Raw genomic sequence first — 121,896 nt, 5'->3', positions numbered from 1 at the left:
CTAAACTCTTCTTTGTAGATTATAATTGTTATATTTGCTCATCTAGGAGCTTAAATCTTCTTACTTCTTTTATTAATCATCTTGTAAAGGTTTGTTGGTAAGCCCGCAAAACCAACGGTATAGGTTTATTGGTGAACCCGTAAAACCAATTGTAAAGGTTCGTTGGTGAGCCCGGAAAACCAACATAGGTTCGTTGGTAAGCCCGTAAAACCAACATAGGTTTTTGGTGATCCCGGAAAACCAAAGTGTAAAGATTTTTGGATTGTGAGCCCGGAAAACAATCCAACTGTAATCCGCGGGATTATAGTGAATTCCCAAGGGATCGCTTGGGGAGTGGACGTAGGTGCTTAGGAGAGCACCGAACCACTATACTTCTTGTGTGTTTGTATTGTGCTTTGTTATATTCCACTAACTCATCAATTGACATAAGTAAGATAGTAAAAATTAAGAGAAACCAATTCACCCCCCCCTCTTGGCTTGTCACCTTGGGCAACAAATGGTATCAGAGCAAGGTGCTCCTATAGTATTTGTTGATCTCACAATCAAGAGTCAAAGATCATGACAACCCAAGTGGGATGTTCTATAAGTGAGGGGCAATCCACAAATAGACCTCCTCTATTTAATGGCACAAATTACACATACTGGAAAGCTAGGATGAGGATATTCATTCAAGCTCTAGACTATAAATTGTGGTATATTATAACTAGAGGACCTCACACACCCACAATTAGTATAGAGGGCACTATCATACCCAAACCAGAAATGGATTGGAATGAAAGTGATAGAAGATTAGCACAATTAAATGCTAAAGCGATTAATGTACTTTACTATTCACTAGATGTAAGTGAATTCAATAGAATATCTACATGCATCTCTGCAAAAGAAATTTGGGATAAACTTGAGGTCACACATGAAGGAACTAATCAAGTTAAGGAGTCAACAATAAACATATTAGTACATAAGTATGAATTATTTAAAATGGAATTCACTGAGTCCATAACTGATATGTTCACTCGTTTTACTGAAATCATAAATGGGCTAAAGAGTTTAGGAAAGTCTTATACTAACTCTGAATTGGTGCGAAAAATTCTCAGGTCTCTACCAAGAGTTTGGGAGGCCAAGATAACAGCAATTCAGGAAGCAAAGGACCTCAATACACTGCAATTGGAGGAACTTCTAGGATCACTCATGACCCATGAGTTGACCATGAGGCAAAATTCAGAAGATGAGGTCAAGAGAAGAAAGACCATTGCCCTAAAGTCTACCACTCCAAAACAAGAAACTGAGTCGGAAGAATCTGATGATGATGATGAATTTGATGAAGAAGGAATGGCTATGCTTGAAAGAAAATTCAGAAAATTTATGAGAGGTAAGAAGAGATTTCATAAAAAGAAACCCTTCTTCAAAGGTAGCTCAAGCAAAGAAAAGGGTAAGGACAAAGAAAAGAAAAAGAAAACACCTATTTGTTATGAGTGTAACAAGCCCGGGCATTATAAGATAGATTGCCCGGAATTAAAGTGGATGGCAAGAAAACTTAAAAAGAAGAACTTCATGGCTGAATGGAGTGAAAGTGAGGAGTCAAGTTCGGAAGAGGAAGATCATCAAGAGACGGCCCAAATATGTCATATGGCCAATGATGATGAGGTAGATTCTGAACTTGAATGTGATTTTACTGTTGATGAATTACATGATGCATTTTTAGAACTCATGGAAGAACACAAAAAACTAATCAATAAAAATAAAATTCTAAAAGAAGAAAATCAATCTCTTATCAAAGATAAGCTGAAACTATCTCATAACTATGAAACATTAAGTAGGAGACTCACAAATGAAACCAAGAATCTAATTGCTGAAAATGTCAAGTTAAAAGAAGATGCTGAAAAATATAAATCCTTAGTAGACAAGTTTACACTTAGCTCAACCAAATTAAATATGATTCTTGATAGTCAAAAAGCTGTATATGATAAGGCTGGATTAGGATATAAAACAAATAGGAAATAAAAATATTTAAAGAACATATTTGTAAAAGCTAAAAATGAAAATATTACTTGTCATTGTTGCAATAAATTAGGACATAAAGCTTATGAATGTAACTATAGAAAGTCTAGCCAAAACAAATTGAGTAATAATTATAAGCTTAAATTCAAGAAAGTTTGGGTTCCAAAAGGAACATCAAGTACTAACCCTAAAGGACCCAACATAGTTTGGGTACCTAAAGCTCATTTTTGATCTTCATTGCAGGGGTGTCTTGCAGCTAATAAAATGGATAAACGATGGTATCTAGATAGCGGCTGTTCAAGACACATGACCGATGACGTAGACCAATTTGTCACCTTGGAGTCTAAGAAGGGTGGAGTAGTAACCTATGGAGACAATGGAAAAGGGTATATCATTGGAAAGGGTAAAATTTTCATTACTCCATCTACCTTCATAAAAAATGTCTTATTAGTTAATGGTTTGAAACATAACCTACTTAGCATAAGTCAATTTTGTGATAAAGGGTTTAAAGTCATATTTGAAGCATCAGTATGTATAATCACAAATCCTAAAGATAATAGCATTGTACTTATAGGACAAAGGCAAAGAAATATTTACATGGTAGATCTTCATGAATTAGGCAAGAAAAATAGATTATGTTTAATTACTAATGAAGAAAAGAAAAATGAAACAAGTTAGCTTTGGCATCGTAGACTAGGACATGCTAGTATGGAATTAATATCAAAACTAGTCAAGAAGGAATTAATAAAAGATGTGTCAAAATTGATCTTTGAAAAGGACAAAATTTGTGGACCATGCTCATTAGAAAAACAAACAAAATCATCCTTCAAATCAAAGAATATAGTATCAACAACTAGACCTTTTGAACTCATACATATGGATCTATTTGGACCCACTAGAACTGCGAGTCTAGGAGGGAAGAAGTATGGGCTAGTTATAGTAGATGATTTTTCAAGATATACATGGGTTTCATTTTTGGCACATAAGAATGAAGCATTTTCAGCATTCTTGAAACATTATAATTATATCATAAATGAAAAGAAGCTCACCTTAATAGTAATTCGAAGTGATCATGGAACTGAATTTGAAAATCAACACTTTGAAGAATTTTATAATGAAAACGGTATCTCACATTAATTTTCAGCACCTAGAACGCCTCAACAAAATGGGGTTGTTGAAAGAAAAAACAGGACCTTAGCAGAAATGGCACGCACGATGTTGTGCGAGTCAAATCTTCCAAAGTACTTTTGGGCTGAAGCTATAAGCACTGCTTGCCATATTCTAAATCGGATTTTAATACGACCTATAATCAAGAAAACTCCTTATGAACTTTGGAAGAATAAGAAACCAACCGCTAAATATCTTAGAGTATTTGGATGTAAATGTTTCATTTTAAACAATGGCAAGAAGAATCTAAGTAAATTTGATGCCAAGTCAGATGAAGATATCTTTTTAGGATACTCCACATCTAGCAGGGCATACAGAGTGTTCAATAAAAGAACTCTTGTAGTCGAAGAGTCAGTTAATATCATATTTGATGAGTCTGATAGTGAGTCTGCTAGGAAAGAAAATATTCTTGATGATGATGCAGGAATTATTAACTTTGAAAAGTTAAATCTGGATGACGTGCCAATTCAAGATAAGGAAAATGATTGCATGCCACCACAATCTCAAGACTTGCCAAAGGAATGGAGGTATGCATATGGACACCCTAAAGACTTAATCATTGATGATCCATCTTAAGGGGTAAGAACTCGATCCTCTCTTAGAAATTTAAATGATTATCTTGCTTTTGTTTCACAGTTAGAACCTAAGACTTATGAAGAAGCTGAAAAAGATACCAATTGGATAAATGCTATGCAAGAAGAATTAAATCAATTCAAAAGAAGTAATGTATGGACATTAACTGAGAGACCAAAGCATAACTCTGTAATTGGAACAAAATGGATCTTTAGAAATAAATTAAATAAAAATGGGGTAGTTATAAGAAATAAAGCTAGACTTGTAGCTAAGGGATACAATCAAGAAGAAGGGATAGATTTTGATGAAACATTTGCTCCCGTAGCTAGATTAGAGGCTATTAGATTACTTTTAGCTTTTGCATGTTTCATGGATTTCAAATTGTATCAAATGGATGTAAAAAGTACATTCTTAAACGGTTTTATAGAGGAAGAAGTATATGTAGAGCAACCTTCTGGTTTTGAGAATCATGAATTGTCAAATCATGTGTTTAGACTACATAAGGCATTATATGGATTGAAGCAAGCACCTAGGGCTTGGTATGATCGATTAAGCAAATTTCTACTAAATAATGACTTTAGTAGAGGAAATGTAGATAAAACACTTTTTCTCAAAAGAAAGGACGAAAATCTGCTAGTGGTACAAATATATGTAGATGACATAATCTTTGGTGCCACAAATGATAATCTTTGCAAAGAGTTTGCTGATTTAATGCACGGAGAATTCGAGATGAGTTTGATGGGAGAACTAAGTTTCTTTCTCGGATTACAAATCAAACAAACTAAAGAAGGTATCTTCATTCATCAAACTAAGTATACAAAGGAAATACTAAAGAAGTTTGGGAATGAAAATCACAAGGGAGTAGGCACTCCAATGAATCCTACTAGTAAGCTAGACAAAGATGAGAAAGAAAAGAGTATTGATATTAAGCTTTATAGAGGATTAATTGGATCCTTGCTCTATCTTACTGCTAGTAGACCAGACATCGTGTTTAGTGTAGGAATATGTGCTAGATACCAATCAGATCCTAAGGAGTCACATTTAAGTGCTGTTAAAAGAATCCTTAGATATTTAAGAGGAACTACAAACATAGAATTATGGTACTCGAGAGACTCCTGTCTAGATTTGCTTGCCTACTTAGATGCTGATTTTGCTGGATGCAAATTAGATAGGAAGAGCACTAGTGGAATATGTCAATTTTTAGAAAATAACTTAGTATCATGGTTTAGCAAAAAGCAGAATTCAGTGGCACTGTCGACAGCTGAAGCTGAATATATAGCTGCCGGCAGTTGTTGTGCTCAAGTACTATGGCTTAAGCAACAACTAAAGGACTATGGAGTTAAGCTAGATAACATTCCTATAAAGTGTGATAATACTAGTGCCATCAACCTTACTAAAAATCCGGTTCAGCACTCTAAAGCCAAACACATTGAAATAAGATATCATTTTATTAGAGATCATGTGCAAAATGGAAACATATGTATTGAGCATGTATGTACTGAGAAACAATTAGCTGACATATTCACAAAACCTTTGAGTGAAGATAGATTTTGCACGCTTAGGAGGGAATTAGGCATATGTGATCCTTTTTATTGAGGAGATATAAAAGGGAGCAAGCAGTCTCATGATACACTCCTCCCATTTCTAAAAACCCATGAAACATGAGTCAAACTTGTCATCTATAGATTCCTTACTCATGTATCATTGTCCCAGTAAGAATTTGTAAGGATTGAAAGAAAGAAAAATTTTTAAAAAGGAAAAAGGAAGAGAAAGAAAAATTTCTGAACTTGGGTCGATCCAACCCAGAATAGGGTCGACCCAACGTTGAGTCGACCCAAGAAAAATCTAGGGTCGACCCAACGTCGGGACCCCACTGTTAAAAGGGAGACCCGTGAGCCATCTAGGGCACTGTTTTCACTTTGTCCTCTTCCGAAAATCCTATTCTCCACTCTCAAATCTCCTCCAATCATCTCCAAACAGTAGATTACATCAAGATCATGAAGAAATGAGACCCAAGAGAGCCGTAGCCAAGCGATCCGGGAGAGTTTCACGGATCACTCGTGCGGATAGGGATGCTACAGAGCCATCTACAGTGTCTCCACAAGGTGAGACACGTGTAGAGCCACCTCCTCCTCCCTCCCCTTCAGTCCAACTTCCAAAGTTTGCGGGGAGACCGGTTACAACGGGGAGAAGGATCCATTCCGAGTTCTTGGATCAAGAATGGTTCCGTTTGGGGGAATGGATCCGAAGGCAAGGTTGGGAGTATCTTTGCTCCCTAGATGTGGTGATCTACCCTGGACTAGTCCGTGAGTTCTATGCCTTCCTCAAAACTGGAATGGGAGGGCTCATATCAGAAGTTCGAGGAGTTAGGGTTCGAGTTTCCGAAGAAAGTTTGAGTGAGTTGCTTCATCTCCCCTGCGAAGGAGCAACTCCAGAAAAGCCAGAAAACAAATTGAGAGCCCTACAATTAATTCTTGAGAATGAAGACTTCGACTATTCGGAGAATGTTATAGCGAGCTCTCTTTCTGCAGAGATGAGGTTGTTGCACAACTTCATTGGTCGGATTCTGTTTCCGAAGAGCGGGAGATTTGATCTCATTTCAGAGCGAGATCTAGTTGTGATGGAGCATATTATTCAGGGTATTCCCCTGAATCTTCCGGCCATGATACTGAGGCAGATGAGGAAGGTGATCTGCAACTCCAGAGTATCCCTGCCTTATGGTATGATACTCACCTTGATCTTCCGACAGCACGATATATCTGTCGAGGGGGAGATCTTCAGGCATCTGCTTTTCACTGACACATACACTGCACGATCCCTTATTCGCATGGGCTATGAGAAGGTGAACGGGCAGTGGGTACGTGCTGGAGCAGGGATTCAGGGTGATGCACCAGAGGGTGATGCACCAGATATTGGAGACCCTATCCCTGAGGATGAGGAGCCTACGGATCATCCTACAGCACCTTCAGAGGCTGGACCTTCGTCATCTGTTCCTGCGGGAGACACAGATGAGTTTTGGAGTAGGATGACTGAGCTTATGTCAGCTCAGACGAGGACTATCACTGATGGGCTGACGAGCAGACTGGATATTATGACTGCTGAGATCAGTGATCTTAGAGAGCAGATAGGAGCTCTACGGAGAGAGAGAGAGGTTCATGGACCATCTGTGCCACAGGCAGCAGAGTCAGAGATTTCGGCACAGAGTCATCCAGCTCACCGAGCTCCACGCCAGACTCAGTTCCATCAGGCTCGACCTCCCCTCGCCACTTATGCTAGAAGAATGAGGACTAGATCACAGCCATTAGATACCCCCTAGGCTGATATTAGCATTCTGATTAGAGCCTAGGATATGTATCTAGTTCTCATATGTATTTTGTGTTGATCATGTACTTTGAACTTTGATTGAGGAACATTGTATTTGTTTTGTTTTGGCATTATTGTATTACAATGTTCCATTTTGATCAATGAAACTAAAATGTATGTTAATTATTGTGTCTATTCCCATACACCTATTTGATGATAACAAAAAGGGGGAGAAGCAAGGAAAGAGAAATAAGTTGAGCAAGAAAAGAGAAATAAGTTAACAAACAAGTTGAAAATTATAATAAGAAAGCATATACATTTAAGGGGGAGCAATTTGTAACAATGAAAATGATAAAATCTAAAATTTATATTGAATTTCAGAATTTGGCACATAGAATTTCAGAATTTGGCACATACCTTTCACACCTCGATACATAATCTGAAACTCATGCTTTATCTCAAATTTTTGAAGTTTCATCTTTAATGAAATATAAAAGAAAGGGAGAGTAATTCAAAAGGTCAAATTGGAAACATTTGGATGAAATAGGGGGAGACTTCACTCTCAAATTTGAAAAGCTGAAATTCAGCAACTTGAGCCCTTTTAAAACTAATTTTAAGATAAGTATCAATAGGCTCATACTCTATATTTTGTAATCATCAAAAAGGAGGAGATTGAGGATGATAGTGGTATTTTGATGATTAATACAATAATCAAGAGTATGTTACAAGTTAATTCGATACATCATTTATAAGTCTGTTACTCTCAGTACATTCATATAATAAGATAAAGATGCATTTCATTGTTTATATGGATGAATCTAACCTTAAGTTGCAGCAAAGTGTGGATTGAGTCGACCCCAAGGTTGATTGGGTCGACCCCGGCACATCAAGAAAGCATCTGGCACACTTCTGCAAAAATGGCACGGATGAACAGTAGTTGGGTCGACCCAAGTAAAGAATGAGTCGACCCAAACCTCAAGCCTCTCAAGCCTCAAGAAAACAGTTCTCTGGAAACCCTGAGAGGGTCGACCCAAGAGGAAGTTGAGTCGACCCAAACTTGAGTCGACCCAAACACTGAGAGGGTCGACCCAAAGGCAATAACATTCAAAAATAGGTTCTCTGGAAACCCTGAGAGGGTCGACCCAAGTGGAAGTTGAGTCGACCCAACTGAACCTTGAGTCGACCCAAAAAGATGTTGAGTCGACCCAAGTGAAGGAAGGCTGAAATGCAAGGTTCTGTGGTTCTGAGAGGGTCGACCCAAGAAAAGGTTGAGTCGACCCAAGTGAAAGTTGGGTCGACCCCCGTAAAAGTTGAGTCGACCCAAGCACGGGCAGAAGCATAACGGCTAGTTCTGCAGAAGTACTTTTTGACCTTCCAACAGTGAGTAACGGCTAGTTTTTGAATTCTAACCATTGGGGCTTGTCCAATGGATGAAGGAAACTATTTAAAGTGGCACTATTCATCAGAGAAAACATCCTTTTGCAAAATATCAAAGATTACACAAGAAAGACAAGTGCCCTAATCTTCTTCATCCAAGTGCTTCATTCAAGAGTCAAAAAAAAGTGGTTGAGCAGATTCCAAGAGTCATTACGAGCTCCATCCACCCTTGAAGAGTGAAGCATTCTTGACAAAGAAGAGAGAAGTCTTATCAAGCGATAACTATTCTCTAAACTCTTCTTTGTAGATTATAATTGTTATATTTGCTCATCTAGGAGCTTAAATCTTCTTACTTCTTTTATTAATCATCTTGTAAAGGTTTGTTGGTAAGCCCGCAAAACCAACGGTGTAGGTTTATTGGTGAACCCGTAAAACCAATTATAAAGGTTCGTTGGTGAGCCCGGAAAACCAACATAGGTTCGTTGGTGAGCCCGTAAAACCAACATAGGTTTTTGGTGATCCCGGAAAACCAAAGTGTAAAGGTTTTTGGATTGTGAGCCCGGAAAACAATCCAACTGTAATTCGCAGGATTATAGTGAATTTCCAAGGGGTCACTTGGGGAGTGGACGTAGGTGCTTAGGAGAGCACCGAACCACTATACTTCTTGTGTGTTTGTATTGTGCTTTGTTATATTCCACTAACTTATCAATTGACATAAGTAAGATAGTAAAAATTAAGAGAAACCAATTCACCCCCCCCCCCCCGGCTTGTCAGCTTGGGCAACAGAGGGGACCTAGATCTAAAGGCTGCACATCCACCCCCATGTAGCCATGTTCATCTGGAAGGTAGCTTAGAAATGTCTGTTGACCAGGAGTGTATTGGCTAGTGAAGCGGTAAGGGTCTCCCCAGCCTATGAAGCCTATCCAAAGGTGGTGTAGTCCATTCAGTCATGTCCTTTTTTGTTGCCTGCGAGCGACCCAGATCTGGCGGTACGCGGGGATCGCACCGAGCTTTGGGCACTTCTTGGCTTTGTTGATGGCATCTTTGAGGAGGCTCAGCATGGTGGAGTGGGGGGTCAGATGTGCCTATCTGGCCTGTCATACATAGCTGGATAGGAACACCCGAATCTTCGAGGACAGGTGGGTCCATCCGAGGGTTGTGACAGATAGAGCTCTGTTTCACGTGTCTGAGGTCATCGGTACCGCATTATTTTATTTTCCTAAGACAGCTAGGGGCATTTGGGTCTCCCACTCAGCTGAGTCAGCGATTAGGTTTGTCTTTGTTTCTTAGGAGCTCCCACCTCTTAGCTTTCTTAAAGTGAATTTCGATGACAATGTTGCTGAGAGAGAAGAAAGTAGGGGTGTGGGCTTTATTATTAGAGACTACCACTCCAGACTTGTGGTGGCCGGTGGACGGCGAATCTATAACACCTCTATCATTGAAGCTGAGCTGAGAGCGGCATGCGAGGCATACTCTGCGTGTGGATTGCATCCACCTCGAAAGAGATTTAGCTACGGTGATCGAGTGGATTTGAGGTCGGCATACTGCATCGGACGGGCAGCTTATGCTCTACGACATCCAGAGGCTCGCAGGGGGGCTGTGGCTCCTTTTGGGCGACCCATGTTTATCGAGAGGCGAACAATGCAGCTGGCTGGGTGGCCTCTTATATGGCGCATCACTCTGGTGAGTTCTTCTAGGTGAACCAAGCGGATGTTCCTTATTCTCTTCCCCAGCTTCTTTTTTTTGATTTTCTTGGTTGTTCTCATATGCATGTCGTGTGAAGCGTCGGTGTACCCAAAAAAAAGAGAGAAAGTATTGGAGCTGTAGTCTACCCCTAATCCTTCTTCCTTCCACTAGGTGTTCATAAAATTTGAGAGAGTTGTTCAGATAATTGCAGTGTTACTTAGAAAAGGTTTCATCTTTTTATCTTTTTATTCCAATCCATTCTTTCCCCCTATCTTGTAGAATTCTTTTGGGATCTGTCTGACACGGTCTTATTTCATACTTAATTGTAAAAAAATTTCAAGATAGCATCATGCCAGAGGTCAGATTTTGGAAATTCCACAAAAAATGTTTTGTTTCTTATAATCATTCGGAAGATGAAATTTGTGTTGTGATCCATCACTCAGAAGAAATTGTGTTATAATGATTTTAGGTAGCTGCAGTTTTTTGATCTTTCCACCACAACATCAGCAAAAGCAACTGAGATTTAATTGTATAATTCCTTATACCAAATGCTTGCAATGAATCATGATGATGTGAAAAGGTGAAATTTTACATGGGGATGAATTATAATTCAGCATATAGTTGACATGTTTTTTTTTCTCTGAGTGGCTTCCAGTTCAACATCAATCCCAAATAATTTGCAACAAGAATTGATGGCTATACGTATGATAGAAAAAAGAGATGGAGTATCATGATGTGGTACAATAAGAGCAGAATATTTCTTAAATGTTCAGAATCAAACTAACAGGGTAGGTACATGAACATCTTTTAATCAAATACATTGCCAAATTGGAGCTTTAAACAAGCAGAAAGCTTAAAGAAAAGATCAGGAATGTTAGGTAAAGTAGCCCCAAATGCAAAAGAGATCAAAAGGTGTGACAATACACTCTCTCCATCCAATAGAATGAATAACTTATGGAAGTTTACAAATGACAGCTCTGTATATACTCTATCGCCTTGAGGCAGTCTCCCAAGCTCCATTCAAACTTGCTTTCAGTTTTTGAAATCAATGCTTGTGTCCCCTGCATCTTCTCATTCTACTTTTGGAAGAAGAGAACTGTTAGAAAGAACATATTCAGCTGAATTATTGCCTTGATCTGCTCAAGCAAGCAGGTATGGGTTTTCTGGTTCTAACATGCATCAATTAACAATGTATGATCCATTGCTTGTTCTTCATTGAGCTCAATGAACTGCCTTATTTTGTAAGTTGCTTCAATACAAATTACTGTTACTACAATGGAGGAAAACTTTTAAGAGTTTTTAATTGTGACTGTATATTTGACCTCATATTAAACATACTATGATCTCTGATACATTTAATTATTGGGGTAACATTATTCAAGAGATTTGGATTACCTTATTGAAGAAGACCTGATCTGCATGTTCTAATGGTTCAATGCAGCTGAGCCTTTAGGTTCCTCTCTTCAGTAAAAGATTAAAGAAGGATAGAAAGACAAAATAAACCCTTCTTGCTGCAACTATTCAACATGGCTGCTCTGCAACTTCACTGCCATTTCAACTGTCATAAATTTGTAAGCAGGATATAGCAGCATCAGGGATAAAATTAAAATGGGCTAGTCTTACAGCCAGAAGCTCTGTTTTTTTCTGAAAGAAGTCTAAGATCCTAAAATCCACATGAGGATTTGCGAGTTTCAAACAACAACGACAAAAAAAAAAACTTGCGTAAAATAGATCCCAAAATTTATGGGAAAACTTTCTTTTTTCAAGTTCTTTTGACTTGTCTGAAAAGCTACCTAATGGGCACTAAAAAGAGTTCTATTTGTACCAACCAAACAACCAAGAAATCACGAAGTTAGTAAACTCAGACACAACAACATATGAAAACAAACATAGTGAAGAGAGAGAGAGAGAGAGAGAGAGAGAGAGAGAGAGAGAGAGAGAGAGAGCCAGGGAAGAGGCAGTGCATGGGAAGAGCAGCAACAACCAAAGATCTCTCCTCCTCTCCTGAATGCTTGATGCTTTGAGTTGGGAGTGTATGTGTGTGTGTTGATGACCCCATCCCATGCTCCACCTCGTCCCTGTCTTTTGCCCTCCCTGCTCTCTCTACTGACCTCAACACCTATTCATACACGTACATCTCTCTCCATCTTTCTCTCTCTCTTTTGCAAGCTTCGTTTTTGGCTCCATTACTGCCTCTTTCTTCTGCAGTCAAGAACCATGCGACCTTGGAGCCTATATATATTTACCCATATCGAAAGATAGAGATGCAGCTCAAAGCGATGGAAGGGGCTGTCGTACTTTCTCCCACCAGTTTGGTGGTCACGTACCGGTTGGAACTTTGGAAGTACAAAGTGACGCCATTTCAAACTCGTTAGACTAGTACGCCAAACCCACCTGCAGTACATCGAATTGCTCTGTTTTGTACTACGTTTCTTAGTTGATGGTGCTGAATTGTCCTACGAGTACTACGTATATAAAATTAGAGGAAATCATATGATAGGGAGTTGCTATAGTGATTGATCACATTTGTGGGAATATTTTTCTTTTCTTTTGGTAGACTTTGACTATTTTTTCTTAGGGGAATGCATATGCCTGGAATATCAACCGTGTTTTCTTTATTTTTTCTAAAAACCATTAGGCACAGGGACTGATAAATTATTATTATGTATAATTGCTAATTTGTCATTTCTTTTTTTTTCTCTTTACTTAAATAATATTTGCAGCAAAAAAAATTTCTCGACCCACCAAACTTTTTTAGACTTTTGAATGTAAAAAGCATGATGAACCAATGGTACCGATTCGATACTAATTTGAACCGATCCGAACCAATACCGAATTGGTTTAGGCCGAACGGTATGCCTACTGATATCAGTTCGGCGATTCTTAATTTATACATTAATTAGATTGTGAGATAGCTATTGCAAAACCTCTGCATCCCAGATAGATTCAAATCCTTTTTCCTTTGTTTAGCCACTACCGGTGTGATCCTCCGCTTCTTTAGAAACTTCAACAAGATAGAAACCGAAATGGAGCTCCAAGCTTCAGCTAAGCAAGAAGCCTTTCTTTTGGGTACTATTCATTTGAATGCTTTAAAATTCACGCCTCTTGCTCTTATACCAGAAATTGCATTTTCCAAATCTAAGCATGAATAAAACTTCAGCAAGTCTCTTTTATGCCACAAGAAGGGGAAGATTTTAATGCCACAAGAAGGGGAAGATATTCATCCAGGTTTTTTTATGCGTTGAATGGTTGAAGCTTGGAGTGCCGCAAAATGATAATAGTTTAATGAGGGCAAACAATGTATGTTATCATAATTTTAAACACATCTAACATGGGGATTACAGCTTTTTTTCTCCCCATAAATCCACCTTGACACAAAATCATACGCATTCACATTGCAACAACGGGCATTTCCTTTTCAAATCCAGTGAGCTCTGGCATCAAGGACTGCTTTGTCAAGAATTGTTGGCTGCTGCTGCTACAAACCCCCAAATCATCCGATAACTTTGCACACAACTGCAAGAACATAGGAGAATGAAGTATTATTTTAGAGAAAACATTTATAGATAAATAAATGTTTACACTATTGACAGCAAAGATAGAGTTCTACCTGTCTATATAATGAAGAATCTCCATATGATTTTCTCAATTCCACAACATACAATGATGGGCTAAGCTCGAAAACCTGAAATTTTTAGATATCAAGCAATATTCTCAAGGCAGGCAGGCTTGTAAAATACCAGAACATGGGGCATAGTGATAGGCAGGAAATTTACCTCTGCAGCAGCTGAAAGGGACTGCGGGGTCATTGAGCCCTTGCATTGTTGCATAACTTTCAACTGCAAACAGGCATGATAGAACTTCAATGTCTCTTAGAAACAGATAAACATTCATGTAAAAAAGTTAAGAAAAAAATTCTTTCCATTGGCAACCTTGAATGATAAAACAAAGAAGATTTGCAATGAAGCACATATCCAATATTGAAATTTGAGGAATTGGTTCGGACATGCTAACCTTGCCATGGCATTTGTGAACTTGAAATCCCATTCCAGTGACAATGTCCTCAATCCTCTCAAACAAATCCTTCGGTGAGTAAGTTGAGGTGAATCTGATCTTCCTTTCGGAAACATCCTAAATTTGCAAGGCAGTTATGAGAAAAATAGTTATAATCATCTGAACCTTTTCGCATCTCTATGAATTATAGCAGAATTGGTTGTAAGACAGAGAGGTTATAAAAGAAACATCAAAGAACTTCCAAAGGATTTGTAACGTTAAAAAAAATGAACAGATCCACTCTCTCTCTCTCTCTCTTGAAAGGAGGGCAGAAGGAGCTATGCAGTCTTACTTTTCCAAGATCTAGAAAGATCTAGGCAGCTTTGTTATGCCTTTAAGCATGCAAGAATTTTACATTGTCTAATTGAGTATCTAAACATGTCAACTGATATATTATACTGGGAATACAAACAAAGTGAAAAAACATGCCTAGGAGAGGAAAAATGAACAAGAGTTTACCTCTTTCTCAAAAAACCCAGAAAGATCAAGGGATGAAGACATTCCAATTAGCTCAAAAGCATTGATGTGAGTGTATATATTTCCATGTTCGTTGGTCTCCGCAACCTTCAGCAATAGCCAATCATTTATTCAGTTTCAATGACAAACTGCAGTTAATATTAAAGGAACTAGAACCAGAGGTTTTTGGCCTTTTCCTCTCTTTTGAAACAAAGAACTGCATGCGTGCATGTGTCCGTGCATGCATGCATGTGTGTGTGTGTGCGCGTGTGTTAGCATCATCCATACTACCTCTTTGATTGAGAAGGCTTCATCATCAGAGCTTTTATCCTCTTCTTCCTCTTCCTCTTCAGGCATGGCAGGAACATAATCTTGCTTGAACCAACCATCTTCCTTGATTTGAGCCACATTAATCCGGGTATGCGGATTTGGATCAAGTATCCTTCTTATCATGTTTCGAGCTCCAGGGGAAAGCCATTTAGGAATTTGAAATTCACCCTTGAATATCTAAATCAATCAAGGAAATTAGGGTAAAAAAAACTAATCTATATTGATATAAGCGTTGGATCAAAGCACACAAACTTAAATCTAAATAATATCAAAACTTGGCACATTTTCCAGTTGAAGTTTGCTAAGCATAAAATATTCATCACAAATAGCTCTGCGATTGGAAAGAATTTTTTCTTTTTTCTTTTTTTTTGTCATTGGTGGGGGTGTAGGTGGGGTGGTAAAATTCTTTGTTACCTTTTGATAAAGGACAGCAAGGTTTCTATCATCAAAGGGAAGATATCCAGTAAGAATAACATATAAGATGACGCCGCAAGACCATATGTCTGACTTAGCACCATCATATCCTCGGTTGGCAAGAACCTATATACATAATCACACGAAGTCATTTGCCTACAGCTTGGTAGAAACAAATGGGAATTTCAAATCAGAGATAAAATATACATAACTTCTCACCTCAGGGGCAACATAGTTGGGACTGCCACAGGTCGTATGCAATAACCCATCATTCTGACACAGAAGATAGAAAAGATAAAGCATAAAGACTTGCAACACCTAAAGTATATTTACAGAGAAGCTGACTCTGGAACAAGCTAGTGAAGACATACCCCAAATTGTTGAGGTAAAGCACTAAGGCCAAAATCAGATATCTTAATGTTCCCTTCTGCATCAAGAAGCACATTCTCTGGCTGTAACCAAAGCAAGCAACATTAACATCTACAATAAAATTTTATCATCTTTGGATTTAAAGGAAATAAGTTTAACAGTAAAACAAATAACATGACACTGTCATTTAATTCAGTGTAGAATAATGGTCATATACAGCATGTAGAATTTTCATGATTTTTAATACTTAAAGTTCAATGAGTACTATTTACCTTCAAGTCCCTGTGGAAGACACCTTTGTCATGACAATAGCTCACAGCGTCAATTAGCTGCTGGAAAAGCTTTCGTCCTTCACGTTCTGGAAGTCTCCCCTTCAATGCCTTCAATATCCACAGAAATTTGCAGAAAATTAGTTCATTACCATATTGCAATGGAAGGCATTCTCTAGCTGATATAAGAGGACAGTAATAGATACAAAATTAATGGCCATAGATATAGGAAGCGAAGCTGCTTACAATTTTGTCAAATAGCTCACCCCCAGTTACGTATTCAAGGACCATGTAAATCTTGGTTTTGCTTGCCAAGACCTGCCAAAATGGAGATAAGGATATGCAAAAATGTCAGGATCTACGCTAAGGATTTCAAACAGATTAGATTTCATCAACAAAGAAAACTTTTTAAGCAAATCTGCAACTTAAGCGCTTCAAACTTCAAAAATAAAGCATGATAATTAGCCATTGGCATATGTAGAAATAATTGTGAGATAGACACAGAAATTTTAAAAGAACTAGAATGGTTTGCATGAAATGGAGGGTGTTTCTAGGTTGTTGAGTCACGAGTGATTGTTCCTTTTTTTTGATAAGAATATGTTTAGCCCATATTAACTGAAAAGAAATGCAACAATGGTTATGGATAAGGAATCAGCATTATTATGTCACAAAATGTTTTGGCTTAACTAGCTGGTAAAATAATTAATGCAAACCACCAAGTTAAATAAACTTATCAATGAATAACGGCACACAATATCATCAAATGACCCTAAACAAAAGCAATCATCTGAATGCACTATCTTCAAATGCATCTACAGAGAGCTCATTTCTGTACACATAAAAGATTTAACCATTTGGTATCTTCAAATAGACTCCAGCTACCTTGCACTACGCTTCAATCAGCTAGTGCACGCCTAATCCTTAGAACCATGTTAACCAACGGCAAATGGTCTTGATGGGTCTCAGAACCGACCACAGCTCAAGATGAAAGACCGGCCAAAGCTCACCACAAAGCCTCTGGATTCCAATAAAAAGCCTACCATGTGGCAAACCCAAAAGTGCGCGGCTGATTTTAAATTTCAAAGACCCCCTACAGTTGGGACACCTCGGCTGAAATCTCGAACGGCCTTTGAGATCACGCCAGCTAAAACGGGCAGGATGCGATCCGCGTATGAAACCCCTGCGTTTGATTCTCGGAACGTGCGGGAGCCTGCCAATCCCGCCGACCCGTATGTCCGAATTCTAAGGCGACAGGCTCCTGCCTCCGCTTATACAATCCACTCCCAAAAGACCTTTCAGGTAAGTGCTCACGTGCCGTGACAGACCACCGAGAACCTCCTCTGTTCTCTGAGCATCATCCTGATTTAGGCATCGGAGGGTCCTCCATCGGATGCACTCTAGCAAAAGAAATTTCTTCATCTTTGTTATTTCATGTTGGAGCTTGAAGCCAAGATCCCGACAACTCTCCACCCCAATTGCATCCTTGCACGACCGAAATAGCCCGTCACCTGCAATAGGTTCAATCCATCTGCTACCTTGGAAAAGTGAATGAGAGCTATAATTTGAAAGGATAGGTATGGCAAAGGGGAATTATTATTGGCCGGATCACATGGCACTGGGCCTACACCACATGGTCCAGACCAGACGCAACCAAACAAAACAAGGGCCCACCATACTGCACCACACCTTTAGTCACCTTTAAAACTAGAATCCTGATTCCTGTATCAAAAAGTCCAATCCCGAACAACGAATTACGGCCAAGAGTATTGATTTCGCTTTGAACCGTTGGAAGTAGGCGCCCAAAAGAAACAGCAACAGTTAAATGGACGCCAGAGATTGGTCTAACCAAAGACCGAGCTGATCCACGCACTCGTAGCGGGCCCATGCGCGCGGGGACCAACCGAGAGCCACTTGCAGGGAGGACAAATGCAACGCGTCGCGCGTGGCAGCACGCACGGGAGGAGTCGGACCACCCTCTCCATATAAGGTGTAGACGGGCCCCACTAATCTGACGGCCGACGTTGATGACTGTGGCGACGCGAATCATAAAAGAAGGCAAAAAGACGAATGCCTCCGTCCAAAATTTCAGCATCAATATATACGTTTTAATTATTATTATATATTAAGAAGGCAAAAAAATCGCTATCATCGTTGATTTACGTCAGCTAACATATCCAACGGCCGAAAGTGCAAGATGAAACGAGTGGCCACCTTCGGCGATGAAAATTCCCTAACCAGGCCTCCAAAGGGGAGGTTGTATAAATGTAGTTATGACATCATTATTTTATATTATTTTTTTTGGTACATCGATTGTTCACACTATTCTCGTATGAGCACTACCATCTAAATTAAAAAAAAAGATACGATACAAAGATGGAGGAACGAATACAAGATACTAATCTTTCTAAAATGGTGAACAGCGAATGAGGCAATCCAATCAACAAGTCTGCTCACCTCTTAGTGTATATGCACAAGGAAGGCACCATACTTTCTCAATTGCCTTCATATGTCTAGAAACAGGATATTTGATATTATCACTGTTCAGATAACACACTATTTTAAATTATTTAAAAATTTTATCTATATAAAAAAAAAGGCCTACTTATCTTATGCACTGCAACACAGTAAATGTTAAACCTGATAACAGTGAAAATAACGGCGTCAATAAGATGAGGATAATAGCCAATGATTGTTTTATCAGGGAAAGAAAAAAGGAAAACCAAATATGGTAAACGTTAATTAAACCTTGTCGCAGAGAGCAAGGATGCCTAACGTCGCATATAATACATACTTACGGTGTTCCCAAAATAGCCCTCCCACACAAAAGTTCCCAAACTAACCTCCAGAGAGAGAGAGAGAGAGAGAGAACGGACCTCGTATAAGCGGACAACGTTTGGATGCCGGAGAAGCTTCAGCGTACCGATTTCTCTCTTAATCTGCCACATTCGCAACCGAATTTACTACCCAAAGGCCCCCAGTTTCGAAGAGGAGAGAGAAGAAAATGGACGAAATTGGTGTCCGGAAAGGGCCTGCATGATACCTGGTCGCGAATCTGGAGGTCGATGACCCGCTTCCGTTCGAGAATCTTAACGGCGTAGCTCTGGCCGGAGTCGATCCTCCGCGCGTGCTTCACCTTCCCAAAATTGCCCTCCCCCAGCGTCCGCCCGATCTCGTACTTCCCCAGCCGTACAATCTCCCCGCCCTTCGTCATCCGCCGGGCGCCGGTCTCCGGACACCGATTACCGTCGGCTGCGGAGGACGAGAACACCCTTCTGAGCTTCGAAAGCCGGAGGCCGGTGGAGACACCGGGGACTTCCTCTGCGAGAGAGAAATAGAGAAAGGTGCAGGAGAGCCCAGAGTGACGTTTATAGCGTTGGGAATTGGGATGCTAAAGTCGAGAGTCCCGTCACCGCTTGTTGTTATGACTGAGAAAGATTCGTTTGGCGACGCGGGCAGCTGGCCACAAGGAGCGGTTGGGTTAGCCAGCTTGGGGAGTGGATCCCGACCGGGGGGTGACGAGATCTTGAAAAGTATAAAATAAGGGTGGGGGCCTCGGTTTCTGCTTCAAGTGTGTAATTACTGAAATAACCTTTTAGTGTAGAGAAAAGACCGTTGCTGTTACGTATAACCGCGGGAACAGCTCACCGGGAAGACCGTATGAGAGTGGTGGCAGCGCGCCATGTTGTCACCGTATCATTACGAGGTTATGAGATCTTATTATTGGCATATAAAAATAGTTATTCTACTCATTACAGAATACAGTGTTTATTGTTATAGCATATGGATAGCATTTGTACTCATTACAGTGTTTGGTATGGCTTGATCCATCCTAGATGAATCATGACCTGGGTGAAGAAGATGAGATTATTGTGCTTAGTTTCGCCCCAGTGATTATACATACAATGATCTTAGATTATCCTCACTTCTCAAATTACCACCCAACCTGGTGATGAAAAAATAGTCCTTGAAGACGAGTGTCCATGATCACCCAATTATGGTGATCTTGGGATAACATTTTGGGACAATCATGCCCCTCGATCTAACGGTTGAGTATTGTCCAATTTTGAGCATTGGACATGAGAGACTTCAAGAAAAAGTTGCTTGAGAAAGAGCATCCGCGAAGAATTTGGATTCCCATCTTGTTTTCTTCCTCTCCCCTTTCTTTTAGCTGTAATGATTTTTTGATTTTGTGAGGTATTAATTTCTTTATTTTTTGATTTCTTAATATTTTAATTCTTTGATTTCTTATGTTTGATTGAGTCCCTCTTGTTTATCTAAATATTGGTATCCATGCCAAATGTTTTTTGTCCTATAGATCTGTCTGTATATTTAAGATGCATAGATTTTTTTTTTGTATAGGATCTGAGATACATAGATTTTTTTCTATAAATCTATCTTGTAGATCTATATGTTTCCTAAGATGCTTGATCATAATTTTTTGAGAACAAATTTCTTGGAGCTATGTCTACGCACGGGATGTTGGCATGGAGTATAATAGGATAAAAAATAGTTTCAAAAAAAAGAAGAGCAAGGATGCCTTAGTTCAATCTACACACATGTCATGTCTTTGTACGATATATAACGCAATTAAAATATTTACCTTATGCTCAATGTGAAATATTTTTTCTTCTATTCTTTTTTTTTTTTGGTACATCCGTGGCTCACACACAATAGGTGTGAGTACAGCCCATGAAATCAGAAAAAAGAAAATAATGCAAGGAAGATGGGATAGACACATGGTTCTCTCAAATAAGTTCTTCGAAGTACTGAGCTGCATATGCTGCTACCCAATCCGCAGCATTGTTTGTCTACAGACATGGATAGCTCGGTAGGAGGCACACTCACCCGAAAGGTTACAGATCTCATGGAGCAGGCGCATCTCACCGGTAGCACATTCGATCACCGTGGTTGTGTCCTCCTCAAAGAGGATACGGCCCGCGCCCAACACTCTCCTCACATAGGTGACGCCCTACTAACAATAAAATAACAAGAAACTTGGGTACCAAAAGGGGAAATATGCTATGAAATTATATTGAAGAACTACTTAGAAAAATTTCTGGCTTCTATTTGCAGATCAACATTGATTTTGACATATTTGCTCCCCACTTTGTGAAAATACCAGCAACAGAATAAATGGTTGAATCCACGATACAAGTGTATTGAGAGCCTTTATTTTTCTTTTCTAGGTTAAAAATATAGCCTTTATCTTTGACTTAGCTAACGATGACTCTGCATTACAACATAGTGACTTGCTTAACTGCTTTATTTATTTGAAAATAACTACTACCTAAAGGTTGCTTTACCTTATAAAAAGCCTACCAGTTGGGCTTTGGAGCAATGGACATCATCTCTTATTCGTGCCACGCGAATTTTCAAGTTTGCAACGTTTTTTGGTTGGGTCTGAAAAAATTGTTTCTCAATTCTCTTGTATGACAGCTTGACTCCTTCACAATAGGTTTTTTTCTGAAAATTTTGTTGCTATATGGTTTTCTCTTGGCTTCTTTGGGCAGCGGATTCTTTTCTTGGTTTTTAATCCTTTAGGTTAGCAGATCATTTGAAAGTTCTGTTACTGTGTTATCTTCTTTCATTTGGACAGGAGGCCAATACATCCCTACTGTTTCATGTACATAATCATTTGTATATAAGCTTCATTTAATAATAAAAGTTGGGTGGCATCTTGCCTTCCTTATCATCAAAATATATATATATATATATATATATATATATATATATATATATATATATATATATATATATATATATATATATATATATATATATATATATATATATATATGTGTGTGTGTGTGTGTGTGTGTGTGTGTGTTGATGTATATATATATATATATATATATATGATATGCTTGTTATTGCCATACAAATTGTTGAAAATTATAAGTGTATTAGGAACGAAGAGCCATGTTCCTAAATAGTGAGCCCTCATGTGGGTAGAACAATTAATGAAAGGTCGAAAAATATAGTAGAGATTTTGAAGTTGGTTGCCGTGATAGCTCTAAATTTATATACAGAAAGAAATAATAGAATAAAAAGAACATAATGTAAATGGTTGATGTTGCATGGATTTAACACTGTTTCAATTTATTCAAACTTGTAGTCAAGGATGGTATTTTTATCTTTCCATTCCCACCCCGTATGGGTTGAGCTTAGTTTTTTTTTTTTATCTATTGGTGTAGCACTATAATACGTGGTATTGGGGTCAAGAGAGATATTGACATTCGCACTTCATTATATCTGAGATATATCATATCCAAAACTAGAATATTATCTAATTTTCTAGAGGGAGTTCCGTAGAGGCTGTTAAAAGTAGAGTCTGTGACAAAATAATTAGGCCATTATAAGATTAGTATATTTGCTTATATTCTTAATTTATAAAAATTAGGAATATATAAAAAATTCTTTGAACATATATCAGAAATAGTTTTGGTATTCTATGGCCCATGATCCTAGATTTCTATGGCATACTAAATAGGTTATTTGTGGATACCTGAAGATCTTTAATTACTGGACTATGATATACCAAACATGGTGATCTTAAATAACTAGAGATTAGATTATCCAAAGATGAGGATCGCCAGTGATCTTAAATCACCATGGTGATCCCATTTGAGTCATCAAATACTTATATTTATGCCACACTTTTGTAGATATTTTGTTAGAAAAAATACTTGAAAAACTAATATTACGGTCATGAAATAATAATTGCTAATATCCAGAATATAAAGACCATGGTTGATGGATGTATAATTATAACAAACATAATGTCCATATGGAAGACATATGTTGATTGTCAAAGAAGTTAGTGAGTTAACATAGAATAAATATAAAACTAATTAACAATGGCCATCATATATTGTTTTACAAAATCATGAATAAATCATTATCATGATGGCATTTGAAAAGTCTAAGGCCAAAATATCATATGAAGAACAATATAGCGAGGTTGAATATACTCTATCACAAATCTATGGTCAAGATGAAGCCAGAATCTACTTTGTTATCATAACATATAATCTATCTAAGTTTTTACAAATTATATTGAAAAACTATCATGTAAATGATTCATGTAAAATACATGTATCAATATTATGGCAATTATTTCCCAAAAGAATGTTATGACCACTATTATCCTCAAAAAAAGAGAAGATTTACGACCATTATAGCAGTTGTGTGGTCCTCATAGAAACCGTTGAGGATAAGTTAGTGTAATGAATACTTGGTCGTGGACCTTTTCAAAAAGGAATCCTTGGTCATGGTCAGCAGCGTGGAAGGTAGAAGTGTATGCAGTTCCTTCTCTTCCGTGTCATTTTAGATTTCTAAGCCATGAAAGTCGTGCCTTTCAAGAGAGTAGGTTTTTGGTCCACTTGCTCCATGGAAAGAGGCATTGATATTGACCCCAAAGCGTGCATAACAATCACGCTAGCGTGGCACGAGAGCAAGATAAGAGGAAGAACAAAGCGGCTGATGCTTGTGACAAGGGCATTAGTATATTTCTCCACATTAAAAAGAGCATCAATCATCTCTATTTTAAGCACATGTTAGAGATATGTTTGCCGGGCGAGTATTTATTAGCATGAAAGCCTATTGCTCCACAAAATTAGGAAGGCTAATATAAAAGCACCCAAATGAGAACGAATCCTCTGCGGTGACGGCTGACATCAAGAGATAGATAGTCATCAACCAAGTTCGTCCATCACCGCATGCCGTGTCATATACGCGTGTTTTGTTTGACTGCCATCTATCTTCTAATTGGTAGCCATCCAAGGATGTATAGTAATTTACGGGTGTATAGGCTGCACCGTAGAGGATCCTAGTTGGGATCGAATAGTTGATGATGTGGGGGCACCTATTTTGACCTACTTTAAGCAATAATGCACTTCTACTATAGTTTTCCTCTCTATTTTGAAAAGGAAGAAACTGAGGGGGCAGCAATTACAATCGATTTTTATAGCCTTGCTTTAGAAACTACGCTTAGACATGATGTGATAGTATCTTTGAATCAAGGTAAGCAACTGATTAAATGGCTTTACAAATAAGATGAATTAGATCCTGTAATCCTAGATTACTAGGTGCATGCGCCTCCTACAAGTGTGAAATGTGGTGCATCCGGCGAGGACAGTGTTCATCTCAGTGGTCTACCTCTCCACTTGTTTTATAGACAAGTGAGGTAATGTGGGTTCCAAGATCAGCAATCAATGGAAGCACCCAAGACCTTACGTGCCTTTTTTTTTTTTTCTTCATCTTACTGTGCAATTCAATTCCCTAATGATCGGAAAACTTGTAATTAAATGGATTTAAAGAAGGAGAAGCTGATGCTTCAATCCCATCACTTATGTCAAAACCTTAATTTTCAATGGCCAAACATGACACCATAACTAATCAATGTAATGCAAGAAAATTAATTGTGATCAAGGCAAAATGGCATCATTAGGCTCCTTCTTTTATTTGGTTCAATTGACAAAATCTGCAAATTAAACTACATATAATGCTTATTGAAAGACCACCATCATTTATGTGGAGCAATCAGTGAATATCACAGAACACCATCACCAACCTATTCCCCAAGAGTTAGTATATCGGAACCACTTATTTCCTCTTTAGGGCTCGTTTGGTTCGCGAGAAGCATTTTTCCTCTTAGAAATATGATTCCTAGGAAGTAGATTTCTAGGAAGAGAATGTTTGAGAAAATACTTTTGGTATGTTTGGTTGACCATGGAAAAGTGACAGATTTTCAAAATGCTTATGTTTGATTGACTATCTACTTTGCTAGGAAAGTTATGTATAATTCATATTATATTCTTAATAAAAATTAGATTTTTAATGCCTCTTTAATGCTGAAGGGCCTTTTTGGAAAAAAATAAAAATAGAGTAATTTTCGGTTCATGGGAAAGTAAGTTTCTCATGTTTCTCATGGAAAAGACTTTTCCATGAATTGTGGGAATCATATTCCCATGGGAATATAGCTTTCGCATCTTTCTCCTTTAAAAACTCCAACCAAATAAGAGGCATCTCATTACTTTCCTATTGACCATACTTTTTTTCCTTTTTTCCCGCGAGCCAAATGAGCTCTTAAATGCAGTACTTTGCTTCCAGGGGAAGTTGTTAAAGGTTAAATTGCATCGCTCTCCTTGTCTACACAAGCATGTACATTTTACAATTTTTCAGTGAATAACGTGAGAGTTGAGGGAAATGGCTACGTTGCCTTGCAAGTCCTCAAGTTGTTTGAGCATGTAATAACCTATAAGTATTGCATCATTTATGTCAAGGAGGATATTTATTGGAAATCAAAGTAATGATGCACCTAAAATTACTATTTACGATCTGAAATAATAAATTTAAATAAAACTCTATATCTAGATTTTTTTACAAAAATTAATTAGTAGAAAGTTTATCTGAATCGAGACATATGATGCACACTGCCCTGAGAATATGATTCACCCTCTATAGACGGGTCTACGGCGATCTCGTTCTAAAGGTATAACAACCCGACTCAGCCCGATCCTCACCTAAATGACTCCATCTGTTGTCCAAAAAAAAAAAGAAGATAGAAAGCAAAAAATTAAAGAGTGAAAAAACTATATGTGGAAGAAACTCTCGAGATAATGTTTCGGAAATATCATATATTTTTGGAAACAAACGTTCTCTTCCAAAAAGTCACAATTCTTCTGAAAGATGTGTCGGATAGAAAATTTTTTTAAACTATTTTAAACCAACTAAAATTTAAGGGATAAAAAAATTGTTTTTTTAAATTAAAACTCCAACAAATATCCATCTTATACCTATGAAAAGTTCCTGTTCTCACGTTGTATAAAAATATGGGCATAACCAGTGAGAATTGATGCGGCCTACACGAGGTTGGTTGAACATAGAATTGTCAAGGTGACGTTCTGTATGATATTGTGTGCTTGAGGAGCTTTTCTTGTGCTCCAAAGGGCGTGCCCAAGCATTTCATCGTCCATGGAGCTACATGCCCCGTGCCCAAGCGTTTCACGTGTCCATGGAGCTATGTGGTCGTTGATGCTGGCTTTTCACCGTTTGGGCAGCCACGACATCCAGAAATTATTACAAGAACCAGATCCAATGGACCAGCCCAAATCTTACCTTAGGGTACATGTACAGTAGATGTTTAAATATAAAAAAAATTAGACAACGAGTAACTATTGAATTAATCTATTGGTATTGTACCGCTCTCTCGTGATATTTATTTTAATCAAACAAAAGTTACTATAAAAAATGAATCAAGCTGTTGATTGGATAGTCTTCTTTACTGCTTATCATTTTAGAAAAATTTTCTTGACCTGTTTTATATCTGTTTCTCTATCTCTATATAGTATTTTGTTTCTTGACTCTAATGGTAATGCTCACATGAGATTAGCATAAGTTGCCGATAGGAAGAAAAACACGACGACGACGACGAAAGAGGCGAGCGGTGAAATAAAAATGAAACGAGTGATGCAAGACAAATTTGATTCCTAAGTGGAAGTGCTTCGAAAAAATCAACAGGTGCATGGAGCTAGCCCGGCAAGCTTATCTGCCGGCCGAATGTTCGTCCACTCGAGTTTTGATCCTTGGACGCTTGCATGAGTCACGCGGGACCCTACCGTCGGCGAGAGCGTGTGGCGTTGGGGGTTGGCCAAGCAAAACACGCCTCCCCACTCAGAACCCTTTGCCATGTGGCAGAAGAGTGCTGCGATCTACGAGTTGAGCCAATGTTCGAATGCCACGTTGGACGGGGACGTGTAGCTCCATCGACCATAAGACTGCTGTTGGATCACGTGACGATGACGTCTTCGCGGGACTCCGTTACGTGGACGTCTCCGCGCTCGGTGGATTTAAGAAAAAAAAAAACGTGCGAAAACACCGCTCCGCAGGCCGTAGAATCAACAGACGGCGGATATCGGCCATCGCGGGCACGACGTTTCATCCGTGCCGCAGACGGCGCCCGTTGGAGCTTCCAATTGACCTCAGCCGTCCAATTAACGAAAACTAACACGTAAAAATGGCTGATATCAGCTATCAGGCGGACAAGAGGAAGCCTAGCTTTCACCAACCGATCGACGGCTTTCACACGCTATCAAACCGGCGAGTGTGCAAAAACGGGGCGCTGGTCGAGGAGATACCTGACGGCCAGTAAGGCTGCAAACGGATCAAATTAACCCATTTCGAACCCAACCTGATCTGCCGTGATCCGATCCAGACCTATTGTAAGAATCCGTAAGGCCAGGTTGAGTTTTAAATTTGGATACATTTTAAATTTTGGTTTGGATCTAGATTTATTGAGTTATGTTCCGATCCGATTCGATTGTTATATTGGTATAATTTTGGTCTCTTAACCTACTACTTGACCTGATTCAATATAAGTTATGTGGTTTTTGTGTTAGTATATAATTAAACCATTAAGTTGTTTAACAAAAAAAAAAGTAGATTAAAAACTAAAAATTATAAATGATGGGATCTTGAATTACTTTTGTTGTTAGGTTCTTTGACTTTGTTCCTTACTAATTTATAAGGCACTAATTATAAAACAGGTTGTGCAAATTTATTTTAATTGATGGTTTAACCCACATAAATCTTAGCATGTAGAAAATCTTTAAACTATATTCATAAACTTTATCCATGCACAATACGGTAGAAATGAAAGTATTATGCTTGGAAGCACTAGGAATTGTGTGCCAGAATTTATAGAACCATGTAATGGTGGCATCCTTCATCAATTTATTAGTTTGAAATAAACAATGTCACCATCCCACCATTCCAAGCTTCTTGATCTGATTTTATTCGCATTGCATAAGGAATGTTGAGGCAAACTAGATAGCTGAATGCTACTTTTGGATAGGAAGCTTAATGTTTAGATTGTAGATTGATACTATGATCGACTTGGCATTCGATCTATATTTTGTTTTGATCTATTAAATATCTTTAAATATAATAATTCATATGATCCATAAGGAGTGTCTAACTTTTGGATCTCTTTTGATTGTTTTTTGAGTTTTGTTGGAAAAAAAATGTTATGCTGAATATGTCATAACATGTTTCTAAAAAAAATACCTGTCTTATGATGAAATTAGAATTTTTCTTTCTTTTGTTTAAATTTAATTCTTTTATTTTAGAATTCCAAGTATATGGCCTGGATCTAATCCGAATCCGATCCATATCCAAATTTTTCTGGTTGGAATATGTTTATATATAGATCCAACTTAGGATCCGAACAAGAAATAGGTTGGATTGGGTCCGACAAATACCACCATCCCTTCTGAATCTGCCTCAAATCAGAATCTATCTCAAAGTTGGACCGGACCGATTTAAGCGATACAAGCCCCGTTTTTCGGCGGAACCTGCAATCCTCTTTTTTTAATAAGTAAAAGTAGTAATTTATGAAGCTCTAATATGAGTACATCCTGCCAAATCATAAGAAAGTAACGATGAGAGTCCTTTGAAGCCTCTCGGACTTCTGGAAGCGGGGGAGAGGTTGTGGTGATAGATCATTGTCCATTAGCTATTGGCTGAGAACCAATGGAGAAACGTGGTCCTGGAAGAGACGCTGGTCAGTTACGGGGCATTCTTGTCATTTCGAAATGTTGAGAAAAAACTCCAAGTGACAAAGATAGATCTCCCTTCCCACTTGTTTCATGTACGTCTCAAACCCGGACCAACATCAGACCCAAAATTAAAAGACCCAACTTGACACGATCCCCATGATGGGTTGGATGGACGCCTAACTCTTGGATCCCTAAGCCAATTTTTAAATCAGATCTAAGCCAAATTGACCCTTTTGAGACCTTATTGCCATCTCATCTCCTAAATTTGTGATCCCCGGGCTTGACTATCGAGGATAATTTTGCGCTCTCCAAGTGCTAACCAGGAATAATCATTGGATCATACTCCACACAAATCTTAAAGCACTCCAAATCTTTCTGCTCCTCCCTCTGTGTAGCTCTCGAAGCCATCATTGAGCGATGCAATAGTGGATTCGCACGATGTAGGGGGAATCCTTCTTTCGCATGAAAGATACAAACCCGTCTCACATTCATCGGTCTTTTGAAGATAAATGAGAAATATAGTTCCTAGGGTTATACGATACACCCGCTCCATAAAAAAAACAAAAAAGAGTATAGTTCAGACATTATCTTCTTGAATTTCTGAGATAAAATACCAGCCAGCCAAATCCAAACAAGCAGATGGGGACCCATAACACGTTGCCTTAGATTTAAGCAAGCACAAGGAAGGTGAAGTCATCGCCACATGCAATTAAAGCATAATGACCACACAAGCCATGGGGTCCTCGTTTCACTGATGTTACATCACTAGCTTTAGCTTTAGTTGGTAAAGGCGAGTCCAGAGGTCCGTTTCGTCGCTATCAACTCCATCTGATGCTCTGTAAAGTTATCATCCAGCGTGTTTTTTTTTTTTTTCCAGACAAAAGGAGGGAGAGGGGAATTAATCTCACCCGCGTAGCAGGCCCCACTAGATCCTCTTCGACCAGAAAATATCCAATGTGGATAGACAATAGCTCCACCAACATGGTAGTTCCTTCCACGTGTGAGTACATCATCCTAGCACCATCTCAGTACCAGTGAACCAGATGGCGACTCCACCGAACAAACCAGGCGGAGGGCATCTGATTCCTATATTTAATCGACGCCCGCGTGTTTTGAACTTGGACCACTCTGGTGAAATTTTAGCCCCATTGCAACTGTGCTACCACCTCGGTGTTTATCAACCAGTTTTTAGCTATTGATTGCTAGATGATACACTGATGCCTATACGACCCTTCAGACAAACACCAAACTTTTATACGACAAAGCATGTCACATAAACCACGTGTTTATAAGGTTATCCATTTTAGCTAATAAACAATGAATGAATGAGATATTGTCAAAAATAATGTGTGTGTGAGAGAGAGATGACATGAAGAACGTGTTACTCATTAAAATACGCCAGAAAGATGGTCAATATTTCCAAGTATGCATGATGACTACCAATCATATACATATATATATATCGTGGAATGAATGATAAATATTTTTTTTTTCATGTAGGTCAATTATAGTACACCCACGCGGTTTAGTAGTTACCAGTGTCGCATATTGCTGATGTCATTTAATTAATTAAAAGTATCATGCTCTCTTGGTGGAGATGGTAGAATGCTTCATTGTAAAGGTTGGCGACCTAGCAATTTGGCAACATGCAGCTTGTGACTTTTAGGTGTCTATCATTGTGATCATCATGTTTCTTCTCTGGTTCAGAGTTGGGCAACTTTGTAACTTTCTCGGTGTTCCATGTCAAAGTTTTCTTGAAAATATTTTGAAGCTTCATTTGCTTGTATCTGTCCTTTTGATTTGTCTTAGTTTAACGCTTTTAATTTACTTGGTCTTTTGAATAATCTAAACAAGCAGCAAGTCAATCAAGGTTTGAAACTACGAAAAGACCCGTGTAAGCACTACGGGAAAAATGAAAATTTCCGACTTTAATATGCCAGTGCTAGATAGAAGCGTCGGTAATTTGACTCGCGCACCAAAATTTTCTAACACTACTAAAAAGCGTCGAGATATTAAGAGCTATGCCGATGCTTTTTGTTAAGCATCGCCGGAAGCCCATAATTACTGAGGCTTATAAGCGTCGAAAGCCCATATCGGAAGCCAATACAAGACGACGCTTATAAGCATCCTCGGGCACCATATATGCGCGACCCCTCACCCCCACCCCCACCCTGATCGAGCACCGGTATCTGATGCAAATCGAGCAAGTTGGCGCCCTTAATAGAATGTATATGACATAATGAAGTAAATCCAATACAATCTATGGCGGCCTAATTGTTGGATTCCATTGTCATGTAGTAATTTTATTTATACGGCTTGTTCTATATATATAGTGTCTTAAGCTGCTAGTACTTACGTCAGTAGAAATAAAACTAGGAAGAAGGTTTATCCTAAGTTTACATAGATCAGTCGCCATAGTTGATGATGTATATGGACTTAATGAAAGAAGTAATTTTGAAGTTAATCAAAATTGATGAAGCCTTCATATGAGAGTCCAAAAGCAAACCGAAGGAATGGCCTAGGTCAGGTGTCAAACTAATGCAATCCTTGAGCATATGAGGCGAAAGAATATCAATAGATATCCTGCAACAAGCTTACATTTCTTCTAAATTGGTCATCGCAAGCTTATTACTATCAAATAATTAATACCAATTCTAGTTTGGCATTAATTGAACCACTGGCCAACATATAATTTCACTTGTAAGAGTAGGGCAACTAGATGAATGATCGTTTATCCTTAAACAAGATAGCTTCACGACTGGGCTGAGAAACCATTATCTTTACTTGGCACAGGAGACAAATTTTGAGTCATCACTAGCGTGGACTGAAGCATGTATGCTTAGTCCCAAAGGATGCATCTTGAGTCTAGAAGTGTGGCTCAAGAACTATAATCCTGGAGCACTTCAATAAATCCAAGAAAAAACAGAAATCTTGTTTGGTTGAGGACAAACAGTGGGAGTCCATGGTAGACATCACTATGGTCCAATGCTGAAGAGATCATGAAAGGGGTCCTAGATTAAACTCAGAATTAGGGTTTGTTTGGATATTCCTACAGAATTGGATTAAAAATACTATAGGATTTGTGAATTGGGCCGTCAATTAAGTATGACCTTAATATCAACTAAACACCATCCAACCTAAATCATGTGAGAAGAAAAAAAAGATCTTTATGATTTTTTTTTTTTTAGCTCGAAAGCTAGGACCGGAGTTGAGTTTAGACAAGCTATTAGAAAATGCAAGATAGATGGGCTCATATGCTCGATTCTTGCAGGATTTTCAGCTCGATCAGATAAAAATATTCAAACAAACCCTTCATTGGATTAAAGTAGTGGCTGCGTGATGGGCTATCAATAAAAATAAGCATGAGACGATCACTAGAATTAACCATCAATGGTGGTGGTTTGCGAGGAACGCAGAGACATGAGAAAAGAAAGGATGGCTGTGTTTGGACACGGTGACAATGTCCGATACTTCCCCACCCAAACTATGAGTATTTCCCCCTTCTTTCTCCCTTAACGGTGAAAAGAGTCTCGAGGAATAGAGCTACTCAAAATGCTCTCATAGATTCGAGTCCTCAGTTTGAGCATTCAAATTAGTCCAGTCCCAACAAAGCTGGTTTGCAACTCGAGTAATTGCATGGCTATTGTTTTGCAGATTAGAAGAATTAAATCACCTTAATCAAATCATTTACAGGGTACATACATTATCCGAGAAGAAGTGGCAGCAGAAATGGGTCCATTCTTTCCATAATTAGATCACCAAATTTTGCTAGCACTAGCCTACGGGAATGTGCAAATTCCATTTATAGAACCTTTTATTATTAGGAGTAACTTAAATTGATTTGATTGATTTTAATAAATAAAATTCAAGAAGAGAAAAAAAGGATACCAATATGAAGTTATCGTCAATAGAGAGAGAGAGCTTGACTGTGCTGCACTCGAGTGTAGCGAGCCCAAATCTAGTCGATCTATATGCTGTCCGGCCTCCGTGAATTGTGAGAAATTCAAAGCTCTCCCATTAGCTGTTAACCATTGCCATTTCTTCTAAAAATATTGAATAATTAATATGATGGAACATGATACGCCAATCATGAATTCAATATATATATACATATATATATTTATAAAATTTTAATATTTTAAAATCTATCATCAAATTTGATGAATTTTAGAAATCTTAACACAGGAAGCCATTGACCTACTTCCTCCAATCCTTCCTCACTATTTCACTTCTAATGCTGCTCGCCCTACACACACAACTTTGTAGGACACTACTTGGCTATTTGACACCTACAAGCTTGGACATTTGCGCTATTTGTCTTGCTATGTTGTCATGCCTCATCGTAAGACATTATTTAAGCCCATGGATAGCCACAACTGTCAAGCTTGCGCATAACCATTGTTAGTAAAGAGAGAATAGCATTTTTCATTTTTCAATCAAAATAAATAAAATAGAATATAAAGCTTATTCATAAAATAATGGTTTGTTAGAAAAGAAATGATGGTAATAACTATTCCATTAACAACAATATCAATAGGTCATAAGATTGCTAGATGAATATGAATTTTACTACTGAATTTTTGAAATATATTGCTTGGATAAGAGACAATAATCTGAAAGACTTGTAGATCTAAAACATGTAGATGCTCATGGATCAATTATAGCATAAATTATTTTTTAATAATAAATAATAAAATTTGAGATCTACCCATCATGCTAATAAATTTTGTTGTATATATTGAAAGAGAGAGTCTTCAGATTCTCATTCAAAACAATGCATAACCTCTAGTATCATCTATGTTAGGGTTTCTTCAAAGAGTTCGAATCCTTCCTAATTCAGGGTTGAACTAATGAGGAACTATCTCTCAATCATAGCCTCTTGCATACTATGATCGGGAAGGCCTCATACATACATGGGTTGGTGAGCTATGTAAGGCTCTATCAATCACGGCCATTATGCCATATATAGAAATCATGATTGAGACATAGACTCTCTCCATTTCCATCTCGAATTGGAGCAACTCTTCTCGAAATCCTAAATAAATATCAAGGATTAAAGATAAGAGAGAGAATGAGACAGAAATCATGAGAAAGGAGAGGGAATTTTCTGTGTTTCAAACCCTAGCTCCAAGTCTCCTATTTATTGGAGACTGAAGGAAAAGTTGATGGGCTTGCAACAATGGGCTCGCAACCGTCCATCAAATTTTTCATAGGCATGTACCATTTTGCCCTGCTACAAAAACGGGAGCGTTTCGGCAGGGGCATCGATCCGAAATAACGGGCGTTACATTAAACTTCGCTTTTAATCCCCAATTCCCGCCTCCCTCTCCGCTTCCAGATCCCTTCTGCCATTGCTCTTCCCTTCGCTTCCCGTCCGTTCCTCGGCTCCCATTTCCCATGGCGGAAGAAGGAGAAGAGCTCGAGGTCGAGATGGAGGCTTCCGCCGCCTCGGGGCCGATCCCATTCCAGCTCCAATTCGACAAGCCCTTTCCTTTCCAGGTCTTAAACCCTAAGCCCTAACCCTAATTCCTTTCCCCCCTCCCTTCTTTTTTCCGCCCTCATTTTTGTGTTTTTTTTTTTTTGGTTTTTGTGATGTATTATGATGTTTCAGATCAAGATTGCGGAGTGGAATCCGGAGAAGGATCTGCTCGCCATGGTTACGGAGGACTCCAAGGTCCTCCTCCATCGTTTCAACTGGCAGAGGCTCTGGACCATCTCTCCTGGTTGGGCACTTGCTTATTTTCTGCTATGCTTTGCATAAAATTTCTGATTTTTTCTTGCCAATTCCAGCTAGTTTGGTATACAAATTCACTTGTGCTATACTTCCTGAAAACATTTTTAGTGAACATTGGTTTCTTGTGCATTGTTTTATAAATGTGTTCGAATTCCACCTTTGTTGATTTCAAACTTACTGATATACGTTGCTTACTGGTTAGGGAAATGTATTACGGCTCTTTGTTGGCGTCCTGATGGCAAAGCGATATCTCTTGGTCTTGAAGATGGTTCCATCTTACTACATGATGTGGAAGTAAGTATTTTGAACAGATAAGAAGGAAAAATAAAATGTTGAATTAGATACTGTTAGATGACCGGCCTCTTGTTTCAAATTTTTTGGGTTGCGATTGTAACATTTTGGAGTTGTTTCCACAAATTGTATTGGATTATAGATGTTTTTAATTCATCATCTAAATCATATTGATATATGATCAACAAGAACTGGGTTTTACTTTTAGTCAAAAGCCTTACTGGCGTAGGTAAGTTATAAATGCAATTTGTTGATGTAATTTCACTCCATCTGCTCACTTTAACTCAATTTTATATTATTCTCTCATGTCATGTTCTTACTAGATACCAAGATCACATTCTTCGCGATCTTTCATGATTGTCGAGTTTAATTTACTCAACTGGATGCCATAGAACCTGTCGTAGTGATTTGAAACACCATCCACTGTTAAACTGCAGAATGGGAAGTTATTGAGAAGCATTAAGTCCCACAATGTTGCTGTTGTCTGTCTGAACTGGGAGGAAGATACACAGCTTATGAGGGTATGCACTTCTTTTAGGCTCTTTTCTCATTCTTGAATCATAAAGTCACCAGGTCACTAAAGACCTTTTCATTATGATTATAGACATGCTATTTCTCTAGTATGCAAACTCTGGCCCAGGGCTATACCATTTCTTTTTTGCCTCATAGTTTAATTTATATATATTCCCCTTATGTTTACATCGTAGACATATTATTATTTATTTCTTTTTGGAAGTAAAAAATTTCATTCTTGTGCACTCTTTTTTTTACTCGATATGCTATTGAATCCTAATCTCAACACAGTTGGCTGCTAATTTTGTTAATATATTTTCCTTTTGGTATTTTAATAACATAACATGCATTAGAAGCAAGGAGTGCAAACAAGAGCAGTTGCAGCAGGGAGGGGATTTGATGGAGGGACCAATATGATTCATGTTGCTCAGAGATTAACATGGCTTATGGAGTCTGGACAAGGGATGTGATGGAAGCAAGGACTGTAAACATGTTTTACACCATGAGCAGAGCACTACTCTAAGCAAAAATCTGTGCTTTATTGATCTAAATTTTGTTGCATCTCTGTAAGATAAGGTGAAAAGTTAGATGAGCTCAAAGTGGGATCTTATAAGTGGTTGCAAGAGGTGGAATCTGTAAGGCTTCATGTGGTTAAGTAGAAGAATATGAGATGTCTTACTACAATGGAGGATATCTCTTTATGGTGGAATAAGGAAGCAAGACAGATGAGACAAACCACCAGAAAGAATAGGACTTATTCCATTTATGCAAATCTTATAGTCTTTTTATTTTTCAAAGAAGCTTTCTTGCAAATAGCTGTTTTATTATTAATAATCCTGATCTGGTTTACAAGGGGTCTTTGAATTGTTTTTTGATGAAAGGGATCTGTTATAGCTCTATCACAATTAAGAGTGAAATAAATATTTATATGAGGGTATTGAGTAAGATCTGTTTCACGTCTGATAGAAAAATATAAAAGAGCATCTTCTAGTGATACATGTGAGAAACTTACATTTTAAGTTACAAGCCATGACTTCTCCAGCTGGGCTTCTCTTGCATGGACAAAGATGAACTTTTTATTGATCATGCAAGGTCATGATATATAATCCCAACAGGATTGATAGGATTACTTGTTTCTTATCATTGCTTACTTTTTGGGTGTTACAATGGCCTTATTCATCCTTTCTTACTTTTGTGTTCCACATGCTCTCCTTGTGAATTTTGTTTCTCTTATTTTAAGGCATTAACTGATTTGCATTAAAGTTCCTATGACCATGATTTATTATCTTGTCCACAGGATCTTAGTTTTTATTTCAATTGTGATGTTTTTTGGATTTTTTATATGATGGGAAATTCAATTGTGCTTCACTTATCCAGTCATCTTGGAAATTTACATATAGGGTGACAATAAGTACACTTATGAGGATCGTACCATGCGCTTCTTTCCTCCTGCTCCAACAATTCCTCGGATGCCTGGACTGGGTTCTGGAGATACTGGGCTCATGGATGACCCTGTAGAAACTTATCGAGATTTTTCCAATTCTTCACATCAACGTTTTAACATTCTGTGCAGTGGTGACAAGGACGGCTTTATTTGCTTTAGTATATTTGGAATTTTCCCAATAGGAAAGATTGTAAGTTTTCATTTTCATGTATTTCTTCATGGCAATGTTTAAACTCATGTGCTTGCTCATATATACACTAAGGTTGTAATATGATTAGTGGCCTTTTGTATGCGATAAGATTTTTTATAAACCTGTTATGTATATTGCTGGCTTTCCTTAATAAACTTGGAAGGGTCTTCCAAACACCGCTTCTTTATATATAAATTCTTGATTTATGCTCTGGTTATATTAGATTTTTGGAAAAATATTTATTATTTTTTAAGTGATGTATGACAATCCACCTATCAGCTTAATGGTTGCTAAAGTCAGTACAGAAGATCTGCATGATCAGCTAATGCTTTGAAAAACTAGTCACTAGTAAGATACATAAATAGCTTCCTAATACAGTTCCTCATGGAACCTAATGTTCTCCTGCTAATTCTATTCCTTGTGTTTGTTTAGTCTTTACATCTTACAGAATACCAATATTTATGCTCTTGTAATCCCTCCAAGTAAATATGAATCCAGCAGAAGTTATATATTTTTAAACATAAGGAGATAAAGCAGAGATATTAAATAGAAATATAAAATAAAGTTTGTATGAGAGTAGAAGCCTGATAGGACCATGTATTTCAAAATGGCTCATATGCACTATTGTTTTCAGTTTAACAGGCTTTGGTGAATCCAGTAATTCATCTATTATCAAAGGTTGATGCCTTTACCTATTTTCTTGCAATAGTATTTTTCTATTTGATGGAGTTAAATTCTGTTTTGCTTAAAACATATTTTTTTAGTGTTGTAATTTGCATGCAAGTACTTTATTTTCAGATATAGTGCGGGGAAGAATTTTTGCTTCCTAGAAGAAACAGGCTTAGTGGAAATTCCTGTTGGTTGTGTAAATGGTTTTCTCCAAATTCTAGTAGACAGTGATATGTGATAGCATATTAATTTGGTAGTTTTAGCCTGCTTCTTGTTACTTGATTAGCATTTGTTTATGCTATATGTTTTCTGTTCTATTTCAGAATTCCTCAAAAATTCTGAATGATATGATAGTTTAAGAATTATAACACCACTTATACACATTGGCGTACCATAAGACTGCAATAACTTGAATCACATAGATATCTGTGAAATATAACTGCTGTGGCCAGTTTCAAGCCGAGATAAGAAAGGGGAAGGGTTGATGTTAGGTTGATAACCAGTCCTAAGAAATATGTGAAACTATGAAATGGATCCAAATCTAAATACTTGCAAATGATGATCCACAAGGCCAACCCCTGGTAGTTGGCAAAAGGCTAGATAGTTATGGTTATGGTTATAGTTATAGTTATGATATCCGTGAAGTAAGTTGTCATGTGAAATTATGCTGACCAGTAATTTTAATTAAGATTAGATTTACTGATATCTATGTCTGAGTGCACACGTGTCTAGTCCCTTTATCTCAAGTCTGACTTTTTAAGATGAACCTTGATTTACCTTGTTCTTGAACTACTTTTCCTCATGTCTATTTGGGTGGGGTCCAATTATCGAATTATGGCTGCAGTTCAGTTTCCTAACTCAGCAGTCTACATTTTAGGTGTTGGTTGAGTCCAAATAAGGTTGTGTGGAGACTGGATCTGGTTTTACTTGATCCACTTGCATTCCCATGTATATTACGAAAAGTTGTAAGTGGAATATTTTTCAATAAATAAAATATATTCTTTGTGTTGCTTTTGTTATTTGTTTGATAGATTTGTTCTTCACGCCATATATTTTTCTTGGCCACCTCCCTAACAAGGTTTGTTGTACCGGTTGGTACTGTATCATACTTATATCGAACCGGTACATAGTCTCATACTGTATTGATACTTGGTATGTCTCGTTGTTTCGTACTATACCGCATACCGGCATTATAATAGGATGGTACAATATGGAGTCCGGTATCGAAACTGCAAACCTTTTATCTAACCTTTCATATTTCTTCCTGTTTGACAATTCTTTAATGCTCGTCATATTTCAGAACATCCACAAACTCTCTGTTTCCTCTCCATTTTCGGACAAGCGAGCCACATACCAACTACACAATGCTTCTATACGAAAGGTATTCAGATTGTTCACTGTATAAACTACAACATTTCTGCTATTTTAAGCTAATATGTCTCGTAAGTATATTTTTTCTAGTCCATATGTTAATTTGATATTGGCTGTTTGTCTATATATATCTTATATTAACATATTAAGCTCTAGTAAATTCACTGTCTAGAGATGCATGAATTTATTTCATTTCAAACTCTGTGGCGGAACAAGCAAAACTTAGTAACATCAGTTCCTACAAACCAAACATGTTGGTTTTTGACTTCTCCTAGACAGTACCAATGTTTCCTGGCATGTTTTCAGTTTGGCTCTTATGTTACTCAACTTGGGAATTGTTTGCTTATTGGAACTGTAAATCCTTTCTGTGGAACGGAGGCCTTCTAGACGTGTTGGCCTTAGCAAGTGAATATTGTTACGAATGAAACAAATAAAACTTATGATGGCACAAACATTTTTATCTCTGTATATCAAGCCTGTGATATTTTAATTATATTTTGTTTCTACTGATTTCCAATATTGTGACTTGTTTTTGAGTTAAGTTGGAAAACACTCTGAATTAGCATTTCCCATTGGGTAAGGCTATTTTGGTTGTTTGTATTATTCTCTTGTAATATTAATCTGAGCTGCTTATTTTGTACGTCAATATTTAGTCAATATACTCTTTTTTCCCATCATGGAAACTAAATTACATAAATTAAGAACCACAAGTCAGACCCTTACACGACCTGTTCACAGTGTTCTTCGTACATCATTCTCTACTACTATTTTCCTAAGGCAGAGATCCTTGATCAGAACATGTGACTTGAATCAATTCTTGCAGCTTTTTCTCAGGTCTTATTAGGTGATGCATTTGCAATTTTTTATGGTAGTGATCATGTGCCTAGGTTGAAGCCCATATTGTGGCCTATACCTTCTTGCTGTGTATGAAAGTATCAATTTACTTGTTACTGGGATAAATGATGTTGCTTTACCTGTTGGGTATTCTGCTGGATGCATAAGGAGATAGCTGACATGATTGACGGATCTTGTCACTAGGTAGCTTTATCTAAAAACCTGCGTCAATTAGTTGTTCTGAGCTTGGGAGAGCTGGTCGAAGACCTTGTTACATTGAAAGGTAAATTTATACATAGAGATGGGGAACTTGTTGAACCGGACAAATCTTCATGTGGTGAGGACTCTTCAGTGGGAATGCACTGCCTGATTCTGAATACTTCTATATTTCTCAACAGGTAAGCAAATCTCAGTTGGCTAATAACTCCACTGTCTTGGTTTATGGAATTCAATTTTAGACAGTTCTATATTTCTAGAGTCTTACGGTTTCGCTCTTATCTTATGGCTGGGACAAAGCTTGCTGGTTAGATTTATCAAACTAATTTACGTTGTGTATTACCCAGTTTATATCTCTGGTTTACTACAAATTATCGGAACACCTAGCCATTCATAATGTCACAACACTATTTCAAAGTGGTTGGCAGTTTTGGAATTTCAAGTCTTGAGGTAAACTTGAAAAATTGAGGTGATAGATAGGGGTATATGAACTAGAATGCAAATATGTTTTTCTATTTCAAGGAGGTTTTTAGTTTGTGCAAGAATAATTTGCATTAGGGTTTCCATTACAATTAAAATATGTTTAGTTGTAGTGGAAAAACAGGTATTTATAATTTAACAAGTGCATTGACATTCTCAATTATGATTTGTATTATTTAAATGGGTGGTTGCACAGTGAAAATTCATGACATTTATGAAAACATGGAATTGTATTTTTTTTGTTTTGGATAATATTCTACAAATTCATGATTTTTCAAGTTTTAAGGTTTCACCCCTCCTGGTCTCACAAATTTTTCAATCTTGATCTTCCTCCATTTTAACAAACATAGTTCCTACTCTGAAGTCCCAAAATTTAAAGATTTTTAATCAAGTAAAAGGATGAAATCTTTATTTTAAAATTTTAAAACCCTCCAAAGACAGCCTCATGGTTGTTTTTTTGCATTCCTCAATTTTTGGTGTACAGCTTTTTATATATTATTGATTCTGGTTCATTGTTTTGATTGATGCATGTATGCATCTTATGCACCGTAACTAGGGGACTATACGTAGCTTTTCATGGACTACTATTTCATTCTTATCTCTTCTACTGTTTGTCCTGCAAGTATCTCTGCTTTTTAGATGGATTTTTTTTTGAAGTCACCAGATTCTTATCATCAGTCTTAAATTGCTTTCCACTAATATTCCCCTTTATTTCACTGAGTTTATTGATAAAGAAACTATAGAGTTATCCAATGCACCAAATACCTTCTATATGTGTTGAGAGATGCCCATTAGCTAATTTCGGTTGATATATCGAGTGAATTTCAAGTATTATAGGCAGTTTTACTTTGATTTTCAGGAAGCTGAGGCATATTTTTCTATCAACTTGCCATCCATTGAGTTGATTTATTTAGATTTTTGGTTATACTTTATGCACTATAGTCCAGGTATAGTGCATAAGATGCAAAATTTTTTAGATATTAAAACAGGAAGACTGGAACCTTACATTGCACAAGTTGCAAATTCTACTAATACTTCGCGCATTATTCTAGCTATTGTTTAAATGGAAATTACTCAGTTTATCATGTTTAAGTGGAACATATATATTTTCCATCACAGAAAAAATGAACTACATCAGGTGGCCCTGCAAGCTTCAAGTATTGAAGATCTAATTGAGGTCGTACGTGCTTCATTGTCAGTGATGTCCAAGCAATGGTCCGACACCATAACTTCATTTCATGAGAAGTTTGACTCTCTGTCTTCTTTGATTGTTGACCACGGTAGCTGTTGGTGCTGAAAATAATCTTAATCAAAGCCTACCTATATGATAATCTGGCTGCATGAGCTTGCTGATTTTTTGATTATATGCCTAATGCTTCTGCAGGATTAGAATCCAATTCTCAGGATGAGTTTCTAAGTCTGTTATTTGGGGCACGGACAAGTCCAGCACTTCACCAGTTTCTAGTTAACTCACTCGGTGAAGTGGTGCGTTGAGCATCAACCTAAAATTGCAGTTTTTTCTTTTAGGTAAATCTGTTAATATTTGACTTGCCTTACTGGCTAGGGTCTGAAGCGTGTCTCTAAGGCTGTCGATAATGCTGGAAAAGATCTTCATGTTGTCGTACATGAACATCTTCAGGTACATGAGCACCTACTTTTGTTTATGTCTTCTTTTGACATCATAATATACTTTTGTTCACTTTTACTATTTTTAAGGCTCTTACTTGATTAAAATTTTTATTCATTTAAGTAGCATAAATGTATATCAGTTGGAATCTTGTTATGTATTGTACTGTAACAATTTTGCTTATATGATTCTCAAAGAATGTAGTGTATTTGACAAGTAGATATACATGACAGAGGAATCAAACCTACATCCTTCTTTTGTGCATTAGCCAATAAAATAAGTTAGAAAGTTGGAGTAGAAACTGAGTGCAGGTTTGAGAAAACAGATCATTTATTGAAATTGCCTACGAAGAAAAATTAGTGTTCTAATCCATGACATACCTGCAAGTAGTGTTGAAATTTTCAATGTCTTCTTCATTTCTTCTATTTTTTTTTGTGGTTGCATAAAGTGGTCAAAGCTATTGTGGGTTTGTGACCGCACTGCTTGTCATATTCTTTTCCTACTCCAAGTACTCTGTTACTTTGTCTAACTGCCTTAATAAATATATGTTTGTAATGGATAGTAGTGGTTTAATCAATTTTAATTTTACCCATTATTTGATAGCCTGCTGTAGAAATTATTGGATTCAGAATTGGAGAATTGAGAGGCCTTTCGAGATGGCGTGCACGGTATCAAACTATTGGACTGGATGAGAAGCTTATTGACAATGCAACAGAAAAGGCTGGAATGCTACATGTGCAAGTTGAACGCTTTTCTAGGGTTCTAGCAACTGTATTATATCAGGTATGTTTAAGGCGTACATCATTGTGTGGCACTTTTTTTGCCCTTGTTGGGAATTCACAGGTTGCATTGTTGGTGTATAGTATTTCTGCTTCCCTGTCTATTCTAGCCGCCACCAAGTTGCATCTATTATTTTTTCCTTCATCATTTATCTACGAGAATATAGTTTGTTATTTCAGATGACCTCAGGTTAAGCTAAGCTATTTCAGTGTGACTGTCATCCTTTTCTATTAAATGCATTTTCTTAATCATTGTCTTGTAGCTAAGGCTGGAAAGGTTGCCTTATTAGTTCATTTGTCTTTTGCTAGTTGAGGTCCGAATGTGTTGTTTAGGCCAGGTTTGGTATACACTATTGCTGAACTTCTGACCAACTCCTGGTGCTGCCTTTCAAACTTTGCCCCTGAACCAACAAGTTTAATGTTCTATTCAGATTTGGGTTGCAGGCAGCCACCAGGAAGCATCTGTTATTGAAACCTACCAGCGCAGTATATGACATGTCAAATTTTGCTAGATTGTACCCTCACCAAAAAACTAACTTGGGTCTTGAAATTGGGTATGTAATCTCTAAAGAAATCTTGAATTTGTCTCAAATCCAGATGTAGGCAATGTTTATTTTGTGCCAAAATTACCCACTGACTTCATTGTATTTAACTATCTATTTGTTTGATTTGCCAAAAGATTTGGTAATTTTAGGAAAGAAAAAGTTTCCTTTACATTCTGAGCCGAAATGCATTTTTTTTCCTGAAAGTTTTTTGCTAGAAAGCAAACAATCATGTTTTCCAGCAAAATCTGATATGATTTTCCATACTTTGTGTTTTTTGTTGAAAACTAACAAGCTCTGAAGATTTTTCTTGTTGACCTGCAACTAAACAATCCCCTAGAGTGAATCCCATTTCTATATGTAGCTTCTTGGAAATCTAAAGATTCTTTCATTAGTGCCTTTTGAATAGTTAAAGGAACTCTGATGCCCTTTTACCTCTTGAAACACCACAGATCTTTACTTTTTGTCTTAAACCACTCATGATGGCCCTCTAAGTGGAGCTTCGCTGTAGAAATGACTGTATCTTATCTTGAGTGATGACCACAGACCTTGAGTTAATTGCTTGGAGTCTTTTCCGGATTCTGGTGCCCGCACCAATTCTTGCAATCAAGAGGTTCATACTTTGCTAGATGCGTCACAAGTTATTGCTTTGTCTCTTTAGATCGAGCAACTGAATATTGCTTAGATGTTCAATGGGCCAACTCTTTATCATGTTTCAGCCCACACTATTTTCAATATGCCATGGAGGGTTCTTGCTAATGTAAAAAATACATGAGGAAGCAAATCTTTTGTGCGTAACCATAGTTTAGATTGTTGAAGTGGAAACTCAAACTATTTTTTTGTTTATCTGTCATGAAGGGCACGATTACATGGGTGTTAATGTATATCATCTGTGTGTGCACTAACTACATTAGAAGCCCTAATGAAAAAATCTTTTTAAAAGTACATTCTCTGTTTTGGAAAGTTGAATAGGACTTCCACATAAGCTGCCATGTTCTTCGTCATTTTGCTGCATAGCTAGCCATGGGCATTTTTCATCTGAGTTACTGCCTTCTTCTGCATCAATAATCTACATCATTAGCATCAAGTGCTAATGCATCAATTTGGAACAGCTAACAATTGTCTATTAGAGGCATAATATATATTAATAAAAGGCCATCATTTAAGGTGAGCTGAGACTTAATGAATTTTCAAGGAAAAATTACCTTTGTGAGTGAAATTATTCTTGCTTACCAAGAAGGTAAATTGTCCTTTTATCAGTTTGAACAGAAACCGATTAGATATTTTCTTGTTACGAACAACTTCTTTTGTTATCACTACTTGGATAAGGCAGTAATTGTGTAAATTTCTTCCCATTTGTTGTTGCCATGTGCAACATGTGGGGTTGTAGATTAAACTTTTCTATGACTAACCATTGATTTCTTTTTTTATTTCATATATTTCAGCTCCAAAATTTCTTTAACTGGGTTTCAAAATGTATAAAGATACTTCTGTCTGATCCAACTGATCAAATCCAACCACCCAACAGGTTTTATGTCAAACCATTCCTTTTTGAGCTCAAATTGGTTAAGGGAAGCATTTCCTTTTCTTGGTGCTTACTTTTATGCCTTGTGGTCTTCAGTGAACTTGTAGTTATATTTCTGAAGTTTCTTCTGGACCATGATCCAGTTGGACAGTTGTTGGAAGCAGATCATACAATTGATGTTGATCCGTAAGTTCCTTTTTCAACTTTTGCGTAGGAACAATTCATTTTTTTTGCTGTAAATTTCAAATCTCTCTAAAGTTATTAAGTGGATTTTGTTTTTAGTTCTGAAGTAAATAAATTCAGTTGCTATCTTTATGCTTATGTTCCTTGCTTGAGTATTTTCTGATTCTGTATATATAAAAATTTACAGTATATCCTACATCTAAATATAGCCAAAATTCTTGTCCTGTCTATATGACAGAAATTTATGAATGATGATTTGTGCTTATCCTTGTGAGTTCACTGATTTATTTTAGCTGCTTTACCACCACAATTATTTTCTTGGGTTGTTGTTATTGCATTCCTTACATTCAGAGCCATTCTGGTTTGCAGGGATACTAAGCAGCGAGTTGAACAACTTGTAATGTTTGGAGGATTTTTGGATACAAAGTTCTTGGAAAGAACTTTAGCGAATGAATTTAGTCAGCTGGAGCAATGGTATTTGAACACAAACATGAAGATGTTGAAGACCAAAAATTTGTACTTTTTAGAAGCGTAACCAAATAAAGAGCATGATTTTAAAAATGTTTTTTTTTTCCCCTTTGTGCAAGGAAGCAAAAAAAAAATCTTGGTTTCTGAAATGTAAAAAAGAAAATCTTTTTTGGGTTGACCTATATTATATTAATCTTTTTATAGAATGGTTGAGTAGCAAATTCATGAGAAAAAATTTCACATGCATATTGGTTTTCTTATCAGATGTTATATGTGGTTAAGCACATCTTTTCATCATGTTTTCTTATTTTGTCTTCTTATTTTTCAGTTTGAAAGAGGCTTTCTTAATGCCATTTACCACTATTTCAAAGAAGATACATTGTGAAGACTTGTTACCACTATATCCTATTCCATCTTCGCCTGTAGCTTCATCATTACATGCTCCAACATCAATATCCTACTACAAGGTACTGATTCGTCATTCACCCTCATTTAATCATCTGTATCTGGTTAGTAATTGTGCGATTTACATGATGACCAATACTGCAGCTAATATTAACAGGGTCATCTTAATGGATCAGAGGATGATCAATCAGAGTTTTAGTAATTTTATGAGCAGTGTAAAAATTTTACTTCAACCCATAGCGAATTGCTCCCAACTTTCTAGCAAATGCAACTTTTGCAGGAGAAATGCATGTCCAAAGCCCGACATCTTGCCCTGCTAATCAAATGTGCAACCAAGAGATAATCCTCTGAAACAGTCCTAGACAAGTAAGAAAAAGGTTTATAAAGGGACTTGTATTCATCTGTAGCATGAGTCATGGTTAAAGAGCCACGAGTAACATAATCTCATACTAAAAATACTCAGAAACCCAAAAGAAACTACGAGATCTTCAATTAAAAAGTTTCTAACAAGGTTAAACTCTCTTATGGATGTAAAATGAGCTTGGAAGCAAGAGATGCATGCAGTGATGTGAATCTACCAAATTGGAGGAAATTGCTTATAATCAGCGCCAGGAAACACTGTAACAATTGTAAAACATAAATATTATATCAAGGTGGAAGCTGCCCAAAAGAACATAATTAGTGTTGATATTAGTAAAGCAAAAGAACATAATTAACTTGATCTGATTGTAGTTGAAGAATGATCAGAAGGTCGATTAGAAGAGAGTGAAGTGTCTGCCAAAAGTTTGCCTTCTAACAGGAAGGAACAGAGAAGGTAGTGTTAAGAGATGGGAGCATTTCTATATCAATGGCAGTCCAAGTGCCATGTATAGAAGATATTTAGAGAAAATTCTTAAGGGCTTATGACCATAATTAAGAGACAATGTGATCTATAGGACAATATGATAGCTCATTTGATAAGATAGTTTTGTAGTGTTGGTGACTAGAGAATTGTGCAGTACTAAAGAAAAGGCAACATAACTTGAAGTGGTAATTTATGAAATTTGCAAAGAGCATGGTTTAATCAAGATTCAAAGCAAACAATTGATTATTGAGAAAGCTATCCAAGTGATAACCTCAGAATAATTAACCAAATGATGCACACTAGCATAGGGAAAAAATCTGCCTCTACAGAGAGATGATGATAAAGAGCTGCGCGGATGCACTAAAATATAATGCCTCTTATTAGTGAACCCCATAAATGACAATTTGAGATAGGCATGTCTCATTTTAGAATTGATTTTGCTGGTTTTGAAATAGAAGAAGCACCAATGACTATGGGCAGGTAGCCAAAGCTGATCTTGAAGCTGCAAGCAGTTCGTGGTGGCGCAGTAGTGAGCAGAAGGAACTGGCCTAATGTGCCATGCAATGAGAAGGGTGATTTAATAGAAAATGTCAAGCTATGAAGAAATCAGGTCATGAGGGTCTAACCAGTAGGTTGCACAGAGAAACAACATTAAGAAGAGCTAAGAAATGCATCAAAATTTGAAGCAGGAAGCTGGAGGTGTTTATTAATGCAATAAAGTGAGAATTCGAAGAAGGAAAATTGGACCATACTGCACGCAATGTGGGTCAGGCAAGAAATAATAACCAAGGGAGGAAATCTTTAAATGTGCCAGTGAGGATGTGAATAATGATGATGTGAACAGAGCAAACCATTTTGTACAATTATGTAAATGCACTGTGCTTTTTTTTAAAAAAGAAAGTTTACGAAATAGAGTACCTTGTCAATGCAGTCTATTACTTTCATTAAACTACTTGCAAACACTAAAATTATAAAAATGATCCTCAATTAGTGTTTTCAAACTCTGGTAATGCTCCGTTTCATTGACAATTTCAATGGCGACGCCAAGTGATGTATAAAGCAAATCTTCACATGAATCATCACTATAAATTAATATATAACTTTTCTGGGCATGCCTTGTATTTCAACAGCAATATATAGCATTTGTTCTTTAATCATTATTGTCACATCATTAGCATCATCATTATTTTGTGAAGAAGGGTAGATTGATGAATTTTTTCTTAATTTATGTTCCTTACAGACCATATTCTGTATAGCATTCATATGACATGAGAATAGTCAATAGCATTTATCTCAGCTCTTTTGAGCTAGTTCATTATGCACTTCTTTATTTATTCCTTCTGCTTTGAAGCAGTTGTCATAGATGGTGATTTTATAGACTATGATAACTTTTCTTTATTTGATACCTTTCTTATAGGATAACCGTGATAGCTCCCCACATGATCTTGTGGACTACATATGCTTCAGAATACCTGATGAGTCAATGGATTTGACAAATTGTATTGGTATAATAAGGGGATCTACAAATACCTCCAGTTCTATTAAGGACATAAGTTCTCCTGGAGCTGTTTTGTTATGCATACCTGATGGATATCACTGCATGGACCTATCCCTATATAAGGTGGTAAAGTATTCCTGATTCACTCTTTCCTGTCATTTAAAATTTTATCACCTTTGACATTAACTGTTCTCTTTCTTTCTATCTTTCTTTTTTCAAAAAACAGCAAAGGGAGATTGTTCTGCTACTTAATGAAGCAATCACGACTTCTGAGAGTCCTGGGAGATCATGGATGATGATGGTTCAAATAAGCGATCTTTCTTTTATGCCTCTTTCAAGATTAGGGCCTGCTAATCTCTGGAAGTTGCATGAATTGAAGGTATCAATATATAATCATCTAACCTTTTCCCAACTATTTGGAATTGGCTTCATAGATCCTCATTCGCCAAGTATTCCCATCTAGGGCTACGTCTGATGTTATTCCAAATTTTTCCATATCCTTCCTCATAACTTACATCCATGTTAATTTAGGTCATCATCTTCTTTTTTTGCAACCTTAAACACAAACTAAATTACTTCTCCTCAGGTCTTCACTATACATGTCCATATCATCTCAATCGATTTTCCACCAATTGTCCTTAATTTATGCAACTCCTACAGCTTCTCTAATATATTTATTTCTTAAATCTAGCAGGTGGCATTAGATGAAAACTTCTATATCCCATTTTACTATTTATTAGTAGTTGTAATATTTTGAGATTTTTGTTATAACCTAGGTACCATCATATTGGTAACCAAACATGAAAATAAAAGATTAGGTCGTATATTTGTCACCTTTTCTCTTATTTATCACCTGGAATGAGAATTTCTATTTGATTCTCATTTCATTTACTTAGATCTAAACAACCAGGTCCAGATTCATTCTAGATCAGAATGAAATCTTGATTTATCTAAACACATGCCTGTGTCTGCAGCCACATGGACTATATGATATATCAAAGTGTAGTTTGACCAGTAATGAATTGATTTTTCAATCTGCAATCTTAAAGGATCTGGATTCCGATCGTATGGCTTTTGTGCATCCTTACTTTTGTAATCAGTGAAATTATTGATAATCCACAAAAAAACTATTCTGGAGTGTGAAAAATTTATCCATAGATTTGTGCATACATGTTGGGAGTAGCCTTTGTATTTATGTTACATCCTTTAGTTCATTTTTGACAAATCTTGAAATTTCCATAACAAGTTATTTTTGTTATGCACTATGCCTTAGGCTTCTGCTCTGGACCTGCACATTGAAAATGGAAAAGTTCGTTGTATTCCTCACCCTGTAACCACCCCACTGGCAGTTAGTGGTAAGAACATCTTGATAAAGTTAAAGATTTTGTTTCCATATGACAACTTTTAGTGGTTATTATATTTTTCTTTTTTCTTTTGGGAATGATGCCTGAACTTCTACTGCAGCTTCCCGAGGTGTTGCTTGTGTCTTTTCGTCACGAAGGCATGCCTTGGTGTTTATACTTGATGAAGATGAGGATGAAACTTCTGATATGGAATGAATTTCTTCCGACTGCTGTATGGGAAGTGAGGATCATTACAACATCTAAAGACATGACCAGAACATTGCAAATCGTTGCTCTGGAGGCATCTTATCGGTCTGCTGTTGCTGCTCTATGTCCAGCACCGTGTGCTGCAACGACAGAGCATCATATCATACAATCTGAGTGCAGGTTTATCACCCTGCTTATTGAAGCTTATACTGTCAAGTATCTACTGTTTTCAGTGGAAGGTTCTCTACAAAGCTAGAAAGGGTTGCATTTCACATCCAGATGGTAAAATGTTCTAACTGCAATGAACTCAACCAATGGTTTACCAGAACCTCATACTTCGTTAACTAGGGTTTGCTAGCCCATTCGGAGATGGCAACTTGTGGAACTCTTTGAAAAACATGTGCATGTCGTACCTTGAGTTCGACCCTGTAATTATAGGATTATGTTGGTTGCAGCCGTATTTGATATAGCTAGTTTTTTGTCAAAAGAAACAAAAGCGTTTAAGAAAGCATCAAGATTGGTCCAAGAAGTCATGGGTCCAATTGTAAAATCCCTATATCTTAATTCAAATCGCATCCCACTTAAATTATACCTTTGATTTCATGCGAGACATCTGCTTTATTTGAGCCAGGAATGTCATCTATTTGGAAACTCTGCGTGCCTAAAATTGTGAAGTATTGAGTGGTATTACGAATGTAATCTGGACCCGTAGAACTGCGGGCACTTCAGATCTCAAGTATTGGTCGTCTATAAGTAATTTAAGAAAACTATTCCTGTATGATAAGTACATGCATGATGAGAAGGCGAGATGAGACGCTCCCGATAAGCAGGCGTGATATATATTTGGATGGAGTGAAATCTCATGCAACCTAAAAGAGTCGGCCTTCTACCACGGGGCAGGCACATCTTATCCAATAGTCCCCATGTCAGATTTGATGACTTAAACTAGAAACAGATACATATTTGGACAGTTTAATACGACATCCTCTTGCTGGGTGGACAAGCATGCTAAGTATTTGAAACTAATCTAAAAGAAAATACTTTCTATGAAATAAGATTATTACAGGAGGCACCAAAAAGAAAAAAAAGTCTGGAAGAAGAAAGGCAGAAAATCGCCTGCTTCTCCATATGCTATCACTCTGATTAGAAAATTCAAGTGCAAAGGCATCTTATATGGAACAAAGACATCATGGTGCAATATGCTTAAGCACACTGGGTAATGAAACTACTAAGGTCAAAGAAACTTGATCTAATATACATATGACCCGGGTTTCTAACAAGAAGATTGCTGCAAAAATATCAAAATCAAGAGAAATGATAACATATCGAGAGCAATATCAGTCATCATCACTTTCATCACTATATGAGACCAAACCACCGACAGACTCTACAGAAGCAACACCAAGCAGCTTATCATCTACTTGTCCATTTGATGGTTTGTCAGTGACTGAGGATTTATCAGATTTGGTGTCTATCTTTGCCTTCTTTGCTTGTGGTTTTACCGAGATAATCAGGTGCCCTGGCCGTGCATCATGACTCCTCTTTGCAACTGGCTTCTTTTCCTGCATATTGGCATCAAGCATGGTGGAGTCATGGGGGTGATAACTAATATATTTAATTAGTCAAAAAAAAAGAAGAATCCGGTTGCCGGACTCTCACAAGACAGCACAGAATCATATAGTTCAAATCAGGGTCTGCGGTACTGATAGTACCGATGTATCGGTAAAGACCGGTACCGGTTGGATAAAAACCGATACCGAACTGGTCGAGATAGAAAAAAAAACGCGCCCGCGCGTCTGCACTGCCACAGAGTGGCATTAAATGCCACTTTGTGCGGCATTAAAAGCCCACGCAGGGCAGCCCGCATGAGATCGCTGCCCCGCCCGGCATTGCGGCGCGTGCAGGGAACCACGTGCGCGCGGAACGCGAGCGGGCTCGCGGTTCCCCACTCACCCCTGCACGCGGGGTTTTTTTTTTCTTTATTTTTTTTCCTCCTCTTCTTCCCCACTCTCCTCCTCTCCTCTACTCTCTTTCCCGGTTTTCGCCTGTTCTCCCACGAGCAAGAAAGGAAGAGAGGTCCCGCCCGCGAGCAAGGAAGAGAGGTCCTCCTCCTGGTACTTGCTTTCTCTTCTTCTATTCCTCTTTCTTTTCTTCTTCCTCTTCTTCCTCTTCTTCTTCTTCTCTTCTTTTTTCCTCTTCTTCCCCGCTTCTATCGGTGCCGGTCGCACCGGTTTCGGTTTGGTACCAGTTTTCACAGCCGAACCGTACCGATAGCTGTCAACACCGGTTCGGTACAGCCTGAACCGACCGGTTCCGGTCGATTTTCGGTTCCGGTCGATTTGGCAGACCATGGTTCAGATAGCCAAGAATAGCAGCAGAACGCACATCTGACTCAAGTTTTCTTCTGTGTGAGCATACATATTCAATGAATAAAATTTTTCTTTGTTACAAATGCTCGATTTTTTTCCGTTGATCTATGCTACACATGTTATATGTGTTTTATATTGTTTAAAAGAAGAAGAAATTGTCTCTGAAATGCATGCCCATATGCACAAGCAACTAACCTCAGCTCGAGCAGTGGTAGGAGTCTCCTTGAGCTCATGAACAATAGATGACTGGGCAGCCAAAGCTTCCTGGAAATAGGGGGCAAAACAGAAGTTTACATGGATAGTAAAAGAAATTTAAACTATGGTTCAGTGGCCACATTAAAGGACTCTAAACATGAAAATAGATTGACTCGACACCATGATTTATTGAGTGAATATGTTAGACACATACAACAATGCATGATTTGGCAGTGAAGAAATTAGCATGCAGTTACTCTTTGGAATTTGATCAATGGAATTTATACGAGCTATACAAAATTCAGTTCCAGATATTGTGAAGCAATATGGTAAAGCTTGTGCAGACCACGGATTATCCATCCTCAAATTAGGCAGCATTGGAAGATCTTTGTAGATTTTTATGTAATGCAGACAGTTTCTTTAGACCGAATTAAATTTAGCTTAATGAATACAGATGATCAAGGGTGAAAAAGGCTCTAAAGGCTTTGGAATTTGACAATAACAATACTAGAGGCACTAATCATCTTGAATATGAAAAACTATCAAAGTTCTTAGAGGACCAACAATGAGACAAATTTCACAGCAAGCTTTCAGCTGAAGAGAAAATCAGATTAAAAAAATATATATACCCATTACAAGACAAAACTAAGTTATTGGAAGAGAATGGAATTTACTTGGAAACTGCGAAGTTGCTGGGCATCTTCATCTGCCAGTTGCCGCTCATATTTTCGCTTTGACTGCATTGAAGTTATACAAGTTCAGAATGGAAAACAGGCAAAACAGTTGGTGCAGGCAAACCGCAATGAAGTAGAGTAAAGCACATCAATGCACATCAACCACTACTAGTGAGACTAATTTTTTCTTCCCTCCAAATAAAGCAATACAACCATCACATTATGCTAGTGCTGATCACAAAAGCATCACACTAAGCCATAATATGTACTTACAGTAGTAGAAAGAATCAGTTTTTTTTATTTTATTTTATAAAGAGAAAGAGATCAAGGAATCGGTTTTTCTCTTATATTTGGAGTTAATTTTATTTCATTGTTCAGAAATTTGAAAGAAAATATTATAGATGGACACAAACATATACGCACGCACACGCGCGCGCGCAAACGCAAACATATACGCACACGCACGCGCATGCGCAGAGACAGAGAGAGAAAGAGAGAGAGATCTTTGGGGCCATACGAAGAATATAAACATACTGAGAGGTAAATCAGTGCCTGCCAGGAGAAGGCATCTGAAATGGACATACTGACGACATTTAAGACATTTAAATCTCTTGAGAAAATGGTTTCCACTTTCCAGTTAAATCTCTCTATTTGCATGTACATTAGATCAGACAAAGGGCATGTTTGTTATCACAAAGTAAGAGTCTGAGGATTGACAACGATTTTAACATTCAAGTGCACACTACAAATCGAATACAAGCGCAAGTGAAGAATGAAACTAAAAGGAAATAAGTTTGATTGAGAAACTAAAACAGGACAAAGCAAAAAATGAAAACATATAATAGCCAATAAATTCTACTAAGGTGGGAAACTGGGAAAGGCTTTTGTGGTCTACTGATGCCGGCACACCCAATGAGCGAATAGCTTTTAAGACAATGCTCACCATCTCCAAATTATCTAGAAACTCTGTCTCATCCTCATCTAGAGCTTTGGGTGGTCCTGAAATAAGTATCAAAATGATCAAATATCTACTCAACTGACATTTATAACATGCAACACCATTAAATAAATAAATCCAACCCTAGATTACAAAAAACTATATAAAAAAATCACGTTATCCATGAATAATATATAAGATACATTTTAACAATGTAATTTCGTTAGACAAAAGATTAACTCTGTTGGTTGGAGGGGAGGGAGGACACAGCTAAACGATATGAGAACATATAAACCAAAAAAAGTAAAAAGAGTGAAGCATTCTAACTTCAAAAATCAAAAGGAAATTGATGGAGATATACTTATCAAGACAATGAAATATTTATTTGCCATCAAAAAATATGCATGCAGAATGTCAATTTTGAAACCGCGCATGAATCATAAATACCTCATGAATCAATTAGCTTAGGAAAAAATCTTCAAATAAGCACACTCACTATGCTTGAATCTCTCGTTGAATTCGGCATCTTTTCTGTCTTTATTCTCTTTTAATATCTGCAACAAAGAAATATTTAGTGAGTAGAAGAAGCATTCTTTTAAGGTGTTTCCTGTCCAGACTGTCCGCTGGAATTTACATAAACAATGCTAATCAACTTAGTCTGCATCACTGCATGATTTTCTTTTCTGAAATATATCTAATGATGAAGGTTGATAGCTCTTATCACATAATAATACAACTAGTTGAAAACACATGCATTCAAACTATTTTTTTTTAAAAAGCAAACACGTACACAAAAATTAGACTAAAAGGAGGTTGAGCAGCAACTTCTCTTGAATATTACTTTTGAATACAAGTCCTTCAGGGACCAAGTCTTCATTAACCTAAAGTACTTCAACATTATTTGCACATCAGGTGATCTTACATGACGATCGAAAAAAAAAAATCAAATATATTCAGCACTTAATCAACAAAAGGATTAATAGTACAGATTGGTTGCCTGCACATCCTAAGGCATTAAATTTCACTTCAAAGTAAAAGCCTGGCACCAAAATTAATGCACCTCCAATCTATTTATCATCCCTTACAATGTTGGATTTCCCCTTAAATATTTCCCCACCCTTATGTGATAAAGAACCAAGATTCTAAAGTTATTAGCAAGGACCTCCACTCAGACATTAGTTTAAGTAAAGCCTTCTGCATCATTTTCAGTTCAACTCTTTTTTTCATTTCTCACATTCTTCCAAATGCGTTTCTTGCCTCGACATTCATGCACAAACTTAATCTTTTCTGCAACGCTATATTACTATTTTACAAGATATGCCAAGGAGTTTAATATTACCTGGGTGCTTAAATTTTCAAACTTTCTAGCTTGGTAATGCATTTCAGCACTTGGATATGACATTACATGGTATGACACTACATGGGACCCCAAAATGAATTGGAGTCTCCTGCTTACTTGAGCTAGAAGGCAACAACACTTGCTGTGGTCTTTTGGGAATGTACGGTCAAAGGGCACTTGGAAACAAGTCATAATATTTTAAATCTTAGCTACTTTACATGTTAAATATTATAAGCTTAAGTGCCATATCTTCTTTTTACTTGTTAGTGTCAAACATTTTTCTGTATCCAGGCACTGAAGTGTCATTAAGAAAAGTTAAATGAAATTTCGGACACTATGGGATACCTGGGCAGTTGGCATTCATGTCCACTATATAGGAAACATTGAAGGCGCGTCATCTCACATATCAATTGTCCTTTTTTTTGGCAGGTAGGTATCCGAAGCCTAGAAAATCACCATTCGAATGGAAAGAGATAGGGCCTGTAGCCTAGGTAGTCACTAGAAATGTACTTGTCTATTATTACCTATTGACAACTTCTTGATACCGTTATCATTCATCACAAACAAAAGGTTAGAACTTTCCTTTGATTTTACCCGTTGTCTTCATTTATCCTTTCTATCGCAAGTTCATATATAATTCAATTGATTGCAAGAGAGTTGACCAACATTTTCACATTTTTAGCATATCATAGCTTCTAATTAAAACAATTGAAAGGCATAAAGGATTGATGTATCAATGTTTCATAGTCTCCAAAATACTCGCCGCTCATGTGCATTAGCACAAACTCCACATGATGTGGATATTAATTCTGTTAAGGAAGAAATAAAGGAAGAAACTCAATTCAGATCCAGCTATTCGCATTTTTCTATCTCACCAAGGAAATGACAACGATCCAGGGAAAACATATAAGACAAGTTCACGGATAATGCCAGTTAACACTTGCAGCAACATTCCTTTAAAATTTCCCATCAAAAGAACAATAAAAGAAGTTTACTTTAAGAGGTTTCAAGGTGAAAAGTTCTAAATTGTTCTCAGAAAATAAAAATATCAATTGATAAATATGACAGAAATGGAATCTAATGGAAAACAAAGAAGGCCAATTCATACGCGGACATCAGAGGAAACGACAGGAAGAAGGAGAACCGAGCGTGCACCTCGTACAAGGGCTTGTCTCGCTGAGCGGTGCCGTCGTCGACTCTCTCACCCCTCGTCTTCTTGGCCTGATCCAACTGTAACCAATCCGCGACGATTGTAACAATCCAAAACGAGAGATATAGTCAGGGTTAGGGTTAGGGTTAGGGCTAGGGCTAGGGTTTAGAGGATCAAGATAGATAAGAGACCTCTTCCTCGGAGATGAAGTTGACCAGCCTAATGGGCGCGGAGGCGGCGGCGTGATCGTTGTCCATCTTTCCCCGGCGGTGGCTTCTCTTCTCTTCCCTTCCCTTCCCTTGTCTGCGAAAATAACATCCTCCGATCACCGGAAAATGCAAACGGGCTTTTGTGCCCGACTCGGATTGGTTTCGGGTTAGAATTTCTGATAATTGGATCCATGATCCGGGATGCAAATGGACCGGGCCTGGCCCGAGGAATATCCAAAAGCCAAGCTATTACGGCCCACACAATGACCTCATCACTCATGTGCATCACATGCCTACTAGTTATGTTGCTTAACCATGGTTCTTTTGGGTTTGGGTTGTACCTTTGGCACGAAAGAACAGTTGATTTTCTTTTACAGCATCAATTGTTAGATCATACCTCATACAAATCTCAAAGCACTCTAAAGATTTTCTTTCATCTATCTATGCAGTTCTTGTAGTGACTATTGTGCGATCTAATGGTACACATGGCGAAAAAAAGATGAATCATTCTTTGTTAACCTCATGGTTTCAACAGTTTACCATTTGATTTTGATGATAACAAATAAATGAATTTAATTCATTATTATAATTATAACAAACAAATGAAAATTAGGAATTGCCTAGTTGGGCCAACATTCTTTCGTACGAAATATATAACCCGAACCTTGTTCTTTTTGCTTCACATGAGGCCCTTAGATTCTGAGAATAATGAGTTATGCGAGGGCGACATAAGAATTTTGAGATACTTGATGATTATGCATCTTAATGCTCCCTCTTCGTTTTACGACACCCATATTGACTAGTAAAGGCTTATAAACAACAGATAAATGGATCTAGAGAGAGAGAGAGAGAGAGAGAGAGAGAGAGAGAGAGAGAGAGAGAGAGAGGTTGAGTTTAGGTTGGTGCAGCATGCAGACTTTGTTGTGTTCCATGGTGCATTCTTTACAAGTGGCAGGCCAGAGGAATGACCAAAAGTAGTAGGAACAATATTTTCAACTAGTTAACAACTCATTTGGTAAGGCACCACCTCCTTGTTACATATTTCCGTAGCTTACAGATTCTTAACATGCTGCTCCAAAAAAACACCAAATATATTTGGTTGAATGAAACTGCCCTAAGAAATTTGAGCCTTATGTTGGTGGTCGCACCTCTTTGATCAATCCACATCTTCCTGGTCCAAAAATTCATACGTGATTGGGACATTCAGAAAAACCTTTATTTAATTACGACATATGCCGTATTTTTGGCATCAATGAACAGATTATCGAGAGAAGAAAACGTCCAAGCTTTCATTTCGACACTGAAGTGCACTTACCAACCACCTTCATGGAAGACAAGCCACAAGCCACGTATAAAATCTAAAGAGTAGAACTTACTCATTGGATGTTCCCATTCAAGCCAACATCCACGTCTTTTAATTCCTTCCATATCATTGGAAGCCCTTTAATAATGTTCCATAGACATAGAATGGTTGGTATTCAATGGGCCATTTGGTTGGAAGACAGTATTCCTTGATATAAAAGCCTTGGTTTGAATTCAGGTCTCCATCACAGCCTTCTTACTCTAGAAGTTTTGTTTTGGGTTTGGCAAGCTATGATCTGACACCCCAACAATTTGGAACCTTGTTTACCTCCCAAATATTTGTGTTCTCATCCATGAGTGCGATTCCATTGTTTTGGCCACAGTGGCATTGCATCCATGGAAATCTTTGAAGCTACTCTTCATGTGCAGTCAAAGGAAGATGGAAGGATCAGAATACTAGCCTGTGTTTGGGAAGGGAAGGAATAAAGTTGGAAAAGACAAGCATTACACCACCCAATAAGCACTTTCCAAGCTACTTTGCCTTTGTAAGAATTAATGAATCCATGCATCATGATTGGTTGTTTTGCTGTAGTAGAAATCACTCTATTGACTTTTAGATGATGGTTATTGGCTCTAAGGATCGGCCGAAGAATTAACAAATTAAATAAGAGAAGAGTTTTGGAAGTAATTGTGGGAAACCAAACTCGGTTAACGCATGGCTTGCGACAAACGCTAGTATATATCAATATCCTCCCATCCATTGAATCATAGGCCTTTTCAGAGCATGATACTGTAGTAGGACGCTAGAAGTCGAGCACAAAAGTTGCACCAAAGACGAAAAATACTCGTTTGGCTTCTTGCAGGATACTTGATGCCTTGGACCAGCTGAAGATATATACATTCCAGAGAAACCATTGCACCTGGCATAAACCTATGTGATCCCTCCTATCCAAGATCCGACACAGCCAAAATCTAAACTATGGATTGGGTCCAGGTGCAGAGCCAAGCTAAGCCAGATTATCGTATGACTGAAACATGGGGCCAGTAGTCTGATTTTTCCAACTAAACACAATCATGAGTGCCCTGCTATGTGTCAAGTAACAACAAAGTATGATCATATATAAGTATCCAAAATCTATCCAGCGAATAACCGATGTGAGACTAAACACACATTCGCACAGGTCCTCATATACTTCTCCGTTTAAACCTCGACATCCTCGTCAGGTTAAAAGTTCAAATCTATTCAATTCTAATTACAAGCACCACGATCGGCCCGTTGTCAGCCTCCATAAATCTGTGCTGCAGAACTTCACCCAAAAAGGCTAGCTGAAAGGTATAATTTGGGTTCCTTGATCCTATATAAATATCCAAGATCTACCCAACGAATAACTGTTGTGAGACTAAATACACAACCACACGAGTCCTCACAAGCGCCAAGGCAAGTTTCAATCTAAGAGTCAAGTTGATCCATATCAAGCCAGATTTTAGGCCTTTTTTATGGCTTCACTGAAGACAAATTGCATCAAATTGGATCCGAAGATGTACTTGACAGTCATGTCTATTATCTGCAGCTCAACTCGAGCCCACTTCTGATTTGGTTTCTAGTCCAACTTGATCACTTGCATCCAACTTTGCAGCCCTTGGAAACATTAGTTGGGAGTTGGTTGGTTGATGTGGAGGGGTTGTTTGCACATTCCAATCACTCTACTTCAAAACCTACACTCCCCTCCAGGTTTTAAGACCACTAATTGATTAAGCCGCGCCTCATCGACATCACAACCGCAACCACTTCAGCATCACTGATGCAGACCGTTGGTTGGATGCGCTGCATGCGTGTCATCATCTCTGTGGACGGCAAGAAACCGCTTAAGTTTAAGCAAAATCTCTTTCGGTGTGCGAGCTCTGGGAAGCGTTTCAACGCCGAAAGAGTTCTATAAAGATAGCGGGCTCTCTTTCGCTCGAGGCGACGCCAAAGTTCTCAGCTTCCAGCCTCTCGCGCACGGGAAACGCAGCGGCCATTGTCCAACTCTCTCTCGCTCTCTCCCTTTCCCTTCTCTCTCGTTCTTTCTCGAAGGTATCGTCTCTTTCTTCTTGGCAATAGTTTGTAGAGGAAAAAATTAATGAAACTTGGATCTTTTCAGAGTCTTTTCCTCCATAGTTAGCATCAGTTGGTATTGCGTTTTTGTGATATTTTTTCGTATTTTTTGGTTGGTAATCTGGACTTCTGGGACTTCCACAGCAAGATTGCATAGTTATAAATTTGAGTTCTTAACTAAAGATGGGATTTAAAACTGCAAAATATCGGACTTTTTCTTTTTTCTATATTAAAAAATAGAGGCATTTATGAAGGTTTATTCGATTAGTATTTCGCGATTTTTTCTCTTCTCGTAAACGGAGAGCAAGGAAATGGGAAACTGGTGAATCGTTCGGGAAACGGAGATCGTTAAGCTAATCGTTTCCCCGATCGTATCGCAGAGGTTTCCCAGGGAATAGCTAGGACGAAAGGCATTGTAATTAGTGCGATAGCAGATAAATAAAGCCTGGTGGCAGGGTCTTTAGATGGAATTGATCATTAATTATAATTATATCTTCTATACAAATTATAATTATATCTTACCTTTTTCAGAATAATATGACCATTATTAGTTGCTTTTAGAGATATGGTAAAGCTATGCCATATAAAATACAGGGCCATTTTGGGAATAGCGTAGACAATATACATGGATATTTAATGGTGCCTTTGCCAATGGGAGGTATATAATAAATGAAAAGCAGGAGCTCTCCTTCAATTTCTTCTCTTTCATTCTCTTGCAAAATGAATTGGGGGGGACCAAATAATTTTTCTTGAAAGAAAACAATAAGATATTGAAGATGAACTATAATTCATTAAAAAAATGACCTAGATGTGCTTGTTCATATAGAAACAAAATTATTTTTCTAGGAGCCTAAGGAGAAAAAGGTAGAGAACCCCTATGCCAAGTTTTAGGAGAGAGTCTTATATGAATATGCATGGATATTGCCTTTTTTTTTTTTTATTGGCAGTATCTAGGTGGTGCCCATTTTTTTGGCTACTTGTCTAATGGATCATATATCGAAATCTAGGAGACAAGTGTGATCTGAGATCTGCTTGATAGTTTGGTAATTAACTTGCACTTGATTTTTCTTATGGGCTAAAGAGGTTGGTCCTACATTTGTGTTTAGACTTGGAGCTTATTCATTAGATCATGATGATCTATCTGGCTGATGCAGAGCAGGGGGTAGGAATCCCATGATAAACGTAGCCCATCTATGTGTATACCCACTCTAGCATGGTGATACCTGATGGACCTAGAGTTAGGGTTGATATCTTTCTAGATAAAATTTTAATAGCTAGCTTTAAGAAAGCATAGGAGTTGCACAACCTGAGGATGATGGAGAACCAGCAAAGACAGTTGCATGTTTAACAGATGACTAGGTGACATCAAAAGGAGAGGATTAGTTTTTGGCATAATTTTTTTTTGTCTGGAGCCAAAAATTAAGGTGTAGGCCGAAATAACATTGTGTTGAAGCTATGAAAATGATGTTGAAAAGCAGTGTAAAAGACATATCCCTTAATAAGAATAGTTTGGAAAGACGGATCACTGAAGCTTACGCCAAGAAGGTGGAATAATGCTTGATGGCTAAGCTATCATTATGACTATGTTAGGTGAATTACATAGTAATGGGCGAGTGTTTGTTCACCACACTCACTATTGAAGTTTGGTTACATCCCCAGTGAGAGAAGCAGCAGGATCGCCTAGGGGAAAAAGTTGTGTTTCTCAAATAAAAGGGAAAAAAAGTAGACCCACTAATACTGTTGTAGATCATGCAAGAATCTTAATGTCCAAAAGTTGGCCTGACCAAGTTCATTCTACCTAATTGGTATGTCACACTTCAAAATGTTTATCGAGTAGAGGTTCAAGTTTTGTTGGGGGAAGAAGACATCAAGGGTTGGCCTTGCAGTATTAGAAATGCTTGTTTAGAGTTAAGTTTATTTTCAATCATAAAAAAAATCAGATACTAGTTTTGTCTGCATGAATGCAACTGGAAAAATAAAGAAGCCAAAAGTTTGTAATTCCAAAGATGAGAAATGCTATCTCTGGAATTCCTGGAAATGTGCAACAGCGATACGTGATAAACAATTCAGATAGGAAATTATCTTACGTCATTCACATAGTGGATTCTTTGCATGATTGCAATGACGAAAAACATGTGAAAGTTTCGGTTCATGGGTTCTTCCAAAACTTAGACTGCAACCTTGTCCTCATTGGAAGGAGGCTTTTGTTTCAGGGTCCATGAACCATGATGCATGGCAGTGGCATCTTGCGACTTGTGAGAGGTGATCATTCTAGGAGGAATCTGAATTATTTCTAAGTAAGTTGAGGTGATCAGTGCCTGTAAGAGGGTCCAATGACATGTTTTTTTGTCTGTCACAAAACCTTTTAGATGTATATGTTCATATAACTTTGTAGGACAGGGCCATCATATTTGAGAGCTTTTTGTTTGCTTTTGTCTGGGGTCTTTCATAGGACAACTGATAAAAGTTGGTAGCCTAATAATTCGTAGCACCAAGGCTAATATATTCGGTGGTGGGTGGTACTAGCAGTTAAGGTATAAAGTACTAAATATATCAACCTCTGAAACGCCCAACATCCCAGGCGAGTTTTTTTGGCTGGAGGAATCTAATTGAGTTGAGAGAGAGAGAGAGAGAGTGAGCGAGCTCTAATTCATATCCTAGAATGTTGGTGGACAATAATGAGTTAGAATTTTGATTGCACATAGGTCGAGCGACTGTAATCTCATTACTGCAACTAGTGCTTTTTTTCATATTTGGTTTGTGGTAAGTGCAAATTAACATATTACTCCAGTCTGAGTAAGCAGTCCAGGTGCTGCACACTGACCTACAGCCAAAATGTTAATTGATTGCAATGCAGCAGTGATGGCAGCTACTGGCAACAAATAGAAGTTACATTCAGATGTAAATTGAGTTAAAACGATTTTTGAGGAAAGAGTAGCTGTAACTGAAGTTGCTGCAATTCTAACTACATGCAACTACAAGTTGTATATTCTATTGATAGCAATCAATTACTTAATCTTTTGTTAGGTATTGGATGCTTTGGTTTGTTTCTTTTTTTATGCGATATCTGCCCATTAAAAAAGTGGCTACATATTCCTTCTGTTGGGTTTCGAGGAAGATGGGACCAAAAAATTTCCTTAGTCCCAGACCCCACTGATTTTAGCTCCCTCTACTGCAGCTGAAAATAGGAACATACTTGGTTCCTAATAATTTGACATGTTCCAAAAGAATCTTCCTTTAACTACTCTTTATTTGGTGAGTGGGAACCAGTTGTTTCCCTTTCTTTTGTTTAATGGTGGTGGGAAACTTCTGGTTTTAAAATACTGCAGATGGGGCTTATTACATGCATTTATTCTCATCTTTCAAGGTTCTCATGCTGCCAAACTTCATTATTTAATTTCAGAGTATGCAACCTTAGTTAAATGAGTCTGCAGATTCCAAGAAACTTCTTTAATAGTGCTGACCATTGTCTTCATTCCATCACAACTTATGAGAAAATGCCCTACGAAACTCCCTAGTGACAACTCTTGAGCATGATTTATTAAATTTTTGCCTATTTACCATATCATTTCCTCTCTTTTCTTTACCCCTACTGATAGCTGCCTCATGTTCTATTGTCTCGTGTGCCTTTGGTATTACTTCTGCCAAGAATTGTGATGTGTTTTGAGCATCTAACAGTAATTGTTCCCACTTATCAGGCTTTTAGTGTTGCCATCATTGTGGTTAGGCTGATGATTACTTCCAAACACCAGATGTCAAGGATAATTCATTTTTCTCTATTTTCCTCATAAGTCTTGAAGTGAGTCAGCTGTCAGAATAATTACTTTGTACCATGTTACCAATCCTTAGCCAATTTATGTTTTTATGCCTCTTCTCCCAGACAAAATCGTCCAACATCAGAATCCACTAACTTCTCCAAATTCTAACTTCCAGTATCCAGAGATCTGAACCTATCTTCTCCCAGAACGCAGTACAACAAAAGTATGCAAACCATAAGCAACAAATGCTCCAAAGTCTAAACTTAGACCTTCTATTTAGATAAACAATTAGTGCTTCTATGTGTGTTCTCAGGTTCCCATCACCCATAAGGTCAGCTTCTTATCCTTTTATAATGTCATACGGTGCATAGACAACACTAAATCCTTCACCACAGCCAAAGGCTCCATATCCTCTGATATGTCCTCCCAGAAGCCTATTAACTAATCATTTGCCCTTGATTACAAGTCATGGACTTTGGCCATGTTGAGCTGTCACTTGGAATTCATGCCACCTTTTTTTTATTATTATTTTTGTATCATTGTTGGTGGATCCCAGGTTTGCACAGAAAACAAATCTCGGTGTTTGCATGCGTCCACAGTCAACAGTTCATACTTTGGCCTCTTTTTCCACATGATCCCCACCCCCTCGCTACACAGCTTCCCACTTCTCTCCAACCACCTTCCCACATGGAGAGAAACATCTCATAAATTCTCTGAACCATCCCTGGCCTCAACTGTAATCTGGATGGTCTTTGTTCTCAAGAAACAATGAAGCAAGAGCTCTCGACAAGTGATCACAAGGCCTCCTCGCCAGCGCCTGCAGCTCGAGCAAGAATTTCCAGAACAAGGGATAGCCCGAGAGGAGATTCAGCAAATGGGGTCGCGCCAGGCTCCAAAACGAGGCCAAAGGTTGTTCCTTTAGAAGCAAGCACCACCCAAAGAGTTAGAAGATCCATTCAACCAAACAAGCCGAAGTCAGGGGCTGATGAAGTGGGAGCTCCAAAGGAAAGAGAGACTGAGGATTCGAAGAATACCAGCCGGCCAGGAAACCGAGTTGTCGAGCAGTATGCTCGGTTGCGGCGGCAGGGAGATACTCATTGCAGGGGCTCTGAAGATGAAGCTGGTGGGAAGACAAAAGAATTGCAGAGGAAGCTTGATGGGAAAGAGAGATTGGTGAAGGAGTTGCAGTCTGAAGTGGTGGGACTGAAAGACCAGATAGAGAAGCTGCAGGGCGTTAATCTTCAGCTGAAGTCACAGAATAAGCAGCTTGAGGAAGATCTCTTGGCTGCCAAAGGAAAAATTAGAGCCCTCCAGACGAGCGAGCAGGTAAAGATTTCATCACTCTGAGCATGTTTGTTAGGAATTTTTACTAAATTTCTTCTTTCTTTGGGTTGTTTGTGATCTGGAGAAATACTTATAACTACCTAATTTCTTTGTACAGAAGTTAAGGAAGGATTCAAAAAAGTGCTACTCCTAAATTTCACTATCTTCATCATGCTCACACTACCTGCAGTCTATCCTTCAGACTGATTCTTCTAACCAAAAACTAAAAATCTCCCACTTGAGAGAGAGGCAGAGGGACGGAGAGGTTGCATTTCTACTTGATATTGAGAGAGAGAGAGAGAGAGAGTGGTTCCATTTCTAGTTGATATTAAGAAGAGCCATGGCCTGATTCATAAATTATCCTGATTTTTGAGACAAATTTTTCAGACATTTGGGATCATTTTCTTTCTTTTCTTGTAAAAGTGAATTGTTGTTTTATGATTTTGATGTTAGACATGATCCCAAAACTATTACTTTTTTTTTTTCTGAGAAATGCGTGCCAAGCAACCACTATTTCATTGAGTTAATGAATTGATGCAATGTATGACCGGGACTATTACATGATAGCTTTTCTAAATGGATGCAGGTGGTGTCAATCGGCCAGGAAGCCAAGCCTTCTGTATTTAGGGATATGCAGAAACTCATAGCAAGTAAGTTAGATCAGTTTAGACTAAAGGACGTTGCCAGGGAAGATACATCTGTGAAAATACAGACTTTGGCATCGGAATCTAGGACAAAAGCTGTAGAAAACCAACTACAAGTTCTGAAGAAGGAGCGCTTTTCACCTCCCCCAACTCAGTGCACACCTACCAGTGGGCCTCCTCCACCACCACCACCACCACCACCACCACCTCGCATAGTCCCTGCAAGACAAAATACAGTGCAAAAGGCTACTGCATTAGTTGAATTATATCATTCCTTAACAAAGCGAGATGGAAAGAAGGATCCAGTGGGAAATGGGAATTCTGCCAGTCCTGTTGCTAGTAACGCACATAACAGCATAGTTGGAGAGCTTCAAAACCGATCAGCTCATTTATTAGCGGTAAGCATTTTTGACCCTTGGTCATGTAATTTTTAACTTTTTCATGATAATTATTTCTTAGTCTCTAGTTTGGCTTTCTAACTACTTCCATAGATTAAAGCAGATGTAGAAACAAAAGGAGACTTTATCAGACATCTCATACAGAAAGTTCAATCTGCCGCTTACATGGATATGGAGGATGTCCTGGCGTTTGTTGATTGGCTTGATGGACAGCTCTCTACATTGGTAATGTTTAAAAACTTATTGTTAATGGTTGTGGTGACAACATAGGGTCCGTTCAATCTAGGCAATGATTTCTTTAGGGAAGAAAATCCAATGCCTCATTAAGAATATTATCCATGTCATATCAGATTTTAGTCTCATATAAGAAGATGAAAAAAATCAAAGGGCATATGACTTGTGGTTGTACACTGTTCGACAATATGCTATGATTTCATATGCGATTGGCGATGATAACTTAGAAAAACTTCAAGATGGCGAGCTTTTTGAACTCTTGCAGTATGAGAAGAATAATCTTCAAATTTAGTGGTAATCAGAGGCATTTGTTGAAGACAGTTTTTTAATCAAGAAGTAAATCTACTAAGAGCTTTAGGTATGTCTACACATAGCTTTGTTTCTACATTGAAATTCTTAAGAAAGGTGGAAAGTTTCCTAACACATCCATGTATCTTAGCCTTGACTGGAGGGATTTTCATCTCCTTTGTTTTAAGCTGATGAACTAAATCAGAGTCTTTTTTTCTCAAAAAAAAAACTAAATCCCAATGTTAATGTTGTTCAAAACCCAACACATCAAAAGAAACTCTGACATGTTTACATTCTAGTTTGGGGGAAAAATGGTCCTGTTCATTCTTCTTGATTTCTCTTCTAAGACATGGTTCTGACAATGCTCAAATATTAAACTATGATTTCATTATCTAGCTGGTGATGATAGCTTGGAAAAGCTGCAATATGATGAGCTGCATCTTGAAATCCTCTTGAAGCTTGAGGAGAGCAACTTAATGTCTTCGTAATAGTTAAGAGTCATCTGTTGAGATTTGAGAACATAATTTTTCTACATGTCAACATTTAAATCAAGTTATAGCTTTATGTATGTCTACACCTGGGTTTCCTTCAACATGAAAATCATTTAGAAAGGTTTCAAATGTAACGATACCTTCACATGCCTAGGCTTTCCTAAAAGGATTTTCTTCTTGAAAGTCCATAATTGTTAGAAGTACTCCCCATTACAACCTCATTACGACAACTTAGTTTGAAGACTTCTTGTTTATTGTTTACTTTCTCACAGTGCGAACTTCAAATCTGTGTTATGTTTCCAAGGATATGATTTAAACGTTTAGTGTGAAATAAGAATGCATCATCACTAAACTTTCTTGTTTTGCAGTCAAACCTACCTAGTTCACTTCTAGGGGCTAAGAGTACTTGTAACTCAATGAAATTTCAGGTTACCTATAGTTTCCTCTGTTTCTTGCTAATTTATTAACGCACAGTTTGGATGTTTAGCATGGCCTGTCATATAAAGGAATGCAACTCAAATAAGCATCTCAAATTGTAGTGGGATTAATGCACATGAAATCCTGAGGATGGGCAGTGAAAATTCAAGAGTTGTTTATGAAAATTAAGTGTAAGAGTCCCAAAAAATTGCAAAGAACAATATAGCCTTTATGAACTCCTGAAGGAGTTTGATTGGGCTTTTCCATAGTGCTGAAGTTTCAAGAGGATTATACAATCTGTACAAACAAGTGTTTCTCGTCCAGCAAAACATGGGACCTCAGGGGCCTAAAAATGAAATAATGGCAAAATCAGGAACAAACACAGGTAACAGCTGAGTAGGAAGATAAGGGAGCAGCACACTTGTAATGATTCAGTAGATTTTAAGCCCATTAAATAATTTAAGTTTGTGGTCTTGTTCTTGTATTGTCTTTCACAAGAGACTGCCATCTCAACCAGTTGGCACCCTCAGTTTATGCTTTTATTGTGTCCCAGCACAGACTAACCAGCTTCATTATTAGCTAATGAGCGAAAGCACTGCAAGTCCTCCTAAGTTAATTGTTTGTGTTTACAGCATACCAATATTGCTAGCCTGTAAGTAATCCATTAAAATAAAGAAAAGAGATATATGTAATGCAAAGGTATCCTATCTTTTCAATTTGTGACAAGGTAAAATGAAGATGCATAGAGAAATCATAATCACATCACTAAAAAATGATGCAAATCACATCTTTTATCCTTTCTATGATTATGTTTTCTTAATTTTTTCTGTAAGTTCTGATTGCATGATGATATTTGCTAATATGATACTCATTATTTCTTCAATGTTATGCAGGCTGATGAGAGAGCCGTTCTGAAGCATTTTAACTGGCCCGAAAGGAAAGCTGATGCATTGAGAGAAGCTGCTTGTGAGTACCGTGATCTTAAACAGGTAGAAGCCGAAGTTTCTTTTTTTAAGGATGACGCATCCATGCCATGTGATGCCACCCTGAAGAAGATATCAAACTTGCTAGATAAGTGAGTATGATGGCGACATTACATTATTCATTGTTGCTTTGGAAATCCTAGCTGTATTCCTTCTCTGGGTTTTTCAATAATTTTCAGTATTGATTTTTCTCTTCTATATATGACCCTGCTGGAAGGTTGGAGCGAAGCATGCACAGATTGATTAAGTTGAGAAATACTTCTATGCTACCTTACAGAGAGTGCAAAATTCCAACAGACTGGATGCTCGACTCAGGAATGGTGAGCAAGGTATGACATAGATTCATGCACATGCTGACTGGCCGACCACAAAAACAAGCTAGCCAGCACAGAGCAGCATGGTGTCTATTAGTTTTTTTTTTTCAGATATTCATCCAGTTGAAAAAGGACATCGAACCCCTTTTTCCTTTTTTTTTAAAATTTTGGCATGGATCGGCACTTTATACCTTCTCCATATGTCTAAATAGATGCTCGTATCCCTGATTATGATAGATAAAGCTGGCCTCTGTGAAGCTTGCAAAAGTGTACTTAAAGAGAGTATCAATGGAGCTTGAATCAGTTCGACATTCAGAAAGGGAATCAGCACAGGAGGCACTTGTCTTCCAGGGTGTTCGCTTTGCTTATCAGGTGCACCAGGTAAGTAAATGATCTTTGAACTACATCACTACATCACCACATGAAGGCTGAAGTCCAATATGAAAGTACTTATGGATATCAGTTTTAAAATTCTTCAACAGGGGACCATTTCAGAAAGTAATCTCTGTTATAAAGATCAACACACATTTATCATTTATTTACACATAGACTTCGAGACATCAGTATGTCTATCTAGCTGAACCAGAGACCTTGCCAAATATATGCATTATGTTACATCCATGCATCCACTAAAAGGCCATTGCCGGTCCCGGGAATTCGGGATCCTGGGGGGAGGGGACAACCTAATATTTGACATTTTGTTTGTTCTTTTGTGTGAAGTGACTGCTTCAAGACTTTCTTTGTGCCGGTCAGCTCAAGCCTTTTACCATTGCACTAAGCAGTAGCCCCTACATCCATGCATCCACACATATAAGCATTTCGAAGATTTTTATTTTTTCATTGTTCGCTTGGCAGTTTGCTGGAGGTCTCGACTCTGAGACGATGTGTGCTTTTGAGGAGCTTAGAGAGCGGATTCAATCAAAAGGAAGAGGATCAAAGGATCTGCTTCCTATTACCACAATGTCTTGAGATAGCATCAGAGATTCTCAGAAATAATTTAAGGTGGAAGGCAAGCTGCAGGTGACATATCGAAGGAGTTTGCTTGAAATGTTGTAAAATGATGATACACGCATGATGGTTGGAAAGGTTACTGGTTTTTCTAAGAGTTTGGATTCGGTTGTCAGAACTGGGGAGCATTATCTATAGTTCATTATGTGTTGACTCATGTGAGACCCAATTAGACAATTATGTGGTAGGGACTTGGAGCTTTGTCAGAGGAGTACAATAAATTGCAACATTGGACCTCCAAATAAGTTAAATGTTATGAGCCTTATAGCATCTGTTTGGACAAAACTACTGTGCTAGCTTTTCCATTCTTGTGAAAGTTTTCTTTGGACTTATTTGGAAGTCTGAAGCACAAGGGTAGCAACCCTTTAGTGAGGCTCTCATGGTGTTTTTTTTATCGCAACATCTACATCTCTCATATCAAAGATTGGATAAAGTTTTGAATATAATGACAGAAATCAGAACGCTAGAAATTGGCAAATTGTAGGAACAGAGTTGAAATTTTTTTGTTTTTCATTATTTCATCATACTTCAGTTCAGTTGGACTGCTATATTTTTGTGGAGGTTAAATCAAAGAAACGATCTCTTTCTGCTTCAAAGATTTTAGGAAAGCACTATGATCTGATCGGGGAGAAGGAAGATTTCCTTCAACCGGCTCAACTCAAGTCTCTCGGAAGATAACTAGAAGAAGAAAGAAGAATTTCGAAAGTAGGACTTTAAGTCTCATTTTTTTTCATCATTTCTTTTAAAAAAATGAGGTACATAGCCTCTATTTATAATGTGAGGTCCGCTCTAACACAATATGGGTCGGATTTCTCTTCTTAATCCTAATAGGGCTCTTTTTTCTAAAATAAACATCTCTAGTAGAAATCTTCTAAAAAAATAAAAATCTTGAGGAGATAGATCTCGACTTCTACATCAACTCTACCTCTGTCGCTTCGCCGGATTCTTATCGGATATAGAGCTAGGCATGTTCAAAGTCTTATCCGAAAAGTAAATTTTCAATTTGACTGGCCCATTTCAAAGCCTAAACGATGGAATTTCGGCCTGATTGAACCTCCTACGAGGCTAGCCCAAAGTTGTTGATATTAAAAAAATATTCAATTTCAAAAAAAAAAGATCATCTCAATTGGGCATCGTATGACCAAATTATGGCCTCCTGAAGTTTTAGCCTACACTCAGCTTTCCGATGTGGCGGATCTCGCTCTGATCATTTAGGAATTGATGCCAAGATCATTTTCCCAAAAAATTTAAAAACAATTCATGCTAAGATAATTCCAATAAATAAACAATCAAGTTGGAGGAGAAACTAATTTTGATTCTAGGAAGATGACAACAATTTGGTTAATGTTGACAAGGATTTAGAAATCAGTGCTCATACCCTTGCCAAACACCTACCGACACAGTGTGTGCACCATGCCTGCACATGTTCAATTCTATATCAAAACAAAAGACAATAAAAAACTTAAAATTCTTTATCAGTTAAAAAGTTCAAAATGGATTTAATAGGGTTGTTTCAATCCATACTGATGGTTCTACATTCTTATGTACCAGGGACTGCAAGCTGCAACCAAAAGGGAACCCAAGCTGTAGGAATTGACCCATGTTGCAATTAGTTGCATCATCAGATATTGGAGATACAGCACGGTTGTCTGCCTGCTGGAATTGTAAGATTGCAAAATTAGAACCATTCCCTTCATTAGTTTCTCTTTCTAGTTATGTGCTTATCTCTGTAACTCACTAATTATATGCTCTTACTTAAAATAAGTAGCTAGAGAAAATTTCTAACAACTAAAAAAAAAAACTTCACCCAAGGGTAGAGATTAAAAAAAAGTTAGAGAAACATTGCACCATTTCCTTATCCAAATCGGATTAGATTTAGATTAGAAATTTTGATATCTAATCAGATCCGGATCCAAATTTGAATATCTATTTATAGATTTTAATTTTAAATACTTTTCCCATCTAGATTTTAGTATTTGGTAAAAAAATATAATAAAATAAATTGTATAACCCAAGATTCAAGCCAATGTTCTCTGGTTTGAAAGGCAAGCCTTCAACCACTAGTCTACAACATGATTATTGCTTTATATAAGTAATTTATTTTGTCTATCCATAAGCAACATTCCATATATATTCTTTATTTTTTATAAAAATCCTTTTCCTCTTTGATAAAAAAAAGAAAAAATGAATATATTTTATTTTACTCTTTATGATATTTTCAAAGCTTTATTGTTTAAAATGTCAATATTAATAACTTCTATATATTTTCTATATCTATATATAACTTTTTTAACAAGCTCTTTAAAAATAGATAATTCATGATCTAGACCCTTAACAAGGTAGGTCTCTGTGGAGGTTTTATAAATAATCATGCCTTAAATCCTTAGTTAAAAGATTAAGAATGGATTTAATAGGGTTGTGCTGATCCATACCGATGGTTTTGCAGTGATTTTTACTAGGGCTGTGAGCTGCAACGACCCATGCTGCAATTATCTATGGCATCAAACATTGAAGATACAACACTGTTAGCATGCTCAATCATCACACAATCCAACACTTGTTTCTCCTAGGTTCCATCATCAATTGTTTCTTTGTTCTCTGTTTCCTCTGCAAAGACAGATAACGAATCAGAACAGTTGGTACCAGTACAATTATTATTTTGGCAATTAGCCAAAATGCAAGTATAGCTACCTGCAATTTCGACATGAGGAATAGATGGCTGCCGATCTACTTGTGGAATCTGAAGTTGAGGGCATCGTTCTATTGTTAAGATTTTTGGAAAGAAAAGCCAATTCAGTTCTTCCACCCGTTCGAGCTTAGTGCAATTAACAAGCTGCAGCTCTTCAAATGCATCTTGGTTCTGCTGCGCCAACCGTAAAAATGTTAGGTCCTCACAACTATCAACCACCAAGGACTTCAGCGTGGATGGGAGCAGTTCATCTTGCAAGACTCGGACTCCAGGACAGTCCTATATAACCAAGCTTCGAAGAGATGTGAGCATGGGCAGGTACCATAGTAATTGTGTGATGTTCGTACAACCCCATATGTTCAGCTCTTCAAGTATGGGTATGGAGTCAAAGTATTCCCAAAAATTACCGAAATAAAGATGTTCAACTGATGTCAAATCATCAAACCCATGCATTATGTTCTTCCATGTGTTCGATGTAGTCAGTTTGTTGCCTGAAGCGATCTGGTACATTAGCAAAAGAGAATCAGAGAACTCTGTTGGTGCATGAGTTTTATACAAAAGATATAAAACAAACAATCTAAGAATGTACGATCGTGTAAGTCTTCAAGTGATCAATTGGAGCACTTCAAATTTAGGGTGGAGAGTACCAGAATGCAGTTGATTCTTTGTATTTGGCACCAGTTACTCAATGCTGGGCAATCAACAATTTTCACTTCGATCGGCATAGATGAGAGCTGATCTTCTGCCATGATCTGAAGTTTAGGACAATTTTGTATAAATAATCTTCTGAGAGAAGTAAGTTTTTGCATCTCCGGAAGTGATGTCAACTGCTGGCACTCCTCAATATGCAGATCTAGAAGATTGGATGGCAGTCCTTCCTCTGATAAGAGCCAGAGTTGGGAACAATTTCTTATGGTTAATGCCCTAAGAGAAGTAAGGTTTTGCATCCCCCATAGTGACGTCAATTGCTGGCACTCCTCAATATTCAGATCTTGAAGATTAGATGGCAGTCCTTCCTCTGATAAGAGCCAGAGTTGAGGACAATTTTTTATACTTAATCCTTTGAGAGAAGTAAGATTTTGCATCCCTGACAGTGATGTCAACTACTGGCACTCCACAATATGCAGATGTTGAACATTGGATGGCAGTCCTTCCTCTGATAAGAGCCGGAGTTGAGGACAATTTATTATAGTTAATGCCCAGAGAGAAGTAACATTTTGCATCAATATGCAACTGCTGGCACTCCTCAATATGCACACCTTGAAGCTTTGATGCCAGTCCTTCCTCTGATAAAAGCTGGAGATGAGGACAATTTTGTATAGTTAATCCTTCGAGAGAACTGTAGAGTCCGTAAACATCTTAGCAGTAGAAACTTGATTAATTCTTGGATTTCTATTTGGCATCTATGCGGATCCCATAGTAACAAGGTCCGGCAATACCACCGTCGGCTTCCTTCTAATGATTCGTTGTCTCTTCCCAGATGCTGTTACGCGTAAGATGCTAAAATTATACGAGCACAGTGACTTCACAAATTCCTCTTCATCTCCCACATATAAATGGCGAACCTCATTGGAGAGACAGGGTAGCTTTTTATCTATAATTGCCCAGCACTCATTTCCTGCAATAGATTTTGCTAGATTGTGTATCATATCATGCATCTTGTAGTAATCATAATAGGAATCAAAGAACGATCTTCTTTGCAAGTCTTTGAAGTATTCATTGCCAATGTCTTCCATTCTTCTTCTACCTCCACATGTCTGGATGTGACCTTGTGCCATCCACAATCTGACCTTGTGACCTTGTGACATTGGAGGACACTGCTGCGTGGATCCGATGATGAAGACGGCGAGGCTGCCCAACTGTGAACACAGCCCAATACTTGGCTAGTTTTTGACAGGATGGAAGAGAGGAAAGCGCTCGCCATTGCACAACCTCGGTTTCCTCCTCGCTTTGCTCGGATCAGACACGGCAGACAGGAAAGAGGGGCTTTGGCTTTCCTTCTCATCTCCTTCTCAGAAAGAGCGAACCGAAGTCAAGTCGACGCAGAGGAAATAGTCTTAGAAATTTACAATACTATTTTATAAATGTCAAGTTGCTCATGGTGCCGATCGGTAAACTATTTTATAGTTGACAAGTTGATAATCGTGCCATTATTTATTATTTTTTTTCAGAATCGTGCCAACGTCTGTAAGCCCAAAATAATGTACATATCCAAAAATTCGAAGCGTCACAGCTCGCCACCTTTCTCTTTTTGTATTCGGGCTGGGTCCAACGCCAGCTACGGTGGTCCCAATAAATGACAGCGCATCAATCCGTCGTAGGTCCAATCGGACGGCCACCACTGGGGACCGGCCGGTACCGGTGGACTCCCACTGCCGCTGGTGGACTTTGCAACGCCCGGGTTCAGCCAGGCGAATCAGCGCGTCAAAAGATAGGATTGGTGGGTGGGATGTCAAAAGAAATAAATGACTTAATGATCTCTTGCATTTTTCGGATGGACGGCGGAGAAAGTCTATCAATGTGGGCAGGGAGGAAGAGGGTCCATTCAAAAAAGCACACCAATATTGGCCCGCGGTAGATCGACCGTTTCGTTCAAACATGCCCACAACTAAATGATCCCGGGTCGTATTTTTTGCACCAAAGAATCGCTTCACATCTATGCAAGCAGATGAGAGAGAACTTCTGTACGAGGCGCTATACACTGGTTGACATTGCGAAAAAAGATTAATCATTCACACGAAAGACATAAGAAGCATGTCTCTATATTTTTTTGTGAATTGGATTTGTTAAGATAGTCATTTTGATAAGTAGGAGTAGCGAAGTTGGAGTAGATTATGCTCACCTGATCATGCTAACTTGTTAACATAGCTATTTTGATAACTGCCAAAATTTTGATGAAGAGACGGAGCTTGAGGGTGGCAGTTGCGGAGGCGTACGAGAAGGGGAGCAGCACATGCGACGCGATCCAGACGTGGGCCTAAATTTTGGACTTTCTTCGCTCAAGTTGGAAGCTATTTCGGACCCTTACTTTTTGGCAGATTAAAAATATATTTAGATCACGCACATAGTGTGATAAAATTTTGACAGCTCGTATTAGCTGCCTTCATCCGATCATCGTGCCAAAATTTACAATACCATTTTATAAATGTCTTGATCCGCACCAAAGGCCACAACGTAAGCAAACCAGTGCTCACTGTAGCTCAATTTTATATTATTCTCTCATGTCATGTTCTTACTAGATATCAAGATCACATTCTTCGCGACCTTTCATAATTGCCAAGTATAATTTACTCAATGGATGCCATAGAACCTGTGGTAGGGATTTGAAACACCATCCACTGTTAAACTGCAGATTGGGAAGTTATTGAGAAGCATTAAGTCCCACAATGTTGCTGTTGTCTGTCTGAACTGGGAGGAAGAAACATAGCTTATGAGGGTATGCACTTCTTTTAGGCTCTTTTCTCATTCTTAAATCATAAAGTCGCCAGGTCACTAAAGACCTTTTCATTATGATTATAGACATGCTATTTCTCTAGTATGCAAACTCTGGCCCAGGGCTATACCATTTCTTTTTTGCCTCATAGTCAAATTTATATATATTCCCCTTATGTTTACATGGTAGACATATTATTATTTATTTCTTTTTGGAAGTAAATTTCATTCTTGTGCACTTTTTTTTTTGCTCGATATGCTATTGAAACATAACATGCATTGGAAGCAAGGAGTGCAAACAAGAGCAGTTGCAGCAGGGAGGGGATTTGATGGAGGACCAATGTGATTCGTGTTGCTCAGAGATTAACATGGCTTAAGGAATATGGACAAGGGATGTGATGGAAGCAAGGACTGTGAACATGTTTCACACCATGAGCAGAGCACTGCTTTAAGCAAAACTCTGTGCTTTATTGATCTAAATGTTGTTGCATTTCTGTGAGATAAGGCGAAAAGTTAGATGAGTACAAGTGGGAACTTGTATAAGTGGTTGCAAGAGACGGAATCTGTAAGACTCCATGTGGTTAAGTAGAAGAATATGAAGTGTTTTACTTTAATGGAGGATATCTCTTTATGGTGGAATAAGGAAGCAAGACAGATGAGACAAACCACCAGAAAGAATAGGACTTATTCCATTTATGCAAATTCTTATGGTCTTTTTATTTTCAAAGAAGATTTCTTGCGAATAGCTGTTTTAGTATTAATAATCCTGATCTGGTTTACAAGGGGGCTTTGAATTGTTTAAGTTTGATGAAAGGGATCTGTTATAGCTCTATCACAAGTAAGAGTGAAATAAATTTTTATATGAGGATATTGGGTAAGATCTGTTTCACGTCTGATAGCAAAATATAAAAGAGCATCTTCCAGTGATACATGTGAGAAACTTACATTTTAAGTTACAAGCCATGACTTCTCCAGCTGGGCTTCTCTTGCATGGACAAAGATGAACTTTTTATTGATCATGCAAGGTCATGATCTATAATCCCAACAGGATCGATAGGATTACTTGTTTCTTATCATTGCTTACTTTTTGGGTGTTACAATGGCCTTATTTATCCTTTCTTACTTTTGTGTTCCATATGCTGTCCTTGTGATTTTTTTTTTTCCGTCTTATTTTAATGCATTAACTGATTTGCATTAAAGTTCCTATGACCATGATTTATTATCATGTCAACAGGATCTTAGTTTTTATATCAATTGTGATGTTTTTTGGATTTTTTATATAATGGAAAATTCAATTGTGCTTCACTTATCCAGTCATCTTGGTTTTATCAAAGAACTGAGTGATCGGTGGCTATGAAGCAACAATACTTTTGGTTTATCAAAGAAGCAGAACATTTTGAAGAGCTGAGCTGCTTTCGGAAGCCCTTTATTTACAGAAAGATTGCTTCAATCTCTATGTCGTTCTATGTTTGAAGAGATGTTGAGATACAGTAATCTGTTGAGCAGCAGTACTTAACTAAAGAAAAAGAAGTCTCGACATTGTTGCTAATTCTTTGGATCTAAATCAGATCTTTCTTTCTGATCGAGAGGTCTACATGTCAACATTTTGTTTCTCTGAAATTCATATGTACATTAAGAGATATCCTTTAGAGTTTCTGAAAGTGAAATCGCGTTCTCTCAATGCATACAAACCAATAAAACTTCTCATCTAGTCACTTCTTAACAACGATCAGGATCTACTCAATCCATATACGCATCAGACTTCTGGATCCTCTCTACACATGAACCAGATGTATACGGATGTAGCTACTGCCTGCTCAATAACTGAAACTAAAAAGCTACAAGATGTTACCAGTGACATAGGCAATGGTGAGAACTGTGATAACCGTTCCCCTTTCTGCGAGAAACGGGGGGAGGCCATCACACCAAAGGGCGGGCGTTTGTAATTGCCTGATGGTGGGCGGTTACAACCGTCCGTCTTTCCCAGCAATCAGAGGCTACAAGAAGCCTCGATCGGTGGAGCACTTCACCACTGCCTTCTCTCTGTTCCCCTCCACCGTCTCTCTCTCACAATCCTCCCCGGTTGGCAGGACCCGGTGTTAGACCCAAGCCGCCGGAGCAGATGGCCGCATCGATGGAGCAGGAGGCGGACGACCACCTTCAGAGCAGGTAAAGCCCTTCTTCATAATTTATTTTTGTAGATCTAACTTAGAGATTAAATCTAAACGAAAAAAAAAGGGAAAGGCGGGCGTCGGCCGGGGCGGCCGCGAGCAGCGTCGGCCACAGGCCGCAGGCCGCGGCGCGGCCGCAGGGGCGGCCGGTGCCGCTGACCGGCCGGGGAGCGCCGCCGGCTGCAGCTCGGGCCCTCCCCGAGTCCGATCTCCCCTCCGCGGGAGAAGAAAGAAGGGGAGGAAGAAAAAGAAGAAGAGAGGAAGACAAAATAAATAATAAATAAAATAAAATAAAAATACTTACCGGTGGTCGATCCGCGGGCGCCGACCTCCGCCGCAGGTCGCAGGCCGCGGGGCGCGGGCCGCCGGCCGCGGGCACGGCCGTGGGCGCTATCGGCCGGCCGGCGGGCGCCGTCGGCCGCTGCCCATTTTTCCCGAGCTGTTCTTCCTTCGCGGGAGAAGAAAGAGGGACGAAGAACCTTCGGGAAGAAAGAAGAAGAAGAAGAAGGGAGGAGAGAAGAAAAAGAAGAAAAAGAAGAAAAAAAGGAAGGAAAAAAAAAAAAAAAGAGGAAGAAGAAGAAGAAGAAAAAGAGAGACTCCTAACGGTCCGGCCCAACTGGTCATATTCGAATTTGGGTCCGAACCGGTTAGGGGCAAAAAAAAAAAAAAAAAAAAATTTAGCTAAATTTGACTAAATTCGAGTCCAACCAGATTGGGCTAAGTCCGAACGAACCCAAACTGTAAATTGGGTTAAATCCGAACCAAATTAAGCCCAATTGAGTTGGTCCAAATAATATATAGTAACGCCGTCAAATAATTTCATCAAAGCTAGCCCATCTCCATGAGCATCTTCTTGCTCCCAAGGTACTACCACTCTCCAATTTTAGATTGACAATCTTATCCACAATATTATCCTAATTCTATTGCTAGTATTGGGAACAAAAAATAACTAATGATCAAGGCAAAACCCACCCTAGTTGGATTTCAAAAGAGAGAGGAAATTGGAGGCTTTGACTTGGCATGGGACTCTCTTCCTAAATAAAGAGACCACTGGCCAGCAAAACATATGGAAGATCATAGAGTATATAGAGTCCCAGGGATTTAGATTTACTTCAAAAAAACTCCAGAGTTCATTTAAATATCCAACACAACTAACATAACAATAACCCGATTGTAAGGAATTTGCCAACCATTCCTTGCATAATTCGCAGCATTGCATCAAGAAAGTCTTCGCTTCAAATCCATTGTTGAGGAGGTATTTGTAGATTGACAGCAACAGCCTCTCACATTGCCTAAAGCTCCTTGTCTGCCCACTGGAAATGGAAGACTGCAGAATTAGAACCATAGGTATGATCCCTCATTTGTTTCTCTTTCTAGTTATGTGCTTATCTTTGTATCTCATGAATTACGTGCTTTTACTCAAAGTAAGCAGCTAGAGAAATCTCCTTTTGGTCATAAGAAAACAACAAGAAAACTTCACGAGAAGAAATTTCAAGGGTATGGAGACTAGAATTTCATCTCTAAGAAGAAATATCCCGGACACAAACTTTCAAGGGTATCTCATACATTTATTTGCACTTTTTTTTTTTTGAGAGAGAGAAGACATTCATTTTTGTCATTTACATCAATGGAGCCTTCCATTTATTTTCTAGATGGAATGACTATTTTTTTTCCCCCAAGACTAGTAGGGGCTAACACCCAACCTTTTCTACCCTAAACATCCTTGAGGACTCACTCCAACCAGAATCGAACTACTGATGACTTCTTGCCCAAATGGCAAGAGATGATGTGATCCATGTAAGTGCTCGGCAGTACAACTGTTTAGTAATTGATCTTCAAACTTGTCTCAGCTCCTCTTCTTACCATGCTATCCTCAATTTTTTTTAATGCTCCTTTGCATTGTTTATGCTGACACTAACAATGTTTCTCAGTAGATAAACTATATACCCAACACTGCACAGAACTCATGATATTCTACAATTTTACATACATCCATTTTAACATTTTTTTCCCAATAGATGATCATCTTATTTGCTTTGGATGTTTGCCCTGTGTTATAGGACATGAAGCATCAAGCCATATTTTGGTTATGCCCCTCATGATCAAATATGATCTTTTTTTTGAAGTGGCTGTATCTAATATTTGAGTAACCAAAAATTGCAACCATGCTATATCAAACGGCTACTTAGCTAAATCAGTTGGCTATGTATACAACCTTTTATTTGACCACATGAATGTATATCCTCTTACCTTAATTTCTGGAGATTACTTGCATTCAATACAAGAAAATGGGGTTTTATCGATCCTTTTTTGCCGACGCTTGATTTTCGGTCCAGCCCCAAAATATGCCGACGCTTTCTAAAAGCGTCGGGCATAGACGACGCTAATTAGCGTCGTGGTAGATTGTGGCCTAAGACGACGCGTATACACGTCGTCAGAACTCAAATTCACTACAAAAAACAAGCGGGCCATTCCCCTCCTCATTCTGCATCTCGATCTCAAGCCCTAGCTCCTCTCCTCCTTCCTCCTCTCCGGCGACGAACTGCCCACCCTTGTCCTCTCCGGCGCCGAGCGACGTCCGACGGAAAGGTCTTCTCCTCCTCCCTTCTCTCCGACGACGAGCGGCCGACCCTTGTGCTCTCCGACGCCGAGCGACGTCCGACGGTAAGCTCCGCTCCTCCTTCCTCCTCTCCGGCATTTTATTGCAGGTGGGAAGCGGACGTGGTGGGAGGGAGCGGGCAGGGCGGGGAGGAGGAGGAGCGGCTGCCTGTGGTGTTCACGCCGGAGCAGCAGCAGTACGCGCTGGAGCTGGACCAGAAGGCGGCCTCTCTGAGGCGCTCGATCCAGGATCTACGGCTCCGGATACCTCCCGCACACATCTCCCAGCGCCTCCCCCACCTCCACGCTCACACCCTCGCCTCCAACGCCGCCCTCGCCCTCCAACTCAACTCCCACTCCACCACCCAAGAACAGGTATGTCTGATCCCTCCTCCGTCCATTCCCAAAATCAATTTATATACCATACAAAATTCCATTTAATTCCATCCCCCCTTTTTCAATTTCGTGCATATATACTCTGTTGCATTTGTATGGATCGCGTGAAATTTATGTACGCCTTTCTTTCATTAAATTTCTTTATTTGGGTTTTGGGGCATTGGATCGGACAACATCAGATCTCTCTCTCTCTCTCTCTCTCTCTCTCTCTCTCTCTCTCTCTCTCTGAGTGATTAGTTGATAAAATTATGTTATTGAAAGAATTCTCAAGAACGCTTCGAAAATATTATTCTTTAAGTGAAAAGGAAAGACCAATCTGAATATTGTGCGTAAAAAAAATCAGCAATTGTTCTGCCATATCAATCTTTTGCATTTATTTAGGCTTCATTCATTTTGATTACGGCTTCTTATTCTGCTTTGCGTGTTCGTTTTTGTTGCTATAGTTTGCATCCGGACCAGTTGCCTAGAACTTGTCGTGAAGCTGCTGGCTTCTTTTGTTTCTTTTTTCCCCCATACCTTCTTGTTTTATGTACCTAATTTAACATTGAGATTTTCCGTAGGCACAATTAAGAGCTACCACTCTGCAAGAAGAAAATGCTGCATATGAAAAGGCTATATCAAACTGCCAGAAGAAAATTCAGGAGAAGTTGCATGAGGCTGACCTACTGCAGAGTAAACTGAGGGTCAGAAGTTATCACTTCCAAGCCATTTCTCTTTATTTCTTCCTGCATTAGCAGTGTTGACTTCCGGAGGTTTTAAGTTCGTATCAATTTTTTGGACTGTAATTTTAAAATTTCGCTAAATATAAATTCCTTCATGCAGTGCTTTTCCTTTTGCCTTTCTGATATGCCCATGTTTCTTCAAGTTTATCCTTTCCTGAGAATTCAATGAGCGTAACTCAACAAATGCTCGTCACCTACAAGAATTTAAAAGTTTCTCAACTGACTATCAAATGGTTGTTTTATTTTTATTTTTTTTTCATTTTGTTTTATTTTCACATTAATTTTCTTTGATAGGCAATTTTTATTTTTCACTTGCAAATATTATTGCTAAAGATGTTTGGTTGCAGGAAATGGACCTAATCGAGAAGGATTTAAAGGCTGAGCTGGAAAGGGCACTTGCGGCAAAGGAAATCGATCAACCTGAAGCATTAAAATTTTCTCGTGCCCCTGACAATATAAAATTTCCATATTGCACTAATTCATAATATGATATTGTAATGTAGGAGTTCAAGAGGTTGTTTAGGGAAGATGCTATGGATTATGCTACGTGCACAGCTAATGTCAAGAGGAAACGACCTACTCTAGGAAGTTTGAGAGGTGGAAAAGCTCCATGGGATAAAGCTGAAGATGATGAGGATGGAGAAGATGATGACGATGACTATATGGGAGGGCCACGAAGGCTCGACTTTCGAAATCAAAAAGAGCAATGGCAGCAGGGTTACCAGACAACAACAATTGTGATTATAACTTGTTCAACATTACTGTACATTATATGATTATAGTGAGAGGGAAGGATTGGTGTGGGAATTGTTCAATAGTAGTGACAAAGTAGTTTGATTATATGACAATTTAAATATTTCGAATGATTTGAATGTTTGTGTCAATGTAAATGTAATACAGGTTCATATTGTTTTATAATGTGTTTTTATAATTGACATTCGTATTTTTATTTTTTTAAAAAAATAGCAATCCCGATGCTTTAAAGCGTTGGTAAATAAAAGTTGTGGCACGCCTACGCCGACGCTTTAAAGCGTTGGTAAACTGTACGCCTACGCCGACGCAAAAAAAAGCGTCGGCAAAAATACATTTGCCGACGCTTTAAGCGTTGGTAAACTGGACGCCTACGCCGACGCTAAAAAAAAGCGTTGGCAAAAATAGATTTGCCGACGTTTTAAAGCATCGGCGAAAACCCAGAATTGGGCATGCTTTCGGCTTTCCTGAGGCGAATGGTGTTTTTGCCGACGCTTTTAGTAGCGTCGGGGAAACCCTGTTTTTGCCGACGTTTTATCTTAGCGTCGGCAAAAACTTTTGCCACTCCGGTATCACCGACGCTTTTTATAAGCGTCGGTAAAGATTATAAAAAGCGTCGGTAAAGATGAATTTTCTTGTAGTGATTGTCCTACTTAACATCAAAGAATATATGAAAAACTGGATCCATAAATTATTAAAATAAGTTTTTGTGATCACATCTAGTGTCTCAGCTACAGAGACTATAAAAGGTTCGGATTGATTTATAAAGCCAAAAATTTGGTAGTTTGAGTAAATGTATAAAAGAATTTACTAGTACTCTATTGCTTAGGAAAAAAATTAGCAGTATTCTTAATGCATTAGGTCCTATTATATAACTTATTGAAAGGTCAATCTGAAGCTAAAATTATGAAATTGATAAAAGGGAAATAAGTTGTTTCTCTTATCTCTTGTCCATTTACGTTGGACAAGTCTTGCTAAATCTGTTCGTCCTTCAAAAATGGGATCTTGTTTCTGAAAATTGTTCCAAAAGTAAAATAGCTTCTTCTTACAAATAGAATGCCTTGTCCAATCAACTTGACATCTAATAGGCAACTGAGGCACTAGCTTCATGGCATCTATGCAACCATGTTAGGATGAATGGTGCATCTCATTATGTTCTAAGAAGAATACAAATTTTGCTACAGATTTGGACCCGCTAAGTAAATATCCTGCATGTTCATAGGAGAAGCAAAATCATCACATTATGTCCTTCCTAGAATAGAATGATCTGAAGGAATCTCTAGATGGGGTTAAAAATGGAAAATATTCATCTGTGACATTCTGCCTAGAATATAATTGGCATTGCATCTTTTTTCAATTCAAGGTGGGCATCATATATCTGTCTTTCTATCTTGTTTTTCAAGGATTGTGGAGAGGGTTATAGTTCTTGGTATCAGTATTGTTTTCTTTTTTTAATCCAAGATAGAGTGGCTCAATGTACTTACATAAGTTTAGTTAATATAAATGTAAGGCAAGTCTCACCTCAACCAAACTTGGTTAATTATTTAGGTATCCTAATGCTCAAAAAAAAGATCAATGCACACACATGACAAGTTGAGACCTAGCATGTCGGTCATCCTAAGACCAATCCTTAAATCCACATTTGTCAAATTTATACTTGTAGATGCAAGTTAACAAATTTTGATGTGTTCTAAATTCTTGTAGCTTTGGTTATTGTATAGCCTGGTAAGCTCATGTCATACTCATCATAATCATCAAGCCTTTTTACAACTATTTTGAGTCAGCTTTATGGATCCTCATTCATCAACTTTTCTTATTTAGGAACCCAAGCGGTACGAATTGACCCATGTAGCAATTAGTTGTGTCATCAGATATTGGAGATACAATACTGTAGTCTGCCCCGTAGAACAATAAGATTGTAGAATTTGAACCATGCCCTTCATTGGTTTCTCTTTCTAGTTATGTGCTTATCTCTGTATCTCACTAATAATATGCCCTTACTCAAAATAAGTAGCTAGAAAAAATTTCTAACAACTAGAAAAAAAAAACTGCACACAAAAGAAAAGATTAAAGAAAAGTTAGAGAAACATTGCAGGTTTCCAGAAAGTCAAAAAAAGAGCATTGAAACTAGACTTCCATCTTGAAGAAGCAATATCCCAAACTCACAAGCTTTAGGGTAGCCCTGAAAATAGGTCCGATATAATCTGAAAGCACCAATTCCGTATCCATACGGATCCAAATTTGGATATCTATTTATAGATTATGATTTTAAATATTTTTTCAATCTAGATCCTAGTATTTGGTAAAAAATATAATAAAATAAATTGTATAGCCTAGGATTCAGGCCAACGTTCTCTAGTTTGAAAGGCAAGCCTTCAACCACTAGTCTACAACATGATTATTATTTTATATAAATAATTTATTTTATCTATCCGTAAGTAACGTTCAATGTTTGTTCTCTATTTGTTATGAAAATCCTTTTTCTTTTTGAGAAAAAAATGAAAAAAAATTTATTTTACTCTTTATAATATTTTCAAAGCTTTATTGTTTAAAATGTCAATATTAATAACTTCTATATATTTTCTATATCTATATATAACTTTTCTTACAAGCTCTTTAAAAATAGATAATTCATGATCTAGACCCTTAACAAGGTAGCTCTCTGTGCAGGTTTACAAATAATCATGCCTTAAATCCTTAGTTAAAAGATTAAGAATGGATTTAATAGGGCTGTGCTGATCCATACTGATGGTTCTGCAATGATTTGTACCAGGGACTGTGAACGGCAACGACCCATGCTGCAATCATCTGCAGCATCAAATATTGAAGATATAGCACTGTTAGCATGCTAAATCGTCACATAATCCAACACTTGTCTCTCCTGGGTTCCATCATCAATTGTTTCTTTATTCTCTATTTCCCTGCAAAGGCAGATAAAGAAATAGAGCAGTTGGTGCCATAATTTGGCAATTAGCCAAAATGCAAGTATAGCTACCTGCAATTTCAACATGTGGAGGAATAGATGGCTGTCGATCATCTTGTGGAAGCTGGAGTTCAGGGCATCGTTCTATTATTAAGATTTTTGGGAAGAAAAGGCAATTCAACCCTTCTACCCATATGAGCTTGGGGCAATTCACAAGCTGAAGCTCCTCAAATGCATCTCGATTCTGCTGCGCCAATAGCAAAAATTTTAGGTTCTCACAACTATCAACCACCAAGGACTTGAGCGTAAATGGGAGCAGTTTATCTTCCAAGACTTGGACTCCAGGACAGTCCTTTATAACCAAGCTTCGAAGAGATGTGAGCTTGGGCAGGCACCGTAGTGGTGGGATTTTTGTGCAAGCCCATATGATAAGCTCTTCAAGTACGGGTATGGAGTCTCTTAGCCGAAAGAATTCCCAAGAATTACTGACGCAAGGATGCTCAATGGATGTCAAATCATGAAACCAATGCATTATTTTCTCCCATGTGTTCGATAGAGTCAGCTTGTTGCCTGAAGCGACCTGGTACATTAGCAAAAGAGAATAAGATAACTCTGTTGGTGCATGAGTTTCATACTAAAACTTTAAAACAAACAATTAGAAAATGTACGATCGAGTAAGTCTTCAAGTAATCAATTGGAGCATTTCAAATTTGGGATGGAGGGTACCAAAATGCAGTTGATTCTTTGTATTTGGCACCAAGTACCCAATCCAGGGCAATCAACAATTTTTATTTCGTCAGGCATGGATGACAGCTGATCTTCGACGCATGGAGGAATAGATGGCTGCCGATCATCTTGTGGAAGCCGGAGTTGAGGGCATTGTTCTATTCTTAAGATTTTTAGGAAGTAAAGGCAATTCATCCCTTCCACCCGTTCGAGCTTAGGACAATTAACAAGCTGCAGCTCCTCAAATGAATCTCGGTTCCGCTGCGCTAATGGCAAAAACGTTAGGTCCTCACAACTATCAACCACCAAGGACTTGAACGTGGATGAGAGCAGATAAGATGGCAGGCAGTGGATTCCAGGAATGTCCTTTATGACCAAGCTTTGAAGAGATCGTAGCGTGGGCAGGTTCAGTAGTTGAGGGATGTCCGTGCAACACCATATGGTCAGCTCTTCAAATATAGGTACGGAGTCTCTTCGCCAAAAGAGTTTCCAAGAATTACTGAAGCAAAGATGCTTAGCAGATGTCAAATCATCAAACCAATGCATTATTTTCTCCCATGTGTTGGATATAGTTAGTTTGTTGCCTGAAGCGACCTGGTACATTAGCAAAAGAGAATTAGAGAACTCTGTTGGTGCATAAGTTTCAAATAAAAGCTTTAAAACAAACAATTAGAGAATGTACGATCGTGTAAGTCTTCAAGTAATCAATTGGAGCATTTCAAATTTAGGATGGAGGGTACCATAATGCAGTTGATTCTTTGTATTTGGCACCAGTTATTCAATCCAGGGCAATCAACAATTTCCACTCTGTAAGGCACAGATGAGAGCTGATCTTCTGCCATGATCTGAAGTTTAGGACAATTTTGTATAATTAATTCTTTGAGAGAAGTAAGGTTTTGCATCTCCGGTAGTGATGTCAACTGTTGGCACTCCTTAATATGCAGACCTTGAAGATTGGTTGGCAGTCCTTCCTCTGATAAGTGCCAAAGTTTAGGACAATTGTATATCTTCAAATATTTAAGCAAGTGGACATGATGCAGCCCTGCTATGGATGTCAGTTGCCGGCAACCCGAAATGTTTACCCACTCAAGCATGGATGTTGATATGGGTGCGTCCAGATTTCCAAGAGAATCATGAATGTATAGAGCAAGAGATCTTATTTTTTCACAATCCTTTATATAAATTTCTTGAAGTGATGCAAAGGATAAAGGATCTCCCACCCATTCTGGAAACTTGGAACCACCATACCCATTTATAACCAACTTTTTGAGGTTGGCGTGAGGTTGGAGATACTCGAGCATGGCTTCCTCCCTTTTTTCATTAGCTGGGACATCCTTGTTTTCCTCTGGAAAAGCTTCGAGATATAGTAATCTATCATTATGCGGATCATTTTTGAAGTCAACGGCATTCCAATGTAGAAACAACTTCTCAAGTTTATACTTATATTTAAGATCGGCATCCCTAGCGTCCTCTATGTTGACTACATTCCTGAGCCCTGAGATGATGAGAGTTCGGAGGTTCACCAAATCCTTCAACACTTCTCCTATCCCACCCTGTACTTTATAACATCCAAGCAAGCTCTGAAGATTTGTTAGTTTTTCGATCCCAGCTGGCAGGTAGAGAATTACCCTGTTCACAATTTGTAGGTGGTGGAGGTTGGTAAGGTTGCCTAGGCCATCTGGTAACTCTGCAAGATTCCGGCAATGAAGTACCAATGTCTGTAGGTGATAAAGGAGGCATATTGATTTAGGAAGCTTCTTAATTTTGTTGGATGTGATACGTAAGTATCGTACGTTGGTAAGGTTGCTTAGGCCATATGGTAACTCTGCAAGATGCGGACAATCCAGTACCAATGTCTGTAGGTGATAAAGGAGGCATATTGATTCAGGGAGCTTCCCAATTATATTGGATACGATACATAAGTAACGCAGGTGCTTTAGGTTATCGAGTAAATCTAGGTTCTCATCTTCCCTTTCCCAACAAAATTCTAGAGTCCGTAAACATCTTAGTAGCGGCAGATTCTTGATTATTTCTGAGATTACTATTCGATATCTATACTGATGCTGTAATAACAAGGTCCGTAAGGTGTTAAAATTATACGAGCGCAGTGAATTCACAAATTCCTCTTCATCTTCCACATACAAATGGCGAACCTCACCAGGAAAATCAGGTAGCTTCTTATCCACAATTGCCCAGCACTCATTTCCTGCAATAGATTTCGCTAAATCATGTATCAAATCATGCATCGTAAAAACCTTAAACTTAGAATAGTAGGAATCAAAGAACGATCTTCTTTGCAAGTCCTTGAAATATTCATTTCCAATGTCTTCCATTCTTCTTCTCCCTCCAGATGGGATGTAACCTTGCGCCATCCACAATCTGATTAAAACATATTTGTCAAGCTTAGAATCCTTTGGAAACATGGAACAATAAACGAAACAAGGTTTCAGATGTGCTGGCATGCGACTATAGCTTAATCTAAGAGCTGGCAAAATCTCATTATTCTCGTCGACTTCCCATATATCACTTTGCATGACATCCATCCAGCTATCTTCATCTGCCATGTATCTCAGAAGGCTTCCTATTGACTTTACAGCCAATGGTAAACCGGAACACTTCTTGACAATATGCTTACCCATATCCGTCAAGCGCGATTGTTCTTCAGGGTCTCGACCACCAAATGCATAATGCCTGAATAATGACCAAGACTGCTCTTGAGACAAGCAGCCAGGATGATAAGGACACACTGTCTGCATGATCTCGGCGACCGAATTATTCCTACAGGTCATGATAATTCTTACTATTTCTGCGCCGACAAAGGGGTTTCTTAAGGACTCCCAACGGCTTTGTTGCTCATTCCAGACATCGTCGAGCACAAGCAACACTCTCTTACCCTTCAGCTTTTCCTTGAGAGTATCTTGAAGTGTGCTTAGTTGTGTAAGATCGCAAGAACTTCGAGTAAGAGACTCTATGATGGCTTTTGTTAGCCTTGGAACATCGAAATCATTGGATACACAAACCCATCCAGTTAGATCGAAATATTCTTTTACCTTGGAGTCGTTGTAGACCAACTGGGCGATGGTGGTTTTTCCCAGTCCCCCCTTGCCGACAATCGGAATGACGGAGACACCATTTTCCACACCCTCGGAAAATAGCAAATCAATTACCTTCTGCTTGTCGCGTTCCCTTCCATAAATACTCGACTCATCCACCATGTGGCTGGTTGGTACTGGGTAGGGAGCTTCGTAGGCCCGTCGCTCTCCATCTTCCTCTCTTAAACGGAGGCTTTCTCGATGCTGCGAGATCACATTGAACCTCTCCCTGATCTTCCTGATTCTATCTCCCATGCCGTCTGGAATTGAAACCTGTTGGAGTTTTAAATTTATCAAACGATTTTATTTTTTTTTTAAAAAAAATAAGCCAGACTTACCCCGTTGAATTTTTAGATGATTTAAATACTTTAAAATATTTATTTTTTCAGACGCTTGTATCCCCCATGCCGTCCGGAATTGAAACCACTATGGTGGAAAGAGAACCACTTACCTCTTCCTCATCGTCCCCTTCCACTCGCTTCCTCTTGCGGGAAGCTCGGCCTTCCACTTGGGCTCGGAGTACCTCGTACTGGTACTCGTCCAGCACGTCGTCTGCATCATAAGCCACTTCTTTAAGCTCCCTCAACCAGAGCTTGACGGATTCGTCTCGTATCTCCCTCTCCTCCGCATCATGGAGCACTGCCCGGATCCTCTCCAATGTTCTCTTCAGCTCCTTCAGATCTTCCAAAACACTGCTGCGTGGATCCGATGATGAAGATGGCGAGACTACCGATCTCTGAGCAAAGCCCCATACTTGGCTGGTTTTTGATAGGATGGAAGAGAGGAAAGCGCTCGCCATTGCACAACCTTGGTTTCCTCCTAGCTCTGATCAGACACGGCAAACAAGGAAGAGGGCTTTGGCTTTTCTTCTCGTCTCCCTCTCATCTCCTCAGAAAGACTGAGCCAGGGTAAAGTCAATGGCGAGCAAAGCACAGACCTCGTTCACCTGCCATGCTTCTGTCCACACATTTCAGCTGCCTGATTGATATAACGTTATAAAAGCCAAGCAAAAAAATCTTACCAAAAAAACACGCACACACAATAAAACAAAAATAATGGGGCCAAGAAAAAAGATTCCCACCTTCTAATTAAAAAAGAAAAAAATTCGAAGGACACAAAAATAGACACAATTCAAAAGAAAGAAAAAAAAGGTTGAGATCTATGCCCGTGACGACTGAATCATCTTCATTTCGCTTTGAGATATGTGCTGGTGGATGAATGTCGACAAATCTACTCTTGTCAATAAAATCTGCTTCTCTACGCACGCAAACAAAAATAGCATGCCAAAAAAACCTTGAGGTAGATTTACTTTCTCAATGCACAAAAAAGGGAAAATTAAGAGTAAATTAGTGCAAAAAAATCATGATTTTGTTTCTCCACGCACAAAAAAAGAAAAAAATAAGCACTTAGTGGATCAAAGGAAGGAACATGTTGTTGTGATGGTGACGGAACAATATCATCACTTAGTGGATCCCGATCATGATTCCAGTCATCATCTTCCATCTCACAATCCATCACTTGCCACTCTAGATTTTCATCGTCAGTAAATTCTTCAGTATTTGTTTCACTAGTGATGCGGGGAAGCGTGGAGAAGAGATGATCCTCTGTTTAGCGGCTGAATCCACAACCCAAACAGAGGAGAAAACAGGGAGAAGTTGGGCTGCAAAACAGAGCTTTGGGATTTTTTTTTTTCTTTCATTCACGGGAAACAATATATGAAGAAGGAGGCCTGCGGCGCTCCTGTACAACCCTTTTTATATCACCACAACTGACCCTAAAATCCCTCATCATAACCCTAATCAAACTAGACTCTTAATTAAGCCTGAAATTGGAACTAAACAAATATAATTTTGGACCCAATTTAAACTAAACAAGGACTCAACCAAATCTAAAACAAAGTCTCCTACACAGCTCCAAGTTGGGTTCGTTCTGGTTCTGCATCAGTCCCCTCCACTTGAACACAACTCGTCCTCGAGTTCGCATCTGGATATAACTGCTCTTTAGGATTATGGTATTCATAGATATCAGCGACATTAAAAGTCTTTGAAATTCCCATATCATCTGGTAGGTCCACAACGTAAGCATTGTTATTGATCTTTTTCAAAATTCTGTATGGGCCATACTTTCTTGGCTTCCATTTGCTGTAAGTTCCCACGGAAAATCTTTCTTTGCGCAGGAAAACCATCACCATGTCGCCTTCTTGAAATTCTTTGTGCCTTCGATGCTTATCTGTCGTTGATTTGTACTTAGCATTTATGTCCTCGAGGCGCTTCTTCACCTCCAACTGTATAGCTTGAACCTCCTCTGCCAAATGTTCTGTAGCCACACTCTTTCCCAAAATTTTCGGTAGGCGCGCCAGATCCAATGCGTGCTTTGGTGCCTTTGAAATCGGCCCTTCTTCATGCATTCGGTGATGGGAGCGACGATGGTACTGAAGTTCCGAATGAAACGCCGATAGAACGTCGCTAACCCATGAAAGCTGCGGACTTGGCTAACATTTGTAGGAATCGGCCACTCCCGTATTGCCTTTACCTTCTCTTCATCAACATGTATGCCATCAGCCCCAACAACAAGTCCCAGGAACACCAAGCGTTTTGTAGCAAAATGACACTTCTTAAGATTAACGAACAACTGATTCTCCCGTAAAGCAAGCAAAACTGCTCTCAAGTGCTCCTTATGCTCAATTTCATTGCGACTATAGATCAGAATATCATCAAAGTAGACGACGACGTACTTTCCAATAAATGATTTTAGTACCTGGTTCATTATTCTCATGAAGGTGCTCGGTGCATTGGATAGGCCAAAAGGCATGACCATCCACTCATATAACCCATCCTTCGTCTTGAACGCCGTCTTCCACTCATCACCAGGACGAATCCGGATCTGATGGTAGCCACTCCGTAAGTCAATTTTGGAGAAGACCTTGGCTCCTTCTAACATGTCGAGCATATCATTCAAACGGGGTATGGGAAACCGGTATTTTACTGTTATCCTGTTGATCGCACGGCTGTCCACACACATGCGCCAACTTCCATCCTTCTTTGGCGTCAAAAGTGCCGGCACCGCACACGGACTCATGCTCTCCCGAATCAGCCCCTTCTTGATCAAATCTTCAACTTGTTGCTGCAGAATTTTGCTCTCCTTAGGACTCATGCGGTAATGAGGCAGATTGGGAAGACTTGCACCAGGCACCAAATCAATATGGTGCTGAATATCTCGCATGGGAGGCACTCCATTCGGTAATTCTGCAGGGGTGATGTCTTTGAACTCTGTCAGCAATTCTTTGAACTCCTCGGGCACCTGCTGCAGGATAGGCATCTCTGACCCCTTAACAACCAATACCATAATCTCTTCAGCCCCCTTGAGTTCCGCCATGAACTGCGCACCAGAAACTGCAAGGAAAGACTTCCCCTCCACTTGAGAAGTTTTGGGGGTAGGCTTCTCTTTCATGGGGATCAACAGAATTTTCTTACCCTGCCATCGGAACAAGTATGTGTTGTCTCGGCCCCTGAATGTAACATCTGTGTCATGCTGCCATGGACGCCCGAGTAGAACATGACATCAGGGGCGGCCCAAGCCCTAGGCGACCGAGGCGGTCGCCTAAGGCCTCAGCCTCAGGGAAGGCCTCCGGGCTCCGGCCTTCCACAGTTCCACTCTCCTGCCAGGGCATCACGATTTTGGGATTGGGATCGCCATTCGCCGCCGAAGAAGAAGTCGGAAGAGTCACCCGTCACGGAAGGAAGCTACGAGCCTACGAGCCTTAGCTGCCTACCTCTTGCGGTCTTGCCTACGAAGTAGGATCCAGGCATCCAGCCTCCACTCTCCAGGCATGGCACTGGCAGCATAGCCAACGCGGCAACGCCCAACGGGCAATGGACAGCGGGGCTATGGCCTATCAGCTTATGGAGGGCCCTATGCCCCTACGATCCTCATTCCCCCATAGCCCATCTTCTCCATCCGCCGGCCGTAGTCACCAGAGGCAGAATGGCAGTCTTGGCAGAATCCCAGATAAGTAGATAACCAGAGAGAGTCCTTCTCCATTTCTCCTTCTAAACTCTTCTTCAATCTTCCGTTCTTCCTTCCCTAATCCCCAGCCCTAGTTGATTCAATCATTCAATCTTCGGTTCTTCCGAGCAGGGGCGGCCCAATCTTCCGTTCCAAGTTCCGACTTCCGAGACTCCGACTCTCCGAGTTCCGTCCTTCGCTCGTTCGCCGTCCTCGGCTCGGTTCTTCCGACTTCCGAGACTCCGACTGTCCGAGTTGACGAGTTCCGTCCTTCGCCCGTTCGCCGTCCTCGGCTCGATTCTTCCGACTTCCGAGTTCCGTCCTCGGTCCTTCGCCTATCTCTTCTCCTTCTCGACCCAGCCCGATAGCCCCCCGTCCTCGCCGCCGTCGCCGGAGCCCGGAGGTGAGCTTCCGTCCCCTGTGTTCTGTGTTCACTGTTCAGTGTTCTGTTTGTTTGTTGGGTTACTTGGGTTGGGTAATGCCGTAATGGGTTATTGGGTAATGGTAGTTAACTAGTTATTACTTACTTATTTTTGTTATTATATACTCATAATCCTATTGCAGGTTATTGGGTATTTGGGTGATTGAATAATATAAAGTTTTAACAGATTTCCCTTCTTTCCCTAAATTCCCTGTCAGTGAAAATTCCTGGAGCACCTATTTGAAAGAATGGAATATATTATATACGATGTAAATATGTAATGACTTATGAATGCAGTTTTCCAAAAGTTGATTGAGAATTTTCATCTAGTTCACCTGCTAAATCATCCAATGATCTGATCCCAAAAGGCCAAAACCATACATCTGTCTCAGTTTTCCTACATGCCCAGACGCCCTTGGAGCTCTTTACTCTTTACTTCTTTAGTAGGCTATAAAATAAAGCATTTAAGGTCAATTCCTTATTCCTATACAAAAGCTGAATTAGTTGTTTCAAGACATTTCCATTGATATACCTCGGCCTTTTTAGAGACAAATAACACCCTTGGGGCTATTGTGTCATCTGAGAACTCTTACTATTAAAAGAAAGATCCTTTCAAGAGGGGGGGGAATGAAAAAAAAATTACTTTTCGATTATTCATCTTTTCCTCTTTTATGCATATTTTATTGTCTATTGCTTTAAAATTGACATTAGCTTTTCATGTTTAGGGTCCCCATTAAAATTGACAGTAGCTCCGGCACCACTTCTCGCCGTTGAGCTCGGCACCGCTTGTCGGGACTTGAGTTCGTCGTCGAATCCGGGCCGTCCAACACTGCTTCTGTTGACATTTCGAGTTTTATCATTTTTAACTCTCTTATATTTTAATTTGTTTGTAGTGATTGTCTTAATTGTTTTGTTTGATAATATTATTTTTAAATTCAAATGTCTAATAGAAAATTTGAATGTGGATATGAAAAACTCAAAAAGAAAAAAAAAATTGAAAAACTTATTCTATCTCAAAAAGGTGCTTTAGATAGATTTATTGTTACAAATAAACAAAATACTACATCAAGTTCAACTCAGAATGAAATAGAGTTTGAAGATGACATAAAAAGAACGAAACAAAATGAGATAGACAATCAGATTGATAATAGTATTCAAACATCTGATGAACCAATCTCTAATGAAGAACACAATAAAAAATTAGATGGAGATAAGATAAATAAGGATAGTATAGAGTTTAATGAAACTAGTTCTAATCCTACAAATATATATGATCCTGGTCAATGGAAAAATATTGATACAAAGTTGAGAGATCTATTAGTGGAAAGAGGTCCAATTAGAGACTATGATCTTTACTTTCCTAGGGATGAAAATAATAGACACTTCTCTACTATACATTATATTCGTAAGTTACCTAATGGTGAAAAATATGATAGAAAATGGTTAGTGTATTCGAAGGATTTGGATAGAGTATATTGTTTTTGTTGTAAATTATTTGATTCAACACATAGCACGACTCATTTAGTCAATGAAGGAACTAGGGACTGGAAAAATCTAGGTATTAAGCTCAAAAATCATGAAACAACTAATGAACATATTACTAGCATGAATAAATGGATTGATTTAGAAGTAAGATTGTTAGAAAACAAGACAATTGATAAAAGTCTCCAAGAACAAATAAACCAAGAGAAGGACCATTGGAAAAAAGTACTATTAAGAATTATTGCTGTTGTGAAAAATCTTGCAAAAAATAATTTAGCATTTCGGGGAAAGAATGAAAAGATATACCAAAGCAATAATGGAAATTTTCTAAGTTTTATTGAAACAATTGCAAAATTTGATCCAATAATGCAAGAGCATGTTCGACGTATTCAACAAGATAAAATTCACAATCATTATTTAGGTCATAAGATTCAAAATGAATTAATTCAAATGTTAGCATCTGAAATTAAAACTATAATAATTAAAAAGATTAAACAAGTAAAATACTTTTCTGTAATACTTGATTGCACTCCTGATGCAAGCCATCAAGAACAAATGACTCTAGTTTTAAGATGTGTAGATACTACAACAAGTCCAGTAAAAGTAGAAGAATATTTTTTAGAATTTTTAGAAGTAGATGATACAACTGGAAAAGGTCTTTTTAGTGAACTTATAAATATACTAGAAAAACATAAACTTGAGGTTAATGACATAAGGGGACAAGGGTATGACAACGGGTCTAATATGAAAGGAAAACATCAAGGTGTACAAAGAAGATTATTAGATATAAATCCTAGAGCGTTTTACACACCATGTGGATGTCATAGCTTAAATTTAGTATTATGTGATACCGCTAACTCATGTCCTAAGGCTATATCTTTTTTTGGAGTGATACAACGAATTTATACCTTATTTTCTTCTTCTACAAAATGATGGAAAATTTTACAAAATAATGTATCCACATTAACTCTTAAACCCTTATCACAAACGCGTTGGGAAAGTCGTATTGAAAGTGTCAAAGCAATTAAAAACCAAGCTCCTAAAATAAGAGATGCCTTAATTCAATTAGCAGAAACTAGCGAAGATCCTAAAATAAAGAGTGAAGCCATATGCTTAGCTACATATGAGATTGAAAATTTTGAATTCTTATTAGGCATGAATATTTGGTATGATATATTGTTTGCTGTTAATTCAGTTAGTAAAAACTTACAATCTGAAGATATGCATATTGATGTTGCTATAAATCAATTAAAAGATCTTCTTTCTTATTTGAAAAATTATAGAGAAAATGGATTCATGACTGCTTTGATTTCATCTAAAGAAACTGCAATTGAAATGAAAATAGAACCTACATTTCGTGAAAAACGTGTGATCCGTAGGAAAAAACAATTTGATGAAAATAGTGATGATGAGATAGAAAGATCAACCGAAGAATCTTTTAGAATTGATTACTTTTTATATATAGTAGATCAAGCTATTTTTTCAATTCAAAATAGGTTTGAACAATTCACCATATATGAAGATATTTTTAGTTTTTTGTTTAATTTTAGAAAGTTTAAATCTTTGAATGAAGAGGAGTTGAAAAAGTATTGCCTTAATCTTGAAAACTTTTTAAAGCATGGTGAAAATTCTGATATTGATGGTCTTGATCTGTTTTCAGAGTTAAAAGTTTTAAAAGAAGTTTTACAAATAGAAACTAGTACCCCTATTGATATTTTAAGTTTTATAAAAAAAATAGATTCTTTTCCAAATGCATGCATTGCTTACAGGATATTGTTAACAATACCTGTAACAGTTGCTTCTGCTGAAAGAAGTTTTTCAAAATTAAAGTTGATAAAATCTTATTTACGGTCAACTATGTCGCAAGAAAGATTAAATGGATTAGCTATATTATCGATTGAAAATAGTATTTTAATGAATCTTGAGTACAAAAGTTTGATTAGTAATTTTGCATCTCAAAAAGCTAGACGAATTATTTTTAAATAAAATTTTAAAATATTTTATATTTATTAAAAAAATTATTATTATTTTTTAAAAAGGCCTCTTTTAGTGAATTCGCCTTAGGCCTCCAAATGTATTGGGCCGCCCCTGCATGACATGCATCCATATCCACCACATCGCATACCACTTCATCCTTGTAGTACCTTCCGATGGACAAGGGCACCCTGCATATATTTTCTACCCTCGTTTCAGCTCCTTTCTTAATCCATCCAATCTTATAAGGAGACGGGTGCCGTTCTATCTTCAATCCCATCGCACGAACCAACGCGGAGGAAACAATGTTTTCGCTGCTGCCGCTGTCAATAATTACATTGCACACAGTTTTGTTGATAGTGCAGCAAGTTTTGAAGATGCTGTGGCGTTGCGATTCCTCTTCATTCCTCGGGGCAAATAAAATTCGCTGAACTACAAAGGAGGCCGGAACTCCTTGGTCCGGCACCGTCACCTCGACGTCTTCCTCGTCGGTCTGCTCCTCTTCATGCTCCTCCTCCTCATGTGGCACTTCTTCTTCATCCTCAGCTTCGACTACATTGACTGACCGCCGCTTCGGACACTCGTTAGACCGATGCCCAACCTCCTGACATCTGTAACATTTTATAGGCATTGGTCTCTCATAGGGGTTGCCACTACCTTTTGGAGCCGCCTGTTGCTTGCTGAAATTTCCGGCTCCTCTTGACGCGGACGTCGGTGGTGGTTGACTTGTGGTGGCCGCCCCTTCAACAGTCTTCTGCTTTGCTATGGTGGGGCGCGAGGACGATGCACGATTCATGGGCTGAAATTGGTGTGCCTTCCGTGTCGCCTGGGCCTCAAGTTTTAAGGCCAAACTTGTAGCTTCCGTCAGACTCCACACCGGATATAAATCCACCTGATCTCGGATGGCTGGCTTCAACCCACCAATGTACCTTGCCACTTGCTGATTTTCTGTTTCTGACAAGTTGTTGCGGGCATTGAGGCGGTTGAATTCATCAGTGTATTCAGTCACCGTCCGGGGGCCCTGTTGGCAGTTCTGGTATTGATGGTAGAGTGCCTGCTCGTAGTCAGGTGGGAGAAAACGGCCACACAGATGTTGCTTCATCTTGCGCTAGGTGATGATCTGCATCTTTTCTTGTCGCAGACGGTTATGTTGTAGTTGATCCCACCATGCAGATGCTCCTCCCTTCAATTTATACGCGACCAGCTTCACCTTCTTCTGATCTGAGATCTCCATATAATCGAAAAATTTTTCCACCTCAGCCAACCAATCCAAAAATCCTTCAATGTGAAGATTACCACTGAAGGCAGGAAGATCCACCTTCAATCTGAAATCAGGGGAGCCTCTGTCCCGAACACCCCAAGGGAGCCTGTTCCTCACGGGTTCTACATTCCTATCTCCTGCAGGGACCCTGTTCACCCGTGGTCGTGGCTCAGTGGCTTCGTCGACAACTACGTCTTCATCAGGGAGCCAGCCGTCAAAACCCAAGCCCCCAACACGAGGTCTTCGGTCGAGTTCATTATGCCTGCGGCCTGCGGGATCTTGGTTTCTCCATGGCCGCTGCCCACCGACTTCATTGGCTTCCTTGTATACCCCGTCTCCTGCAGGGACTCGCCGACCAAAGGCCGTGCCTCCAACGTGCAACCCGCGGTCGAACACCCCAGGCCGATTCCTCCGTGGACGCTGCCCCCCGCTGCCGTCGTCAGCCGCTCCTCCGTCGGGAAAACGTCGCCCGAAGGCTCCTCTGGCCCGTTCGCCCCTATTGAAGTCGTAATCACCTGGGTGCAGTCGCGGTCCACCAAACGCCCCGTAGACCGCTTCCTCTTCTTCCTCGTCGGACGACTCTGGAAGAACTTGTTGCCGACGCCGGTGGGGTGGATCCCATGCCGGCACCGGTGGACCGGAGGGAGGTCCTCACGATCTTGCAATCGCTCCCGGTTGATGTCGACGCGCATGCCTTGAAGGGCTTGTTGGATGTCACGGACGGCTCCTTCCAAGCCGCGGACGGCCGCCCACAACGCCGGCATCCCTGGATCATCATCACCGGGAGGGGCACCCGCCACACCGTCAACTGCCATCGAATCAGAGAAATCCTCGCTCTGATACCAAATGATGCAGGGAAGCGTGGAGAAGAGATGATCCTCTGTTTAGCGGCTGAATCGACAACCCAAACAGAGGAGAAAACAGGGAGAAGTTGGGCTCCAAAACAGAGCTTTGGGATTTTTTTTTTTTCTTTCATTCACGGGAAACAATATATGAAGAAGGAGGCCTGCGGCGCTCCTGTACAACCCTTTTTATATCACCACAACTGACCCTAAAATCCCTCATCATAACCCTAATCAAACTAGACTCTTAATTAAACCTGAAATTGGAACTAAACAAATATAATTTTGGACCCAATTTAAACTAAACAAGGACTCAACCAAATCTAAAACAAAGTCTCCTACACAGCTCCAAGTTGGGTTCGTTCTGGTTCTGCATCAACTAGTATTGCTGTTGAGACACTGAAAAGAAACACGAGAAATGGAATAGTTGGTGTAATTCTTATTCTTTGGCAGATAGCTTGGTTATAAGTTTAACTAATTTAAGTGGTGCAGAACAATAGTCGACAATCTGTGATTGTAGTGAAGCTGAGACTGGGAGATCTACCTTGATGCTTTGGATGTGATGTCTTTGGCGCCACTCCTTCAGCCTTGGGCAATGAGCAATTTCCACGAGTTGGGGAATGGATGGCAGCCATTCATCTGGTGAGAACTGGAATTCAGGGTAATGACTTATTCTTAAGGTCTGCAGAGAGGAAAGGTTGTTCAGCCCTGCCACGGTTCTGAGCTTGGGGCAATCCATTATCTGAAGCTCCTTGAATGAAGATAGGTTCTGATGCAGCAATGGAAGGGATCTTAGGCTCTCGCAGCCATTAACTACCTATGACTCAAGCGAGGATGGCAGCTGCTCATTTGGCAAGAGCTGGAGTTCCCAACAGTCATATATGAACAGGTTTTGGAGAGATGTGAGGTGGCGCAAGCTGAGCACAAATTTCAGCTCCATGCAGTCCTTTATTGTCAACCTCTTAAACACGGAGAAGTTCTGGTGCTGGCGAAGGGAATCTGGAAACTTATAGAAAACAAGTATCAAAGATTGGAGTGATGATGGTAGCCACTCGTCTGTTTGAGAATCCAGCACAACACAGTCCTTTGCTGAGTTTGGTGGGGATCCTTTTCTTTTTTTCTTGTTTCTTCCTCTTTTTCTTCCTCCCGCTGGCCCGACCACCGTCTCCGGTGGTGCTACGACTGAAGGCCACCCGTGGCAGTCATCGCGGAGCTGGCTGCCTTGGCTGCACCATCCCTTGTTCCGAGAAGAAGAGGGAGAGATGGGCCCTCCCCTGTTTTGGGAAGAAGAGAGCCCTCTCTCCTCTCTCTCCTCTCTCTCTTTCTCCGTCCTCTCTCTCTCTTTGTTTTCTGTTCCTTCTCTCTCTTTGCATGGTTTAATAGACTCCATAGGAGGGTTCCAGATGTTCTCTTTGTGGACCCAGGTTAACCATAGTAGAGGGTCCTAAATTTGTGTTGCTGTGACTGCTCGTCGTGCTAGCCTTCACTCTAGTATTCATTAGCCTTCCTTGGATCCCCACCATCAACAACCTAGCATGTTAGCCTTATTATATTTGATACCTATTCCTTGAATTGATGATTTGGGAAACACTATTTTGACTGATTTGGGCGATTGAGCACTGCTGGACTTTATCATCACTAATCTTTATTGTATTACCTGTACTATGGTCTGATTCTTGTTTCATAAGTTGACTGATTTGATTAGCTAGAGCGGTCCGATCTGCATCGTCGGATGCTGCTACTAGTCGACCCTGTCCTTCCTTCACTCCGACTTTTATCGACTACTATTAAACCCATAATTGATAACCCCTAATCTATTATCCTTTTCTTGATTGAGTTGAGCGGACCGATTCAAAAAATTCGGTTGTTGACCCCCTAATGGATTTTGATGAATACAAAACACTAGAGCATACTTCCATTATATCTTAACAATTTAATTAAGAAATTCATGTGTTTTATCTAGAATATTGTTGAGAAATGTCTAGGCAAGTTCCCATAATTTTTATGAATTTATTGAAGAATATTTTGAGCTAAAGAAAAAGTTCAGGGACAGCCGAGACGTCTCCTGATAGTTTCAGAGACGTCTCTGGCACAAACAGGAAGAACTGGCACACTTGGAGACGTCCCCGGCTCCTGTCGAGTCGTCCCCGCGTTAGCGGAGTCGACTCTCTCAGTAGCAGAGTCGACTCTCTCAGTGGCGGCAGAAAGACGCTTTTCAAGGGATATGCGCGAGACGTCCCCGCTGTACGCGGAGTCGTCCCCGCAAGCAAAAAGGAGACTTCCCGAGTCGTCCCCAAGATGGCGGAGACGGCTCTCTCAGGGTTTTTCAGAGAATGGTTTTTTCGGTGATAAGGAAGCGGAGTCGACCCTGAGAAAGCGGAGTCGTCCCCACGCATAAAGTGCAGACAAGCGGAGACGTCCCCTGAAAGAGCGGAGTCGACTCTCTCAGGGAATTCCAGAGGACATGATTTTCGGAGATAAAGAAGCGGAGTCGTCCCCAAAGCAGCGGAGTCGTCCCCACTCAAAAAGCGCTAACACGCCGAGACGTCCCCGTAAAGTGCCGAGTCGACCCCAGATAAAGTAAAAAGTAAAATCCTATAGGCGAGACGTCTCTCGTTGTAGCGGAGACGTCCCCGGAGCGCCTGGGACGCGACTGACAGCTTTTCAGGTTTGATTTGAATTTCAAATCTTCTCTACTTTATCTCTAACGGCTATATTTGCTTTTTGGGCTATAAAAGGGAGCTCTTAAGTGCTTCTCAACAACTCTTAACCAACCAAAAGCAAAATCATTCAAGAGAGAAGTTAGAAAGAAAAGCTCAAGGGAGTGAGTGCATTCAAGAAAGGAAATCAAGTGCTTTCAAGTCTCCCAAGTGATTTCAAGCTCAACCACTCTCGTGTGCTCGGGATTCAAAGCTCACACCCAACCCTACGCGTCCCACATCGGAAGAATCAACATCTCCCACGCTTCCAACGGCAAAAAGATTCTTCCGGGTTTCATTGTTCATAAGTGCTATATTTGCTTTCTAGAGCTTTTATATCCTTTTGTACACTCTTTTATTGTGGTGCTTGTTCCAGTCAAGGGACTTGGAACAAGGGAAAGGGCGTCCCAAGCCTAAGAGAAATTGGGGTTTTTGGGTTTGTTGTGAGCCCGGTGTAAAACAACGAGTTGGGTAGTGAACTCGCAAAACTACCGTACTGTAATCTTGGATTATAGTGGAAATTCCCAAAGGCGCTTTGGGGAGTGGATGTAGGAGCGGTGAAGGCTCCGAACCACTATAAAACCGTATGTTTGTGGTTGTCTCTTCTTATCGCTTTATCTTTGCTTTAGTTCATATATTTGTGTGTTTTATTTTTAAATTAGCTAAAAAGTTTTAAAACACCCAATTCACCCCCCTCTTGGGTGACCATCTCTGGGCAACAAGTGGTATCAGAGCGGGTGCTCTTATATTCCTTGAAAGACCTAACCGTCTTAGCCAAAGATCTAGATGGCAACACCCTTTAACAATGTTCCAGCCGAGGGGCAAGCAACCAATAGACCTCCACTCTTCAATGGGACAAATTATACCTATTGGAAGACTAGAATGAGAATCTTCATTCAAGCACAAGACTATGCCTTGTGGAGGGTTATAGTCAAGGGACCACAAGAACCATCACATGTGGTCAATGGCATTCGAGTTCCCAAACCTGAGGAGGATTGGGATGAGAATGATGATAGGATGGCTCAACTCAATTCTAGAGCCATGAACTCATTATTTTGTTCCTTAGATGTAAATGAGTTTAATAGAGTCTCCACATGTACTTCCGCTAAGGAAATATGGGATAGGCTTGAAGTTACCCATGAGGGTACAAATCAAGTCAAAGAGTCCAAAGTGAACATTCTAGTTCACAAGTATGAATTGTTTAAGATGGAACCTAGTGAAACCATCACATGCATGTTTACACGTTTTACCGAAATTATTAATGGCCAAAAAAGCTTGGGCAAATCTTACACTAACCCCGAACTTGTGAGTAAAATTCTCAAGTCACTGCCAAAAGCATGGGAAGCAAAGGTCACGGCGATTGTAGAAGCCAAAGACCTCAACACCTTGGGGCTAGAACAACTCTTGGGCTCATTGATGACGCATGAGCTCACGATGAAGCAGCATGAAGAAGAGCTGCCAAAGAAAAGGACAATCGCACTCAAGGCCACCTCAAGTGTATGTGAAGAAGAGAGCAGTGAGAGTGAAGAAGAAAGTCAAGATGAGGACTTGGGTTTGATAGTAAGGAAATTTAAAAAATTCATGAGAAGAAAGAAACCATTCCCAAGAAAGAAATTTGGAGGGAGAAATGATTGGGAGAAAGAAAAGGAAAAAGAAAGAGACCCAATCGTATGCTATGACTGCAAGAGACCGGGACATATTCGTTCCGAATGCCCTCAACAAAAGAAGCACTTTGGAAAGAAGAAGAAGAAGGCATTGAAGGTAACATGGGATGATAGTGACACATCATCCTCCGAAGAAGAGAAGGAAGAGACCGCCAATCTATGCTTCATGGCGTTCGAAGATGACGAGGTATGTCAAAACCCAACTATAAATTTTACTTTAGAAGAATTATATGATGCCTTTCAAGAACTTATGGGTGATTGTAGTATGTTGGGAGCAAAGAATAAAGAATTAAAAGCCTCCAATCAAAAACTAAAGGAAAACATTGAAAACCTATTAATTGAGAAGGAGAGCGTCAAAAATATGAACACTACTAACCTAGAAATTGAAAATTCAAGGCTTAGCACTGAAAATGTAAAGGCAAAAACACTAATCAAGGAATTAAATCTAAAAGTAAATTCCCTACTCAATAATAATACCTCACTTGCGCAAACTGTTGAATCTCTTAAAAAGGATATGGAAGAACTAGTTAAAGAAAATGTGAATCTTAAGAATGAGATACATAAGTACAAGCTAATTGTTGAAAAATTCACACAAAGCTCTGAAAAATTAAATCTTATTCTTTCAAATCAAAGAGCTGTTTTCAATAAAGCCGGATTAGGATATAAAACTAATAAGCAACAAAAGTATCTAAAGAATTTCTTTGTAAAAGCAAAAGATGTAAAAACTGAAAAACCAACATGCTTTCTTTGTGGAAAGATTGGACATAAAGCCTACTCTTGTATTCAAAGAAAAATCCAAACTAACAAGAGTACATTTGTAAAAGTTAGAAACATAACTAAAATATGGGTGCCTAAAGGAACCAACTACACTAACCACGAAGGACCCAAGAAAACTTGGGTACCTAAGAGCTTCACATGATCATTTTGCAGGTATGCCTTGCAGCCGGAAATAAAAGGAGAATGTGGTATCTTGATAGTGGCTGCTCAAGGCATATGACCGGTGACAAGAGTCTCTTCGTCACCTTGGAATCGAAAGAAGGAGGGTTAGTCACATTTGGAGACAATGCTAAAGGCCGAATTATTGGTGTTGGTAAAATCTCCATATCACCCTCCTTATTTATTGATAATGTATTGTTGGTTAATGGACTAAAACATAATTTGTTAAGTATAAGTCAATTTTGTGACAAGGGATTTAAAGTATCATTTGAATCATCACTATGCATAATTAGTAGTCCATTTGACAATAAGGTCATACTCACAGGACATAGGCATGGAAATGTTTACATGGTAGATCTTGATGATCTCACCATGAAGGATGGCCAATGTCTTGTAGCTATGAATCCCAAAGCCAATGAGACTAGTTGGTTATGGCATCGTAGGTTAGGGCATGCTAGCATGGATTTAATTTCTAAATTGATTACAAAGGATCTAGTCAAAGGACTACCGAAAATAGACTTTGAAAAGAATAAAATTTGCGCGGCATGTCAATTAGAAAAACAAACAAGAAGTTCTTTTAAGTCTAAGAACATAGTCTCAACATCAAAACCCTTAGAACTAATTCACATGGATTTGTTTGGACCCACTAGAACTGCTAGTCTAGGGGGTAAGAAATTTGGTCTTGTCATTGTTGATGATTTTTCACGTTTTACATGGGTTTCATTTCTTGCACACAAAGATGAGTCCTTTCCCGCTTTTATCAAGTTTCATAATAAGGTTTCAAATGAACTTAATCTTAAACTAAAAGCAATTAGGAGTGATCATGGTACCGAGTTTGAAAATCAACACTTTGAAAAGTTTTGTGACGAAAATGGTATCAATCACAACTTCTCGGCACCTAGGACACCCCAACAAAATGGGGTGGTAGAAAGGAAGAATCGCACACTAGCAGATATGGCTCGTACCATGTTGTGCGAATCGGATCTACCAAAGTATTTTTGGGCTGAAGCAATAAATACCTCATGTTATATTTTAAATCGTGCTTTAGTTAGATCCATCTTAAAGAAAACACCGTATGAATTGATGAAAGGTAAGAAACCAAATATAAGTTATTTTCATGTTTTCGGTTGTCGATGCTTTATTTTGAACAATGGAAAGGACAATCTCAGTAAATTTAGTGCTAAATCAGATGAGGGGATCTTCTTAGGTTATTCCTTATCTAGTAGAGCATACAGGGTCTTCAACAAGAGAACTCTCGTTGTTGAAGAATCCATTCATGTTGTGTTTGATGAAACTAATGGAGATTCTTCTAGAAAAGAAGAAGATGGTGATGCAGGTATACTTGAAGACGGGATCAAGAAATTCTCCATACAAGACAAACAACATGAGGATGAGATCAAAGAGGTTACAAATCAGCAAGATGAAGAAGATCAACCTCCATCAAGAAATCAAGATCTTCCTAAAGAATGGAGGTATGCACATGGTCATCCAAAGGATCTAATCCTTGGTGATCCTTCACAAGGTATAAGAACTAGATCCTCTTTAAGAAACACTAGTAATTATCTTGCTTTCGTTTCACAAATAGAGCCTAAATCACTAGAAGAAGCTGAAAAAGATGATAATTGGATGAATGCTATGCAAGAGGAATTAAACCAATTCGAAAGAAATGAAGTTTGGACTCTAATGAAAAGACCCCCTAATGTTTCAATTATAGGCACCAAATGGGTATATAGAAATAAACTAGATGAGGATGGGATAGTAATAAGAAACAAAGCTAGGCTAGTGGCCAAAGGATATAATCAGGAGGAAGGAATAGATTTTGATGAAACTTTTGCTCCTGTTGCTAGGTTAGAGGCTATTAGACTGCTTTTAGCATATGCATGCTTCATGGATTTTAAACTCTATCAAATGGATGTAAAAAGTGCATTCTTAAATGGCTATATAATGGAGGAAGTTTATGTAGGACAACCTCCAGGTTTCGAAAATCACTTACATCCAGATTATGTGTATAAATTGCATAAAGCATTGTATGGACTTAAGCAAGCTCCTAGGGCATGGTATGAAAGATTAAGTAATTTCCTAATTGAGAACAAATTTAAGAGAGGAAATGTAGACAAAACCCTCTTTATTAAAAGAAAAGGAAATGACTTATTGCTTGTACAAATTTATGTGGATGATATAATTTTTGGTGCTACTAATGATAGTCTCTGTCAAGAGTTTGCCAAGCTTATGCAGGGAGAATTTGAAATGAGCATGATGGGTGAGCTCAACTTCTTCCTTGGGCTACAAATAAAACAATCAGAGGAAGGCATCTTCATCAGTCAGTCCAAATACATCAAGGAAATGCTGGAAAAATTCAAGATGAAGGATGCAAAGAAAATCAGCACACCCATGGGCTCAAGTTGCAAGCTTGACAAAGATGAAAAAGGTAAAAGTATAGACTGCAAATTGTACAGAGGTATGATAGGCTCTCTACTTTACGTTACTGCTAGTAGACCAGATATATTATTCAGTGTTTGTGTGTGTGCTAGATACCAAGCATGTCCTAAGGAATCACACTTGCAAGCTGTTAAAAGAATTTTTAGATATCTAGTAGGGACATCTAATGTAGGCTTATGGTATTCTAAACAATCTGATATAAATTTAATTGCTTATTCTGATGCTGATTTTGCTGGGTGCAAACTCGACAGAAAAAGCACAAGTGGCACTTGTCAATTCTTGGGTGCCAATTTGGTTTCTTGGTTTAGCAAGAAACAAAATTCAGTTGCCTTGTCCACAACTGAGGCTGAGTACATTGCAGCTGGAAGCTGTTGTGCCCAAGTTCTCTGGATCAAGCAACAACTTGAAGACTTCGGTATTAAAATGGACAATATACCAATTAAGTGTGATAATACAAGTGCAATCAACTTAACAAAAAATCCTGTCCAACACTCTAAGTCAAAGCATATAGAGATTAGGCATCATTTTATTAGGGATCATGTGCTGAAAAATGATGTGATGATTGAATATGTATGTACTGAAAATCAATTAGCTGATATCTTTACAAAGCCCCTTTGTAAAGACAGATTCAATTTCTTAAGGAATGCTTTGAGCTTGTATGATCCTAGCAAATGAATTGAACTTGTATTGCATTGCTTTGCTACTCGAACTAGTAATCCACCTCAAGGCAAACATAAGTGAAAGCATGAATTCATCTAAACTAAATGACGAACTGGTTGACTTTCCGGAGGATGGTTACCCTCCCTTGGACTCTTCATGGAGATATTTTCAGAGCCTATTTCATAGGTATTCGAAATTTGGTCAAACGTTCCTCATTTCAATATTATTAATTCAAAAATCATTATCAAATTTTTATAGGATGTATCATTGAGGGGGAGGATCACAAACAAATTCACTCTAAGCTTATCAAAAGAGATCATATTGATTGGGGTGATTAAACAAAAAAGGGGAGAAGATAGAATACAGTCTGAAAATTTTTTTTAGTGCCGGAGACGTCTCTGGCAAATCGCAGAGACGTCCCCCCAAGCGGAGACGTCTCACCTTAGTCGCGGAGACGTCTCGGGACCGAATGAGGCCTTTTTAAATAGGTCGAAATCGCTCGAGCCGACTCGAGCTTTCTCCCTCATTCCCGACCAAAACGGAAAGCCCTAGCCTCCATTTGCCCTAAATCACAAACCCTAGCCTCCATTTGCCCTAAATCACAAACCCTAGCATCCATGGCACCAAAGAAAGCTAGGACGACCCGTGGGAAGCGACCTAGAGTAGCGGGCGACGGTGAGGAACGGCGGGAAGAACCCTCCGCACCTTCTCCTCCGGTTGCTCCGCCAACCACAACGATTTCCTGTGCAAATCGCACAGTCACAACCGGTAGGTACATAGATTTTGCATTTTTAGATCATGAGGGGTTCTCTATTGGAGAGAGACTCCGAGCCCAAGGGTGGGAGCATCTTTGCACCCTCAATACCTCGACCTACCCCGGCCTTGTTAGAGAAATGTTTAGTGATATGGCTTTAGGGGACTTAGGGTTCACCGCACATGTCCGAGGGACATTAGTAGAAATTAATGAGGACATCTTATCCACTGTTTTGCAAATCCCTAGGGACGGCGAGGCTCCAACCTCACATCCCCAAAGGGAAGTAGCTCTAAACTTAATTTTAGGAAGAGAGGACTGCGGCCCTCTTGATGTTGTCAACTCCCAGGACCTAAATGCAGAGATGAGACTCCTTTTAAGCATTGTCAACCGGGTCCTATTTCCTAAAACCGGTCGCTTCGATTTTGTTTCGGAGCGAGACTTAGTTATAATGCATCACATCCTACTAGGGATTCCTCTAAACCTTCCTAGACTCATGCTAAATTACATTGCCCTATGTCATAGGTATTCTAGATTTAGTATACCCTATGGCATGATCTTTACCTTAATCTTCAAACACTTCAAGGTTTCCATTCCATCAAATGAACCTGCAAAGCCCTTAAGAAACACCGACTATTACAATGAGGGCTCAATGAGAAGAATGGAATTCCACAAGATAGATGGGTCTTGGGTCAAGGTTCCAAAAAGAAAAGCACAAACCATAGAGGCTGAGATCCCACATCATGAGTCTGACCATCACTCTCCTCCACCTAGCAACATGGACATCCCTGATATTCCCCCCAGCTCAGCTGGACCTTCCACATCCATGCCACCACCTCCTCCAGTCAGTGGGCCCTCCTTCCTATCAGAGGAGCAGATGCACACCTTAGCATCTGTTATTTGTCAGCAGATGAGGGAGGAGATGAGATCCATGATGTCTGCAGAGCTGGCCCCCATCAGACAAGAGCTGCAGGAAATTAAGGCTCAAATTGAAGCCCAAGAGCAACAAATAGTTGAGGTGGGTGCCACCCAAACCTGCAGATCATTAGAGCTCAAGGACAGCTTGAAGGCCATTTCCAAGAGCCTCAAAGAGTTGACAAAGCCATATGGCAATGTGGGCACCTTAGTTGCCCAACTTAGAGGCAGAATTGAGATGGCAACCTTAGAGTTTGAAGCACTTGTGGCAGGTTTCCACAAGTCACAGGGAGATCACTTTAAGACCCTCATGGATTCTATCAATGGTTTCATAGATGCAGCCTGTAAGGCTTATGCATAAAGTACAACTGGTAGGCCCCATGAGCAACGACGCCGATGATGGATATCCTGCAGGATCTTCTTTTTGTAAATCCTAGGCCATTTTGAAACACTTTTGTATTAGAAATCAATACTTGTAATGATTTCTTCTTTTGACTATGTACTGACTTCAAAGGTTTATGATGACATATGAATGAATACAATCTCTTTTGAACACTTTGTGTACAATTGCCAATTCTGCGTATGTGTTTCTGTGATTGTGTATGTGATTGTATGATATGCCATAAAAATCTTACCACATACCTTGAGTGTTCAAATTTGATACAAAGAAACAATGCACATAAAACAGGGGGAGCACATCTTGTGATAACTATGTTAAACTAAAAGATAAGTCTGACATGAATTCCAAAACAAAGGGGGAGTGATATGAATACATTAATAGAAATGACTTGGACAGGGGGAGCACAACTTGAATATCCTTGAGTAAAATGAATGCTGAATTCCACTATAAATTGAGTCTTAAGCACCTAAGGAAAATTTGTCCCCTTCATGTTGCTGACAAAAAGGGGGAGTAGATAGTATATGGAATGCAAAATTTATAATAGATATTGAATATGGAGATATTAAAAGGGGGAGTATGAAAGGGGGAGTAGACATGGATATTGAATATGGAATGCAAATTTTTTAATCATACTCCAAAGTTAATTTAGAAAAGATAAAATTGAAGAATATTGATTTTAAGATAATTGCCCTTCTGGAAAAGAAAGGGGGAGTCAAAAAGAATCTAGCTTTCAATTATCTTCAGCATCAATATTTCATTCTAACTTGATTCAAATTCAGTTCATATGATAAAATCATTTAAGAACTATAAAGATCAATCTTATGCACAAGGAAAGAACTGAAAATTGAATATTTTGAGTGATGCACATTGTATCTAGTTCAAATCAAAACATTATACTTGTATATCTGATCAATACTGTGTATATGTTTAAATTTCAAATTTTGCATATACTCAGTGTTTTGTCATCATCAAAAAGGGGGAGATTGTTGACCCCCTAATGGATTTTGATGAATACAAAACACTAGAGCATACTTCCATTATATCTTAACAATTTAATTAAGGAATTCATGTGTTTTATCTAGAATATTGTTGAGAAATGTCTAGGCAAGTTTCCATAATTTTTATGAATTTATTGAAGAATATTTTGAGCTAAAGAAAAAGTTCAGGGACAGCCGAGACGTCTCCTGATAGTTTCAGAGACGTCTCTGGCACAAACAGGAAGAACTGGCACACTTGGAGACGTCCCCGGCTCCTGTCGAGTCGTCCCCGCGTTAGCGGAGTCGACTCTCTCAGTAGCGGAGTCGACTCTCTCAGTGGCGGCAGAAAGACGCTTTTCAAGGGATATGCGCGAGACGTCCCCGCTGTACGCGGAGTCGTCCCCGCAAGCAAAAAGGAGACTTCCCGAGTCGTCCCCAAGATGGCGGAGACGGCTCTCTCAGGGTTTTCCAGAGAATGGTTTTTTCGGTGATAAGGAAGCGGAGTCGACCCTGAGAAAGCGGAGTCGTCCCCACGCATAAAGTGCAGACAAGCGGAGACGTCCCCTGAAAGAGCGGAGTCGACTCTCTCAGGGAATTCCAGAGGACATGATTTTCGGAGATAAAGAAGCGGAGTCGTCCCCAAAGCAGCGGAGTCGTCCCCACTCAAAAAGCGCTAACACGCCGAGACGTCCCCGTAAAGTGCCGAGTCGACCCCAGATAAAGTAAAAAGTAAAATCCTATAGGCGAGACGTCTCTCGTTGTAGCGGAGACGTCCCCGGAGCGCCTGGGACGCGACTGACAGCTTTTCAGGTTTGATTTGAATTTCAAATCTTCTCTACTTTATCTCTAACGGCTATATTTGCTTTTTGGGCTATAAAAGGGAGCTCTTAAGTGCTTCTCAACAACTCTTAACCAACCAAAAGCAAAATCATTCAAGAGAGAAGTTAGAAAGAAAAGCTCAAGGGAGTGAGTGCATTCAAGAAAGGAAATCAAGTGCTTTCAAGTCTCCCAAGTGATTTCAAGCTCAACCACTCTCGTGTGCTCGGGATTCAAAGCTCACACCCAACCCTACGCGTCCCACATCGGAAGAATCAACATCTCCCACGCTTCCAACGGCAAAAAGATTCTTCCTGGTTTCATTGTTCATAAGTGCTATATTTGCTTTTTAGAGCTTTTATATCCTTTTGTACACTCTTTTATTGTGGTGCTTGTTCCAGTCAAGGGACTTGGAACAAGGGAAAGGGCGTCCCAAGCCTAAGAGAAATTGGGGGTTTTGGGTTTGTTGTGAGCCCGGTGTAAAACAACGAGTTGGGTAGTGAACTCGCAAAACTACCGTACTGTAATCTTGGATTATAGTGGAAATTCCCAAAGGCGCTTTGGGGAGTGGATGTAGGAGCGGTGAAGGCTCCGAACCACTATAAAACCGTGTGTTTGTGGTTGTCTCTTCTTATCGCTTTATCTTTGCTTTAGTTCATATATTTGTGTGTTTTATTTTTAAATTAGCTAAAAAGTTTTAAAACACCCAATTCACCCCCCTCTTGGGTGACCATCTCTGGGCAACATCGGTGTTGTCATCTAGCCAGCCTCGTACTTCTTTCTATACGAATCTGTTTTCATAGTCAGTCCTAGTTTTGTATAGGAGGGTTGCAGTCATCTGAATAGAAAGAAGTCCAATGAGATCTTATACTCTAGTTCCAAATTGAGGGAAGGCCCTGCCCCTTTATGTTTTTTAATTTTTAATTAAAAATGGATAGAGAATTTGGATAATTCAAATATTAGAACTCTAAAATTAGATAATTACTAAAAAATTTATTTATTAATATTGTAAGTGATTGATAAGGAATAAGTTGGTTTTATATTGATATTAAATTGACTGGACATGTTAGATATAGATTGGGAGCATTGTAGCTGTGTTGGATTGTGATAGAGGTAAGAATCTCCGTACTTGATCACCAATATATATACATGTTTATTGATTTGTACAGTTGAATTTGCATCATGAGATTTGCATCGTAAGATTTGAATTATGAGATTGCATCGTAAGAGTTGCATCACGAGATTTACATCAATGGATTTCGTTTGGTATGAGATGGTGTGTCTTATATAATTTTCGGTATGAACATACTTGTACAATTATTATATGTATCAGATATTGAAAACATGGTTATATGAATAGTGATACCTAAAATTTGTGAGAAATACATTGTGTAAATGAAAAATGATTTGACAAGAATAACATCAAATCAGATAGAAAAGATATAGTTTGGACTAACCTCGTCATGGGATAGCTTCCATAAGCTTCCACGTGGAATAGCTTCCACGGGCTTACGCGTAGAAAGGCCTCCACGAGCTCATGCGTGGGACAACCTCCACGGGCTTATACGTGGGATAGCCTCCATGGGGTTATGCGTGAAATTTTGTTTAACAGTTTTTTACTAGGTCATGATCTTGGTTAGTCCAAAGCCGGAAAGATAATTGTTATAGAACCTAAAATTGAGAAAATGAAAAATAGTTGATAAGACCCATGAAACCAATGCTGAATAAAAGGTATTTGTGATATTTATCTTTTTTAATAAGCCGGATATTTGATGTATGTTTATGCAGATATTTGTCGGTTTAATTGAGTTATGCTGGATGTGTGGAAAGAAGTTTCATAATTTATATTTTCAATTTGGTATCGCTTATTGCTATTTTCAAACTATAGTATAATATTGGTATGAATATGCAGAGATTCTTACTGGGCTGTAAAGCTCACAACCCCCTTTTTCTTTTTCTTTTCAGAGTTGCAGGTTGCAAATGTCTTAATACTTGGCTATGGTTGCTTGGCTATGGTTGAGATCACATGGGAAATAGATGAATAGATAGAACATCACTGATACAGGTTGGATGATTAAATTTAATAATTAGACTTGTGTTTGTTATGATTTGAGATCATTATTGTTCAGCAGATATTAAGGTTGTGATAAATTTTCAGGCCTTGCATATTTTCTGGGGCCTTTCTCTAGGGTGTATGCGGCTGTGTCACGTGGCCGTGTCACCTGCGATCACTCATGAAGAAGGGAAGGGATGCAAAAAAAAGGTTGTGGATCTCCTGTCATGAAGAAGGGAAGCGATGGATCTCCTGTCATGAAGAAGCGAAGGGATGCAAAGAAAGGCTGTGGATCTCCTCTAGAGAAATCGTTATCCTTCGTGAGGAGGTAAATTCCAGCTTGCATGAAGTGTTGGACATGAGGTTGGTGGCCTTCTCCTTGATGCTGCTAATGTCCTGTCTCACTCCAAGCTGGAGCCTGGCCCAAACTGTGTGCGTGCCAACCTGGCCTGCTCTTGGCTAGGATTCAAGTTTACACTACAAGATTGAGTATGTTCTGTGGATTGAAGCTTATCCTAATGGTCACACCTCGCTGTCTAAGAATCTGAAATTCTGGACGCGAATCTTGGATAATGCATCTTCAAGTATTTAAATCTGTATCCGAATGTTGGATGGTGCATATTTGAATCTGGATAATTAAATCCGGTTCTCTCTCCCTATGTTTTGCTTGATTAAATAAAAAAACTGAGATGGAATTAGGCTTAGCTTGTCCGAGCTAGGCCTGATTAGGCATAAAATAAAATATATTATACATAATTATATTCATTATTTATAGATATGAAATTAGTTTTATATTCTGTAATATTGAAAATGAGAGAGAAAATGATGTAATCTCTAATCTAATCGATTTTCTCACTAATTTCAAACTTAAACTATTTAGACGTATTCTCTACAATCACAACTACTCTTCAACTAGTTTAAAATTAAGCATTTTGAAAATACTCTTCTAGTAGTGCCTTGTCTAACTCTTCCGCCTTTCTCTTTAATTTTGACTACCAATTCGGGCATGTGCAGTACATATTTTTAAAACCCAATAAAAATAAAATATATTATGAATTAATAATTATTTATATAAAAATAATAAAATAAAATTTGCGTATTTAATATACACATCTTCAAAGATAATAAACAAAAGAATAATAATATTTCAAGTTTTTGAATTATTGCAAATAGAAGGGTGGATTTTTTTTTTTTTTAGGGGTAGGGTTGGGTTGGAGGGGATGTTAGGTTGGAGAAGGAAAGAGTATATCCAAGTGTGTGCATTTTTTTTCCGGCGTGGGTTTAGTTAGGGAAGGGGAGAGAGAATTTTTGAAAGACCAACTAATTTAAGCTATTGTTAAGCGAAGATAAAATATTTAAAATTAATTTTAGTTTTGAAGTATGCATTTAAGAAAGAAATTAATAATATTCATAAGACTTCAGTTGTATTTTTCTTGATGATTACTAGGTGTATTTTAGATAGAATTTGACCGACGGAATTTATCAAAGAATATGCCAAAATCTGAAACTCCCTTTTTCCAAACAGTACTGATTCTATGCATTTAATTATTTTGATTTATATCTATACCATACTCAATGCAATCTCCTTATTAATAATCATATTTTTATTTTATCTAAAATTTTTCTTAGACATCCATTGCACATGCCTAGGTTGCTGGTAATTAAGATATAATTGTGGCAATTAATTCAAAGCATATATGTAAAAAGGTTTCGAGGAGTCTCTAGCTTTCATTGATCTCTTAAACTAGTTGATTTGAGTACTATTCAATTAGAGCCAAGTTTAAGCTAGGCATGACTTGCTCTAGCTTGACTTTTTTCTGCCCCTATCTAGTGTCTTATGTCTCATGGGCATTACTATTCTTTGAATCTCTCCCCTTTCAAGCCACTATAACTTCTGAGTGGGAGGATACCTGATTGTTAAGGGAAAAGTAGTGTGTCAAGTATTAGGGTTAAATGAGTTATCCATGGCCAGAGTAAACTAATCCATATATTTTTCTTTTATCTTTAAAGAAAAAGTTCTACAGCTGACCCAGCTTCTCCTGATTTTCCAATAGAAAAGAATAAAGATGGGAGAAGCCCTTGTCATGGAAAACAAGAACAGAAACTTGAAGTACAGAAACTTTATTTGTTAAATTATAGACTTTGTTGTACAAAAGAAATAAGTAATTTATTGGACGAACAATTTACCTACTATCTCGGCTGAATAGTGCTATCATTTCCCCCAATGCAGATTCGCAAAGGGAGTTCAAAATAAATTCTAAGTGAAAGATTAGAAGATAGTTTTCCAATACTTCAAAATTTTTGTGATTGCAGGAGTTTTCTTGGTCATTTTTCTTCTCCATCTTTTACCCCCTTTCCTTGGCCAATTCATATTCATGTCAGAGTTGTAATCATATGTATATGACATCCAATTACAAACATGTCTCTTAAACTATAATAAATGGATTGAAGATCATTAAAACCCAAAACAAACTATCCAAAAACTATAGGTCAGGCCTCTAACCCTTAGACCTATTTTAGAAAGTAGGTTAAAGATGAATCAAATGAAACAAGATTTTTCTAAATACACAAACAAAGCTATATCATATAGATATGGTCTTCTGTGTCAACTTTGCTCCTTGCTCATTCATTTATTTTAAGGAAATCATATATTGGTTACCTTCCCTCCTCTCCAAAAAAGGATCATCATATGTAATGTTGGACAATTGCCTGAATTTGCATCTTTTATTGGACAATTTTTAGACTTAAGACCTAGATTAATATTGCTTCCAACTTGATAGAAGCACCAAGCTAACCAAACTCTCTTGCAAGTTCCGACCGCAACATGACTACCAAAACCCATGGTTGACCATATGTTTCATTTTGCACTAATAAAAATATAGCTTTGCTTATAGTGGCCAAAGTGATCTACATCGAGTCTGGTAATCCTTTTGGATATCCGTAGTGGCCAAAATAGTCCACATCGAGTCTGGTGATCCTTCTGAATACTCGTAGTGGCGGAAGTGTTCCACATCGAGTTTGGTAATCCTCCTAAATACTTGTAGTGGCCAAAGTATTCTACATCGAGTTTAATGATCTTCTTAGATACTCGTAGTAGCTAAAGTGATTCATATCGAGTTTGGTGATCCTCTTGAATACTCGTAGTATCTAAACTGGTCCACATCGAGTTCTGTGATCCTTCTGGATGAAAAAAAACAACAAATCAATAAAAGAAAAGCCATGAAAAGATTTTTAAAAGTAACATGAATAAATTATGTTTGAGCCTGTGTTCGAACCGAGGACCAACTACACCAACCAAACGCATGTTGGTGGGGCACCAACTAATCTTAGAAAACAAAAACGAAATACAATCAAAAGGGCTCAATTACGCCATCAAGACAATGATGAACAAAAGGTGTTTAGCAGTTATGGTTCTTGTTATTTTTTCCCTGATTCTACATGGTATTAATCTTATTTGTTCCATCCTTGAATAATGGAATCGATAATTTTTTGCATTACCAGGATACAATTAATTTTTTTATAGGAGTATGAACATTTGCTTTTAGTTACCATTGAGTACTTATATGGTATAATCTCTTGTACTTGGGTAGGAGGGGTTCAATTCCAAGTTGTACTCACCTCAATCCCCATAAGATCGGACGACCATGGATAAAAATAAGACCCTCTTAATCTTTATTGTACATATTTGCTTTTGTTTATATTTTCTAGGATTTTTTGCATGGATACCCTTCTAAATATAGGATTTTGCATGAATACCCTTTCAAAATTGATATTTACATGTATACCCTTATAAAATATTTATTTTGCTATTCTACCCTTTTTTATTCTTATTTTTGTATATGTACCCATGTCATCTAATGCCGTTAAAAAATTAACAGTTTTAAATTAAAATGATTAAAATATTCTTAATGGGTAGGCGTGCAAATAGAAATTTTTATAAGGATATACAAGTAAATAAAAACTTTACCACGCTTTTGAATAAGAATTTAGGCAAATCTAATTAGTCATATCATAACTATAAGGTGCCGGGCGACCCATGACCTACTAACTAAGTCCAGTCAGAATAGATGACCCATGACCTACTAACTAAGTCCGTCTGCAAGCCAAATTTCATATCACACTATTTTTTATCGAAATGACTGATTGGACGGAACTTGGTGTCTCCCTGCTTCCCTCTGAGGAGGACATAAAAAATCCCAGACCTTCTTCCAAAATCCAATTCCATTGCAAAAACTGGCATATGACCCATATTTAGTTGAGTGTTCCCTCTGTTTTTCATTCTTGGAATATCAAAAAGTTTATATATTCATCTTTACTCAATTATCTCTTAAGAAGATAGAGTTTATGTGATGGGAAACTAATAGAGAGATGACAAGGTGCATTTATTTTCCATGAACATCTAACTTGGGCGACAAAGTAGGTTCCGTTGCGTTATGAATTTTTGAAGTAAAATGTGATGCATGGACGTCTTCGAAATTTGTAGTTTGGGGATGATGCAAATAAAGCAATTAACTGATCATGAAAAGTTATTATTATTAAACATAAATTTAAGTTCTTGCATCAGATATTGTTCTAGTGGTTTTATTTATGATGCAGTGTGCATCCAAATTACAAGTGAGTAATGCTGCAATAATTCGAAAACCTCACTCTCATGGTCGCTAGCTGGCCAAGAGCTTTCACTTGGCTTCATTTTGCAGCAGACAATGAATGATCAACTAAATATCTTAAAATTTGCTATAAAACATATGCTAGATATGGAAGATAAAATCATCATTGGCATTTTTACAATGCTCAAAATGTTTCTTGATGGCTGATTCTAGCGGGACGAACTTTATTAGGCCTCTGTTTTATCCTGTTGGGGCTTGACCTCCCCCTCTCTCTCTCTATATATATATATACACACATATGTATATATACATATGTACATGTACATATGTATATATACATATACATATGTATATATGTAGAGGCCCACGTTTGAGTTGGGCCCGCCTCTGAGCAAGGGCGGCCCAACACGTGAAAACGGGGGAGGGAGTCTCCCGATCGAAACGCCCTCGCTCCCCTGTTTCGGAAATCTTTTCCCCTCCTCCCGAATCCACTGGAAGGGAGGTTATAGAGTGGTAAACCCTACCAAATCAGGCCAAGACCTCCTCCCTTTCTTCCTAGGGCATCAACTGAGAGCCTCCCACAAACCAAAAAAAAAAAAAAAGAGAAAAGAAGAGGGGAGATTGGGGTTCTAAGCTTGCCGCGGGAGGGATCGGACCATTTGCCATCGATCCAGTCGGGAGGATCTCGTCGGAAGCAAGGTGAGTCGTCCCTTCTCCTTTCTCAAGCTCTGGATCCGTGTTCCTCTTGAATCCGTCCGGCGAGCCATTGGATTTGGAGACAAAGGAGTGGCCGCTTTGTTCCTCCGCCCGTTCGGTGTCTCATCGCCGGGGGTGGCACGTGGCCTGCCGTTGTCGGGCGGCGCATGACCGGCACCACGTTGGGGCCGTCGATCACTGAGGTCGTCGCCCATAGGGACTGCCGCCACCGAGCACCCCCACAGGGAGGAAATAGAAGGAAGGAGGGAGAGAGGGAGGGAGGAAGAGCCACTCGGTGCTCTCTTCTTTCTTTGCCTTTCCCTCCTCTCTCTCTTTAGTTTATCTCTCTGTTGGGATTTCTCTAAGTTTAGATCCGGAGAGATCATTGTTTTGTGGGTTCTGGGTTGCCATATATCTTGAATAATTTTTTTAATATTAACTTGGTTCTGTAGGGGAACAATTTATTGGACGAGAGGACACTGAGCAGAGTCCTGCGCATTCCGGTTCATAGATCGCCGTGAGGGCGGATGAATAGTTTGTCTGAGTTTTTCAACAAAGAGTAAAAATCCTTGTACGCCAATCCTACATGATATAAATATTTTTGCACTATATATGTTTGATATGCTATGATCCAGACAAAGCAAAATAGTTTTATATTTAATTATATTTTGATTGTGTTGGCTTGTGATTGGTAGTATGATGGATGCATGTATGTGTATAACTTATACCTGCATAATTGAATTTATGGATATGGTGGTATGGACTAACCATGTTATATTGATTGCCATGTCACAGGCCAGAAACGTGACCATGGTTAGTCTAGGCCGGATATAAGATGGAAAAAGGAATTGATGTATGTATGTGAATTGGTTAAATGAGTAGAGACTTTGGACTTATCTCATTAGTATTGATTGCCCCATCACAGGCTGGAAATGTGATATTATCGATTGCCCCATCACGGACTGGAAATGTGTTACTATCAATTGCCCTATCACAGGCTGGAAATGTGATACTATTAATTACCCCGTCACAGGCTGGAAATATGATACTATTAATTATCCCGTCACAGGCTGGAAATGTGATACTATCGATTGCCCCGTCACGGGCCGGAAACATGACCGGGATGTAAACCAAAGTCGGAAAGATAATTGATCCGGATCAAGTTAATATAGAATGAAAAGAAGAAGCATTGAAAATAGTAATGAAAATTTATAAGCTATCATATGCTATATCATTCTTGTATGGCTAGACTTTCATTGATGTTTGATGTATAATTATGGACTTTTATTGATGTTTGATGTACATAATTACATTGGTTATTTGAGTCTTTTGGAAATTGTTTATGATTTCATGAAATGTGCATCGATTTGTCGTGATTTTCAAATCTATATTATTATTGTGTTGGTGTGGATGTATAGGGATTATTACTGGGCTGTAAAGCTCACCCCTCTTCTTTTCATTTTTTTTTTCTTTTCAGAGATGCAGGATGCATAAACATGGATGGGTTGGAAGCGGAACGCGAGTATCAAAGTCATTAGCTAGTTAGTTTATCTTCCTTTGATGTCGATGAACATTTGAAGATCTTGTAATTAGACCAAATTGATTATTTGGACATGTTGGAATTGTCAATTTGAATTAATTAATTAGTTGTGAATTTATTGGATTTTTATTTATCTTAGGCCTTGCATGATCTTTAGGGCACTGCTCTAAGGCTCATGCGGCCGGTCACGTACCGGACCCATGTGCTAGGTTCGGGGCGTAGCAATATATATATAGATATATATGGGGATTGATAACCTACTCTCTGTTATAGTAGGTTATCAATCTAATCATTTTTCTGTAGACCAAAAATACTTTTACTTTTTATAACTCTTAAGGATATTTTATGTCTTTTTATAATCCCATATTAACTCACCCTCTCAACCCCTAATTAATACTTTCTTCCTCTCTCTCTCTTATATATATATATATACATACATACACATACACATACACATCGTGCAAGCAATCAAAACAAATGACAGGGTCTGAGAAAAAGTGCCGTAAAGAAGTAATCTCCGCAATATGCAAATTTATCTATTATGCTGCAATACCTTTTGTTGCTGGTGGTCCAAACCGAGAACGATTGGCACTGCGGTGTGAACGGGGTTCCGTCTGAGTTGTCTTGGTTGGTGTTGGTTGCGCTCCACCTTCCGCCAAGAAACCTGCAAACAAGCCTTGCACCACCACCAGGGTGGTGATGGCCCTCCGACGGTCAAGTCAGAGGAGATTGGAGGAGGAGGAGAGGTGATAATCGCAAGTAAGAGAGTGCTCTGGGAGATATTGCTCACCCCCCCCTTTCTCCCCCCAGCCGCATATATACCTGGCTGGGGGGTCTCTCAGGGGGGTTCGTTATCGTGGGGCACGATGGTGTGGCCACTGACATGGCCGTTACAGGGCGTCGTGGAGCAGCACCGGGTACGGCCACGTCAGGGCATAGTGGGGCTCCGCTTTGTACGGCTGATGCAGGAGATCGTGGAGCAGCATCGGATACAGCCGTTGCAGGGAGTAGTGGAGCAGGAGGCCGCGGCGTGCCTCTGGGGAATAGCCTGTCGTTATCAAGAGATCTCCGACTCGGGGTCGGAGCGCTGGATCAAGGGGCAGCCGACTCGGGGTCGGGCTGCGGAGCCGAGGATATCCGACTCGGGGTCGGATTGCTGGATCAAAGGGCAGCCGACTCGGGGTCGGGCTGCGGAGCCGAGGACGTCCGACTCGGGGTCGGAGCGCTGGATCAAAGGGCAGCCGACTCGGGGTCGGGCTGCGGAGCCGAGGATGTCCGACTCGGGGTCGGATTGCTGGATCAAAGGGCAGCCGTAGTCTTCCTGGGCGCGCGTGCCGGTCACGTGGGGCATGGCGGCTTATTTCCCCCGTAACAGTAGCCCCCCACTTCCGAGCCTGGAACCAGAAGGGGAACAGG

General features: G+C 38.8%; 6 protein-coding genes and 1 long non-coding RNA gene across 13 annotated transcripts; 3 read left to right on the top strand and 4 right to left on the bottom strand.

Moving 5' to 3' along the window:
* Positions 1 to 13,314: 13,314 nt before the first annotated feature.
* Positions 13,315 to 19,354, bottom strand: LOC103718157 (CBL-interacting protein kinase 1-like). 2 transcript variants are annotated; one of them, XM_008806845.4, is made up of 13 exons: positions 19,036 to 19,354; positions 18,869 to 18,931; positions 16,242 to 16,313; positions 15,999 to 16,106; positions 15,729 to 15,809; positions 15,577 to 15,630; positions 15,358 to 15,483; positions 14,905 to 15,120; positions 14,617 to 14,721; positions 14,119 to 14,235; positions 13,881 to 13,943; positions 13,715 to 13,789; positions 13,315 to 13,620 (listed from the first exon to the last, which is right to left on the bottom strand). In XM_008806845.4, the coding sequence occupies exons 1-13, from the start codon at positions 19,204 to 19,206 to the stop codon at positions 13,495 to 13,497; spliced, it is 1,377 nt and encodes a 458-aa protein (XP_008805067.1). In that variant the 5' UTR covers positions 19,207 to 19,354; the 3' UTR covers positions 13,315 to 13,494. The 2 variants fall into 2 exon arrangements, with proteins under 2 accessions (XP_008805067.1, XP_038979728.1); XM_039123800.1 differs by lacking the exons at positions 18,869 to 18,931; positions 19,036 to 19,354 and adding an exon at positions 16,878 to 16,900.
* Positions 19,355 to 33,879: 14,525 nt separating this feature from the next.
* On the top strand, positions 33,880 to 50,318 carry LOC103718156 (anaphase-promoting complex subunit 4). 4 transcript variants are annotated; one of them, XM_039123697.1, is made up of 19 exons: positions 33,883 to 34,051; positions 34,164 to 34,275; positions 34,489 to 34,580; positions 35,015 to 35,098; positions 36,491 to 36,724; positions 38,694 to 38,774; positions 39,803 to 39,996; positions 41,414 to 41,574; positions 41,679 to 41,779; positions 41,859 to 41,933; positions 42,525 to 42,704; positions 44,688 to 44,770; positions 44,864 to 44,953; positions 45,320 to 45,424; positions 45,747 to 45,885; positions 48,085 to 48,288; positions 48,392 to 48,544; positions 49,439 to 49,520; positions 49,630 to 50,085. In XM_039123697.1, exons 1-19 carry the CDS (start codon positions 33,950 to 33,952, stop codon positions 49,722 to 49,724), a joined length of 2,367 nt encoding a protein of 788 aa, XP_038979625.1. In that variant the 5' UTR covers positions 33,883 to 33,949; the 3' UTR covers positions 49,725 to 50,085. The 4 variants fall into 4 exon arrangements, with proteins under 4 accessions (XP_038979629.1, XP_038979623.1, XP_038979620.1 ...); XM_039123695.1 differs by lacking the exon at positions 49,439 to 49,520 and having other exon boundaries at positions 33,881 to 34,051; positions 41,868 to 41,933; positions 49,630 to 50,318; XM_039123692.1 differs by lacking the exon at positions 49,439 to 49,520 and having other exon boundaries at positions 33,881 to 34,051; positions 49,630 to 50,318.
* A 476-nt stretch (positions 50,319 to 50,794) lies between these two features.
* LOC103718166 (PSME3-interacting protein) lies at positions 50,795 to 56,723 on the bottom strand. Its single transcript, XM_039123753.1, has 7 exons — positions 56,571 to 56,723; positions 56,385 to 56,459; positions 54,387 to 54,444; positions 53,897 to 53,952; positions 52,954 to 53,016; positions 52,280 to 52,348; positions 50,795 to 51,277 (listed from the first exon to the last, which is right to left on the bottom strand). Exons 1-7 carry the CDS (start codon positions 56,634 to 56,636, stop codon positions 51,053 to 51,055), a joined length of 612 nt encoding a protein of 203 aa, XP_038979681.1. The 5' UTR covers positions 56,637 to 56,723; the 3' UTR covers positions 50,795 to 51,052.
* A 3,087-nt stretch (positions 56,724 to 59,810) lies between these two features.
* LOC103718155 (protein CHUP1, chloroplastic) lies at positions 59,811 to 70,128 on the top strand. Of its 2 annotated transcripts, XM_008806841.4 has the most exons (8): positions 59,811 to 59,964; positions 64,300 to 65,069; positions 65,653 to 66,108; positions 66,202 to 66,333; positions 68,432 to 68,613; positions 68,739 to 68,850; positions 69,073 to 69,216; positions 69,691 to 70,128. In XM_008806841.4, exons 2-8 carry the CDS (start codon positions 64,512 to 64,514, stop codon positions 69,802 to 69,804), a joined length of 1,698 nt encoding a protein of 565 aa, XP_008805063.2. In that variant the 5' UTR covers positions 59,811 to 59,964; positions 64,300 to 64,511; the 3' UTR covers positions 69,805 to 70,128. The 2 variants fall into 2 exon arrangements, with proteins under 2 accessions (XP_008805063.2, XP_026664676.2); XM_026808875.2 differs by lacking the exon at positions 59,811 to 59,964 and having other exon boundaries at positions 60,956 to 65,069.
* A 7,241-nt stretch (positions 70,129 to 77,369) lies between these two features.
* On the bottom strand, positions 77,370 to 78,663 carry LOC120109944. The gene is made up of 2 exons (XR_005510759.1): positions 78,440 to 78,663; positions 77,370 to 78,122 (listed from the first exon to the last, which is right to left on the bottom strand). It is a non-coding gene; the product is annotated as an uncharacterized LOC120109944 (long non-coding RNA).
* Positions 78,664 to 79,908: 1,245 nt separating this feature from the next.
* Positions 79,909 to 82,762, top strand: LOC113462064. Its single transcript, XM_039114882.1, has 4 exons — positions 79,909 to 79,932; positions 80,527 to 81,108; positions 81,690 to 81,812; positions 82,199 to 82,762. Exons 1-4 carry the CDS (start codon positions 79,909 to 79,911, stop codon positions 82,334 to 82,336), a joined length of 867 nt encoding a protein of 288 aa, XP_038970810.1. The 3' UTR covers positions 82,337 to 82,762.
* Positions 82,763 to 85,216: 2,454 nt separating this feature from the next.
* Positions 85,217 to 101,138, bottom strand: LOC103718153 (putative disease resistance protein RGA3). 2 transcript variants are annotated; one of them, XM_039123688.1, is made up of 6 exons: positions 99,872 to 101,138; positions 89,742 to 90,299; positions 86,991 to 89,590; positions 86,251 to 86,844; positions 85,597 to 86,104; positions 85,217 to 85,522 (listed from the first exon to the last, which is right to left on the bottom strand). In XM_039123688.1, exons 2-6 carry the CDS (start codon positions 90,139 to 90,141, stop codon positions 85,515 to 85,517), a joined length of 4,110 nt encoding a protein of 1,369 aa, XP_038979616.1. In that variant the 5' UTR covers positions 90,142 to 90,299; positions 99,872 to 101,138; the 3' UTR covers positions 85,217 to 85,514. The 2 variants fall into 2 exon arrangements, with proteins under 2 accessions (XP_038979616.1, XP_038979612.1); XM_039123684.1 differs by having other exon boundaries at positions 85,217 to 85,409; positions 86,991 to 89,615; positions 89,794 to 90,299; positions 99,872 to 101,137.
* Positions 101,139 to 121,896: the final 20,758 nt, after the last annotated feature.

This window comes from Phoenix dactylifera, chromosome 1 (assembly GCF_009389715.1).
Source record: "Phoenix dactylifera cultivar Barhee BC4 chromosome 1, palm_55x_up_171113_PBpolish2nd_filt_p, whole genome shotgun sequence".
Classification (NCBI taxonomy): domain Eukaryota; kingdom Viridiplantae; phylum Streptophyta; class Magnoliopsida; order Arecales; family Arecaceae; genus Phoenix; species Phoenix dactylifera.
Note: the sequence above shows the minus strand (reverse complement) of the source record. Positions and strands in the feature narration are given on the sequence as shown.

Excerpts from the sequence above, each read along its gene's own strand:
- LOC103718157 (XM_008806845.4), bottom strand. The coding sequence starts at position 19,206 with ATGACGAAGGGCGGGGAGATTGTACGGCTGGGGAAGTACGAGATCGGG. Across the intron at positions 14,722-14,904 it reads AAGCCTTCTCAATCAAAGAG|GTTGCGGAGACCAACGAACA; the intron begins GTAGTATGGATG and ends CTATTGCTGAAG. Across the intron at positions 14,236-14,616 it reads CTGGGTTTTTTGAGAAAGAG|GATGTTTCCGAAAGGAAGAT; the intron begins GTAAACTCTTGT and ends TTGCAAATTTAG.
- LOC103718156 (XM_039123692.1), top strand. The coding sequence starts at position 33,950 with ATGGCGGAAGAAGGAGAAGAGCTCGAGGTCGAGATGGAGGCTTCCGCC. Across the intron at positions 34,052-34,163 it reads ACAAGCCCTTTCCTTTCCAG|ATCAAGATTGCGGAGTGGAA; the intron begins GTCTTAAACCCT and ends ATGATGTTTCAG. Across the intron at positions 41,934-42,524 it reads TCGTACATGAACATCTTCAG|CCTGCTGTAGAAATTATTGG; the intron begins GTACATGAGCAC and ends ATTATTTGATAG.
- LOC103718166 (XM_039123753.1), bottom strand. The coding sequence starts at position 56,636 with ATGGACAACGATCACGCCGCCGCCTCCGCGCCCATTAGGCTGGTCAAC. Across the intron at positions 56,460-56,570 it reads ACTTCATCTCCGAGGAAGAG|TTGGATCAGGCCAAGAAGAC; the intron begins GTCTCTTATCTA and ends GATTGGTTACAG. Across the intron at positions 53,953-54,386 it reads CAACGAGAGATTCAAGCATA|GACCACCCAAAGCTCTAGAT; the intron begins GTGAGTGTGCTT and ends TACTTATTTCAG.
- LOC103718155 (XM_008806841.4), top strand. The coding sequence starts at position 64,512 with ATGAAGCAAGAGCTCTCGACAAGTGATCACAAGGCCTCCTCGCCAGCG. Across the intron at positions 65,070-65,652 it reads CCCTCCAGACGAGCGAGCAG|GTGGTGTCAATCGGCCAGGA; the intron begins GTAAAGATTTCA and ends AAATGGATGCAG. Across the intron at positions 68,851-69,072 it reads ACTCAGGAATGGTGAGCAAG|ATAAAGCTGGCCTCTGTGAA; the intron begins GTATGACATAGA and ends TGATTATGATAG.
- LOC113462064 (XM_039114882.1), top strand. The coding sequence starts at position 79,909 with ATGGCAAGAGATGATGTGATCCAT. Across the intron at positions 81,109-81,689 it reads ACTCCACCACCCAAGAACAG|GCACAATTAAGAGCTACCAC; the intron begins GTATGTCTGATC and ends GATTTTCCGTAG. Across the intron at positions 81,813-82,198 it reads TACTGCAGAGTAAACTGAGG|GAAATGGACCTAATCGAGAA; the intron begins GTCAGAAGTTAT and ends GTTTGGTTGCAG.
- LOC103718153 (XM_039123684.1), bottom strand. The coding sequence starts at position 90,141 with ATGGCGAGCGCTTTCCTCTCTTCCATCCTATCAAAAACCAGCCAAGTA. Across the intron at positions 86,105-86,250 it reads AAAGAATCAACTGCATTTTG|GTCGCTTCAGGCAACAAGCT; the intron begins GTACCCTCCATC and ends CTAATGTACCAG. Across the intron at positions 85,410-85,596 it reads TCCACATGTTGAAATTGCAG|ATGATTGCAGCATGGGTCGT; the intron begins GTAGCTATACTT and ends TTGATGCTGCAG.